The sequence below is a fragment of the Adiantum capillus-veneris genome, chromosome 8, assembly GCF_014529385.1.
Source record: "Adiantum capillus-veneris isolate H3 chromosome 8, ASM1452938v2, whole genome shotgun sequence".
In the NCBI taxonomy this organism is placed as follows: Eukaryota; Viridiplantae; Streptophyta; class Polypodiopsida; order Polypodiales; family Pteridaceae; genus Adiantum; species Adiantum capillus-veneris.
Genome location: NC_140938.1, coordinates 151,095,500 through 151,239,678, shown reverse-complemented (window position 1 = coordinate 151,239,678; position 144,179 = coordinate 151,095,500). Strand labels below are relative to the sequence as shown.

Below are 144,179 nucleotides of genomic sequence, written 5' to 3'. Positions count from 1 at the left end.
TGATGAGGAAAGAGCTGAGAATGAGCAGGCTAGAGGTATGCCTAAATGAATGGTGCATACTTTGCGTGATAATAAATTGGATGCACCTTTGTCTAGTCGTACTTGTTCAGATTCTCGCCATGCATCTTATGCATCAGATTTTTATGCTTTGGCTGTGTCTAGCATACATGATGTTGAGGAACCCGTGTCTTTTGATAAAGCAAAGAATTCAAAAAATTGGACGGCTGCCATGCAATCAGAATATGATGCACTAATAGAAAATGACACATGGACTTTATGTGATTTACCTCTTGGCAAAAAGGCCATTGGTACAAAGTGGGTTTACAAGTTGAAACACAATCCGGATGGTGAGATTGATCGCTATAAGTCTCGACTTGTTGCAAAAGATCATGCACAACAAAAAGGCATAGATTATGAAGAGACTTTTGCTCCCACTTGTCGTATGACTACTGTGCGTTTTCTATGTGCATTGGCAGCTCATTTTGGTTGGGATGTCCATCAATCAAAAATTGTTACTGCTTTCTTGAATGGTGACATATTTGAGGAAGGTTATGTAACACAGCCTCATAGTTTTGTCAAGAAAGGACAAGAGGATAAAGTGTGTAGATGTAAGAAAGTTTTGTATGGGTTGAAGAAATCTCCTCGTGCTTGGTATGAGAAAGCTGTCACTCATTTGGTCAAACAAGGCTTTCGTTAACAGTCCAACAGAGAGCACATTGTTTGTAAAGCGTGAGGGTGATGTCCTTCTCATTATGGTTGTTTATGTTGATGATTTTCTGATCACTGCACCAAATGAGAGACATATTGCTGAATTTAAGGATGATTTAAATGCTACTTTCAAGATGAAAGATTTGGGGATGTTGCATCATTACTTGGGTATACAATTGAAGCAGTGTCATGGTGGTATTTCCTTGTGTCAAGAAAGTTACATAGAGACATTGCTACATAAATTTGGACTTAAGGATTGCAAACCTATTGCCACTCCCATGGAAACAAATTTGAAATTGAGTCTTCATGATGCTGGTGATCCTCTAGATGTCACTCTTTACCAAACTAATGCCTCATTTATGTATGCAACACGAGGCCGTATATTCAGTTTTCAGTCTCACAGGTCAATAGATTCATGCATAGCCCAGGGTCTAAGCATTGGCAGGTTGTCAAGAGGAATTTTTGCTACTTGAGTGGCACTTTACATGTTGGCTTGTTTTATCCCAAGGGCGATCATTTCTGCCATACTTACATGCTCTTTTGGACTCAAATTGGGCTGGTTGTTCTGACACACGAGTGTCCACAAGTGGTTTTTATTTCATGCTTGGCAGTTCATGTATATCATGGTTGAGCAAGAATAACCTAATGTGGCCACTTCTAGTTGTGAGGCTGAGTATATGGTAGTCTTCATAGCTACATTTGAGTGTGTATAGCTCAGACGCCTTATGGCTGATTTGGGTGTTGAACAGGACATTGCCTACACTGACAGTTAGAGTGCATTGGCAGTTGCGAGGAACCCAATTTTTCATGCTCGCACAAATCACATTGAGGTGCATTACAACTATGTCAGCGAGAGGCTCTCAACAAGAAAGATTAGCTTAGCTTATGTGCCAACATAGGACAATCTTGTAGATCTTTTCACAAAGGCATTGTCTTGTGAGAAGTTTGAAGCTTTTGGCAAATCTTTCTGCGTACTCCCCTTTGTGGATTGGTCATGTCCTCAGGGCATGGCACTTCCCTTTACTCTATGTGCCACCTCTCGTTCACCATATCAGTACCAAGGGGGATTTGTTACCATATACATGTGGTAGTAATGTGTGTGACCACACTTAGGACCGTCGGGGCATGTTTTCCCTCACTAGGAGGTTTTCCCCCCGTGCATTCTATATACACCCATCATTCTAGGGCTATATATACTTCCATTGCACACTAAGGAATACACTCTCTGTTGTGTGCCTTGAGCTTCCTTCATCTTCTCCAAGTTGTGTATGTTTTTCTGCAACCCTAACTCCAACACTTACCTCCCAACCAATGCTTATGCTTCCGGATCTCTCAAAACCATTTAAAGTCCAATGTGATGCTTGTGGTGATTGCCTTGGAGCAGGTTTGCTTCAAGAAGGGCATGCCATAGCATATGAGAGCCGAAGGCTCAATGCCAATGAACGGGTCTTGGGCATAGATGAAAAAGAGCTTTTAGCTGTTCTACATGTCCTAGACACATGGAAGCAATATCTATTGGGGACTCCATTTATTTTTTGAACGGACCATCAAAGTCTCAAGTACTTCGTGATGCAAATCAAGATTTTTGAGAAGCAAATGAGGTGGGAACTTTTTCTTTTGCAATTTAATTTTCATATTGCTCACATTGCTGGTAAGCATAATCAAGTGGCTGATGCACTATCACAACGACGGAGGGTTAATACGGTGTCTATAGCAACTCACAATGATCTATCTTCCATGATAGATGATTACGATACCGACCTTGATTTTAACGACATAATGTCAACCCTTGCCTTAGGGAAGAAAGAGGAACCATTCACTTTGCAGGATGGTTATCTTCTCCATGGAAACATGCTATGTGTTACTCATTCCCTTCGTGAGAAAGTCACGTATGAATCCCATGCTCCTCTGTATGCGGGGCATTGAGGGATTCAACCTACTCTTCCAGGAGTAGAAACGTACTTCTATTGGCCTACCATAAAAGTGGACATACAAGAGTATGTATCCAAATGTGTGATATGCCAAAAAAAACAAAGTATGATAGAGGGAAACAACCTGGATTACTCCAGCCATTGCCAATCCCTATTTGCCATGGAAGATTATATCCATGGATTTATCTTTGGATTATCCATGTCTATCAATGGGAATACGGAAATATGGACAATAGTCGACAAGTTTAGCAAGCAAGCACACTTTATTCTATCAAAAAGACTATTAAGGCACACCAAATGGCAACCCTCTTCATATCTCAGATTTTCAAACACCATGGATTGCCAACATCCATCGTGTCAGATAGAGATCCTAGAATGACAAGTAATTTTTGGAAAGGTCTCTTTGAAAATCTAGGTACATGATTGAATTTCTCTTCAACCTGTCACCCACAAACGGATGGCCAAAGTGAGATAGACAAATCATAGACTTATGTTACAGAAGTAGATCAACGCTCACAATGGGAGAAGTACTTACCTCTTGTAAAGTATGCGTACAATAATACTATCCATACTACTACGAAAAAGGCACCTTTTAAGATCATAGAGGGAACACCTAAAAGGACCTTGCTACTTAAAGTACATGGGAAGATCTTAACTGCCGATGAGTATAGCCACGGCCTACAAGAATCTTTCCAAAAGATTAAGGAGTCTATATCCATCTTTCAACAAAAGCAAAAAGTTGTTGCTGATAAGCACAGAAGGGCCTTAACGTTCAAAGAAAATGATTGGGTCTTACTCAAGTTTCCCAAGGCTCGATTGAGGCAAACGACGGGCAAAAATCCTACGAGCCACCAAAAGTATTATGCTAAACTAGCAAAAAGACACTATGGTCCTTTTCAAATCTTGAAGCCAATTAATGACATGGCTTATCAACTCAAGTTGCCCAACCATTGGCTCATACACAATGCTTTTCATGTGAGCCTACTCAAGCCTTACAAAGGAGAGCCACCAGCAAACCCAATTATTGAAGACCCCCCATAAATCAAAGATCGAGAAGAGGTACTATAACTCAAAGCTATCCTTAAACATGAGGACAAGGTACTACGCCATGGTAAGATTATCCAACGGTATCTTATTAAGCTAAAAAATTATCCTTTTGAAAATGCTAGATGGATGCAAGGAATACAACTTAAGAATAGTATGAACCTTGTCAATGCTTACAATGCTACATTAGAGTAAGCAGATGTAAATGTTTCTTTCAAATGATCAATGTTTTTGTCTTATAAGACTAATTCTCTTTTTATTGTGCACAAATTTAGGTAGTATGCATGCTTAGAATCATGTTTGTGTTGGCGACGTCTCTCAAACACCAAGTAGAAATTTTCACTCTACTTTGGAACTATGATATGGACTAAAGAGCAGACATGCTTGCGGAAGCTAAGTCTCCCAAGCCCCAATGGAATAGTCATCCATCTTGGATGATGTCTTAGGGTAAAAAGGGATCCTCTAATCGCTAAGAAACATAGACTAATGACTAGGCTTTATCTCCTCTACCTCATAGTCAAGGACGACTATGATTTCAAGAGAGAGGTAATGTCATAAAATCTAATATCTAACTAACCAAAACGATTTTCTCATATTAAATTGATCATTTAATGTGGGAGAATAAACAGGAACAAGAGTTAGAATATAGACATGTGCTTATGAATCCATCTCAACACAGGGCCAAAGTCAATGGGTCCAAATGCGAGATGGTCTGTCAGAGCAATGCTAGCTAATTGAGCTTGAAAGACCTTAGAGTTAAGCTTCATTAAAGACTTCCAAAAATTAGTGTTAAAAGTCCTTAGACGTAGGACCTTAGGCAAGCTAGGACTGTGCTTGAGGTGGGAACCCGGCCGAAGCTTGAGGTGCTTGTCGAGCTTGCTGACTAAGATGCTTGAGGTGCTTGTCGTGCTTGCTGACTAAGGTGCTTGAGGTGATTCATGACTAAGGTGCTTGAGGGGCTTAAGGTGTTCCAAAAGTCAACAAGGATCTCCACATATGGAGAGGCGAGCCCTACAAGTAGAGGCATGAGAGAGAACACACACACACCCTCAGTCAAGGCAAGCCTAGTCTAAAGAGGCAAATAAGGACACATGTCAATCTCCTCTCCGTGTTGGCCTCATAAGGTGCCTAAAGTCTATTGGTTGGCCTCTAAAGGGGTCCAATAAGATTTTAGCTAATTAAATTAATTTTTAAAGCATTTATCAATCTCTCTCTCTCAAAGGGGTAAGAAGGACACTTGTCCTAATGCTAGCATTGTTGCTTTCTATGACTAATGCATGTGATTGCAGATCTGTTCACAAAGGCATTTCCTCATGAGAAGTTTGAAGCTTTTCAAAAATATTTGGGGTTGCTTCCAATGTGTGGATTGATCGTGTCCTCAACGCATGACACTTCACTATACGCTATGTGCCAACTCTTGTTCACTACATCGCTCCTAGTGGGGATTCGTTACCGTATATGTGGTAGTGATGAGTGTGAACACACTTAGGACCACTGGGCATTTTTCCCTCACTAGGAGGTTTTCTCCCCCGTGCATTGTATGTACACCCATCATTTTAGGGCTAACTCATCTTTCTATTGTGCACTAAGCAGTACACTCTCTATTGTGTGCCTTGAGCTTCTTCATCTTCTCCAAGCTGTGTGTGTTTCCCTGCAACCCTAATTCCAACATTGATCTAGATAAGAGGCATTGTTAGCACAAGCAAGTCACAATGATATGTAATGTGCTTTGTAGCACCATCATCAAAATACCACAAATGTGAATTTGCAGCCTCAATAATGCATGAATCATGGACAAAAGGGTCATACTGACACTGTGCACTAAAACCACATTTTGCATCAACCAAAATAATTTTCTAATTTTGCAATGGCTACATTTGAAAAAGATTCATTTTCTTTCTTATGTGCCTCTTTAGCCTTTAGTTCCAGACATTCCTTTATCAGATGATCAACAACTCTGCAATAGCTGCAATGCACCTTTTTCTTTTCTCTCTCAACAGATCTACTAGATGCATTGTTGTTATGGGATACATTTTTCATAGATGGTTTCCTGCCTAAAGAAGGAACATCGAAAGTAGCAGCACTATTATTATTACCTCTTCTTTGTGCAACATCAAAAGTCTGATGAACGGCATGTGGCTTAGCCCTATTTTTTCTTGACATAGCCTCTTGTAATAGAAAAGTGACCAACCCATCAAACTTAGTAGCATTATCATTGCCCTGTGCAACAAATCTCACTATACAACAAAATCATGATACATATCTGGTAATGCATGTAAGGCAGTCCGCATAAGTGCATGGTTGGGAATCACTTCACTTGCATCAATAATTTTCTCATTGGTATCTTTGATTTTGGCAAGAAAAGTTTCCATTTCATCTTCCTCATGCATGATCTTTGATTCTAGTTGTCTATGCAGACATGCTATTTTTGCCTCATTGTGACCTGTAAACAATGCATCTAGAATGTCCTAAGCCTGTTTTGGTTGAAAAAATGTTAGGATTAATGGTGCACAATAGAAAATTCAATTAATGCATGTGCTGCACATCTCTAGTATCCCATTGATCCTACTGAGCTATAGGTAAAACAAGACTAGCAGTAGGAGAAGAATTGTTAGAACTTGCAACCTTCTCCACAGTTATTGGATCCACAAAACTTGGGCATACATCAAAACCTTTATAATTGTCTACACACCCTTGGAAACAAGTACATGCTTTATTTAAGGTCACAATGGATAATTGTCTCCATCCAGTTTGTCAGCACCATACGACATCTTGCAAACATCATCGCTCTCAACCATAGTGAAAGACCGAACTTGATGTAGAAAATGTCCAAATTGAGTAGAAATTGAAGGGAAACTGTACGTTCTACATAGCACAAACCACAGTAGATGTAAGGACTTGTGATGCAAAAAATTTCAATGGAAAGAATTTTGTACAAAAGGACGGATTTGCATGGATAGTACTTGCAGTAGTGGAAATGAAGGGCAAAACAAGCCCAAATTAAAAATTTTGAGCACGTCGGCTCTATGAGCCTACCAAAGTATTTATCGACTTACTGACACTCATCAAAGCTCACCAAAATCAAAGAAGTGAGCAGGAGGCATTGGTGATGTTGGTCACTACACCCGAGAGGATGCAACTTGCTCTGATAGCAATTGTTGGAGTTAGGGTTGCAAGAATGCACACATAACTTGGAGATGGAGAAGAAGCTTGGCACACAATGGAGAATGTATTACGAAGTGTGTGAATATAAGATAAGATTAGCCTAAATTGATGGGTGTATATACAAAGAACGGGGGAAAAAAACCTTCGAGTGAGGGAAAAAAGTGCCTTGGCAGTCCTAAGTATATTCACACATAGTACTACCATACATTGTAATAGTCCAATGAAAATCACATAATATTGTGCCCCGATGGGTGATGGTTTTTTAAATTATGTTCTCTAAATGGATGATTTTCCACTCTTAGGTCCAATTGAGATGCACACTATTGAGTTTAAGACCAATTTGAACTCAATATTTGAGATTCAAGTTTGGAGCTATTGTATTACTGATTTAGGATACTACTTAAGCATTGTGATGGAGGTATTACTTTATGTCATTCACAATACATCAAGGTATTGCAACTTATATTAGGTCTTGCTAATTACAAACATGTCGTTATATGTTTGGAGAATAGTTTGAAACTTAGCATACACATTGTGGTGATTCATCTGTCTCTCTCTCTCTCTCTATCAGTATGTTATTGGATATTTGATAAACATATACATTCAGAGGCCAGATATAAAGCTTGTAGTCTTAACAACAAGCAGATTTATGCGTAGCCCGATAACAAGTAGATTTAACCCAATAAGAAGATTATGCATAGCCCAATAACAAGAAGATTTCTAGTCTTAACAACAAGAAGATTTATGCATAGCACAATAAAAAGCATGAACTATAAATTTAAAAATATTTCCCCCTTATAAGAGTGCCATTCAGTACCTTGGTTTGTTTTATCCCAAGATGAAATCATCGCCACTACATTAACATGCTTCTTTAGGCTCATATCGGGATGCTTGTTATGACACCCACGTGTCTACCAAGTGGTTTTTGTTTCATGCTAAGGAAATGATACATATCTTAGTTAGGAAGAAGCAATCCATTGCAGGCACTTCGAGCTACAGCGATAGTCACAATACATTGGTAGTTTAGAGAACTCAATATTTCTTGCTTGCTCAAAGCACATTGAGGTGTAGGTCATCAAGCCACACGAAGACAAATTGGCTTATGTGCTAACACATGAAAACCTTGTTGATATATGAACACAAAGGCCTCTCTTTTTGTGAAGCTTTGGGCTTATTGTTCCTTGTGGATTTATGCAGTGTATAGTGTGTGGCCCTTTTGTATTGTTTATGTGTGAGGTCTTATTCTAGCATCACTCCAAAGAAGGATTTGTTAGTGAGAGCACACATTGGACCATCAAGGAATTTTTATTCTTTTTTGATTGGGTGGTTTCTCTCTCTCTCTCTCTCTCTCTCTCTCTCTCGCATTCTACATATGCCCATCCTTTTAGGGATAGCTTATCTCTGCTGTAAGTGATACTAGTTCCTGTTGTGCACCCTACGACATCTCCTTCTTCTCTATATGTGCACTCTTTTTCCATCAGTTTCTTGCGTCTCTCATGGTGCATCACTTGAGATTAGAAGTGACATTTACAATTTTTTTCTTAACATTACTGACTCACTCATTGATGCTTACAAAGGTAGTCTCACTTGCCTCATATTTGGCATAATGTTTCATCCAATTGCACTTTTACTAAAGGACACTTTGTTATGGTATTGTTGTTTCATCTGCCTATGGTATTTGTACATTAGGGGAGGTGTTCTTTTGTGTATACATGTTGCTATACACAACGATGATATTGCCAATTAAAAAGGGTGAAAATAGAGGTGAACGCTATGCAACATTATATTGTTCGGCCATAATGCAAAGATAGAAACACGATTAGATGATTCTGACGTCAAGGTCTAAAGATGCATTTGCACATAAGAAAATAGTTGACATCTGAATGGGTGTCTTACTTATGGCTATACTCTTAAAGAAAGGATGTTGACCAATTGGCATGGGCATGATGGAAACCTAGCTTCGTGAGACCAAGGCAATTGTTGCATCTGCAAATGGCTTCATGAGGTCTCATCATAAAGTTAGTGTTCTTTCGTTGCGACCTCCATAAGGTTATACCACAAGGCATCCCCTCACAAGCTGTGTGACTCCCAACCACAATTACATAGGACAAACTAGTTTAGACAAAGAGCATCTTGAAGAAGATTAAGGTGGGAGAAGATTAAGGTTTGAAAGAAGAAAAAATTAAGGTTTGAAAACGTGGCTTGACCGGGAAATGCAAAGAATATATTTGGGTTGAAAGCAAGTGCACGAGGCTACAATGGGGTGGGAGATCATTTGGAGGCACTTAGGACGTGTGCCGGTGGGTAGGTGGATTTTATCTGACGGCATGTGGACGTGGAGACCTAATTTGGAGGGTCTCTCCTCAATCAGAGGAGGAGGAAGGGGCTTGCCACTGCCATTCTCTCCTTTTATTATAGAGCCCTATTTGCGGCAACGCTGATATGGCGTTGACTATTGTGGGCTGTGCCACAGTGCCGCTGCCTGCTTCTTCTTCTTCTTCATCATCCTTTGGAAGGTGGCTGCAGTAAAAAAAAAAAAACAAATGGTCAATGGAACTGACTTTTGAATTCTGCTTCTTCCTGTTTTAACCACCTCCTCCCAATAAGAGAAATGCAATCGGATCGCCCCCCCTCTCTCATCATTTATGTCGAGTATGTGCGTGTATGCGTGTGAGCTAGAGAGAGAGAGAGAGAGAGAGAGAGAGAGAACTACTTGGGTTTCCCTATAGTAGTGGTAGTGCCGTTGTGAGAGCGTGTGTTGTGTACAATGCATGTGTGTGTGTGACGAGAGAGGAGTGGGTGAGTGTTTATGAGCTGATGTATTATGGGTGTGCAATAGTGAGAAAATAGGAAAAGAGAGAGAGAGAGAGAGAGAGGGGGAGTGTGTACATGTTTGTGTGTGTGAAGAGAGAGAGAGTATGGACTCTCTCTTCTCTGCTTATAGACTACCTCACTATTCTCTGCTTATAGACTACCTCACTACCTGGGTTGCTTCCTCATGCACTTTTGACTGCCTTTTCAAGCTCATTCTTCCAGCTTCCGGGAGCTCACGCAAATGCTCTTGTTGGGCTCTTCTACAAGGTGTGTAATGTAGGCGCACTCACTCACTCTTCACACACACTCTCTCTCTCTCTCTCTCTCTCACACACACACACACACACACACACACACACACACGCAGGTTTCTTTGCTTTCCTGACGTTTAAATAGGTGGAGAATTAGTTGTGGTTTGCTACTATGTAGCTAGCGTACACTCTTACACACCATCTCTCCCTCATACACAGAGGAAGTATACATACGCAACCATATCTGACACGCAGACCCACTATCCATTGTTGCATTTGAGGTTGTGGTCAGCTGCAGAGCTTGCTTTTGCTTGCTTTGATTGGCGAGCTTTCCGCAGAGACCATGTCCTCAGTTCGTGTAGACTCTCCTCGTTCCTCGGTCGACCCATCATGCTCCAATGGAGAGGCGGCTGTTCGCCACCACAAAGGGTGCCTGGCCATGGAAACCCCTTCCTGGATGCCCCCTTCCATCACTAATGCAGGCATCCTACAGAAGGTATGGCCACTTTCCCATTACTCTATACCCATGTAGTTCTTCTATATTTGTGTTATTTTAAGAAATCAATTTCTGTAAACTGGCCATCTTAATGAATATTGCTTGATATCTGTTGATACAATTAAAAAGTGACAATAGTTTCAACATTTTGAAGACTTTGGGTTTTCAAAAATACTCTTTTTCAAAAATGATGGCTTTGTGGTGGATTTCAACCATGATTTTTTGAGGTGTAGCCTATCTGTTGGAGATTACCTTCTGTGATCCTAAAACGAGCCAGCCCTTTCGATGATTTATGCTTTTGCTGCATTGATAATTGCATGTCTGAGATTATGCAAATCGATAAGCAAGTTGTACACTGGTACGACGACTTTGGTGGGGTGTAGTGCGGTAGAAAGAATATTGGCCAATGTGCTATATTATATGATTGCCTCTAGTGTAAAGCTTTGCCACCTTCATGGTGATTAGAGTATGCTGCAGATAGCACAAATGCATTCTGAATGAATTGGGGTCTAGGTGTTAAAATATTGATGAAGGTATATATGGAGCTCCCACGTCGAGGCTATCAATGAATGACTCTAAACATAGATGCCTTGCATATGTGGAGAACCTCTCATTATTACCGAGAGAGGGCAAGTCAAGGAGTTGATTTCAACCAAATAGTGGGCAGAGGATTTGGGATATATCTATTGCTCTGTTCAATTTAGGTTTTATTCTGATCTTTCAGGAATCAGGCATAGTATTGAGCAAAGTCTTTCCTATGTATCCATCATAGACGGTGTATAATTTTTATTCCTAAATTTCCACATTCATGTTTGCGCATATGTATGGTCCTAGTACATGGGGGATGATCATGCTGTAGAAGGTAGTTAATTAGCTTTTACCTTATTGCCTTACACATGAGGAGTGCTTGCGCCAGGTCTTATAATGGAAGGCAAAAGTAGTTGGGGTCCAAGTGATGGGATGTTGTAGTTGGAGTTTAAGGCGCAAATCCTGCGAGGCAAACTGAAAAAGAGGAGGTTGAAGGGGTCGATGGCGGCATTGGTAAAATAACTTCACATTGAAATGTATGAGATACACTATGTTGAGGGTCTGAAGGTGGAAAATATCTGCTGTTTAGAGATTGCTTGATATGAGTCTTTTTCATAACAAGTCATATTGGATGTGGAGAAGGCATTATGCTTCTGTATCTTGAGAGTCGGCGTGCGTGCTCTGTAAAGCTCTGTCTACATGCTCTTGCCATAACAATTGTTCAGAGCGAATTTAGTACAAGTTATAATTGCCCTGAAGTCTTTGCTCCTGTGCTTGTGAGAGCAGGTTGGAGCAGAGTTGATATCAACATACATACTGGTGTTTGCGGGATGTGGGGCGGCGATGGTGGATGAGAAGAGCGGTGGCGCCATCACTCATTTTGGGGTGTCAGCAGCGTTTGGCTTGGTTGTGATGATCATGATTTACAGCGTCGGCCACATCTCAGGGGCGCACATGAATCCCGCGGTGACGCTTGCATTCGCCACCGTCCGTCACTTTCCATGGGCGCAGGTCAGGAGCACATCTCCTATGTTTACTTTGTTCTGTGTGTGTGCCCCCCCCCCCCCATCTTTGCTCTAGGTTGGAAGTGGGAAGCGTTGTGCATGCCTGTTTTGTTGCATGTACGCACATACACACATTCTCTCTCTCTCTCTCTCTCCCCCTTCCTTTTGATTTAATGAAATGTCGAGATTTTTGGCACTTTTTGTAACGTCCCTGTGGGCAGAAATCTCGAATTTAAAATGCGTGCCCTGACTGAGACAGAGAGAGAGAGAGAGAGAGAGAGAGAGAGGCACCTACCCACGCTTCGTATGAAACTGTCCCTAGGCGACCTCCTCCTGCACTTTAGGCCATAAAATCTCTCAACAACTTCCGTCCCTCTCATAAACGGTTCTCTCTCTCTCTCTCTCTCTCTCTCTCTCTCTTTTCCCCCCCGCGGGACCCAGATACCAGGTAGTTCTACATTTATTCCTCGCACGCCTGGGGTTGCGGAAGAAGATTTCGGCCTATCGGTCCGTGTTCAAAACCCATAAACTTGGAAATGCTTAAAAGCTTGCACTCTGAATTCTTTTCACCAGCTCCTTAACTGAACTTTAGAGATTAATTTCATAGGTGGGATTCTCCAAAATACACCTTCACTCTCTCAAAGGGTAGTCCTACAGCTGATGACATGAGTGAGGGTCCCTATTTGCTTGTGAAACATTGAATGCTAAATCTTCTTTTGTGTTTTAGTATGTAAATGGGTCCTTCCATTTAGGAGCCTTATGGTTCCTTCACCTCGTCTTCTTATTTTCAAGACAAGGAGGAACCTTTGCAAATGATGCAGTTGCTAGTTCTAGCCACAAGCGTAGTTTGCGGAGGTATCCTACTTGTCAAGGAATCTGTTGTTGTGATTACATATCCATCGCTTGAAATAAATTGGAAGTTGTTTGATAGACCGAGGAGATTGGACGAATCATACTCTTAGTTTTACTCTGAATAAATGTATAATGGAGGTGTAGGCAATACCCTTACAATGAAAAGCCAATTTGTGCAGGTGTAAGCAATGCTCTTACAAGGAAAAACCAATTTGTTAGATGTGCAAGAGGGGCTACATCTTTGAAGAAGCTCCTAAGTCACAAAGGTAGTTAATACGGGGCGCAAAATGTTTCAAAATGCCGGACCACATAAAGAATTATTGAAATGTTAGTTCTTTTCAAAACTAGAAAAATAGAGAGATAAAATTGGATGGTTCACATAGACCACATTCCAAGTAGATATCACCTTCGGCTTGTTCAAAAGTGTTGTGTAATTCCTTAAAAAATGGAGTTCTAGTGCTGATAAATGTAAGAACAATGAACGAGGTGCGACCATTAATTAAAGATTCACAAAGTCAAAAACTATCAATACCCCACACTACTAGTGACTACTCAATAGAGTAACATGAGATCGCCAATCTTAGTTACTCATCGTTGAATGGTGAAGTAGATGTGACTTAAGATAATAGAACATGTAATTCATTATCATATATATATAAAAAAAACTCTTAAAATTGAATGCCTTTCTATTGAAAATAACATTTTAAATGTCTCTATTGAAAATAATGTTTTTAAGTTTTTTCAAGCATCTGAAATGCCACCTTGCCTAGTCAGGAGCAAGAAACCATGTTTTGTGTAGAGTGTTGCAAATTTTTCTATTCATCTTTAGGTGTAAGAGGTAAAAGATTGTCTTGGCAAGTCCTTGTGTCGTGCTCACAATGCCTACCAATCACATATATGAATAATGCTTGCTCATGCTGTCATTGTAAATTTAGGTACCTGCCTACATAGGGGCTCAAGTGGTTGCAGCAATCTCAGCTGCCTTTTCCTTGAGGTTGATATTGGGAGGTGCAGCAAAGATTGGCGCTACATTGCCTGTAGGCTCGGATGTCCAGTCTTTAGCACTGGAGGTCATCACCTCCTATATCCTCATGTTTGTTGTTTCGGCTGTTGCCACCGACACTCGCGCGGTGAGTGGTTATTCCTCTCAAGCTTTTTCATTCACTTACTTTTCTCTCTTAGTTGCCGTTCAACCTTTGTTGTCTATAATTTGGATGTTATTGTATGCTTTAATGGTCTTGCATATGGTCCTCTAGACTAGGATCTAAACCCGGGTTCAACAATAATCTAAGACCTATATATATATATATATATGCACATGTGGATGGTTGTGCTTTCGCCATTTGTTCTCTTCATAAATTCCTTTTTTACAATTAGCCATCATTATTTCTATAGACATCCAGTAAAGGGGCCAATGATTTAGTGGCATCTGGAAGAATTTGGGAGCTCTTTTGAAATGTAGCTTCTAGTTTCACAGATTAATGACGCAGATAAATGACTAAAGCCAGTATTTTTCATTTTATTTATTTTGTCATGAAGAGTTAGTTATCTTGTAGGATAGTTTAGTTTAGTTACCCTAAAAAAAAAGAGCTTTTTTCTAAAGACAATTTGGGATACCCTTTTGCTTGTCAGCGTTAACGTCTTTAATTTCTACGTGGTTTGGTCTTTTTTTTATAAAAGTATTTTGTGCATTTTGGTAGATCCAAAGTAAATTCAAAATTCAATTAGCATTTCTTGAAAAAACCAGTAGGGGGGCATGCAGGATTTGAATCTGCCCGTTTGTAGAATGTAGTTTGAATTGAAATTTGAGCAGTGCCTGGCTTTTCATTCATCAGATTGGAGAGTTGGCTGGCTTAGCAGTTGGCTCCGCAGTCGCCCTCGACGCCATTTTTGCAGGGTATGATGCAAATCATTCTTAATCCCTTTGTTTTCTTGCTGTTTTATTCTTGAATGCTCCGTTGTTCCTTACAAGTACCAACTTCACTAGAACTATCAAGCCCTTTCGTATTATGATGCTTTTTACTCACCACTTTTGCATCTCATTTTTTCCAAGGAAAATTTTAGTTGCGCCTTTCTGCCTACTACCACACATGTATTTATATAATGAGTATCTAAATATCTACATCTATGAAGGCCCAAAAACATACATTCACATATATCTATAATGTGCACATTCATATCATTTGTGTGCATGTGTTTTTGTCATGTGGACATCATCCATGTGTTTGATCTGATGCTCATCGCTGGCATGTTGAACCTTGCAGGCCAATTTGTGGCGCTTCGATGAACCCAGCGAGATCGATCGGACCAGCTGTGGCAAGTTATGACTTCAAGAGTTTGTGGGTGTACATAGTGGGGCCCATCTTGGGCTGCCTCCTGGGGGCTTGGTCCTACACCATGATCAAACTTCCGGAACAACCACAAGATCTTGCCATGATTTCACAATCTAAGTCCTTCAAAAGCTCTCGTCGGGGCTAGTGGTTTGCTTGCTCAACCTCAATATTGTATTAGCCTTTGTAAGAACCTTAACACTTTTCCTTTGTCTTCCCACCCCTTTGTCCTCTTTCCTTCTCAAAATATGCAAAGGCCCAATATCTCTCACAAATGCTTATTATTATCTCATCTTATCCTACTTGTGATGCATAATATTCAGCCTTATCTGCTATTGTTTTCTTCCCACGGTCCTAACCCTTGAAAGAACAATGTCATACAACCCAAATCGGCATTGTCTTTGAGTGGTTCTTGTGGAATCAATGCTTCTTGTGTTTGATGAGCCCTTGTTCTTTGAGCTTGATTTGCTAAGTCTTACTTTATTGTTGCCGTCCTTGATTGTAGCCTTCTTCAACAACTGTATACACTGCTTAACGTCGGAAATGGAAAACTATTGAGAATATAGAATAGAAATGGAGGGTTCCTGTTTGTCTTGAGTAAATCTTTGATGGTGTGGTCTCTATCTAGGTCTTACTCTATTCTACATTGTTGGCTCATAGCTTTCCTTACCTGGAATAATTTCTTTGGCCATTTGTAACAAAAATTTAGCAAGTAGATCTAGTGTTTTAGAATGGTGGAATGGATCCTAACTCATCTTGTCAGTGTGATATCGCTTGGTGGTTGGTTAAATTGATAGATGGCTCACCAAGTTGTTTGCCTCTCTAACAACTGTCTTGATGGGAGGTTGCTAAGCATGTGGATGCTTCTTAAAGATTTTGCTCTGTTCAACATGGCACCTACCTCTTGGTCACGAAGCATCCTTTTTATATGCATGTATGTATGTAGGTATGTGTGTTGGTAACACATGTTATGAATGGGGCAACTACTTTTAATCTTAATGAAGAGACAGTGATTCCTTTTAAGAAAGAAATTAACACTTGCTAGTGCATCGGCCACGTTGAGTCGATTGATCAAAAGCTCAACAGCTATACGGTGATGGACCCACTATGCCCTTGAACTCTCACTATGCCGAGCATAGCAGTTACACGCAGATACTCTTGATGAGCATAAGGATCGGGTGGAAGAGTTGCGAGATCATAAGCTCTACAACAATGGCAAAAAGAGTGAACTCAGAGATAGAACATCTCGGTCCAGTCATTTTTAAAGATGGTATCCAAATGTACCTGAGAAACTTAGCTTTCACTCAAGAACTTACATGACATTGTAGGGGTGCTTTTCCTAGAGTCTTGAGGTGGTGATCAGGGTGCCACCACCTTGTAGTGGTATCAGATAATCTTCCTCCAGGTGTTGGAAAGCTGCCAAACAGCCAATGTTTAGCACCTAATGCTGTTTTCGGACACAAAACTCCGTGTGATATGGCCCCTATGAGCAAGTCGGTCGAGTAATTCCAATGTTGGGTCGTTGTTTTTGCGGCCGACATCTCTTGCTTCTGCTTCTGCTTCTGCTTCTGCTTCACGGACCGAAACGGCTTCATCTCACGACGCCTTGACTGCAGCCCTTTTAAATAGGACACCCACAGGTGATGGCAGCGTGTCGGGCAAGAACCCCTTTAAGTGCTTTATCCAAGGAGAACACCAATGCGTAGTTTTGATTCAAGGCTGAGATCAACCCATTGAAACCACTTCACTTTGTTTGTGAAACATTACAAGTAAGCATGTGCATGGTCTTGAAACTTCATTCTGCTCTGATTCCTGCTACATTAGAGCGCGTCCGCACGTTGGGGTGGCACCTCCGCCGGCTCAACCCCCGCAGTCTACGTTGCCTGAGTGTACAGAGCGTTTGCACACTGGGTACTCGACCACCACGTGGATTTTGCTGACTCTCTGCATACCGGCTCCAGCCAGTAGCGTGCCTCAACACCTTCACAATTTTTTTTTTTTGATTTTGAACTGCCCCGACATCCCACACACATAAAACTAGCGCTCCCCTCCTCACACGCTTCACTGATTATCTGCGCTGCAGAACAACCTGCTCTCTCTCTCTCTCTCTCTCTCACACACACACACACACACACACACATCTACTGGCAGCACAAAGCAGTAAACCTCTCTCTCTCTCTCTCTCTCTCTCTCTGGCCATGGCCAATCATGATGAAATAGTGGTTGCTCTCGCATCTATTTTGGCAAGCATTCAACGCTGTTGCATTCAATTGCCGGCTCATCTTCAAAGCTTGCAACAATCCACCCAACTATTGCATTCACTATTGTTAGATTTGGATGAAGGGGACGATGAAGACATGCATGTTGCAGTCTCACAACATTTAGTGGAGCGGCCAACAACCTGTTCTTGCAAGCCACCTGTCAACCATGGGGTGACATTTCCCCTCGCATATGGATGTAAAACCACAGTCGTTGCATTGGTTTTCTAATTATAATCGGTGGTGTCTACTCGAAAACGAGCGTTTTCAATCATATTTTTGATTGCCGCAAACTCTCTTTAACCAACTAGCTGGGCTTTTGCACAATTACCTAGTGCATGGAGATAGCCCATTGTCGCTCTTCATGATACAAGGTCGGTACTTCTCGGTGGAGAGGAAGGTCGCCATAGCACTCATGCGACTAGCTACAGGGGCCTCCATGCGTAATATTTCAGAGCAATTTGGATGCGGTGTGTCAACAATGTCAAAAATTGTGGATGCATTTGTGGATTCATTATGTCGACGACTGCATGAGTTCGTGAGGTGGCCATCCACTCTAGGAGATATGCAAGCAGTGAAGGTTGGGATGGAGGTCAATCGAAGTTGCCAAAGTTTTGCGGCGTGATGGGAATGGGATCGTGCTAGCTACGATGGATTAAAGAGAAACATCGTGCACACAAGTGAGTATGTGTGGCTAGATTATCACTCAAACGAATTAGGTTCCAAATTCAATTAACTTGGATTCATAAACACGATCTTGAGTATTTGCTAAGCCATCACAAGCTCACCACAAACAAGGGAGATGTAATGCAAAATAGACTTATGTTATTTATTCATGAAATGAGCTTTAAGTAGCTCTACAACTTGACTCCATTACATGTGGGATACTTCCTCCTCTTCCCTTTTTCACTAAGACTTTATGACAAAACCCACACTTTACAATCCTCCCCTTGGGATTTGGACTAAGACAAAATACTGAAGATACAATATCCACACATGATGGTAAGTTGGTATCCACACAAGATGGTAAAATCCACATAGGTTGACAAAATCAACATAGGATGATAATATCCACACAGGAAAATAAAAGTCCTCCCCTACAAGTAGAGAGACCATATCTTCAAAGTATGTCGTCATAAAAGACAGAGTTGTTCTCGCCTTAGTTTTCTTCCTTATCCTCTACCATGTGAGATGATCCTTTGTTAGGTCTCTTTCCTTCGTAGCTTTTGTTGTTGCTTCTACTACTGCTGCTTTCTCCACTGCTATTGCCTCCATTTGAACATTGGTTAAACCAAAAGGAATAACCAAAAATTCAAAATGCTTGAACCGTGTTCTAAAGGCAATTTTAGAGATATCTTGCAAAATGATACGCACCTGCTGGTGGTAACCTGAACAAAGATCTATCTTTGTATAGTATCTTGCCCCATGGAGTTGATCAAACAACTCATTCACTCGAGACAGAGAATACTTGTTCTTGATGGTTATGGAATTTAATATGCGATAATCTACGCACATGCGCCTACTACCATCTTTCTTTTTTACCAATAGAATTGGTGATGCCCAAGGCGAAGTGCTAGGTTGAATGAAACCACCGGCGAGGTAGTCAGCCAACTGACTCAACAGACAGTAAACTAGAGTTATGCTGGGATGGAGAATCTTGTAATTCCTGTAATGTTTGTTTTACAACATTTGCATGTTGCTCAATATGCAATAGAATTAAAATTGACAGCACTTTGCTCTTGAGAATTGTTAACACTTTGCTTATCATTAAAGTTCATTGCACTTTGCATACATAACTAGAATTCACAGCACTTTGCTCTTGGAATTCACAAAACTTGGAGACAAGCAATAACACAGAAAGACTTCATCTATTAAATCTGCTTTCTGTAAAATAGAAAGCTCGGCTGTACATATAAGAGGTGCAAATGGTATATTTTTCTCACCAAGCAAAAGCACATGTTTACCATTGGTCATAAAGGATAGAGAGTTGTGTTCATAACTAGTGTGCAATGTGTTGATGAGCGCGTGGCGGTGTGTGCAAGTGAAAGAGCATGCGAGGAAGTGCAACGTGTGTGCAGAGAGGGGAGGCGAAGAGCAGCAGGAGAGGAAGCGCTAGCAGAAGAAGAGAGAGAGAGAGCTCGCGTTTTTGGGGAAAACTCAATAAGTGAGTTTTGGGTTTTCTCACTTTTATCATAAGTGACCTTTAAAAAATGTGTCCAGGTTCAATATGAACCTGGACAAAGTATAAAAATGTACAAAAAGGGGTTATTTAGACCTTTAACCCAACAACCTCCCACTTAAAGGCATAAATGGCGCCTTTAAGCTACGTGACTCCCACCATCTCTATGCATAGATGATGTTGTGCTTTGGGTAAGCACTTAGTGAGAGCATCGGTTGAATTTTGTGATGTATGGACCTTAACCAATGTAATAAGGCCATCCTCAAGCACTTTTCGTATGAAGTGATACCGCACATCAATATGCTTTATGCGTGCATGAAACAAGGCGTTCTTTGCATGAAACAAGGCGTTCTTTGCAAGACATATAGCACTCTGGCTATCACAACCAAGCATAGGTGCCTTGGCAGGCAAGCCAAGCTCACTGCATAGGCGTGCTAACCAAATAGCTTCTTTGGAAGCCTCAGTGGTGGCTGAAATATATTCAGCCTCTATAGTAGACAATGCAACAATCTTTTGCAATCTAGAACACCATGAAACAACACCTCCTGCAAGAGTAAATACATAGCCACTTGTGGATTTCCGTGTATTCACATCACCAGCCATGTCAGAGTCACAAAATCCCTTCAACTCCATTGGTCCTTTACCATAGCAGAGGCATTTGTTTTTAGTCCCTTTCAATGACCTCATAATGGACTTCACTGCATCCCAATGCAACCTGCCTGGATTAGCCATAAACCGGCTCACAACTCCCACTGCATGGGCTATGTCAGGCCTAGTAGCAACCATAGCATACATAAGTGAATCACAAGTTGAAGCATAAGGCACACTTTGCATGTCATTGGCTTCCTCCTTTGACTTGGGACAATCATCCTTGGAGATTTTAACATATGGCTGTAATGGCACACCAAGAGGCTTTGCTTCAGCCATGTTAAATCTGTCCAGCACCTTTTCAATGTACTTTTCTTGCAATAGGCGCTTGTCTCTTTGTCGTGTAACACGCACTCCAAGTATATGTTCAGCTGCCCCAAGGTCTTTCATTGAAAACGCAGATTTCAGTTGCCCTTTAAGAGCATCTACAATGCTTCTTTTCTTTGCAGCTATCAACATATTGTCTACATAGAGCACAAGAATGATCGGGCTGCCATCCTCATCACGTTTGGTATACAAACAATGGTCTGCATGGCTTATTTTGTAACCATGTTTAAGCATGAAGCGATCAAACTTCTTGTACCACTGTCTACATGATTGTTTTAGCCCATACAAGCTTCTATTGAGTATACATACCAAATGTTCCTTGCCAGGGATGACAAAACCCTCGGGTTGCTTCATGTAAAGCTCTTCTTCCACATCACCATGCAAGAAAGCGGTATGTACATCCATTTGGTCCATTTCCAAATCAAGAGCAGCCACAATGGCAAACAATACACGCAAAGTGGTCATCTTCACAACAGAAGAGAACACTTCCTGAAAGTCTATGCCCTTGGTTTGAACATATCCCTTTGCCACAAGCCTTGCCTTATACTTGGGTTTTGCATCAACAGTTTTGATTTTATACACCCATATGTTAGGAATAGCCTTCCTTCCTTTGGGCAATTCAACCAAATCCAAGTATGATTAGCATGCAAAGCTTTAATCTCTTCCTGCATAGCAAGCTCCCACTTGTCGTTGTGCTCACATGTCTTTGCCTCTTTATACGTAAGAGGCTCTCCCTCATCTGTCAACATAATGTAATGCAAAGAGGGGTCATATCGACTCACAGGCCGTCTTTGACGAGTAGACCGCCTCACCCAATGATCCACATTATATGGCAATGGGTTTACATCAGGTGTCACTACAAAATCATCAACAATGGGCTGCTGTACATCATTTTCAGCACCATTTTCAGCATTGTTTCTTGGCTGCAAATGCCCTTCAGGAGCCTCAATTTGCTGTCCAACATCATCTAGCTCAAACACCACTGGATTATCTACATTTTCAACCATTTGTGGTGCATCCTGAGGGTAAAAAATAGGCCTAACAGGTGGCTGGTCATGTTGAAATTTCACCGTTTTATGGTCATTCTTTGAGGCACAATTGTTTTGAAGCAGCCTTGCCTCATTAAAAACAACATCCGCAAACGTACAACCCTTTTGAGTTGAGGTAACCAAGTCCTGTAGCCCATTTCTCCTTCTTCACCATATCCCATGAAGAGGCCTTTAATGGACTTCGCATCTAGTTTACTCCTCAACTCAGGTCTAATATGCACAAAAGCTTCACAACAAAAAATGTGTTAAGTGATCATATGAAGCAGGCTTGCCAGACCAAACCTCTTCAGGGATGTCACCTTTCAAAGACATGTGAGGGGATCGATTGCATATATGCACTCCAGTTTTCAAAGCTTCTCCCCAAAATCCATGAGAGAGATTAGCTGTGGACAGCATGCATCTCACCCTCTCACAAAGTGTCCTATTGAGTCTTTCAGCCACACCATTAGAAGAGGGGCTGTATGGCACAATAAGCTCCCTCCCTCTTAATGCCCAAATTTTCACAAAACTTGTTAAATTCAGCACTTGTGTACTCCCCCCCATTGTCTGTACACAAGCATTTTAGCTTTCTACCTGTTTGGGTGGTCACAAATGCATGAAATCTCTTAAACGCAGCAAAGGCTTCATCCTTAGACTTAAGCAAATAAACCCAAATTTTCCTAGAATGATCATCAACAAAGGAGACAAAATAACATGCACCACCCATAGACTTAGTAGGCATGCTACATACGTCAGAATGTACAAGATCAAGCACACAAGATTTATGAGAGACACCAGAGTAATAAGAACGCTTTACTTGCTTGCCATATTGACATTCATTATAAAAAGCAAGCTTTGTGCCTTTAGCATCAAGCTTGTTCAAAGTACAAAGCTTAGAAAGGCCCTTTTGGCTCATATGGCCAAGCTTCTTGTGCCACAACTCCATGTGAGAGTTAATTTCAGCCAATGCAATAAACTTGCCCAACACGGCCTTTCCATGCATGCAGTAAAGTGTCCCTTTCTTTGTGCCCTTTACAATCAGCCTTGAGCCTTTGGTCATTTTCCATGATCCTCTCTCAATCAAGATGCTGTAACCATGCATATCCATATGACCAACAGAAAGCAGACTCTTCTTGATTCCCAGCACATATCTAACATCATGCAAGACAAGCTCATTTGTGCCATCTATGGAGAGATGCACAATGCCAATACCCTCAATGGAACATGCATGATTGTTTCCAAGGTATTCATGGCCACGCTTGCCTGCATCAAAAGTAGAGAAACACTCCTTGATAGGAGTCACATGAAATGAAGCATCAGAATCAACAATCCAAGTCTGGGACAATGCATCATTGAAAGTCAACAAAGCATCAATAAGATCACTCTTGGTGATCCGCATGTCCTGTGAATGAACATTTAGAGAGGCATCAAAGTCATAAGCATCATCATCTGAAAAAGTGGCACACAAGATGTCCTCTACATTTGACAGCTCCTCAATCACGATACTAGAACCCACATTGGCCTTCTCTTTGTCCTTTGAGCTATCCTGTGCATCTGCCTTGACTTCCTTCTTCTCTTTCTTTTTGTCTCCGCCATTCTTTTTTCTTTCTAACTCAGCTTTATAGTACCTGCAATCGGGTTTCTTGTGACCTTTCCTGCCACATTGATAGCAAGTCACATCACCCTTGCCTTTGCTTGCATTTCCCCTTTCTTTACTCTTACTCTTACTCCTTTGTGCATAAGCATTCTTCTTTTCTGCCCTGCCTCTAACCATGTTGGCAGAGCTGCCTTCCTCTCCACTTGCTTTCCTCCCGATTTCTTCATTCAAGATAGAGCCCCTAACACCATCAAAGGTCAAATTGGGATTATTGGACAATGAAACCACCAAAGTTTCCCATGACTTAGGTAAGGTCATAAGCAAGAAGATAGCTTTCAGCTTATCATCAAAAGGGGGCAAGCCAGAATCCTGTAACTGCGAGACAAAGTACCTGCGAATAATGACAAGTGCTTTGCCGCGCTCTTGGACTCATCTAGTTGCATGCCAACAAGTTTTCGCATCAAGTGCACCTAGTTGACAGGTGTTGTATTTTCATACATTCCCTTTAACTTCTCCCACACATCAAAAGCAGTCGTGAGACCTTTCATATCAATGACAGTCTCATCGGTCATGGCCATTTTAATGTATGTAACGGCCTTCATGTTCATGCTAACCCATGCTTCATCTGTCATATTTTGTGGCTTCACCTATTCAAGTGTCCCTTCGCAATCCTTAAGAAATAGGATTCCCTAAATCCTGTCTTTCCAAAGATCAAAACCTGTACCATCAAACCTCCGAATCTCAAAGAGGTTTTTCACATCTGAAGAAGATGAGGCCATAGTTGCACGAAATAAGAGGGATAATACGCTGAATTTTTGGGCAAAATGCGCAAAAATCGGAGTATAGCCTCACAGAGATGTGTACTACAGCTCCAAATGGTCACAGGATCAATTTGGGGCAAAATAGGACGATTTGGGCACAAAATTCAATTTCTGAAATTTATGCGCAGGAAATTTCAACGAGCGAATTTGTGCTCGAAAACAATGAATTTAGTTGTTTTTAGCCTCAAAAGACATACATAAGGCTAATACACAGCCTTTAGAAGCATGTAAGCGCAAAAGCCCCAATTTGTAGCATCAAAATTACATGAAATTGAGCCACAAATGGTCATACATCGACAAAATTTATCAAATGTGCGTAGATTGCATCGATTTACACCTATTTTAGGGCTTGTTTTTCGGCAATTTCAAGGTTTTCGGGTAGCGAGGACTTAGCAAAAGTATTCCCACACCTTAATACATCATTTGCAAAACCTGTATTTTCGCTGTCATAACCTGTAATTTCTTGTTTTTGACCTAATTTCAGCCTGTTTTAGGTCAATTTGGGTTGCTCGGGAGCTCTCTGGTGTCCGGGGACGAGTCCTTTGGAGACGAAATTGCAAAATCTCGCGATAAAGTTGACCTTCTATGTTGAAATTCAGCGTTTGCAGGTTTGGGGGCAAACCCTAATCGGGCTCTGATACCAGTTGATGAGCGCGCGGCGGTGTGTGCAAGTGAAAGAGCACGTGAGGAAGTGCAGTGTGTGTGCAGAGAGGGGAGGCGAAGAGCAGCAGGAGAGGAAGCGCTAGCAGAAGAAGAGAGAGAGAGAGAGAGCTCACGTTTTTGGGGAAAACTCAATAAGTGAGTTTTGGGTTTTCCCACTTTTATTATAAGTGACCTTTAAAAAATGTGTCCAAGTTCAATATGAACCTGGACAAAGTATAAAAATGTACAAAAAGGGGTTATTTAGGCCTTTAACCCAACATGTGTTTCCTAAACCATGCAGCCACTCCCGTCCTATGACTACATCAGCACGGTCCATGTTCATAACTTGAAAGTCAAGGGTCATCATATTGTTAGGTAAAGGTGGCGTGCCTCAGTGTGCTTTGCCCGTTTCCGTCGACCAGTGTCTGGCCGCCCACATGTATCTTCGTATTCTTTATACATACAAAGAATAAGGAGCTCTCACTCATTCTCAAATTGTGCTCATACAGTGAGATTTGGGAGCTCCATCCATATCCTGTGTACTCTCTCTCTCTCTCTCTCTCTCTCCACACACGCACCGCATTTACGCACTCACAATTGGTATCAAAGCTTTGGCAACGTGTGCGACGGCTTCCCGACTTGACGGAAGCGACGGAGCTCTTGGCTATGGTGGCTTGAGCTCGACGGAGGTGGATACAACTCAACTGTGTTAAATATTAGCTTAGGCATGTATTCAGCTTGTGTAGCAAGCCATTGTTGAATTTTGCAGAAAAAGAGCAGGAACAAGTAGTGTTGCAGCTCGTTTTTTTTTTGTTTTTGGCTCCCGAAACAGTGTTTTTGCATATCTCCGTCACCACGGAGTTGGATGGATATGATCCAGGAGTCTAGGTTGGGATTTTGGCACATTTTGGACGTGATGGTGATGCCTATTTTCTGAAATTCTGCTTTGAATTATAGAAGGTGCAACAACAACAAGTTTATGCTGCGTTTCTAGGCCGAAAACAGAGGTTTTTGACATATCTTTCACACCGGACTCGGATACATGTGATCCAGGAGTCTACCCTGAGGTTTTCACATGTTCCGAACGAATTGACCATATTAGAATTTTGAAATTCTAAATGCTGAATGTTTTGCAGCAGCCTGTCGACAATCTTGACATATCGAGGTTTTGCAGTTTGATTCCTACAGTGTAGAGAGTGATGCAGTTTGCATGTTTGACTATGTATGGCACACTGTGGAGAGAGTATTCACCTTGTTTTTGCGTATGCAAGTGATACTTTGGGATGTGACTTTCGGATCATTACACATCCGGATACGGTTTCATGCACATTGTTTGACTACGTGAGGCATTTTAGAGAGCTTTTTTAGCACGGTTTTGTGCAATTTCATGCTATGTATACATTATGCAGATACAATTTGAGCTAGCCATAGCTCGTATGTTTATAGGTTTGCAGTGTTTTTTGGATAAGTACACGTCCATAGAGCTACTCGGTCAGAAGTGAGCCAATTTGCTAGGCTTTTGGCATTGGGTGTAGACAATTTGTGGATTTTGCTACTGAGAAAGGGTCTATTGTCATGCGTATTTGGTGAGATTTTTTGGGTTTTTGCTCAATTTCCAGGGAAAACTTTGCCGGATTTTTCCAAGATTTCTCACCATGGTTTATGCGTATTTGCAGTTTGCTCTTTGATGGTTTAGTGGTCAAGTTGACTACCACTCCTTTGGTAGTTATCTGTAGTTTTTTGGCTTGCGGTTTGAGTTGAGTTTTGACTCATTTTGCAAAGGAAATTTTGCTCGTTTTCTTCGTCTTCTTGCCATAAAATTTTACAGTGTTACGCCATCTTGTACAGTGGTCGATATATTCCCACTTTGACTGTGATCGAGTGTTTACTCTCACTTTGACAAGTTTTGTCAGTTCGGACACAGTTTGGTGTTCTTCTACCCACTCTCGCAGGAGTGAGGAGTTGTGTATGCTACGATTTTCTTGCACATTGTTTATTCATTGACACATTTTGGCAGCAATTTTTCACTCACATATGTACGTCATTTGTGGCACTGTTGAGTGATACTCCGACTGGAGAAGTTTGGCTCTGTGTATGACTTTGTGAGGTGATTCCGGACGAGTACATTCTCAGATTGGCCATTTAGGCATTTGTTATTGTCTCCATTGCGATGATGTACTGTTGAGTGTTTTGCTCCAGTTATTACAGAGGAGACTCTGCCAAAATTTTGTGAGAAATGTATGCCTATTGCAGAGGCTAGTGAGCTTGACCGTTTGCTCACCTTCTTTGCTTGAGACAGTGGTTTGCTCTCGGGTGGGAGAGTCTTGTGATCTTGAGCATTGCTTGCCATAGTTTTGGCTTGGATATGGAGACACTTCATGTTAGAGGTGGTTCTTGCTCATGATCGCGACTGACATATTGGCACTGCGGCCACGATGGGCATATTAGGTATCGTTGCTTAAGGAGTATGAGGCAATGGAAGAGGTAGATGCATGGTGCTACTATGAGGACAGATGCTAGAGAGTATGCATGTGACGGGCATGTCACTTTTGAGTCTAGCTTGCCAACAAACTACTTTGTGTCTTGGGATAGCACATTGTCTACGCGTTTTCTACTACACGAGCATGCAGGTTTTCACGTGACGCCACATCATGATTTGTTTTTCTCTTTCTCTAGTGGGAGACTTGGTTGTGTGTAGTTTATTGATGGTTTAGCATATGACATAGAGGGTGCTGGAGATGTATGCATATATTTACCTAGCGATGCATTGCTTACGCTAGGAGATGTACGTTATGTACGAGGACTCATTTTAGTGCGTCAATTACAGAGTAGTAGACACTGTGTACTGCTTGGAGAGCGGTCATTTTAGATGCATAGGGGATCACTGGTGATAGCCAGAGGTGCTAAGAGTGGTATGGTATACCCTTTGCATATTTTTGACACACAAGGCGGTGTAGTCTCTGTGTATTTGCAGCCATGTTTGGAGCGAGAGACGAGGCGTGTCTCTTTTGCAAATGTGCTTCATGGAGAGCAGATTGTGCATTTGTCTTCTTTGGGGATGCACAGCTTTGTCAATCATCAGTTGAGGTGACATCTGTTGAGCGAGTGACGGATGCATTGTTTTATGATACGTCTCTGATACGTTTGAGGGTGAAAATGTCCTTTAGATAGCTGTGTGATTGTAGTGGTGCTGATTTTTTGGTTTTGCAGACATTCTCAGCAGATATTCCTTTGCCAGAAAATGCTGACATGGTGATGCATAGTCAGGTGGTTCCTGATGGGGATATATATGGCACTGAGATTGCTGCTGACAGGGATAGGTTGGCACACATATAGTGCATGTTTCATCGGATTTCGAGTCTCTCATGTCTGACCTTTTGGTCTCAAGACCTGATCTTGCTTATGCAGTTGGTACATTTGTAGTGGGAGTTGTCAGTTGTGCGATGACTGACACTGGCATTGTGCATTGTGGAGCCATGCAGGTCGTCAATCGATACATGCATCAAGAGTGTCATCGTAGATCTAGCCATAGTGGTATGCATGTTGTATTTGCATTAGAGCAGTTACAGATGCACTCACATGTTTAGAGTGAGCTAGTGGGCATAGGCTGAGAGCCGTCTTCTCTCACCTCTTGTATAGACTAGTTGTAGGCTAGTCTTCTCGTCACTTATTGGCACAGAGCCTATAATGGGAGAATGTTAGGTAAAGGCGGTGTGCCTCACCGTGCTTTGCTCGTGTTCGCTAGCCAGTGTCCGAGACCACCCACATTTATCTCCTTATTCTTCATACATACAAAGAATAAGGAGCTCTCACTCATTCTCAAATTGTGCTCATATAGTGAGATTTGGGAGCTCCACCCACATCTTGTGTACTCTCTCTCTCTCTCTCTCTCTCTCTCTCTCTCTCTCTCTCTCTCTCTCTCTCTCTCTCTCCCCTTCTCACTCTGCATACGCACCGCATTCGCGCACTCACACATATGATCTTGAACAATAAGCTCAACCCCTTGAACTACTGTGTCCCATACTTCTTTATCATTTCTAGACATTTGTTCTACCACATCCTTGTGGGAGCAAGGAGTCCGTGTAAGCTTCAATTTCTTGACTAGCTTATAGCTAAGGAAGTTATGAGTTGCACCATCCACTAAAAGACGAACACATTGTCCGTTAATAGTGCCATGCATGCGAATCAAATCATGGGGCCAAAGGTGGGTTGCCACATTGAAGCAAGCACACAACACTTGTGCTTTTCTTTTATATGAAGAACCTCTACAACACAATATTTAGGAGATGAATCTAATGTGAGGTGTCGCATAGTGTGCATGGTCTTTTCTTTGCCTTGCAAAAGAGGACAATCCTTCTTGTTATGTTGGTCTGAAAGACATTTGAAACACAAATTGTGTTTCTTTGCACGCTCGAAATCAGCAGTGCTGAGAGTCCCACGTGGAGCATCTCGTGATTGTTTAGGCTTCTTAGCCTCTTGTGGACATGGAGAGGTAGAGTGTCTCTTATTCCTCTTGGAACGTGTGGGAGATCTACCTCGCCATTGGCTCTTAGCCACATTGCTCTTAGCAAAATTATTCTTAGAGTAGGGAACATTTTCCTTGCTCTCTTGGTCATCATCATATCTTTGAGCATGACTGATGGCTTCTTCCAAAGTTTTTGGATACTGGGTCTTGACATGAAGACGACAGTCTTTGTCAAAACCCCTATTAAACCCCGTATCTTTTGGAATTTATCTAGAACTTCTAGTTTTAATATGATTTCTCGATACTTTGAAAGGTACTGTGTGAGAGAGAGGCTAGACATGCGGCATGCATCCCATGCTAACCAATTCTTATCTTCTTCATTGTAATTTAAAAAACTCTTTGGAGAAAGAAGCTTGAAATACAGCCCAAGATGGACAATGAGCATCTATTGGAAATGGCATCCACCACTTATAGGCCCTACCTTTAAGAGTAGACTTATTCCCACAACCATCTTTATATCCGGGGTGTGAGTCAACCTATGAATATCACTCCATTTGTGTAAGAACGTATTGACCGCATCCTTGTTGTGATCCCGCTCTTTCCCATGAAACTCAAGAATGGTGATATTATTAAGCAATGCATTGCTACCTTTTTCATCTTCTGAAGCACTTGTCTCTTGGACTCCTTGATTCATGCACGCTTGGTTTCCTTGAATCGTACCACTTGTGGCTCCTTGAGCCGTATGTGAATTCATAAATTTCACAACTAGCTCAGTAAGATTTGTAACATTTGCATTGAGTGCAGAGAGGTTGCATTCAAGTACGCTTTGACAAATTTCCAAAGTCTTGAAAGAAGCCATATCTACAAGCCCATGATCTCTTAGATCATCATCATCATGCATATTAGTGTCGAAAGCACCAGTGGTGCCCTGATTTTGATGTACGTGCTCAAAATCAAAAGTGTGTGTAGGTGGGATATCCTCATTTGCCATGGTAAATACACACTAATGTAAAGAGAGATTTTTTTTTTCAACTTGTACCTTGTAAAATTTGAAGTCTTTGTGCTTTTTATGCTTGGCGATTTACGTTGCATACGAATCCCACCTTGCAAAAATTGTAGTGCTTCACGTCGCATTCGTTGTAAGAATACCTTCGTTGATTCTTCACAAAAACTCATCGTTTTTGTGAAGGCTTTTCTTCACATGTGAAGCTTCCTTCTTGAAGAAAAAGGAATTTTGGAGAAAAACTTGCCTTACTCCAAGAAGTGAAAAGTAAGGGTGAAACTACTTCCTGGAAGTTTGAAGCTTTCCTTTTCGTTCTAGCTTTCATGTCAACACAAGTATGCTATTTTTCCTTGTTATATATACAACAAGGTTCAATAGTTTGGATGGTAGAGGGTTGGCCTCTTACCCTCATGGGATGGGTTCAACCCTCCTTCATGCAAGGGTTTAGAGGGCCTTCCTACTCGCGTAGTCAACGAGCCTCTATGTCGATCGAGTTTGCCTTGGTCGTCCGCCTCGGTCGCCCGTTGTGGAGGGCGTAGGCCGGCTAGAGGGCTTTGCCTCCGTGTGCTGCGCACTGAACTCTACGTTTGCTTCTTCTTGCTACACAGCACAGACATCGTTGTCCCTGTCTATGAAGCGTGGGAGAGAAGCAACATGCAACTCACTATTCCCCTTCCCCAAATATAGCTCGTATACCAGTGAAGGGACGTTGGTAATGCGTATGCTAGTCTCCACCCAACCGTGCTATCTTATAGACTCCCCCTAGCGTACACACTATCCGGCCGTGCCGATGGCCTTGCCCGTAGGACCCATGTCCTTACATGATGGGAATGGGATCGTGCTAGCTATGATGGATTAAAGAGAAATTTCGTGCACACAAGTGAGTGTGTGTGACTAGATTATCAGTCAAGCAAATTAGGTTCCAAGATCAATTAACTTGGACTCATAAACACGATCTTGAGTATTTGCTAAGCCATTACAAGCTCACCATAAACAAGGGAGATGTAATGCAAAATAGACTTATGTTATTCATTCATGAAATGAGATTGTGGGAGAGAAGCAGCATGCAACCCGCTTTTCCCAAAATAGCTCGGATACCAGTGAAATGGCTTTGGTATATCATGTGCTAGTCTCCACGTAACCGTGCTATCTTATAGCCTTCTCCTAGCATACACACTGTCCGTGCTATCTTATAGCCTTCTCCGAGCATACATACTGTCCGGCCGTGCAGATGGCCTTGCCCGTAGGACCCATGTCCTTACATGATGGGAATGGGATCGTGCTAGCTACGGTGGATTAAAGAGAAACATCGTGCACACAAGTGAGTGTGTGTGACTAGATTATCACTCAAGTGAATGAGATTCCAAGATCAATTAACATGGACTCATAAACATGATCTTGAGTATTTGCTAAGCCATCACAAGCTCACCATAAACAAGGGAGATGTAATGCAAAATAGACTTATGTTATTCATTCATGAAATGAGCTTTAAGTAGCTCTATAGCTTAACTCCATTACATGTGGGATAATTCCCCCTCTTCCCTCTTTCACTCAAACTTTAGGACAAAACCCTCACTTTACACGGTGCAATCGATTGCACAAACATTCAACTAGAGGCTCCGCCACACAATTTATCAACCAATTGGTATGATAGGAAAGGTAACTATTCGATGACATTACAAGGCATTGTAGATTCTAGTATGCACTTTTGGGATACTTTTGTTGGTTTTTGGGGGCTTGCAAATGATAAGCGAGTCATGCAAAACTCTAACTTCTTCCGTTTAGCACAAGGAGGTACCATTCTCACTGGTCCTCCATTCACAGGATTGGGCTATAGCATTAGGGGGTATATTATAGGAGACAAAGGGTACTACCATCTTCCTTGGTTGCTTATACCTTTCCAAGCCCCAGTATCTCCATCCCAAGCAAGGTACAATACTCGACATTTCTTGCTTTAGCTTCTGCTTCATGGACCGAAATGGCTTCTTCTCACAATGCCTTGAGTGGGGTAGAGCCCTTGAAAATAGGACATCCACACGTGATGGCAGGGTGTTGGTTTAATGAAGGAAAGAACCCCTTTAAGTGCTTTGTTCCACAAGGGGCAAAAAGATTGTATAGGGTGTAGCGGTTTAATTAAAACAGAACCTAAATTGCCCATTTGAGTTTGTTGTAGGGATTTCAAGTTTTGCACTATGACACAACTTTGATCTCAAAACTTAGATGCTTACGAATTGTTGCGATTGACTCTCTTTTGATAATTTTAGTGGGTGATGGACGACAGACAAAGGAGAAAGCTTTAAGATGTATAAGAGCATGAGATGCTTTGCAAACGGTAGTTGTTTTAATTCAAGGCTGAGATCAAACCATTCAAACAACTTCAATCTACTTCATTGGTTTGTGAAACTTTACATGTAAGGCAGGTCCATTATCGTGAAACTTCATTTTGCTCCACTATGTTTGATTCTTGCTACATTACATGCTTGCCTTTTTCTTGCTACATTACATTCCTACAAGGTTTTTTTCCTTTTCTTTGGGTTTGCATTTGCATCCATCTAGCATCTTGAAAAAGATAATTTTTGAACTTAATAAGATATTGTCGGATAATCTTACCATGGCCTAGGCACTTGTCTTGAAGGATAGCTTTGAGTTATAACACCTCTTCTTGGTCTTTGAGTTTTGGGGGGTCTTCAATAATTGGGTTTGTTGGTGGCTCTTCTTTGTAAGGCTTGAGTAGGCTCACATGAAAAGAATTGTGTATGAGCCAATGGTTGGTCAACTTGAGTTGATAAGCCATGTCATTGATTGGTTCCAAGATTTGAAAAGGACCATAGTATCTTTTTGCTAGTTTAGCATAATACTTTTGGTGGCCTGTAGGATGTTTGCCTCAATTAAGCCTTGGGAAACTTGCGTAAGACCCAATCATTTTCTTTGAACGTTAAGGCCCTTCTGTGCTTATCAGCAGAGCAGAGTTTTGCCTTTGTTGAGAGATGGATATAGCCTACTTAATCTTTTGGAAAGATTCTTGTAGGTCGCGGCTATACTCATCGGCAAGAAAGATCTTCCCGTGTAATTTAAGTAGAAAGGGACTTTTAGGTGTTCCCTTTATGATCTTAAAAGGTGCCTTTCCCGTAGTAGTATGGACAATATTATTGTACGCATACTCTACAAGAGGTAAGTACTTCTCCCATTGTGAGTGATGATCTACTTCTGTAACACAAGTCTTTAGTAGATCGAGAATTATAAGATTGGCTATCTCACTTTGGCCATCCGTTTGTGGGTGATAGGCTAAAGAGAAATTCAATCTTGTACCTAGATTTTCAAAGAGACCTTTAAAATATTATTGGTCATTCTAGGACCTTTATCCGACACGATGGATGTTGGAAATCCATGGTGTTTGAAAATCCGAGATATGAAGAGGGTTGCCATTTGGTGTGCCTTAATAATCTTTTTGACAGGAATAAAGTGTGCTTGCTTGCTAAACCTGTCAACTATTGCCCATATTCCCGTATTCCCATGGATAGACTTGGGCAATCCAAAGATAAAATCCATGGATATACTCTCCCATGGAAAATTAGAGATTGGAAATGGCTGGAGTAATCCAGGTTGTTTCCCTCCATCATACTTTGTTTTTTTGGCATATCACACATTTGGATACATACTTTTGTATGTCCACTTTTGTGGTAGGCCAATAAAAGTATGTTTCTACTCCTCGAAGAGTAGGTTGAATCCCTCGATGCCCTGCATAGGGAGGAGCATGGGATTCATACATGAATTTGTCACAAAGAGAGTGAGTAACACATAGCATGTTTCCATGGAGAAGATAACCATCCTGCAAGGTGAATGGTTCCTCTTTCTTCCTTAAGGCAAGGGATGACATTATGTCTTTAAAATCAGGCTTGGTATCATGCTCATCTATCATGAAGATAGATCACTATGAGTTGATATAGACACCGCATTAACCCTCGATCGTCGTGATAGTGTATTGGACACTTGATTATGCTTACCAGCAATGTGAGCAATATGAAAATAAAATTGTGAAAGAAAATTTCCCACCTCATTTGGTTGTCAAAAATCTTGGTTTGCATCTCACAAAGTACTTGAGACTTTGATGGTCCATTCACAAAATAAATGGAGTCCCCAATAGATAGTGCTTCCATGTGTCTAGGGCATGTAGAACAACTAAAAGTGCTTCCATGTGTCTAGGGCATGTAGAACAACTAAAATCTTTTTTTCATATATACCCAAGATCCGTTCATCGGTATTGAGCCTTCGACTCTCATATAGCATGCCCTTCTTGAAGCAAAACTGCTCCAAGGCAATCACCACAAGCATCACATTGGACTTCAAATGGTTTTGAGAGATCCAGAAGTATAAGCATTGGTTGGGAGGTAAGTGTTGGAGTTAGGGTTGCAAGAAAACACACACAGCTTGGAGAAGATGAAGGAAGCTCAAAGCACACAACAAATACTGTATTACTTAGTGTGCAATGAAAAGATAGATAGCCCTAGAATGATGGGTGTATATAGAATGCACGGGGGAAAAAACCTCCTAGTGAGGGAAAACATGCCCCGGCGGTTCTAAGTGTGTTCACAGACATTACTACTACACATATATGGTAACAAACCCCCCCGGGAGTAATGTGGTGAACGAGAGATGGCACATAGAGTAAAGGGGAGTGCCATGCCCTAAGGACATGATCAGTCCACAAAGGGGAGTAACCCAAAGATTTGCAAAAAGCTTCGAATTTCTCATGAGACAATGCCTTGTGTGAAAAGATCTGCAAGATTGTCCTGTGTTGGCACATAAGCCAAGTTGTTTAGAGCCTCTCCCTGACATAGTGGTAATGCACCTCAATGTGATTTCTGTGAGCATGAAAAATTGGGTTCCTCGCAACTGCCAATGTGCTCTAACTGTTAGTGTAGATGGTGTTGGCAGTGTTTTGTCCAACACCCAAATCAACCATAAGGCATCTGAGCCATACACACTCAACCGTAGCTATCAAGACTGCCATATACTCATGCTCACAACTAGAAGTGGCCACATTAGGTTGCTTTTTGCTCAACCATGATATAGATGAACTGCCAAGCATCAAACAAAAACCACTTGTGGACAATCGCGTGTCAAAACAACTAGCCTAATCTAAGTCCAAAAAAGCATGTAAGTATGGTGGAAATGATTCCCCTTGGGATTAAACAAGCCAAGATGTAAAGTGCCATTCAAGTAGCAAAAATTTCTCTTGACAGGCTACCAATGGTTAGACCCTGGGCTATGCATAAATCTCCTAACCTGTGAGACTGGAAACTAAATATCCGGCCTCGTGTTGCACACATAAATGAGGCATCAATTTGGTAAAGAATGACATCTACAGGATCATTAGCATCATGAAGACTCAATTTCAAACCTGTTTCCATGGGAGTGGCAATAGGTTGCAATCCTCAAGTCCAAATTTACATAGCAATGCCTCTATGTAACTTTTTTGACACAAGAAAATACCACCATTACACTGCTTAAACTGTATACCCAAGTAATGATGCAACATCCCCAAATATTTCATCTTGAAAGTAGCCTTCAAATCATCCTTAAATTCAGTAACATGTCTCTCATTTGGATTAGTGATCAACAAATCATCCACATAAAGAACCACAATGAGAAGTACATCACCCTCACGCTTTACATACAATGTGCTTTTTGTTGGATTCGTTACAAAAGCCTCGTTTGGCCAAATGAGTGTCAACTTTCTCATACCAAGCACAAGGAGATTGCTTCAATCCATACAAAGCTTTCTTACATCTCCACACTTTATCCTCTTGTCCTTTCTTGATAAAACCGCGAGGTTGCGTTACATAAAATTACTCAAATATGTCACCATTCAAGAAATCACTAACAATGCTTGATTAATGGACATCCCAACCAAAATGAGCTGCCAATGCACATAGAAAATGCATAGTAGTCATACAACAAGTGGGAGCAAAAGTTTCTTCATAATCTATGCCTTTTTGGCGTGCATGATCTTTTGCAACAAGTCGAGCCTTATAGCGATCAATCTCACCATCGAACTTGCGTGTCAACTTGTAAACCCACTTTGTACCAATGGCCTTTTTTCCAAGAGGTAAATCAAATAACGTCCATGTGTCAATTTCTATAAGTGCATCATATTTTGGATTGCATGTCAACCATCCAATTTTTTGAATTTTGTGCTTTATCAAAAGAAAAAGGTTCCTCAACATCATGTAAGCTAGACACAGCCAAATCATAACAATTTGATGCATAAGATGCATGGCGAGAATCTGAATGAGTACGACTAGACAAAGGTGCATCCAATTCATTATCACGCAAAGTATGCACCAAATGTACATCATGTACATCTACATCAGTAATAGGCTGATCCGTAACATTTTCAAAAACCCCCATTTGCTGTACATTTGGCTCATTGGAATTTACATTCAAACTTGCACCTATAAAAAGAGGCAACAAAGTGTCATAAATGTCATGTGAGCTTACATTATTGTCTCTAGTACATGACAGCAAGGGCTGAACATAATCTTCCACAAACACAACATCCCATGAGACCAAGATACACTTTGTTTGTGGATGCTACAACCTGTAACCTTTGCTTCCAGCACTATAACCAACAAAAATACATTTGACAGCCTTATCATCCAATTTCTTGCATTGTGTTTGTGGCACCAAAGCATATTCCAAACATCCAAAAACACGCATGTGCTCAATAGAAGGCTTTCTATCATGCCATGCTTCATATGGAGTAATAAACTGCAAAGCTTTTGTAGGACACCTATTTAGTACATAAGTGGCACACATGATGGCCTCAAGCAAAAACAAATGCGACAAAGATTGACTTTTAAACATACATCGTGCCATTTCCATAAGTGACCTATTTTTCCTCTCAGCAACACCATTTTGCTGAGGCGTATAAGGCACTCTACATTGGTGTTTCATTCCACAAGTAGCGAGAAATTCATTAAATTCATGAGACGATATACTCCCCCCCTCTATCGGAACGGAGGGTGCCCATAGTACATTTGAGACATTTTTAGCCATAGCCAAAAATTGTTTGAAGCACATAAACAGTTTGGACTTCGCTTTAAGCGAATATACCCATGCATGAGTGGAGTAATCATTAATAGTCACAAAGTAAATGTAATTGCCCAATGATGGAGTTTGCATGGGCCCACAAACATCACTATGCACAAGCTACAACCTACATGTGGCCTTAACTAAACCATCCTTTGGAAACTTTGACGCTGCATCTTACCCAAAATACAACCTTCACAAACATGTTTGACAGGTGTTTCAAGAGGTGGCAAAGAAGCAACCATATTAGATTTCTGCAAACACAACAAACTGGCAATACAACTTCTTTTTGCCCTTATCACCAAAATTCCAAGACGAATTGCTGCCAGCAAAAGCATTAGGATCAAGTAACATTAGGAGAAACTTGGACTCAATTTTGGGCCCTGTAAGAAACGCCAACTCAGCATAGAGAGAGGTAATTATGAAAAATGCAAAAGTTTTTTTTTGGAATTCTATTTCTCATAGTACATACGTAAAAGTTTGCTCAATCACTTAAATGCATGCTCGTACAAAATGCTTTTCGAGAGCCCAACTTAAGTGTGCACAAAATTCCATGTCTGTGAATCTCAATGAGTGATGTGATGTGATGTGCGATGAGAGAAAACACATAAGAGTTGTTTTCAAAATACAAAAATAATGCCACGGAATAGAGGCACAAGTATCAATCACCTTTTTATGAAGTACTCGCAATTTCAATTCGAACAGATTGTACTTGATAGTGATTGATTGTACTATTTAAGACTATGAAGGAGTCAGAACCAAGCGAATAGAGGCGCTTGAGGGGTCTCTGGGACCTCTATTCGCTTGGTTCTGACCTTATGAGGCCCTAGGATTAAGATATAGCACTTTTTAAGCCCACGGATGCATCCGGAACGTCCAAAAACCATAGGATAGCTCTTTAAAACACTGAAATCTGACGTCTCTAGCTCAAGATATAGCATCCTTGAGGGCCTCTATTCGATTGGTATTGACCTCATGAGGCCCTAGGATGCTATATCTTGAGCTAGAGACGTCAGATTTCAGTGTTTTAAAGAGCTATCCTATGGTTTTTGGACGTTCCGGATGTATCCGTGGGCTTAAAAAGTGCTATATCTTAATCCTAGGGCCTCATAAGGTCAGAACCAAGCGAATAGAGGTCCCAGAGACCCCTCAAGCGCCTCTATTCGCTTGGTTCTGACTCCTTCATAGTCTTAAATAGTACCTATCAATCACTATCAAGTACAATCTGTTCGAATTTAAATTGCGAGTACTTCATAAAAAGGTGATTGATACTTGTGCGAGATGCACAAGTACAAGTACTTCACTTTATATGATAGCAACAACGGGTCATAAAAAGGCGTTCGACGCTTGTGCCAGATGTCATTATCAAGCGCCTTACTTTTCTGATGATAGTGACAATTTCACCAAAATGGTTTTCATGGACATTTTCAAAATGAGAAAAAATATTTTTGCAACGTAACGTTAGCCTTCTTCCTATTGGCTAAGGAGCATTCTCTCACTAGAGTTGAAAGGCCCGAAAATGAGTCCATTTCTTTCCTAATGTTTACCACTCATAGAAGAACCATGAGAAGTGGCTACATTGTTGTTACCACCTTTTCTTTGAGCAACAATAAAGGCCTGTTCAACTGCACACTGTCTAGTCCTATTTTTTTTGGAAAATGACTCTTCCAACAGCATTGTGCATAATGTATCAAACTTGACAACTTCAGGATTTCCTTGGATCATGAGTCTCCAAGTACTAGCAAAATTCTGGTAAGAATCTGGAAAGGCATCAAGAACAGTCTGCACAAGGAAACTTTCCAAAATAACTTCACTTGCAGAAATAAGTTGCTCATTGATATCCTTGACACCAGCAAGAAAAGTGTCCATGTCATCTTCCTCATGCATAACCTTCGACTGCAGTTCTTTACGCAACAATGCAATTTTTGCCTCGTTGCGACTTTCATAAAGACAGCCAGAATATCCCAATCCCATTTTGCAGATTTTATTGAATGAACGTGAGGGGTAATAGTGAACTTGAGAGACAACACAATCAATGCATGACCCTACGCATCTTTTACATCCCAACAAGCTTGCTCAATCGTAGGTAAAACAACTCTAGCAGACATCAATGCCCTACACAATGTTCTAAACGCCCTTTGACTTAAGAACATTGTGCATCATATAATCCCACATAGGGTAATTGTTCCCATATGTCCTCGACAACAAACATCTTCAACACATCTGTGTTGTTGTCAACCATGGTAAATGCCATGCCTAATGTGAAAACTGCCTGAAAAGAGGAGAAAGAAATCAAGAACAACACGTGCTATATAGCACAAACCATAGAAGACTGTAAGGGACCTATTATGTAGAATATGAAACTGATAAAATTTTTGCACAAAATGACAAAATAGCCTACACAGTACTACCCATAGTGGAAACGGAGGTCGAAATGAGCCCGAATCAGAAATCTGAGCAAATTAGGCTCTTTGAGCTATCCTAGAACAATTGTTGACCTACAAACGCTCACTAAAGCTCACAAAAATCGGAGAAAGTCAGCAGGTGAGGACGCAACATGCTTTGATACCAATTGTTGGAGTTAAGATTGCAGGAAAACACACAGCTTGGAGAAGATGAAGGAAGCTCAAGGCACACAATAGAGAGTGTATTACTTTAGTGCACAATGGAAAGATACATAGCTCTAGAATGATGGACATATATACAATGCACGGGGGAAAAAACCTCCTAGTGAGGAAAAAAATGCCCCAGTGGTCCTAAGTGTGCTCACACAAATCACTACCACATGTATATGGTAAAAATAAGCTTCTCTTTGAGTTTGTCAAAAGCATTGTTCTCTTTAGCAGTCCATGAGTACTTAACATTCTTCTTTGTTAAGTCATGTAATGGTCCTCCTATTTGAGAGAATTTTTCTATGAAGCATCTATAATATGCACACATACCAATAAAGCTTTGTAGCTCATGTGGATTCCTTGGATTAGGCCATGCTTACCTCCAACGTTGATGGATCCATACGGATACCATCTTGAGAGATAATATAACCTAAGTATTGAATCTCTCGAAGGAAAACACTCTTTGTTTGATTGATAAAATGCTTGTTCTCCCTTAAATCTTGAAAAACTTCTTGGAGATGTTGCTTGTGCTCCTCCAAGGACTTGAAGTAGATGATGATATCATCAAATAGCACTCCAAATGATGATAACACTCCAGTGAACTTGCGGTGGGGTCTAATTTTTTTCTCCATTAAATGATTGAATGCGGCTGGCACATTAGTCAAAAGGCATAACTAGTTATTTATAAAGACCAAACATTATACGAAACGTGGTCTTTACGATATCTTCATTCATTATCTTTATTTGATGATAGCCACTTTTAAGGTTAATCCTACTGAAGTAGGTCACTCCTTGTAGCTTATCAAACAGATCTTCTACTCGTAGTATGGGAAATCTATTTTTGATAGTGATATGATTTAGTGCTTGATAGTCCACACACATGCAATATGTACCATCTTTCTTTTGCACTAAACGGATTGGAGAACAAAAGGGAGAGGAGCTAGGACTCACCATCCCTTTGTCTACCAGCTCATGCACTTACCTCATAATATCCTCTTGTTGAGCTTGAGAAACTCTATAACAAGGTTTATTAGGCGATGAGCTCCCAATTAGAAGCTCTATCATATGGTCATCATCCCCTCGTTTTGGAGGTAACTCCATAGGGATGTCATTGATATATACGTCTTGGAATTTATTTAGAAAATTAGACAAGTCTAATTCTTCTTGATTCCTACCACTTTGTTTTGCTAAAACATTAGCATCATTTAGAGACTCTTTGACAAAAATCATGTACGAGGAGGAAACTGAGATTTTCATTGACTTATCAAAAGCAGGTAAATTTATAAGTAGTATAGTACATCCAGACTCATTAGCATCTATATACATGCTCTTTTCCTTGTAGGTGAAGTAGATTTTCCTTTCATGGAACTTCATGTTAGCAACCATGCGGTTGAACCATGGCGCCCCTAGGATAACATCCTCATGTTGGAGAGGAGAGATGCAAAAATCTTCTTTGTCGACATAAGGGAGTAACGGAGGCTTGTTGTCCCTTGAGAACTCCATCGACAGCTACAATATCTCCCATCTCCAAAGCTTGAATGCCCAACTTAGTGGCCAACTCTGTTGATATGAAGTTGTGAGCAGAGCAAGGATCAAATAGGATGAAGGCAGGGATGATTCTTTACAACAATGAGCATTCTCTTTTGGAGCTTCAACCGTGGAAGCTCTAGAAGTCTCTGTTAGGCAAAGGCGGTGTGCCTCATTGTGCTTTGCCCGTGTTTGCCGGTTAGTGTCCGGCCGGCCACATTTATCTCCTTATTCTTTATACATACAAAGAATAAGGAGCTCTCAATCATTCTCACATGGTGTTTGACACAACAGGTGTCTTGAGCTTTTGCTTTGTGTATGATTTTGTGGGATAGTGGCTAGAGTTTACTCGCCATAGTTTGTGATCGAGCTTAGCTCTCACATCGACAGGTTTTGTCAGTTTGGACACGATTTGGTGTTCTTGTACCCACTCTCATAGGAGTGAGGAGTTGTGTATGCTACGATTTTTTGGCATAATGTTCATTCATTGACACATTTTGGCACAACAAGTTTTCACTCACATATGTATGTCATTTGTAGCACCGTTGAGTGATACTCCGACTAGAGCGGTTTGGCTCTGTGTATGACTTTGTGAGGTGATTCCAGACAATTACATTCCCAGATTGGCCATTTGGGCACTTTTTGTTGTCTCCATTGCGATTTATTGTTGAGTTTTTGACTCAGGATACAAAGGAGACTCTGCCAAAATTTTGCCAGAAATGTATGCCTATTGCAAAGGCTAGGAAGCTTGATCGTTTGCTCACCTTCTTTGCTTGAGACAGTGGTTTGCTCTTGGGTGGGAGAGTCTTGTTATCTTGAGCATTATTTGCCATAGTTTTGGCATGGATATGGAGACGCTTCAGGTTAGAGGCAGTTCTCACTCACACAATCGCGACTGACATGTTGGCACTGTGGCCATGATGGGCATACTAGGCATCGTTGCTTCAAGCGTATGAGGCAGGGGAAGAGGTAGATGCATCATGCTACTATGAGGACATATGCTAGAGAGTATGCATGTGACGAGCATGTCACTTTTCAATCTAGCTTGCCTTCATACTACTTTGTGTCTTGGGATAGCACATTGTCTACGCATTTTCTACTAGACGAGCATACAAGTTTTTACGTGACGCCACATCGTGATTTGTTTTGCTCTTTCTCTAGTGGGAGACTTGGTTGTGTGTAGTTTGTTGATGGTTCAACATATGACATAGAGGGTCCTAGAGATATATGCATGTATTTACGTAGCAATGCATTGCTTACGCTACGAGATGTACATTATGTACCAGCACTCAGCCAAAGTCTCATTTTAGTGTGTCAGTTGTAGAGTAGTGGACATTATGTAGTGCTTGGAGAGTGGTCATTTCAGATGCATAGGGGATCACTCGTGATAGCCAGAGGTGCTAGGAGTGATCTGGTATACCCTTTGCATATTTTTGGCACACGAGGCGATGTAGTCTCTGCGTACTTGCAGCCATGTTTGGAGCGAGAGACGAGGCGTGTCTCTTTTGCGGATGTGCTGCATGGAGAGAAGGTTGTGCATTTGTCTTGTGGTTAAGTTCACACAGATAGTGGTATATCTAGGGATGCACAACTTTGTGAGTCATCACTTGAGCCGACATCAATTGAGCCAGAGATCGATGCATTGTTATATGATGCATCTGATACATTTGAGGGTGACAATGTCCTTTAGACAGCTGTGTGTGATTGCAATGGTGCTGATTTTTTGGTTTTGCAGTCATTCTCATCAGATATACCTTTGCCAGATGATGCTAACATGGTGATGTATAGTCAAGTGGTTCCTGATGAGAATGCATATGGAACTGAGGTTGCTGACATGGATAGGTTGGCACACATAGTGCATGTGTCGTCGGCTTTTGGGTCTCTCATGTACGACCTTTTGGTCTTGAGACCTGATCTTGCTTATGTGGCTGGTGCATTTGCAGTGGGAGTTGTCAGTCATGCGATGACTTACACTGGCATTGTGCATTGTGGAGCCATGCAGGTTGTCACCCGATACCTGCATCAAGAGTGTCATTGTATCTCTAGCAATAGTTGATGCATGTTGCATCTACAATAGACCGGTTACAGAGTGAGCCAGTGGGCATAGGTTGAGATCCGTCTTCTCTCACCTCTTGTATATACTAGTTGTAGGCTAGTCTTTTTGCCACTTATTAGCACACAGCCTTTAGGGGGAGAATGTTAGGTAAAGGCAGTGTGCCTCACCGTGCTCTGCCCGTGTCCACCGGCTGACAACCCACATTTATCTCCTTATTCTTTATACATACAAAGAATAAGGAGCTCTCACTCATTCTCACATGGTGCTCATATAGTGAGATTTGGGAGCTCCACCCCACATCCTATGTTGTGCTCTCTCTCCCTCTCTCCCCTTCGCACTCTTCGCACGCCCACCACATTCGTGCACTCACAGTCTCATCGTGGGCATTTCTTTTAGGGCAAGAATGACAGCCATGTCCTTGCTCCCCACACTTCAAGCATTTGTGTTCTTTACAAAAAGCCTCTAGCTCTTCAGGAGAGAGTTTGTTTTTACCTTTGTAAACTCCTTTCTCCTTGGTCTTGTTGTTGTTGTTGGAATTGCCTTGGGAAGAACTTTGAGCATTGTTCTTCCCCTTTGCATCATTTCAATCTTTGTTTTCCATGGGCTTGGCATTCTTTTTAGCCCCTTGTTGAAAATTGATACGAGATGCAACCATCGTGTGGTAGATGAATTTGGTGATAGAACCAAGTTGTTGGGAGTTGACATACTTGGCCATTTATTCAGGTAATCCGGCACAAAGTTGTTGCTTTTGCTCAGCAAAAGTCTATCCTTTGAAAGATAGTAGCATTGAGATGTAAATCCCAAAACTTATCAATATATTTGTGGATAGAATCATTGGAGAGCAGCTTTAAACTCCGCCAATCGGTGAGCACTTTATCCTTGGCATCGCTTGCCAGGAATTGCTTCATGATGGAAACTCATAGAGTTTTCCATGTCTTTGGGGCCTTGCCATTACCACAAAAGCTATCCCACCATTGACGAGCATATTTTTGGAAGTGCATAGATACATGGCATAGCTTGGAGGAATCCGTGAAGCCCTCCTCTCCAAAGGCCGCATGAAATTGCTGGATGAAGGCCAAGAATTTGTCGGTAGCACCAAAGGTGCCATCATAGGTGAGAAAAGAGATACTCTTTCCTCCCTCTTTGAAATTCTTAAGCTTTTGGTACCTTTTCCAAGAAGGGTAGGATTTGTGATGTCCTCTCGTCTTGTATTCTTAAGGAAAATAACCGCTGCTTTTGTCAGAAGCGAAGAATGGTGAAGAAGAAGGAGAAGTGGATGACCTCTTTCTTGCCTTTTTCTTCCTTTTTTCCCTTTCTTCCCTTTTGGAGTGACAAGGAGAAGGACTATAGGATGATCCTTTCCTCCTAGGAGGAGTTGGGGATCGTCAAGGCCGTCATCTTTATGGAGCTACATCTTCAGAGGAATTCAGAGATTCATTTATTTCTTGTTCATTGGATTTCTCCTCTTCTCTTATCGGAGAGAGTCTTATTTTGGGAGTCTCAACAAGAGGATTCCTCAGCTCTCTCTCTTCTTGGAGAGGAAGGGAAATCCCATAAGCACAAAGTTGTTGAGTAACTTTGGCTTGCAAAGCAGGGTTGCCTATAGCTTGTTGCAACCTAGTAACAAGATAGTTCACAAACATTGGGGCATCATCAATAGCACCTTCATGTGCAAAATCAAAGTTGTTGATATGCATACTACTCTCTTGAGCAAGAAAAGAGAAACCAATAGCTCTGATACCAATGTAATGGAAACGATCTAGGACCATTGAGAATAGCAAAATTATGAGAACTGTAGTGAGCATTTTTATGAGATTGGTTTGAGAAAATAGAGGGTGATATTGATTAGAGGTAGCAACATAATCATTATACTTAATTAACTTTGCATGGACAATACTTTATAAGAGAGAAAATTAGAGAACTTGACAACAGTTGAGGACCCAATTTATGTGGAGTCGGTCCCCCTTCCAAAAGGCATTTGTATTATAATTTCTCCTATAAAGAGAGACTTGGTATAATACAAGCTTTGTATTCCTTGAGACCTTGATGGTGCAATGAAGATAGAGAGCTTTATGCACCACAAATTAGCTAAATGAAAGCATTAACTTGTCCCATATCTCAATCCCTTACTCAAACACCTTCAAAGGTGGAGAGATCTAGCAAGAAATGAGGGTAGGGAAGAGGAAAAAGAAACGTTCTTACAAGAAAGAAATAGCTCCTTACGTATCCTCACTCTTCTTGCTTAGCACAACATAATAGCATAGTAATGAATATGGAGAAGATGGCAAGATTTAGCATTGAAGCATGGCTCTTGATTGGATTTTCATTCCATAGTCAAGAGTGTTGGTGTAGGCTCTCAACTTCTTAACAAGCTTGGAGAAGGAGATGGAGTCCTTGCACTTTTACCAAGTGAGAATGATCACATTTGAGTGTGTGTGAGAGAGAGTATACCCCCAAGCACCCCCCAACTTGCCTTGGTTGACCCCTCCTTGTAGCTCAATAATGAAATTGATTGGACCCCTACAAGGCTAGCCAATCACATGCATTAGTCGTATCAAGCAACAATGCTAGCATTAGGACAAGTGTCCTTCTTACCCCTTTGAGAGAGAGAGAGCTTGATAGATGCTTAAACAATTAATTGAATTAGCTAAAAGCTTATTGGACCCCTTTAGAGGCCAACCAGTAGGCTTTAGGAACCTTATGAGGGCAACATAGAGAGGAGCTTGACATGTGTCCTTGTTGCCTCTTTAGACTAGGCTTGCCTTGAGTGAGGGTGTTCTCTCTCATGCCCCTACTTGTAGGACTCACCCCCCCATATGTAGAGATCCTTGTTGAATTTTTGAACACCTTAAGCCCCTCAAGCACCTTAGTCATGAATCACCTTAGTCATGAAGCACCTCAAGAACCTTAGTGAGCAAGCACGACAAGCACCTCAAGCTTGGGCCGGGTTCCCACCTCAAGCACATCCCTAGCTTGCCGAACACTAACCTTTGAAGGTATTTATTGAAGATAATCCTAAGGTCTTTCAACCTCCATTAGCTAGCATTGCTCTTTGACAGAGCATCTCGCATTGGGACCCATTGACTTTGGCCCCATGTTGAGATAGATTCATAAGCACATGTCTATATTCTAACTCTTGTTCTTGTTTGTTCTCCCACATTAAATGATCAGTGTATGGCTATCAGTCTTGCCCACAAAAACAAATTATGCAATGAACCACCTAGAGCATCTATGATTGAAGCTCCAAAAGAGGATGGTCATTGCCAAGGGTCACCACTTACCTATGCTTGGGACAAGGTGAGAGAACATGATGCTTTTATCCTCTTCGATCCTGGCTGAATTCATAATTTCATATCAATTGAGCTAGCCACCAAGTTAGGGATACATGCTTATGAAATGGGGGATATTTTGCCAAGGGTCACCACGTACCTATGCTTGGGACAAGGTGAGAGAACATGATGCTTTTATCCTCTTCGATCCTGGCTGAATTCATAATTTCATATCAATTGAGCTAGCCACCAAGTTAGGGATACATGCTTATGAAATGGGGGATATTTTGTAGGCGGATGGGAATTTCAAGGGACAAGAAGCCTCGGTCACTCCCTTGATTGGAAAATTGAGACTCCATGTCCAAAGTTATGTGGACAAAGAAGACTTATTTACATCTCCTCTCAAACATGAAGATGTATTTCTAGGGACACCATGGTTTAATTGCATGGCTCCCTCCAAGAAGTTTTTGGAGAGAAAAATCTATTTTAATTATAGAGAGAGAGATATGTATATATATGCAAGTGAGAAAGGTAATATCATACCCCTTGTATGCACATACACAAGCTTTTGATAAGTCAGTTCGGTTTTCACGTACATGATTTTAGTCAAAGAGTCTATGCATGACACTACTGATTTACCAAATAACAATGATTGAAATCAAGAAGAATTAGAGTTATCTAATTTCATAAACCAATTTCAAGATGTATTCATTGATGACATCCCTGGAGAGTTACCTCCAAAACGAGGGGATGACGACCATGCCATAGAGCGACAACTAGGATCTCCCAATAAGACTCCTTATAGAGTCTCTCAAGCTCAACAATAGGAGATTATGAGGCAAGTGAATGAATTGGTAGAAAAACGGATGGTAAGGCCTAGTTCATCCCCATTTTTCTCGCCGATTCCGTTAGTGCAAAAGAAAGATGGCACCTATCGCATGTGCGCAGACTATAGAGCCCTAAATAAAATCACAAATTAAAATAGATTTTTTGTGCCTCGAGTAGAAGATCTATTTGATAAGGTGCAAGGGTCTACCTACTTCAGTAGGATTGACCTTAAAAGTGGCTATCATTAAATAAGGATAGTCAACGAAGATATTCTAAAGACCACTTTCCGTACTATGTTTGGTGTTTATGAATATCTTGTCATGTCTTTTGGATTGACAAATGCTCCAACCATGCATAATAGAGAAAATATTTCGACCATATCACAACTTCATTGAAGTATTCTACGATAATAATCATCTACTCCAAATCTCTTGAGGAGCACAAAAAACACCTCCAGGTAATTTTCCAAGCTTTGAGAGATAATAAGCTTTTATTAATACAAAGACAAAGTAAACTTTTATTGAAAGAAATTCAATACTTAGGTCATATTATCGCTCAATATGGTATCTATATGGATCCCACAAAGCTGAAAGTAATTAAAGAATGGCTTAAACCAGGGAATTTACTTGACTTACAAAGCTTTGTTGGTACGTGTGCATACTATAGGCTTTATAGAAAAATTCTCATTAATAGACGTGGTCCACTACATGAACTAACTAAAAGAATTTTCAATATGCATGGACTTGAAAGGAGCAAGAAGATTTTGAGACGCTTAAACAGAAGCTTATCTCTCAACCCGTGCTTATTTGATCGGATCTCACAAAGCCCTTCGAGGTCCAATGCGATGCATGTAGAAAGGAGCAAGAAGATTTTGAGACGCTTAAACAAAAGCTTATCTCTCAACCCGTGCTTATTTGATCGGATCTCACAAAGCCCTTCGAGGTCCAATGCGATGCATGTAGTAATTGCCTTGGAGAAATTTTGCTTCAAGAAGGGTATGCCATAGCATATGAGAGTATGAGATTAAATTCCAACGAGCAAATATTGGGCATTTATGAAAAAGAGCTATTAGCTATCCTACATGCTCTAGAAACATGGAAGCACTATTTCCTAGGGACTCCATTTATTCTACATACGGATCATCAAAGCCTCAAATACTTCATGACACAAACTAAGGTTTTTGACAAACAAATGAGGTGGAAAAAATAGTAAACTACACACTGTCTACACTAATTATCGCACACTATCTACACTTCCTAACACAACAAACTGCTCACTCTCACAGACTATTCAATCTACTCACATTGTCTATTGCACATTACAGATCTACACTAACTAGCAAACCTACTAATATCTGCACACTACATAACTTAGCAGACCTAACAAAACATGTACACTGCAGCACTTAACAGAGCTAACAAATCGTGCTAAACTTGCATCTTACAGCCACTAACAGATCTACAAAAACTCAAACAAAAATTGAAAACAAATGAAAGAAAGGCTTCTAGAGGTAGCATTGAGTGATCCTCAAGCTTAGTGCAAGGCAGTCTTCAACAGTGACACCAAAAATGTGCACTTTGTCGCACGTGTCGAAGGCTGGAAACTTGCCAAAACACAAAGGGCAAACCACGAATGGCTGCAAGCACACAACTACACAGTCCTAGTAGCAAGCTCAAAGGAACAATGGCGTGTCACTCACCACTCAATGCTTCCGTCATGAAAGATCTTGTGCCACAAAGAAGAAGGAGCCACCGCCGCCGTCGCGCTCAACCGCCTCGCCTCCACCAATGCCGCCACAATGTTCGATCTCTCTCTCTCTCTCTCTCTCTCTCTCTCTCTCAAGCATACACACACATACACACATGAGCACACGAAGGAGGAGAAGATAGAGGTAGAGTAAGAGCACTTCTTAGCTTGCACCTCAAAAGAATGAGGATTTTTAGGTCAAATTGACCTTTTATAAGAGTCTGCCCCATTCACACATGGGCATCCACAGTGGCCGATCGTTGCAAAAATATTGTAAAAAGAAGATAAGTCGTGCGTCTCTTATCGGCGATCACCGACACACCTATTGGACCGACAAGCCCGATCCATGAATCAAATAAGTAATAAGACGTTCATCAAAGGTGATAGGGTGTTCGTAATGGTTAACAACGGGCCTCCTCGATGACAACTGCCAAGCTGTCTGCTCAGCACAATACGACTTTTGTGCTATCTGGTAGTAAAAACTTTGCAACTAGGGTCATCACACTAGCAACGAGCTTGATAGGGAAACATTCCATCAGGGTACGCCACCAATAGAAGCGTCAAGTTTGCAATTTGTGGGTAGGTCTGCCCACACAAGTCGCACCTTTCCAAGCTACTGATTAGGCTCCATTTTGTCGGAGTGTGAGAGAGACCCAACCAAACGACGGATCACTCGAAGGCTGGTGCAATGCACAAGACCATAAGTAAGAAGATTGATTGAGTGCTCAAAAACTTCAAATTTGAAATCAGATTCCCAAGTGTCATAAACTTACTCAAGATTGAATTTTGGATCCATGAGCGCTTCAATAGATGGTTTGTGTCAGCAAGTATTGCAAGATGTACCGGAACCACTCCGACACTCACAATTTCTACCATTTCTACATCACAGTGAGCCAAAATTGTGTCATATCCAAAATTTAATCAAATGTCAGGAACAATTAATTTTTTTAAAAAATACATTGGTTTGTGGTTGCGGTTTTGGAAAGAAAACTAGTGGTTCGGGTGGCCTCGTTGAAAGTGAGTGGCTGACCTTACTTTTCCCAGTAGTGATGGATATGGTTTGCATTAAGCCCCAAGATCTCAAACCATGAGATGGACTAGACCTCCGTGATTTTGATTGCCGCTTAGAGTCACCTTGCTCATAATTTGACTCGTTGGAGAGGAGAAATGGGAACACACATGAAACACAAACACCTACCTCTCTATAGCTCAAGGCATTCACAACACCCCTATCCTCTTAAAAAAACCTTCAAAAGATACAATACACACTAAAATTCCATCGCTTGCATACCTCTCAATGCACACACGCTTAGCAAGACAACCATTTAACACAAACACACCATTGATGCTTGTTTCAACACATCTGACATGCACCACAATCCAATTTCACACTCTTTGCACCACAAAGCGGTCCGTAGGCACACATCTCTGTCGGTACCGACACACACACGCACACAAAGAGCAAGAGAAAAGAGGGGGGAGGGGGAAACTATGCCATAAAATGGGGGGGAACAACTTGATATTGCTCAGCAAAGTGCATATACAACCATCACATTGTTGGCAATTACCACACTAGCAAGCTCCAACAAAAACCAACCCTTAAGGCTTTACTCTTGGCTCTTTGATATCTCACAGTCCCAAAACTGAGAAAAAAGCCCCTTTAATGAGTAAAAAAATGGGTTTTATAGGGGGCTACTGCCCATTTTTAGAAGTTTTGATTCCATTGGGCTTTACAGGGGGCTACTGCCCATTATACAAAATTGGGTGTTATAATGGGCTACTGCCCATTTTTAGAAGTTTCTATTCCATTGGACCACTTTGGCTCCGAATTTGGCAACCCATGCAAGGTTTGAAACTTCCAAATCAACTTCTCAATTCTCCCTCTCACCTATCACCGTGTCATGAGCTGAAGGAGGGGAGGGGGGCAATATCGCTAGCGCTAGTGCTCCTCGAGCTTGCCTTCAAAATTTTGGGGCCTTATGAGACCGTGTGACCCGCCCATAGATGGTATTGCCATGTCATCATTGAACGACCACTGCCAAACAGCACGTCAATGCCCATCACCGCCACTGCTGTGCAAAACTACCCAGTCTGTTGGGAACCTACTCTTCATTCCATCTTTGAACAACTATATCTTTCACACGAGGGCTCCATTTGAGGAGCTATCTACGGTGACACCAAACAAATTAGCATCTATCTTTAGCATATCATCCTCACTCTGTTCCTCCTTGGTATTCATGTAGCCTTCATCATAAGTCGTCTCGGTCTCGTACTTGTAGCTTGTCATATCATCCTTGTCTTCCACGGCCATAGGATGGAAATGGCTCTCTTTGGTCTTCAAATCCAATACTACTTGTCTCCCTTTCTCTTTGTCAGGCAAGGTGAACACCCTGCTCTCCCAATCCTATTTAGCACTTATTGCAAGCAACCACGGCCGCAACCACGACCTACCCTAGATGATAGGGTATGCATTATCACCTAATTTCATCACAAACAAATCGATTAATATCTCAAGGCCCATCACCTTCATTGTCACATCCTAAGCCATGACCAAAAACCTAGCTTTAGCATGGTTGGCCATCCTCATGCGCACATTTGACTTGGCTACTACTTTAACACCTATCTCTCTCATAGTAGCTTCCATCATGATGCATACTTACACTCCACCATCTATATAGGCTTGCACTTGCGTCCTCTTCTCAATGACTATATCCACAAGAGGAAGGACATCGTTTGGACTACCCACCCTTAATGCCATGTTTTACACTGCATGCACATTGCCTTTAGCTCTTGGTAGCCTCATTCTTAGAATTGTAGACCACTACCTTGTCAGCTTGGGATTCAAAGCCAACAATTGACCAAAAGTTATATTAGGTTATTGGCTCTGCACATCACTTACCAGGTCATACTCGGGGTATCCAAGTTCGAGCTCGAAGTTCGCCTTCTTGATTTTACAGTGCCTTTTCCTTTTGCTAGTTTCTGACTGCTCTCTAGCCTCATACACCTTCTCTTTACCCTTGCGAGCTCTAGCCTCCCGCTCGGTCTTTGTTTCCCTTTCAACTCTTGCCCTTTTATTGGTCAAAACCTCAATATCTTTCTTATCTACTCTGATAATATTCACTCTAGGGACTTCACCACCACCTGGTGGAGCTGGCTGCCCTGAATTCTCAACTACTTGCTCTCTTTGTCCATTAAACTATTCTTAACCTCTTCCTCTACCAAACAATGGGTACATACCATCTCTCTCTCTCTCTCTCTCTCTCTCTCTCTCTCTCTCTCTCTCTCGCTCGATGGATGAGGGCAATCCAACACGTAATTCCCCTCTTCTCCATAGTTGTAACACCTGCTTGGCAATGGCCTCGCCCTGCCTCTTGCTCCTCTTGGTTTTCCTCTATCCATCACACTTAGTTGCAATTCTTGCTTTTGCTGTGACAAATTTTGTGTTGTTTGCACCCAATTTTGTGACACAATTGCTACACCTCCCATGGTTCTCCTCATGAACATCTCTCGGACCTTGAGGTTGGGTAGGAACCATCACTTTGTATCCCAACATGCTCTACGAAAGCTTCTTTTTTATCTTCTTTCTCTTGGCCTTTGCAATTGCCACTATACCATTGTAATTTTTTGCGGTTTCAAAGTCCACCTTTTCCCTTAGTTTAGGATGCATGAATTTGTCCAGTTTAAAGTAGTCTCCATTAGCCAACTGCATGGCTGCCACTAACTCTATCCAACATGCTTCAAAACGATCCAAACGCAAACTAAACTCTTCATTCACCTTTAATTTTGCATCCATCTTGATTGGGGACGCCTGTCAAAGTCGGCGATGCGGAAGCGTAGAGACCAAGGGGTGTGACCACAAGAGAGAGAGAGAGAGAGAGAGAGAGAGAGAGAGAGAGAGAGAGAGAGTCTCTTGAACCAATCAACCTTGGCAATGAATAATTGAAAGTGTATACAATGGAGGCAAGGAGCTGCTTATAAAGAAATCCTAGTAAATTGCGCTACCCAAGACTTTAACAAATAAGTAAAATAAATTCCTAAAATCCAAACTAAATAATGGGATCACATTGGGTGGTTACTTGAGATGCCAAAGCTTTAAAACCTTCTTTGCAGCTCATAGTGGACATCAATAGAGAGACCAAGTCAATGTAGAAGCTACCATGGACACCCCAACATCGGCCGGGATATTGGATATACCTCGATGCTGCTCTCCTCAACTTTGTACCTGACAGTAATGCCATCTTGAGCATCAGTTGCCTTTGTAGATTCATGAACTGTGAACACATCACGTTCAAAATATAAAAATCCAAGATAATGAACTGTTGGAACACATCCTGTCCATAATCTGACCACCAACAATGAATTGGCACACCCATCCATAGTGTTTTAGACGTCTGATTAGTTCCTTGCCAGATGCATGTGCATTGAACTCCGACCTACGGGTCCAAACACCAATAACTTGAACTCCAACACAAGGGTCCAAATTAATTATAGAGATCATTGCTTGCCCCTCTCTGCCACTCACAAGCCTCTCTCTGGCTAAAACTAGTGTAAAATCAATCTTCATGTGAGTAGAAGGCGGGAGTCTATGCCAGTGTAGTCACCACCACACCAGTAGCCTCCTTGATGTCCTTCCCTGAGTCACTATCACTACTTTCCTCTTGTTGCTTGCTTTTACCTTTGAACTTTGTAGAATCTTTGTCTTTGCCTTTGGATTTTCAATCCTTGGCCAAATGACCATGCTTTCCACATTTGTAACAATGGTACTTCAGCCTCTTTCTGGTATCTGAAGCAGCAAGTGCTTCACCATGTGCTTCACTGTCTCAGAAATCTAAATTTTTCCTCGAGTTACCAACATGGCTTCCTCCTCAATGAGAAAAGAGCTGAGATCATCAAATTCCAGCTTTTCCTTCGTGACTTGTAGCCAAAGTGTCCTTGCCACCGTTTCATACCCTTGAGGCAACTTTATGAGAACCAAAGCAGGTAATAATTGGGTACTTGTCAGTGCACTCTTCATATCCAATAGTTGATCATGAATAACTTTAGTCTTTATAAGAAATGATGCATGGAACTTCCTCGGGGAAAGTGGATGGCAAACAACTATCCAAGAAGGGTGACTTCTTGCATCGTAGAATCCCGATCAAACATTCCTACGAGCTTGAACCACATCTGGTTGGCAGTCTTCAAGTGGAACGACTAGAGATAGGTCCTTTGTAAGAGATTCCACAATGGCCAACATTGCCTTTGCATTAGCGGAATCGCAATCGACACACGATTTGAGATATTTGTCATCTTCAAGGAGGGTGTACCTATTGTGGGAATCCCGTGTGGGATGAGGCTTCGAGCCGTCAACAACATCCCATAAGCCTTTTTGTGAGAACCAAAGTCGCATAATCAAATTCCAATGAGCATTTTATTCCCATTCAATTTGTTGTTGGAGCTTGAGCAAGGGGGGGCCATGGTGAAGTTGGAAGATTAGGAACTCTAGGAACCTTCTCGCACTCCAATGTGTGATCGCACGAACCAAGCCACAAAAGAATAATCTCCACTGATCTCCTCGCCTCTGCCAAGCCGCTCTCCAAAATCTACTATTTTCAAAGCCAAAGCTTCTTCCGCACTCCCCAACTCACACCACAAAGTTCGAAAAATTGGGCACAAAGCCTCATCTTCCCACTCTCTTTCCGAAAAAGTGCCCTCTCAGCCGATCCAAAGTTTTGCTCTAGGTTGAACCTCTTTCACACGATGGGTGCACACACAAGTCCCGAGTACTTCTTGAACTTTGCCTTAGGAGGTAACTACCATAGAATACACTCTAGCACACCCGCTGTAAAAATAACATTTGAAAACGCTAGCAAAAAAAGGGGGGGTTGGCACTGTGGGCTGGCATTGCAAGGCAGTGCTCAAAACGCTAGGGACAAGGCAGCTGGGGGGAGGGGGGGGGGGGGGGGGGGGGGGGGGGGGGGGGGGGGGCTCGATGGTTGCTGCCGGCATTTCAAAACGTAGGGGAGAAAACTGTCACCAAGGGACTGTCGATGGATTGTAGTGTTTCAAAACGCTCGATGGCGAGGGGGGAAACAATCGCTACGGGGTTGCGTTTTGAAAACGCTGGCGGGGGAATTTAGGGCAGTGCTGACAATGTTCTAAAACGCAAGGGCCAGAGAGCAGCGGACAGAGGGGACTTTGGGAGGGAAACACCGGTGGCAGTGGGTTTGCTCTTCTCCTCAAGGATAGCTCCACCTCCTCCAAGCCCTTAAGCCCTGCACTACTGCTCCTCCATGCCAAGGGCTTCACATGCACGGAGCTTCACCAAGACGCTCTGATAACATGTCAAAGTTGATGATGAGGAAGCATAGAGACCAAGGGGAGTGAGGACGAGAGAGAGAGAGAGAGAGAGAGAGAGAGAGAGAGAGAGAGAGTCTCTTAAACCAGCCAACCTAAGCAATAAATAATTGAAAGTGTATACAATGGAGGCAAGGGGTTTCTTATATAGCAATCCCAGTAAATTGCCCTACCCAAGACTTTGACAAATAAGTAAAATAAATACCTAAAAAAGGGCTAAGTGAAATTGATGATCAATTTTAAATTTGTTTCCTAGAGAATATGCACTATCAGTTTTACAAGATCAACTCGAATGACAAAGTCATGGAACTGTAAGTAGACATGGTTTTTAGACTATTCATGCACCATTTCTACTTCCCTCATAAAGGGATGTCCAAAGATCATCTCAGATGACATAGTGTGCTTGGAAAAATCCATAAGAATGAAGGTCTTCCTTACCTTGTGTCCAAGGACCTTGATCTTTAGATCTTCTAGCATCCCAATAGGTTTAACAATTTTCAAAACTCAAATCTTATCTTCTTAAAACCCCCCTAAATCTATATTATGGTCAAAAAAGCATTTTTTGACTTCAAAAAGTCAAAAGGTGCACACAAAAACCCTAAAATTCAAATTTTTAAAAAAACTTTTGAAAAACCTTTTTTTACTATCCAGAACCCCCCAAAAGTAGTCCTTAGGCAAAAAGTGATTTTCTCTCTCTAGAACCCCTTTTCCAACCCCTCCTTGGTTGCAACCATCACACGCATCCTCTACTCCAACACTCTCTCTCTCTCTCTACACCATCTCCATTGCTGCAGCAAGGAAGCTCTTCTCTTCTCCCCTACCACCTTCCATTGCCACACCAAGCAAGGGTTATCCACCTTCTCCTCCCATTGCCACACCAAGCAAGGGTTAACCACCTTCTCCTATCACTTTATCCCACCTACATTGTAGCAACAAGCAAGGTCCTACTCCTCCTAATTTTATTTGCTCAACCATGGCCAACTCTACTTCGCAAAGGCGACCAAAGGATGAGGTCACAACACTTGCATGCCACAACACTAGAGGTATAGATGATGAGTGGGTACATGCAACCATCTGCTATTGGCCCTCATTGTGTGCAAAATCGTGCAAACTTGGATCATCATTGGAAAGGAAAGCTCCTTGGCTTCAAGAACCGCAAAGACAAGGGGACCGTAGCCATTATGCAACATGTTTTCTCAATGTCAAGCATGCAATTGCAACAACCACTTCGATTTTCAACACATTGTAAGTACATGTTTTGAGAATACAAAGCTAGGTGTGAAATCACAGTGTAATGTTATTATGGGTTCATACTTAAGATTTGCCATGCATTTATAGTCATATTTCCATCCATGTTGGTGGAGGAGCAGCCACTACATAGTCTCTCCGTCACATTCAATGTTATACATGCAGATATTAGAGAAACAATGTTCGCACATCTTTGCCCAACCAAGCTGGTTCAAAGAAGGATTTTCTTCTATTCCACTCCTATATTGTGCCTACTTTTACACAAGAGTGTGTAACGCTTGAACCCATCAAAGTAACTTCCTTATCAAGTATGGAGTGGCCGGTGCCAGATTTGTGGCCGGTAGCATCTTTCAAGCAAAAGATAATAATAAATGTCGAAAACTCTTTGAAATACTCTAAAGCTTCTAGGTCTGTGGCCTTGAGTTGGTGTTTGCCTATTCACTGTTTTGTGCACATTTTTAAAGAGTTTGGATTTGTGGAGACTACCACAATTCTTGTATGTAAAGATGTGCATTATGAGGAATTAGGAAGGCTTTTAGAAGAGGACTCGGGTTTTGTGGAGGGCATGCACAATAGGGACCGGTATCGTTGTAAGGTTGGAGCTTCAGGTATTGGAATGTGTTATTTGAAATCCCGCACCTCCTTGTACATACAATTTCACTATGATCATTGGATGTGCAATCTTGGAGTGTGGACTCCCTTACAGAGTGTAGACGGCGCTATTGCAAGCTTTGACATTGCAGTGAAGATACCCAACAATGCTTTGGAGGCAGTCCAAGTGAGCAAGCATTGGACTCTCAGTAATGTGCGAGAACATTTGGTTATTATGGGCCAGAGGCCTCTCCATGCACTTCCATCCATCAGTACTGTCAGCCTGGCTATGGCGGTCCACTAATGGCCCCTATATCTGCATCCCATAAAGCATAGATGATTGAGACCAGAGGCCTCTCCATGCATTGAGACCAGAGGCCTCTCCATGCATTTGGTTATCATTGAGACCAGAGGCCTCTCCATGCACTTCCATCCATCAGTACTGTCAGCCTGGCTATGGCGGTCCACTAATGGCCCCTATATCTGCATCCCATAAAGCATAGATGATGTGACCAAAGTATCAAAAAGCCATAGTTTTGTTCGAGGTACTGAACTTGCGAACATATCCTCTCCATCTTCCCTTAAGTCACATATGCTCTCGTTAGTCTAGTCTCTGTTGCTCTCCTCAAAGAAAACACTGGGTCACTAAAGACCACACCAACTGAAGTGTATGCATCTGTATATTCAACTGTCTCCTGACCATATGCAAAGGTAGGTGAAAATCAATTAACCCACTGTTTTGTGGTGTTGAACACCATAACCTTGGTCTTGCCAAGGCTTGTCGATAAGCCGCTATCACTAGCAAATGTGTGCAATGTATCCAAATCTCGTTGCCTCTAATAAATCTGAGATCAACACGATATCATATGCATATATATATATATATATATATATATATATATATATATATATATATGTATGTATATATATATATATATATAGACACATATGTCTATGTGTATATATATATATATATATATATATATATACATATACACATAGACATATGTATGTATATATATATATATATATATACATATATATATATATATATGTCTATGTGTATATGTATATATATATAGATATATATATATACACATAGACATATGTGTCTATATATATATATATATATAGAGAGAGAGAGAGAGAGAGAGAGAGAGGAACTCTCCCTTATGGAATTGCTTAATGAGTACCCCCCAAAGGCCTTATAAAGGGCATTTTGTTTGAACAACAAAATTGCCCACAAGTTGAAGTCATAACAGGCTGTGTTAGCGCACGCCGAGAAACACACGCCAATCGGGCAGCTTACTTGAAGCAGCCAATTTAGAAGGAGTATCAAGATTGTGGAGGATGGTTGGAGCACCCTCTAAGAAAACATGAGTCACCAAACTCGGCATTGTTATGCATGTTTGCTAAACATGGGTCCCACATCAAACAAGTAAAAGGCCAGACAATGGTGCCTATAGAGGGCCTATAGGGGAGCCCTTTATTCACTCCACCCTATTACAATATAAAATTGCTTGCACACACACACACACACACACACACACAGAGAGAGAGAGAGAGAGAGAGAGAGAGAGAGAGAGAGAGAGAGAGAGAGAGAGAGCTCAATGGGGAAACTCTATTCTTATTTGTTCTCTTTGAGAGCTATCCCAACGAGATTTAAGTTCAAGGAATGATTAATTCTCATTGTCACTTCAAGATGGCTATGCAATAGGAATCAAACTTGCTTACATGTGTCCTTTATGACAAGTGAAAGAGTTGAGGTCTAATGTGTGTGAGTGTTGTCTCTCTCATCTCCCTACAAGCGGGGCTTGTCCTATGCAAGTGGGAGGTGCAACTTGGCCACTTGGGGGTCCATAGCAACCTTAGAGATTATATTGAATGTCCTAAAATACCTAGAGTTGGCAATAGACTTTTTCATTAATCATAGGCCCAATGGACTCTAGCACTATCCTTTGGAGGTTTAATGAAGCTTTACCCTATGACCATTTAAAGCTTCATTGAGTTCACATTGCTCTTTGGTAGACTCTCTCTCCTCATCGTCCCTTATTGAGATAATCCCAATAGCACATATTAATATTTTAACTCTTCCTCCCTTTATCTTCCCATTTTAAATGGCCAGTTTAATATGAGAAAATCATTTCAAAAAAATTAGATATTAGATGCATGAAACATCTCACCCTTTGAGTGCATTCCTAGAGGAAGAACAAGCCCTCTCTTGGAATTCCAAGATAACATCCTCAAAAAATGGCATGAGGGCCATTCACCTAAGGTTGCAACTTCTTTTTGCACACTTCATGGTCAACTTCAAGAATTTAGAGAAGATTCTTTCATGTCAAAGGCTTATCTTTTTATTGCTCCATTGGGAGCTACAAAGCTGATTTGTGGCCTCTTAAGTTCAATAGCAAGAGATGAAGATCATATGATATGCATGATGCATATGGTATTTTTAACATCCATTTGGGAATGTAAAAATTATGTATTCTGACATAATATTCCACCCACACTTTTTTAAACAATTTTTATTTGAGCTCAATCTTGGCTTGGCTTTATGTTAAAGTCTAGCAAGGTTTCCAAAGTTACTTCATTTTTCAAATAGACATAGGGAGGAACCTTATGCCCAATGAAAAGATGGGAGACATGGCAATCCTTTAAAGGATATGCCAAAGAAATCAAGCATGGTTGAACTACCCAGCTCTAAGGTTTACCTGCTCCAACTACAAGACCCACAAAGAAGTATTCAAAAGCAACAATGAGAGTGGGCATTTCTAGTGCCTCGTATGTCATATAGCACGTTCACCAAGGTGGCCAAGACAATTACTACTTGTAATCAATGACGGGAAAAACATCTCACCCTTTGAGTGTATTCCTAGAGGGAGAACAAGCCCTCTCGTGGAATTCCAAGATACATCCTCAAAGAATGTCATGATGGGCCTTTACTCAAGGTGGCAACTTCTTTCTGCACACTTCATGGTCACCTCCAAGCTATTCTTTCAATGTCAAAACTCTTAATTATTTATCGCACAAGTAGGAGCGACAAAGCTGATTTGTAGCCTCTTAAGTTCAATAGCAAGAGAGGACGATTCATATGCTATGCATGATGCATGTGGTATTTTTACCATCCATTTGAGAATGTAAAAATAATGTGTTCTAACACAATATTCCACCTACACTTTTTTTACTAATTTTTTTATTTGAGCTCTAGCAAGGTTTCCAAAGTTACTTCATCTCTCTCAAGTAGCTTCATCTTTCCAAGCAACATGGTTTTGTTGTCTAAGATGTCCTCACTCTCAGCCTCATGTGTCTTTGAAAGCACCCCAAGACATCCTGGCTAAAATAACTGGATGCTTTTGACGGTCTTTTATTGCTTCAAGATCTCCGCACATTTTTATTACAAACTGGAGGCAATTTGACATACCTAATAGAAGAGTACCTTAGTTGTATATGGTCACCTTTCATATAACGTGCACTAAAACGATGCAATAATTTGAAAAATGACAGCATTGTGAGGTCATTGCCTCCCAATGGCTTGAGAATTATGTTTCCATCATACCCAACCATACAAAAAGGAATGCTAGGGGTATCCCACCACCGATGAGTCAAGAAAAAGTGGTATACTTGAAAACCTTTCACAAATAAACTTCAATAATCGGTTAAGATTAAATGCAAATTATCCACTTTACAGTCTTGATTCCAAGCTGCATTCCTAACCACTAAAACCAGGCGGTAGCAAGAATACTTGGGAAGACACCCTGCAAGCTAAATCCATTCTATTATGAAACCTTGAGGGATGGCACTATGGATTGAAAAAGCTATCACACATCCATATCCATGAATCGAGCCTCAAGAAAGGATCAACATGGAGCTGCATAAGATCATGACTGTACAGAAGTAAAGGTCAGGCTCTACTAAACCAATCTAAACTTTGGTTAGTGCAGTAAAATTCCATCCCAAGTCAACCATCAATCTAGTAATCTAAAAGGAAATCCTAGATAGGACCTCTCACCAGAGAAGCCCAAAACTTAACTCTATTCTGACTACCCTAATTGAACCACAAAGTCCATAAGCAGGAAGAGGACGTTACAGCTTTATAAAATTCACCCCCCAGCCACCGCAGTCTTCCCCATCATTCAACCATCCATAACTTTCAAAGCATCAGTCCACACTGCAAAGCTAGATAAAATAGAGCAGAGCTAATCGGATCTTTTTCCCCAAGCTGGGCTCATCCAACTGATGCTCCTAAAAATACGCAAATCAGCAAATCTAAGTACAAAGAAAGCCAAGTTAACAAGATCCGAGGTTAGTTAAAAAATAGAACTCTAACAAAATGAGAGTACGTAAAGACCATTAAAGCATATCAAAGGAGTTATGTATTGAGCTTCCCCCCCCCCCCCCCCCCCCCGCCCCCCCGGGGGGGCTCTTCTGATCCTTCTCCTGCCACGCGCAGCCTCTGGTCGGCTGCTCGTGCCTCTCTTCTCTCCTCTTAGCCACTCGACGTAGCAAACACGAATGGCGGTTCCTGCTCCATCCTAGAGGGACTCTACTGAAGTCCCCCTCGCCCAACCCCGCAGAATCGACTATTTGACTTGCTCTTTTGCAATTAGAGCAAGCGAGCCTCACAACGGAGGTGGCGTGTCTCTAGGCCACCTCTGTGCTTTGCAAGCTCATTGGCACTCGACCTAGCAAAGGCAAGGTACAAGATCTTCTCCAGGCCCGCCTTCTTTCAGAGGTGGGAAATATCATTGATGTGCAGATTCCAAATCGAGTTGGAGCACCCCCAGATGGGAGCCAAGGTCATTGCGATGAGCCCCTTGGCCATTTGCACAGTCAGAGCACACTTCCGACAATGGCGCCATGGTTTTGACCCTGCATTAGATGGTCTTGTCGAGGAAGTAAAGCTGTCTGTATCAGTTTGCTTCCATGGCTTAAGGAGAGAGTACCTCCTGATTCTATCCAAGATTGGTTTCAAGTTGGGGATGTTTTGGAGACTCCCCGCACGGCAACTTCAATGGCTGCCAAGGCAGCAGGTATCCCTACCATACGCGTATTGGTTCGTGATACCCACACCCTCCCGAAGGTCATTGTGCTACCTTGGGGTAATGCATGGTGGCTCAGCCAATACTCGGGACTCCTGAATCAATGTTTTATGTGCGGAAAGATGATCCATCTTACAAAGGCTTGTCCTCGCAAGAGAGCCCGCCCAGCTCCCCAACCCCAAGCTTTTGGGGTTGCCAGGCGCAATAGACCGAGACCTAGAATAAGACCCATGGCGCATAGGCTAGTACTTCTGTAGCAGGTGCTCAGTCTTCGGATGGCTGGCAGTACATTTAGGGACGTCGCCGCTAGGGTCAGGCCCATCAGATAGATCCCCCTAGACCGACCTATGACAAGCCAACATGTCACGTGCACATGCTTCATCAACTTCCAGAGCCAGTTTTGGATGTCTAGTATCATAGGAGGATTAGTACCGGTAATTTTGTGAGCCTGTTCGTAGGACCTGCATATCCGGACAAGTCCATTACATTAGGTTTTCCAGTTCGAAACCCTCTTGCATAAATGGTTTGTATACACGTTTTGACAGATGTTATTACAGTAAGGTGGACATCTGGCATGACCAGCATGTAGTTCTAGACTACCTCTCAAGTGAATGCTATGAGTGTGGTAGAGCAAGAAGCTAAGCAGGAGGAGATGTTTGAAGATGATAAACTCATAAAATGTTATGGACATATTAATGGTCAAAGGATCATTGTGTTGTTTGATTCTAGAAGTTCTAAGATGTCATAAGTGAATATCTTGTGAAACGTGCACATCTTCAGAATTCTCCTATCCCCACCCTCCCGGTGCAAGGGTTCTCTAAAGGCATGGACGCTTCGCTTTTTCAAGAATGTGATGATGTCAAGTTGATTATTCAACAAACCCACTTTACTCGTCGTTTTGTAGTCTCGAAACTTGCAGGATGTGATATCATTTTGGGCATTAAGTGGTTTTTCATATTCAAACCCATTATCGATTTGGACAAGCTCACGTCTCTTATCAAAGATAATGTATCGCAGTCCGTCCTCATTCGAGGCGAAAGCGGTCTTCCCTCTCCCCCTCGCATCTCTCATGTCCAGGCAAACAGAGAACTACGTCGAGGAGCCCAAGCAGCGGTCATCTATGTCAACCCCACATCAAGGAACTTCGGTATTCTTGACAGGTATAGTGAAGGTTTTGTTTAAGTCAATTCGGTGTTTTCCCAGGATCATCATTCCCCTACACACCCTCCCCATCGACCTATGGACATTGTCTCTGACCAATTGCATGACGAGGAACATGTGGGTAAAAAGTTTTCTCCATCGAATCAAGAGAAGCCAAGGAGGTTTCGCCCTTCCAAGGTACGGTCTTTTGGTTTACCACTTCTCTTTGTTCGTAAAAAATCAAACTCATTTTAGTTTTGTGTGGCTTTCAGGGCACTCAAGTCAAGGATGGTCAAATTCCGAAAGCCGAGACCTCACATGGCCGTTCCTTTGGAGCGTCCACAAGAGGCACAGCGAGTTTCCGAAGTGGACCTGTCAAATTGTCGCCACAAGCATGGACTTCCACGAAGCAATCCAAAAGAAGAACCACCAAAGATCGTTGTCACCAAGTTGAAGCGTTTTCGAATGCTTCTATTTCAGTTTGGCAATACGAAAGAAGCAAAGCAACATTTCCTCAAATTCAAGGATCGAGGGATACATGAAGATGGTTGGGTGGACGAAGGCTTCTTCATCCACTATCCAGATTTGCTAGCTTCATACAAGGAGGCCATGCAGATCGGTAACCGTACCTCACCTTAAGCAGGGGTGGGTTGTCACGTGCACATGGCTCTGTGTGCCACGTGGATATACTTCATCGACTTCCAGAGCCAGTTTTCCCCTTCTTCCTCGATAGAGATGTCGAGTATCCTAGGAGGATTAGTACCGGCAATTTTGTGAGCCTGTTCGCAGGACCTGCATGTCCAGACAAGTCCATTAGATTAGGTTTCCAGTTTGGAACCCTCTTGCATAAATGGTTTGTATACGTGTTTTGACAGAGTTATTACACTGCGGTGGGCATCTGGCATGACGAGCATGTAGTTCTAGGTTAAAAAAATCCGACGTGCCTGACCGCACGTCGATTGGATTCCCATGTGGGCGGATGTGCGACAGTTGCACCCAAATTTAGACCCCCTTGACCTATTTTTCATAAATTATTTTGATGATTTATTTGTTGGAATTGGTGGACGGTTTGCCCACCCAGATAATAACCAATACTTGAGCAGCAAGCGAGCTCCCATTTGAAGACAAGTTGCAAAAGAAAGGAAGCGCTTAGTAGAAGAAGCAGATCAGCATTTTGCACAGCAGCCAGCCTGCCGTTTTCAGAATTTGCAAATCTGCCAGCGTTTTCTGTCCTCAACCCCTAGAAGTTTTGGGAAGGCAACAGATCAGCCAGCATTTTCTGTTTTCAGCCCTTTTGCCAGGAGAATCCAGCAAATCAAGCCAGTGTTTTCAATTTTCAGCCCATTGCAGTCCGATACTTCGGCAGCCCATTGAGCCACCCCTTGGCCATTTCCTCGCCGGCAGTGCTCCATTGTTGTCCATCATCGCCCTCGTCGAGATCTGTGTTTTCAGCCCATCATACTTCTCACATTGTGAGTGCAAATCAGCCCGTGGTGGTCATCCACAATTCCCACATCGAGAAGGATCCAATGTGCATCAAATCAGCCCCGGCCTTCTTGAGGAGTTACCGCGGTGATTTGTCGTCGTCAAGTCAATAGAATCTGCATTGAGGTATTGCATTGTGTATACATTCCATTTACGCAATCTAAAGCAAATACCACATCGGCAACAGTGTGGGGGGTCCTTGAGTGTCATGTGCACATCTAACCCTATGTGTACATGGACAAGCTACTTCATGACAAGGGTTCAGTCCAGTTTAGTTAGCCTAGCTTAGGAAGTGTTCTCGCACTTTTGTGAGTGTTCGCAGACCGTGCATGTCCAGGCACTTAGAGTAGATGCATATCCTCTAGTTGCACACAACATGATCATCAACCTTACCATCAAATTCCATCAGGAGCATTTTACAGTGCACAAAACCTATTTTTCCTATTTTAGCCATTTTCACTTATTATTAATAAGTGACTTTGTTGGGAAACTGAATAGGGCAATTTGGCCAGCACTAGTGTTTTTCTGGCAGAAGAGGCAGCAGCCACCCACTGAAGTGCACCTTCTCAACAAGACTCCCCGGTAAGACAGCTAGCGTTTCTTCATCAGATCAAGCCTAGCGTTTTGCTACATGATTCAGCCCGACGTTTTGCAGTTGCAGATCAGCCTGGTGATAGCAGACCACGACAAATCCCTTAGCGTTTTTGCAGCAGGACATCAATCAAGCCTGGCGTTTTCGGATTAGCAGGACAACCTAGCGTTTTGCAGATTCCCGACAACAAGCCCCTTTTCTGCATCACCGTTTTCAGTTTTCGGCATATAGACTCCGTACCGCAGTCCCCAAACCTCGGAGATCTCACCTTCCCGCAACAGATCCTCGCCGCACGGTCAGATCAGCAAGAGTTTGCAGATTCAGCCCGCTATTTGCAGATTTCAGCATCTGCATTTTCAGCGCGTCATCATCACCGTCGTCACCGACATAAAGTCAAAATTCAGCAGATACAAGATTTGCAGATTTCAGCCCTTAGCGTTTTCAATTTTCAGCCCGTCTCATCGTCATCATCATCGTCACCAAGTCCATTGCATTTAGACCATTGTATGAGGATTGTGCAATCAATAGCATAGACCTCTCTCGCCATAGAGAGTGGGGCCCTTGGAGAAGGGTTTGACAACATTCTGGTGTTGTATTCTTCTCTCAGTCTCTCAGTCTAAGCACCTTCATTCACAGTGTTTACCACTTTGTTTGTGATCATTTGCACTCTCTCACTAAAGGAACGGAAGGCTCTCCCTTCCATAAGTAAAAGGAACCCTTGAGCACAGTTCAAAGCACTCATCTTGAGCAAAGTTCAACATTCATTTCGCTGCACCTTACATTGGTATCAGAGCTTTGGCAATGTTCTGTATCGCTCAAGGAAAGAACCACAAGATTTATTTATTTTTTGTTGAGGTCGCACGTAACTCAAGTCCACTTGGGCATGTCGATTCCTAATCGTATTTTTGAAGAGTGACAGGAAACGAAAGAAGGGCTTGTCCAGCCTCCCCTTGTTTCTCTTTTCACTCATTGAGAGCGGACCGTGCACTTAGCGGCCGGCCAATCGACGTGAGGTGGGAAAAAGCAACCTTGGTGTGAGCGCAAGGCCGCCAAGGGGTGCGCCTGCGGGAAAGAGAAGAGCTCGGGTAAGAGAAGATCCTTCTCTAACACAGATTGCAAGCGAAAGAAGAACCTCCAGAACCTCAAGACCCTCAAGAACGTCAAGAACTCAAGAACCTCAACAACCCAAGAACCCAAGCCCCACAAGAACCCAAGTTCCTCGTGAGCTTAAGAACCAAAGGATCTTAGTGTATGGTCATCACCCAAAGCGGAATAGATACTTCGCATGAAGGTGATGAGCATGAAGAAGGTGAAGAAGAATTTTCCCCACCGGGAGGTTTTTTCGACCCTCCCCCTTCCCCATCTACGCCACGGATTGTATCAAATCCGATGGAGGCTTTGGTCAAGTCGATGATGGGCATGATGTTACAACAAGAAGCAAATTGCGTTGCCTTGGAGCGCGAGCGCGAAGCACGCAAAGAAAGAAAGGTAATCTTAGATCGCGAGCACGAAGAAAGACGAGCGGCCTTGGAGTTAGAGCGTGACGCGCTGAGAGACCAACGCATGCAAGAGATGGTCCGACAAGTACTCACCTCGAAACCCGAGCCGACCAAAGATGTTGATAGTTCATCAAGTGGCGCAAGCCGAGATTGGGACTCCAACAACCCCGTCACAGAGAAGATCACGTTCAGTAAGTATGATGGTAAGATGGATGCTAGTGTTATTCATTCTTGGTTGCATCAATTTAATGCTTATTTTACGCCAAATAAGAAGATAGGAAATAGCAAGGTTTTGACGGCAGCTATGTACCTTGCCAGTGATGCCATTAATTGGTACCACACATGGCAAGAGGCACAGTTGACCTCGCACCTAGAGAAAGCTGAGGAAGGCTGTTTCAATTGGGCCGACTTCCAAGACAAGCTCTCAAGGCGCGGTTTATGCCACCACAGTACCTAGCACGGTTGAAAGACGATCGGTGTAGTCTCAAGCAAAATGGTATGCCAGTTATGTTTTTCTCTAGTCGTGTTTTGCAGCTCGGCACCCAATTACGCAAATCGGATGATGAGCCTAAGGAGGCTTTCATTTTCGGGTTGAACGACTATATCAGGTTTGATGTCGAAGTCTTCGACCCAATTGATCTCAACAAGGCGGTAACGATTGCTCTCGCACAGGAGATGAAGCACAACAAGGGAAAGCCTAAGGAAAACAAGACTTCTCCAAGTACCACTCAGACTTCTCACAACGGTAAGAACGGTAAGAATGGTAACTCTTCTAACCAATCTTCCTCTAGTCTCTCAGAAAAGAAATCTCCAAATGAACCTAAGGGTAAAGCTAACACAATTGCTACACCTAAGCTCGCTCCAAATGAAAAGGCAGGAATTTTTTTTTTAGGAGGATACATCACGTCGGAAGAGCAAAGCATTTATTCTAAGGAAGGTCGATGTAATCATTGTCACATCAAGGGTCACATAAAAAGAAAATGTCCTAAGCTTGACTATAATGAATCTAAAGAACCCAGAGAACCCACTTCCTCTGTCAATGCAATAAATGAGAACACGAGTGTGACCCAAGTTTCTCATGATCCTCCTATTGATGAGTCTCTCATTAAGTGTTATGGTCATGTGAAGGGTCATAATTTTGTCATATTGTTTGCAAAACCTAGGCAGTATGCATGATTTGATTAGTGACTCTCTTCCTTGACAAGACACAATCTCAAAAGGAGCACAAGAAGGATTGAGCATCAAGCATCCGCATTTCCATTGTGAATTGCCACAGTTGATAGATTTAGATCAGAAAGACAAGTTTCGATTCCATGGTTTGTGTGTGTTTGTTGAACGGTTTGGCACTCCGTCTCTATGTTCATCTACATTGCATGCACACGCTTTTAGGAAGACTAGCATTGTTCTAGTCACTTTACATGGAATGGGTGTTTTTGTGTCGAAAGTGGTTTCAAGAATTTTCATCCTCAGAGATTCTTGAAGAAGGTAGCCGCATGACTATAGACGAAGGTGAAGCATTTAAGGAGCCACAAATAACTCTGTGTCGCTTTCGGCGTGGCCCAAAGAAGCAAACGTTGTAGACCTTTATGAAGTTCAAGTATCGCATGACCCACACCTCAGAGTGGGCCGGTGAAGAGTCCTTTCCAGGATTCCAGACGCTATTGGCGATCTCCCTCGACACCATACAGTTCGGTACCAGTACCTCACTTTGAAAACGAGGGGATGTCACGTGCACATCTAACCTATGTGTACGTGGACAAGCTACATCATGACAAGGGTTCAGTTCAGTTAGCCTAGCTTAGGAAGTGTTTTGGCACTTTTGTGAGTCTGTTCGCAGACCGTGCATGTCCAGACACTTAGAATAGATACATATCCTCTGGTTGCACACAGCATGATCATCAAATTACAGTCAGAACCCATCAGGAGCATTTTTATAGTCCATAGACCTATTTTCCCTATTTTAATTCTTGAAGTTACAAGAAGCAAGTGTCTTTAGTCGTATAGACTTGAAGAGAGGGTATCATCAAATCCGCATAGCTCCTCAGGATGTACATAAGACTTCATTTAGAACAACCTTCGGGTTATATGAATTCTTAGTGATGCCTTTTGGACTCACTAATACACCAGCCACTTTCAACAGAATGATGGATAGAATCTTCCACTCATATAGAAGATTTACAGGAGTTTTCTTCGATGACGTCTTAATTTTCTCAGAGACGAAAGAAGAACACTATAAGCATCTCGCATTAGTGTTCAAAGAATTATGCAAACACAAATTATGTGTGAATGCTAAGAAGAGTGAGTTCTTTCTGAAAGAAATTCACTATTTGGGCCATATAGTATCTCACAACTAGGTGAGAATGGACCCTGATAAGATTCAAGCAGTTGTAGAATGGCCTACGCCAACTACAGTACATGACGTACGAAGTTTTCTCGGCTTCTGTTCCTATTATCGGCGTTTTATTCGAGCCTTTGCCGCCATAGCAGGTCCTCTCCATGATCTGACAAAGAAGCGGATTCCATTCCATTGGGGGCCTGGACAAAAACAAGCTTTTGAAAAGCTTAAGTATCTACTTAGTCACGGACCTGTTCTCACTGTCCCTGATCTTCGCAAACCTTTCGAGGTGTCCTGCGATACATCTGGAGATTGTGTAGGAGCAGTTTTGAACCAAGAGGGTCACGCCATACCCTACGAAAGTCGGCGCCTTAAAGATGCAGAGTTACATGCTTCCATTTATGAGAAAGAGCTAATGGCAGTAATTCATGCTCTTTCCATTTGGAAACATTATCTGTTAGGAGCTGATTTTATAATCAAAACAGATCATTCAGAGTCTTCACTACTTTCTCACACAGAGAAAGATATCAGAAAAGCAGATGAGATGAGCCAACTTTCTTTTAATGTTCCATTTTCAGATTTTACATACTTCTGGAACAAAGAATGCGGTTGCAGATGCTCTCTCCAAGCGTCCAAAGATCAATGCAATGACAACAATTTATCATGAGGAACTAGAATCTCTTAGTGAGATGTATCTAAGATCCAAACTTCGCTATAATTTGGGCAGATCTGCAAGCTGGTCACTCCAGGCCACCTTATTCCATTTGGGATCATACGCTATATCGTCAACAAGCAATCTCCATAGCTCAGCATTGCTGCTCTCTCTCTCTCTCTCTCTCTCTCTCTCTCTCTCTCTCTCTCTCTCTCTCTCTCTCTCTCTCTCTCTCTCTCTCCCCGCCGCCTCCCTGCTCGCCATCGCGCTCCCCCCTTCTCGCACCCTACCCCCCTACCTACCCGCTTGCCCATTGCCTTGCCCGCTGCCTTGCCTGCCTGCCTGCCCACTTCCCTTTGCCTACCTCCTCGCCTACTCCCGGTCCTACTTGGCTGGTCTCTCCAGCACCTTCGACATGCTTGGTCCAGCAGAAGGCCTTCGTTCGTCGACGCCACTTCGCCCTTTCTTCACAGCCGCAGACACTGATGGAGGCTCATGCTCCACCTCAGAGCCACTCTCAAGAAGCCCCCTCGCCTGATCTTGCAGAGCCCACCATCTGACTTGCTCTTTCACCCATAGAGCAAGCGAGCCTCGCAGCAGAGGTGGAACGCCTTCAGGCGACTTCTGTCATGTGCAAGATTCTCGACACCAAACCCAACAGAGGAGAGGTGTGTGATCTTCTCCAGGCCCCCCTTCTCGCAGAGGTGGGCAAGATCTTGGATGTTCAGTTCCTCTGTAAGGTGCAGCGGAATGATTGTTTGCGCTTTCCTCAAGATGAGTGCTCCGAACTGTGCTCAAGGTTCCTTTTAGTTCTTATGGAAGGAAGAGTCTTCCTTTCTTAATGGAAAGTGCTATGATCACAAACAAAGTGAATGGACATTGTGCATGCAAGTATGTGAGACTGAGAGATAGAGAGAGAAGAGAATACGACACCAGAGACGTTGTAAAACCCTCCTCCAAAGGCCCCACTCTCGTCGGCGAGAGTGGTCTACTTATTGATTGCACAAAGTGGTACAATGACGATGCATGGAAAACTGATGCAACTTGGGACTATGCCGGTGACGACGACGGAGATGGCGATGACGACTTAAGGGCTGAAATCTGCGGTCTTCTATCTGCTGTCCATAAAAACGCTATGGCTGAAATCGGGGACTGATTTGGGGCTGCTGAAAACGCTGTTTTGGCTGCGTTTTTGGAGGCTGAAAATGACGATCCTCTGCAATGTCTAGGGCTGAATTCGCTACTGTTTTGAATGCTGAAAACGCTGCTGCACTTTCTCCACCGAAGGCTGAAAATGAAAACGCTGGCAGCTTTGGGTAGCGTTAGTAAAAACGCTAGGCTTCTGGGAAAGTCGGCGACGACTGCAATGCTGAAAACGCCAGCTTGTGTGAGGGGAGGGCGATGACAAAAACGCTGGGCTGAAATCGGAGAGGAGCTCGCCAAGGGAAGCTTGGAGAGGTCTTGCTGAGAGAGGGGGAGTAGGTGCTGCCTAGGGGCCTGTTGTGCTCCTTGCTCATCTGCCAAAAGAGTGCTAGCTTTGGTTTTCTTATATATTTTCTTACCCAAATTGCCCTACCTACTTTTGTTGGGAAGTCACTTAAATTAATAAGTGAAAAATGTCAAAAATAGGGAAAATAGGCTAAATGCACTGGAAAAATCCCCTAACTGTTTCTAATGGATTTTGATGGGAATACTGATGATCATGCTGTGTGCAACCAAAGGATATGTATCTATACTAAGTGACTGGGCATGCGCGGTCTACGAATAGACTCACAAAAGTGCCAGATCACTTCTAATGTAGACTGACTGGACTGACTGATCCTTGATCATGTTGTAGCTTGTCCACGGACACATAGGGTTTGATGTGTCACGTGACATCCCCTCCTTTTCAAAGTGAGGTACTGGTACCGAACTGTATGGCGTCGAGGGAGATCGCCAATAGCATCCGGAATCCTAGAAAGGACTCTTCGCCGGCCCACGCTAATGTGTGGGTCAGCGATACTTGAACTTCATAAAGGTCTGCAACGCTTGCTTCTTTGGGCCGCGTCGAAAGTGACACAATGTCTTCTGTGGCTCCTTCAATGCATCAACTTCGTCGAGAGTAATGCTTCTTTCTTCTTCAAGAAACTCCATGGCTGAAAATTCCTGAACCCATTTCCAACACAAAACCATGAACATACCTATTCCATGTAAAGTGAGTGGAAAAAATCTTGTCTTCCTAAAAGACTGTGCATGCAATGTAGATGAACAAATAGACGGAGTGCCAAACCGTTCACCACACACACGCAACCAATGAGATCGAATCTTTCTCTTCTGATCTAAATCAATGAACTGTGGCAATTCACAACGGAAATGCCCATGCTTGGTGCTCATATTTTCATGTGCTCGTTCGGAAACTGTCATGCCAAAGAAGAGACATGGAATGTGACTTCCTTACATACATACTTTTCAGCTTTTCATGAGAAATCCGCATACATTCGTGCTCATCCATGAGAGAAACGTGCTCAACATACAATATGTCATGCCTAGGAAAAGGGATCACATAACGATGCTGACGAAAATACAGAAACGGTCACGAATGAAACATTCGAACAATGCGTGCGTATCAATCATGCGAACACATAATACTTCCTGTGAGGGTTCTTTGGACCTAGGCTCAAGAGCCAAGATCGGTTCTTCCTAAATGATCGAATCGTCCTGTGGGGGTTCTTTGGACCTCGACTCGAAAGCCAAGATCGGTTCTTCGTGATTGATCGAATCTACAACGAGGTTAGTTTCGCTAGAAAAAGCATCCAGTAACACATCATCCTTCTTGTGAACAATCACATCTTCTTCATGCAACTCATCATGCTTGTGAGAAATCACATCTTGATCATGCAAATCATCATGCTTGTCATTGTCAACCAAATCATCATGCTCATCATTATCATTCAAATCATCATGCTCATCATTTTCAATCAACTCATCATGCTTCTCATTATCATGCAAATCCTGTGTGTCATGCGTTGGAGAAGAAGAGACTGAGAGAGTCTCCTTTCCCCAAATCTCTTGCATCTTTGCTTGAACTTGAGAATGGAGTCGCCAGAACTCTTTGTTTTGTCGGTCGCTCTGTTCTTGTATTGCTTTGTTCTCTGCTTGTCTTTCTTTGTTCTCGCGATCAAATTTTGGTTGTCTTTCTTTGGCTTCCGAGCGTGCTTGCTCGTGCTCATCCGCTATGTCTGCCATTCCTTCTTTGTATTCACGATCTATGGCTGCCCTTCGTTCTTTGTAGGCCTTTCTTTCTGCTTCTCTTTCTGCTTTTCTTTCATCGCGTTCTAACTGTCTCTCCATAAACAATTGCTCCAACTCCTCCATAGGAATCAGTGCAATCCTTGGTGTAGATGAGGAGGGGTCGAAAAAACCTCCTGGTGGGGAAAACTCTTCGTCGCCTCTCTCATGCTCATCACATCCAAGCGAAGTATCCATTTCGCTTCGAGTGATGACCATCCAATGAAGTCTTGGGTTCTTGTGGGTTCTTGTAGTCATGGGTTCTTATTGTTCACGAGGAACTTGGATTCTTGGGGGTCTTGGGTTCTTGAGTTTCTTGAGGGTCTTGAGGTTCTTCTTTCGCTTGCAATCTGTGTTCGAGAAGGATCTTCTCTTCACCAGAGTTCTGCTCTTTTCCACGGGCGCACCCCTTGGCGGCCTTGCGCTCACACCAAGGTTGCTTTTTCCCACCTCACGTCGATTGGCCGGCCGCTAAGTGCACGGTCCGCTCTCAATGAGTGAAAAGAGGCACAAGGGGAGGCTGGACAAGCCCTTCTTTATTGGGATTCCTGTCACTCTTCAAAAACTCGATTAGTAATCGCCACACCCAAGGAATCTTGGGTTACGTGCGACCGCAACAAGCAAAAAAACTCTTGTGATTCTTGTGGTTCTTTCCTTGAGTGATACAGAACACTGCCAAAGCTCTGATACCAATGTTAGGTGCAGCGGAATGATTATTTGCGCTTTGCTCAAGATGAGTGCTCCAAACTGTGCTCAAGGTTCCTTTTAGTTCTTATGGAAGGAAGAGTCTTCCGTTCTTAATGGAAAGTGCTATGATCACAAACAAAGTGAATGGACACTGTGCATGCAAGTATGTGAGACTGAGAGATAGAGAGAGAAGAGAATACGAAACCAGAGACGTTGTAAAACCCTCCTCCAAAGGCCCCACTCTCGTCGGCGAGAGTGGTCTACTTATTGATTGCACAAAGTGGTACAATGATGACGCATGGAAAACTGATGCAACTTGGGACTATGCCGGTGAGGACGACGAGGATGGCGACGACGACTTAAGGGCTGAAATCTGCGGTCTTCTATCTGCTGTCCATAAAAACGCTATGGCTGAAATCGGGGACTGATTCGGGGTTGCTGAAAACGCTGTTTTGGCTGTGTTTTTGGAGGCTGAAAATGACGATCCTCTGCAATGTCGAGGGCTGAATTAGCTACTGTTTTGAATACTGAAAATGCTGCTGCACTTTCTCCACCGAAGGCTGAAAATGAAAACGCTGGCAGCTTTGGGTAGCGTTAGTAAAAACGCTAGGCTTCTGGGAAAGTCGGCGACAACTGCAATGCTGAAAACGCCAGCTTGTGTGAGGGGAGGGCGATGACAAAAACGCTGGGCTGAAATGGGAGAGGGGCTCGCCAAGGGAAGCTTGGAGAGGTCTTGCTGAGAGAGGGGGAGTACTTGCTGCTTGGGGGCCTGTTCTGCTCCTTGCTCATCTGCCAAAGAGTGCTAGCTTTGGTTTGCTTATATATTTTCTTACCCAAATTGCCCTACCTACTTTTGTTGGGAAGTCATTTAAATTAATAAGTGAAAAATGTCAAAAATAGGGAAAATAGGCTAAATGCACTGGAAAAATCCCCTAACTGATTCTAATGGATTTTGATGAGAATACTGATGATCATGTTGTGTGCAACCAGAGGATATGCATCTATACTAAGTGACTGGGCATGCACGGTCTACGAATAGACTCACAAAAGTGCCAGATCACTTCTAATCTAGACTGACTGGACTGACTCATCCCCTGATCATGCTGTAGCTTGTCCACGGACACATAGGGTTGGATGTGTCACGTGACATCCTCGGACATGGCTACTATCAGATAGAGTTTGAGACTTCCAAGATGGCGTCCAAGGTCATCGCGATGAGCCCCTTGGCCATCCGAGCAGTTCAAGCCCACTTTCGACAGTAGAGTCATGGTTTTGATCCAACTATAGATATTGTGGTAGAGGAGTTGGACCTTCCCATCTCCGTCTGCTTCCCCGGTTTGAGGAGGGAGTACTTGCAACTCTTGTCCAAGACAGGCTCAGAGATTGAGACTGTCTTGGAGACACCTCGCACAGCAGCCTCCGTAGCTGCCAAGGCGGCCGGCATCCTGTGTTCTGGTTCAAGCCACCCACACTCTCCCGAAGGTCATCGTGCTATCTCGAGTGAGTGGGGCTGGGTTCCGTCAGAGCGTGGAGTATTCGGGCCTCCCGAATCAGTGTTTTGGCCAAAGGCCTATCCTCGCCGGAGACCTCGACCCACAGCGCATGTGTAGCCTTCCAAGGCTAAGCAAGCCCAGTAGCCAAACACACACGACGCACAGGCTGGTACCCCGGCTGAGATCAGCGATCAGATAGCTGACGGTTGGCAGCAAGTGCTTGGCCGCCGCCGAGAGGGGCGGGCTCGCCCCACTACTCCCCCTGGTTGCCGACCTTCTGCAGCTCAGCAGCACTAGATTCCGACTGGGAACCGTTTTGACCCCCTTCAACAGGACTCGCTTGAGGAGGCCCCGTCCACTTGAGTTCCTCCACCTCCACCCCCTCCTCCCTCAGACGTTGCCGCTCCGTCTCCCCCTCCTTCACCTTCGCCTCCCGTCCCTCCTCTCTCCTCGGTGGAGCTCACAGCCTCATCTCCCGACCCCTCAACCACTCCTCCTCAGACACAGAGACTGGTCACGCGTCTGCCGCGAGGCGATCTGTTGGTAGTGCTTCCGCTACGATCCGTGTGGCTCAAGAGGGACAGCCCCACTTGAGGCCACCTTTTTTGGTGGACTTCTTCTTTTGCACCAATCCCTAGAGGTTTGACTAGCTTTGACTTTCACAGACGTTGGGACTTCTTCGACTACGGTTTCACACGGTTTCTGGGTGACTCTTCTCGTGTCCTAGAGGAGGCTTGCTTTCGAGTCCACGTCCTCTTTCTTGCAGCTAGAGGCATTGAGGCTTTGGACACAGGGGTGGGTTTCTCCTTTTCGCTGTGCGGTAGGGATCTCACAGAGTGAACTCAGCACACAGTCCTTGACTGGCTCCAGACTCAAGCTACTGAGTTCTCACACCACACACGGGACTTAGGGGTGACTGATCTGGTGCAGACACTTTGGCCTCTTGCCAAGTTCAGCGTGATGCCTCCGGATGCATCGGGTTGCAGGCACATTGTGGCGCATTTATTTGCTGACACTCAAAGCCCTCCTTGTTATGTATTTGTACATGAGGATCCTTGGAGGATGTAGCCCTTCGGGTTGCATACTCGGCTTGGCCTGGGCGGGACAGTTACTTCTTTTGCGCTTGTCTAGAGGTCGTTCGGATGTGGATTACTCCCCATCCAAACCGGCCTCAAAGATAGCGAGGTTGGGTGTTGTGGTAGCATCTGTTTTCTCCCACTGACTCCATGAGGATCATCTCATGGAATGTGCAGGGATTAGGAGGGCCCTAGTTTCAACATTAGAGGGGTCGGTTGCGTCACGAGCTTCTGAGATGCCTTGTGGGTGGTGAGATTGACATTCTTATGCTACAGGAGCATCATCTTTGTGAGAGCCGCATTAGATGCTGTGGTCAGATACTGCGTGGTCGCTATGAGACGTTTTGGTCCGCTGCATTTGCACCTGGAGGCATCCAGGGTGGGGTATGTATGACTATTGCGGATTCTTTGCAGCAGGCTATTGTGGACAGAGGGATTATTGTGCCAGGCAGGGCTCAGTGGATTACTATGCTGGTTCAAGGTTGCCTCATGGGCTTCCTAAACATCTACACGTCCAATGTGGCGAGTGCACATGCAAAGTTTTGGTCTCATATTGTATAGTCTCTACCGCAAGTAGAGCATTGGTGCGTTGGGGGTGACTTCAACATATTGGAGGACCGCTCTAACAGGATTGGAGGTAGCCAACTATTGTGCATGGAGTTGAGTTGGCAGCTTGGGAGAGGTTATGTATGACTCTGCGGGTTTCAAATGTGTGGTAGCATTCTGGCTTTGTGAGGCCCCCAAACAGCCTGGCCTTCTCTCGTTCGGACTACAGAGTGGGAGGAGGGAATCTATCTCCGATAGATCGCTTCTACACTAGTGACCACTTCTGTGACTTGGGTGGCTCAGTTTGCATTCTGGCTGGGACTTCTTTTTCGGACCATGCACCAGTGATCCTCACAGTGAGAGAAAGACAGTGAAGGGGGAGTACGATGCTTTACATCCGTGAGAGGGTCTTGCTGGACTCTGCGCTCAGAGAGCGAGTGGTGGCTACTTGGACAGAGGGCTTAGACATGAAGGCCTCTCCTACTGATAGAGTTGCCTTTGGACTTGCTCAGCTTAGTCGGCTATTTCTCCAAGACTCTACGGCCCGCCCTGGCTGCAGCGAGAGAGGAGGAGAAGCGTCTCTGACGAGGCGTTGCTTCCTTGTAGAGGATGCAGGAGCAGCATCCAGACAGTCCTTGCTTGGAGGAGCAGTTGCAGCAGGCTCGCTAGGAGCTTGCTTGCACAGAGGAGAGGCGCCAGGAGTTTGCTTTTCATGGACAGGCATCTCAGTGGACCCAGGTGGGTGATAGAGTGATAGGGGTGTCTTTGAGACAGTGGGGCTGCGACATGCGCATGCCAGGGTCAGCCAGCTGAGGAGGCTTGACAGGTCAGTTGCTTTAGAGCCAGAGGACATGCGTGTATTTTCACAAAGTTTTACCGTGAACTGCTATCAGCCTCAGTCAGAGCGTTAGGATGCATGGAAAGAGCAGGTGTGTGCACAAATGCCTTGTCTTGTGACTGAGGAGATGCGCCAGAGGCTTGAGCTGCCTCTTCAGTTAGAGGAGCTCCACCCGGCCCTCAGAGCACTTCCCCGTGGTAGCTATCTAGGTCAGGATGGTTTAACTCCCAGCTTTTTCTTAGAGTACTGGGACTTGCTTGGCTTAGATCTCTGCAGCAGTTTCAATACATCCTACACACAAGAGAGATGCCTGATAACATGAGTGAGGGCCTGATTTACCTCATTCCCAAGGAGGGTGGCTCCTTGGATGAGATTCGCCAGTGGCGGCCCATCACCATCTTCAACTCGGCCTACAAAATTCTTGCCAAGGCTCTGAGTTTGAGGATTCAGCCACTTCTAGAGAGCATCATACATGGGACACGGACAGGTTTTGTCAAGGAGCGTAGTATCCTTGACAACATCTTTACTTTCTGGGAGGCATCTGCCCTCGCACGCCGCTGTGGTGAGGATTTGGTGATACTTCTTCTCAATTTTGAGAAGGCCTACGTGAGTTGACTGGGACTTCTTGGAGGGCACTCTACGTAGGATGGGCTTCTCAGATGCCTGGATCAGAGGTCTGTCAGCTCTTTACAGACGGACACACATTCAAGTACTTTTGTCAGGTGGTTGAGGAGATTGTTTCATGCTCACACGTTCGGTCAGACAGGGCTGCCCTCTTGCCCCCTTCCTCTTTCTGTTCTATGCCGAGGAGATGAGCAGGTTTTTGGTTTCACAGCAGGTTAGTCTACGTGGCTTAGCGCTCCCTATTCGGGGAGATGAGCTACTGGATGCTGAGTTTGCTGACGACTCAGCCTTGTACTTGGAGGGCCAAGAGGCCAACCTTCACAGGTGTGAGCAGGCTCTTGAGACATTTTGTTGTGCACCAGGCGCACTGATCAACTGGAGAAAGATAGTGGCTTTCTCGGTTGGTAGTGCTCCTACGCCTGATTGGCTGCTAGGTGAGGGTTTCGGATGGATTCCCCCACGGAATGCAGCTCGATACTTGGGCAGCACTCAAAAAGTCCACTTGGTTGGTAGTAGGCCTCATGTTTCTTCGAGTCCATGGCAAAGGGTCTAGTACGCACTTTAGGTGACTGGCTACAGTTTTCAGGCTTATCAGAGGAGCTTCAGAGTATCCAGCTACAGGGCATGAGAGGGGTGTAGAACATGTGTCAGGACATCACACACGCAGTACCAGCTGAGTGGCTAACACCTCTCAAGTCAGTAGCGCCTAGATGGATGGGGGCCTTCACGCAACTCGAGGTTCTCATCGTAGTTCGTCGGGCTTGCTCAGAGACTGTACCCTCCTTGTTTTTCAAGCTACAGGGTGAGGGTCGCTTACATCGAGTTTGAGTAGAAGCCCCGTAGGTGGCAGAGTGCTGTTTTCCAAGGCTCCGAGTTGTGGGCATCTGTGGGAGGACTTGTGTCATAGATCTTAACCCAACAGCTCTTGAGACTCGCCATTGGAGGCTGTGGGCTTGGGACTACTGTCCACTGGCATGAGTGCAGTGGGATCCTGGAGAGTGGTTTTGGAGGGACCCTTTCTCCTTACTCGACCATCCAGGCGTCCCTTTCTTTCAGTACAGTGTTCGACTGGGACGTCACATACTGGAAGCACGGAGAGAGGCTCGTTCTGCTCAGCACCTCATTGGCAGGAGCAGCTGAGTTCTTGGCAGCTTTTTGGGCGTGGTTGTGGGACTCTAGACAGCCGTGGCTAATTGCACATCGAGCTACAGCAGTTGGGAGCTGACTTGTACATAGTGGTCTCTCGGCAGCATGCGCATCTTGTGACTATCCCGTGGAGAGTTAGCGCCATTGTCTTTGGGATTGTCCTTTGGCACAACACGTTTGGCTTCGTGTCCTTCGGTTAATGCCAGCTCTTTCCACGGCACGGCAGTACACCTGGGGGCAGCTGCTTGGTCCATTCTCACGGGCCTGGCACTTCAATTTGAGCTATCCTCCACCAGCTGGATGATAGTGATGCAGGGGGATCAACCTACACTCCAGCCTAGTACAGAGCTTACTCCGCAAGAGTGGTGCAGTGAGAGAGAGGAGTGCTGGGAGCTCATCTGCGACCTGACACTCTGGTTTATTTGGCGGGCCCACCGCTTCCGCATCTTTGAGGCTCACCCTGTACCACCAGTAGAGACTGTTCATGATTTTTAGCTAGAGCTGGTTCGTACTCTCAGAGGATAGTTCGAGAGACTCCACGACCGCATGCAGGAGCGTAGAGAGGCCTTCCTTCGACTTTGGTGCCCTGGGCCTTTCTTCACCATGGTCCAGGGTGTGTTGAGATGTCACTACCATCCACCTGTGTGGCTTTTCCCTCCTCCCATCTCTTGATTTAGCCTCATTGTACGTATGTTGTTTTCATTGCGAGAGTCTCCCCCTTATGATTGTTGTAGCCCTCTCTAGTAGAGGAGGTTGTAGCCCTATGGACAGTTTCATTAACTAATAGAAGGATCTTTTTCTTGGAAAAAACATTAGATATCGAAAGCGGCCTCGTATCTCATTGTATACCAGACAATGACAAATGTGATGTAACTCTGACAACTGGCATATCCTAGCTTCTGCCGGTACTTTCCTAAATCTGCCAGTCTCAATCTCTAGCTGATGCAATGATGTGTGCATTTGACCAATAGCACATCGTATTGCATAGGATAAATGAGTGTTCATATAGGCCAATCTGATCACATATCCATCCTCTGTTAGTTGGAGAAGATGCTCTCTATAGAAAGCCATCTGTGTCCAACTCTTGTATCGGCTGCATCCATGTGCTTCTGGTATCTAGTTGAATCAATTCCTGACGTATAAGTCTAGTGTGCCCGTTCAAAGAAAGGGAGGGTGCATCCAAGGAGTACTGGAATAGGGCAGTCTATCCATGTTGAAGCCATGTGATTGAAACCATGATGTCATCTGCCCATACCAACATGCTGTGTCCCCCTGTAGCGCTAGTTGTCAGGATGACTCAAGGGCTAGCCGAGCATATCTGTCTCTGGGGAGGTCCTATAAACTATCCATGAGGGAAACTGATCAAGTAAGGGCCTCAACTACAAGAGGGGGGGGCAGCTATCTCGGCTCGAATAATCTCTGAGGCCTTAGCTTGAATCAGCCGAGAGATCATAGAGACTAGAGGCCTCTCCATACATCTCCATCCATCAATTCTACCAGATCTTCCATGGTGGTCCACTGAGGGTCCCCGAATCTGAACCCCATAAAGCATAGATGAAGCCACTAGAGTGTCAAAAGGCCACAACTTTGTTCAAGGTTCCTGAACTGGACTTGGGAACACATCTTCTCCAATCCTCCCAAGGCTGCATAAGCTCTCGTCAATCTAGTTTGTGCTGCTCTTCTCAATGAAAACACCAACCCACTAAAGACTACCCCAAGATAGGTGTATGCATCTATATACTCCACCGTCTCCTAGCCATATGTAAATGTGGGTGTTGACCTCTTGACCATTGTGGTGTCGTGTTAATCACCATAACCTTGGTTTTCCCCAGGTTAACAGACAATCCACTATCGTGGGCAAATGTGTACAAAGCATCTAAATGATGCTGCATCCCCTCTGGCGGGGAGTCAAAAATCAACACAATATCATCAGATATAACCATAGTGGGATCCATGTCCCTGCCAACTATGCTCCTCTATCACCATCCCTCTCAATGTAGTTAGCAATCTCATCCTCATACATGCCAAATAGTGTAGTAGATAGTGGGCAGCCCTGTTTCACCCCAATAGTGGAGAACCAAATAAAAAATCCCCTATGGAGTGCGTACGTGCCCCACTACTGACTTGTATAGATCCATGATCCCCCAAACCAACTCTTTGGGTACCACCATCTCCTGCAGTCTGCACATCAATCTAATCCTGGACACTGTATCGAATGCTTTGCGGAAATCCACAAAGCAACAATAGAGCCGTCTCCACATGATCTCCTATAACGAGCCTGTACAACGTAGAGGGCGGTACTATTTCAATTACCTGTTAACTTTACACAGAGCACTGAGAAGGGAAGAGAACACAGTTGCGTCCAGCGACTAGAATGTCACTGCGCACACGAGACCGACACCCTGTAGGCCCGAAAGACTGGCGCCCCTTTCGGTATTTCTTTATTCAAATTAAGATAGACGATCCGACCACTTAGCACAAGCTTTCACAAAGCTGTCCAAACCTGGCGAGGGCTGAAAACGCAAGTTTTCGACCTGATTTTGGCAACATAACGGCGCAAAAATCCCTATAGGTCAAAAGCACCTGTCTAGGACGGATTCCCTCGCTATCTGGAAGCTTTCTGGTGAGCTGTCAAATTTCAATGGACTGTAATTCCCTGTTTTCCACTGCCGGGTGCCCAAAAGCCTGTACACGCATCCCAAGGCTCTCACGAGGCTCCCCCGGTGTTCCCTTGCAATTTAGGTGCGAAACCCTAAACCTGCAGAAAAACACAGCAGGCTGTAATTCGCTGTTTCAGATCGTTTTTAGCCGAGCGAACACGCCTACGCGTGTCCCAAGGGCTCCTGCACGCAATGGGACAGTTCTCCTGTGAATTGGACGAGTTTTCACACGAGAAAACTCGTCCAAACTCGCAATCTTTCGCGATGGAACTGTGCGTACCTGTGGGGGATTAGCAATTAGCTAATCCGGTTCCTGTTCAGAAGGCTCTTGCCTTGGCAAACGCGCATAAACCCCCAGAACTGTACATGTTCATCTGAGTAGCCCATCTAGTGGGGCATTACCATATGTGCCAAAGGGGAGAGAGAGATGCACGAGAGCAAATCATCGCGCTACATGAGACAGAGGAGAAGGCAAGCTTTCCATTAAAGTTGTAAGTCTAAGATCCACAATGCTCTCACCCTCTAAGGTCTCTCTGTGTCGGATAGATCTATAAGGTCTCTTGGGATAGTTTCCTACGACGTTAAAATTCTTCTTCTTCTTCTTCTTCTTCTTCTGTGTGTGTGTGTGTGTGTGTGTGTTTTGCTCGTATCTTCTACTAGTCCAAGTTGTGATAGGACTCATCTACATCTGAATACTGCTCAAGCTTGTTCCAACTTCTCTTTAACTCAAAGCTGGTCCTCTTGTGGACTGATCTGAAACTGAGGTACTTTAAGACTACTCTAGGACTCTGCTTCGTTGATGGCTAGATAGAAACTAAATGTTGCAAGAATAGGGACTAACCGTACAATAGCAAAACGCAGTGGCTATGGGCTGTTTTCAGTGCCGTCTCCACACAACTGTGGCCCCATCATGGTCACCTATGCTGGCTGCAGCAAAGCTGTCCAAAAACACAAGGAGGGATGGGTGTGTAGAAGATTCTCCACGACGCATCTTCCTCATATGCAGTCACCTAGATGGGTTGACCCTTTCCTACTTGATCACCCTGTTCTTGATGCACCTCTGACTACGAACAAATCCGTATAGAAATGCTAGGAGAGCTGACAAGATACCCCTTCTTGGTCTTCTACTCACTTGGTCTTCTGATGACTTTGAGTATCCCCCCAAACTTCAAAGGGGTCACCTTTATGTCTTTAGTAAGTGGAGATACAACAATCACCCACCATAATCAAATAAAAGTAAAAAATCAAATAAATGAGTTACAAGTGATGTTTGGCCTTATTTTTGTGCTAAACGATGTGTACAAAGGAATCCGACCGTCAAGGTGCTTGCACAAACAAACCAGGTGAGTCATGCACATGCTCGTACACATCATGTTCTGCCATTCCAATCGGTACGTGACCGAGAAAATGCAAACTACACGGCAAACCATCTGTGTAAATTTGTACAATCATTTATGCAAGAGTTATATGTTAGGGTTCTAACAAATCTATTCGTTTTGTCTAAACATGCAAATCCTCCAAAAGAAGGTGCCAAAACAAAATTTTGATGCTTACCAAAAAGAGTTGACAATGATAATTGGTAAGAATCAAGAACATCTTTAGTAACCAAACAAACAGTCAAAAGCATACCCTAAAATTCAAAGCAAGTGTTTGGATAAAGCATGCCACCAAACTAAACAATGGGACTCAGTGTCAAAACATCAAAATCTCTCTATATTTTAAAGAATATCACAATTGTTACATCAATCCAAGACACCTACTTCAACCTTCTCTCTTCCTCTTCAAAGGTTGATCAAAAAGCTTAAAGATTCTCCAAGCCACAATGCAACAGAATCCTTTGACGATTGATTGCATAACTCTTATGTAAATAGAGCCACTCCAAGAAAGGTTGAAGGTTTATACCCTACAAGTAGGCGGAGATAGTGTTAAAAGAAAGAGATCTATATACTTTGTCACAAACTTTATCGCATGACATGGCCAAATTCAAATTGTCAGCATCGCTCCCCTTTGAATGAATACCATCAAAATAGGTCGGATGTAAAGGTGTGCATATGGGACCTCCCAAGCTCCCATTCAACAAAGAGCGTGTAATACCAACGGTACGAGGATTTACAGAATCATGGATAAGCACACCAATCACACATGTAAGTATACCAGTCTAAACATTCGTGAATGCACCTTCATTTCTTGAAGCAGATGACTCTTAACTTTCAATAACACCTTGACTCGATTTTCCTCAGTAAACAACCCACCATGTGCAATTTTACTCGCAACTTTCATTTGCTCATAATCAAAGCCTTGTAATCTTCCCATGCCTCTGTTTTTGAGCCATCAAATAGCTCTTTCTCAGCCTTGTTGAGAAAAGAATCGATGGCTAGATAAGAAAAACAACACACTAGAGTCTTCTCGTCCTTCTTGCTTAAAAACGAAGGGCTCATAGGCAGTAAAAATGCCGAACATGTGTCTCCTTGAGCTCTTGTAAAAGCAAGGTTAGAACCTTTGTTAGTTAACCTCTTCAATCCAGAAGCAAGCAAGCCAGATGACCAATCATTAGGAGGGGCCAATATAGCAACCGAAAAGCATATATCACTATCATCAAAACAAGGAGGAGTAACGTAACCCCATGGCAACCCAATGCACCTATCAAAGAGACATAATCTGCTTCTTTTTGTCTTTTTTCATCTATTTGAAACAAGTGTCCTACAAAAAGGATAATCTCTTGACCAATGCGAAATTCGGTCCCAATGTAGGAGAATACCTCATTTGACAACACCTTTCGAAAAGAAATTTTGAGTTTGCAAAGGCTCTCTATAGTGTAACCATGTCGTACCTTTGCCGACCACACTGGAAGGGAGGTGAACCTTCCATAGGCTCTCGACCAATTCTAAGAATTTTTGTCCCATGTATCTGATAAACCCTATTGAACGTAAATCCCTCTTCCATTGGTTGTGCATGTGCGAGACAAACTTTATAACCATTGTGATGGCGCGAAGCAAGCACAGGCTCTAAAACATACCTCCAGAGCGACTCATCCGACATGAGATGATATCCTCCTCCTATTATTGAACTAGTAAATTTTTTTCATATGCAGAAAAATCTCGCCGGATTATAGAAAATCGCATGAAAATTCACTCTAAAGAAAACTCCACCATCTACACTTTGTGTAAACTTCACGATCAAAACAACATAAGATTTTGCACTCTATATCAAATTCCACGTCTGCTGGATACAATTTTCCATACTCACTCTATAAAAAACTTTTTGCATGTAAATTTTTGTGTTGAAACTAGTACGTTCACGTCAAATTCATGAGTTAGGGAACTGTGCACCACAACCGTCAATCCCGTCTGCAGGCAATGAAGCAGCTCCAACTCAGTGCAGGGAATGTGATGAGATGTTGTCACATCAGCGCTTGTAATTTGCACTAGCATGTCATGCTTTTTCTCTACTGCTGCAGTCGCCTTGTCAAGGTACACTTTCTGTACATTTTTTCCCCTCCCTATGACATTTGACGACCAAGAATGGTCATCTACTCCCTTCAGAAAGTACTCTCGACATCCGCCGGCCACTATGTGGTTAAACTTTCTTTCGGGGAATGGTCAGTGGATGACCATTCTCTACACCGTAATAGTGTCAAAATGAAATTTTACACAGAAAAAGTTTTTTGCAGAGCGAGTGCACGAAAGTTTACCCAGCATACGGCAGAATTTTACACAGGGTGTGAAATTTACGCAGTTTTTTGCTGACAGTAAAGTTCTACACAGAGTGGAGACGGCGAAACTTTCTTCAGAATGCAAATTTTCACGCAGTTTTCTGTAATCCAACGAGGTTTTCCTGCATATGGGAAAATTTTTACTGGTTCAACAATGGAAGGAAGATATCATCTCATGTCAGATGAGTTGCTCCGAAGTTATGTTTTAGAGCCTTTGTTTACTTGGCACCATCGCAATGTTGCTCGCGGATGCACACCCAACGGAAGAGGGATTTATGTTCAATAGGGTTCATTAGATACATAGGAAAAAATTTCTTAGAACTGGCAAAAAGCCTAGAGAAGGTTCACCCTCCCACACAGTGTGATTGGCAAATGTATAACATGGTCACACTATAGAGAACCTTTGCAAATTGAAAATTTCTTTCGGAAGATGCTGTCAAATGAGGTATTCTTCTACATTGGGACCAAACTCCACATTGGTCAAGAGATTATCCTTTCTGTAGGACACTTAATTCAAATAGATGAAAAAAAGGACCAAAAGAAGCGGATTATGTCTCTTTGATAGGTGCATTGGGTTGCCACCGGGCTTACATTTCCCCTTGTTTTGATGATAGTGATGTATGCTTTTCAGTTTCAATATTGATCCCCCCCTCCTCATTGGCCATCCAGCTTGCTTGCTTGTGGATTGAAGGGGTTAACCAACAAAGGTTCTTACCTTGCTTTTATGAGAGCTCAGAGAGACACATGTTCGGTATTTTTACTGTCAATGAGCCCTTTGTTTTTAAGCAAGAAGCACAAGAAGGCTCCAGTATGTGGTTTTTTATATCCAACCATTGATTCTTTTCTCAACAAAGCTGAGAAAGAGCTATTAGATGGCTCAAAGGCAAGGACGTGGGAAGATTACAAGGCTTTGATTGATGAGGAAATAGAAGTTGAGACTGAAATTGCACATGGTGGTTTGCTTACTAAGGAGGATCGGCTCAAGATGTTACTGAAAGTCAAGAGTCGGCTCCTTCAAGAAAAGAAAGCGGCATTCACCAATCTTCAGAGTGATATGCTTGCATGTGCAGTTTGTGTGCTTATCCATGATCCCGTAAATCCTCATACCATTGGCACCACATGCTCTTTGTTGAATGGGGCTCAGGGGCCCCATATGCACACCTTTACATCCGACCTATTTTATTGGTATTCATTTGAGAGGGAGCTGTGCTGATAATTTCAATTTGGCCACATCATGCAATAACCCAAAGTTTGTGACTGCGTATATAAATAAAGTTCTTCCAACGTTACCTCCGCCTACTTGCAACAACACTTAGAAAGGTGTAAACCTTCAACCTTTCTTGGAGTGGCTCTACTCTCATAGGAGTTATACAATCAATCTGCCAAAGGATTTTGTTGTATTGTGGCTTGACAAAGCTTCCAAGCTTTTTTCTCAACCTTTGAAGAGGCAGAGAAAAAGCTGAAGTAATGTAACAATTCTGATACCCATTAAAACATGGAGGGATTTTGTTGTTTTGACACTGTATTCCATTGTTTAGTTTGGTGACATGTTTTATCTAAACACTTGCTTTCAACTTTAGATTATGCTTTTGACTATTTGTTTGGTTACTAAAGATGTTCTTGATTCTTATCAATTATCATCGTTAACTCTTTTTGGTAAGCATCATAATTTTGTTTTGGCACCGTTGTGATCCTATTCGAAGGATTTGCATGTTCAAACAGAACAAGTAGATTAGTTAGCACCCTCGCATACAGATTAGATTTACATGTGAGCCGGTCGGATCCTTCATACACGTTATTTCGCGTCAAAATAAGGCCAAATATCACTTAAAACTCAAATATTTGATTTATAAAAATTTCTTTAAAAAAGTGTGATTGCTCTACCTCCACTTATTAAAGATATGAAGGTGACCCCTTGGGGGGATACTCAAAGCTATCAGAAGACCAAGTGAGTAGAAGACCAAGAAGGGGCGCCCTTCTATCACTTTCCTAGCATTTCCGTATGAAGTTGTTCGTAGTTAGAGGTGTATCAAGAACAAGGTGATCACGTAGGAAAGGGTTAACCCATCTAGGTGACTGCATCTAAGAAAGATGCACCGTGGAGAATCTTCTACACACCCATCTCTCCCTTAGTTTTTTGGACACCTTTGTTGCAGCCAGTATAGGTGACCATTATGAGGCCCATAGCCTCTGCGCTTTCTTGCTATGGGGTTAGTCCCTATACCCGCAACATTTAGTTTCTATCTAGCCATCAAAGAAGCAGCCCTAAAGTAGTCTTAAGTACCTCAGATTCAGATCCCTCCACAAGAGGAATTAAAGGGAAGGTTAGAAGTAGTCAGAATAAGCTCAAGAGGTATTCAGATGCAGACGAGTCCTGTCACAACTTGGGCATGGCCACTCTCGACTAGTAGAAGATAGGAGCAGTGCACATGCGCGCGCACGCACACACACAAATGAAATAAAATGTTATATTAAATGTCTTCAAAAGGTCAAAATGACCTATGAGACCAAAACTGATACAATCCATGTGGATCTAATCCAATGTCTGTGTACAAAAAATAAAATGAAATGAAGTGAAAGACTCAAAACGTCATACTAAAATCATCATCATCATTGTCAATGCCCGAGAATGTCGGGCATCGGGCGTTGTCCTAGAAAAAATTGCGTCGGTCGCTAAAGAGCTTCGTCAATGTTCGCCTCTATAAATAGTTGTATTGGGCATCTCCCATATTGTGCTAGAATAGTTTTGATCCTCTCATGGAGCCTCCGTCAATGTCGTAGTCTCCCTCGTAGACGTGGACGTCTAGCTCTCCCGAGCTCAGTGGCTTTGCCCACTAATATACCTTTGGTATAGGTGGGCTCTGAAGTTTGCAATGAGGCATGCTCATCTGCTGGCTGTTGAGTCCCTGCTCTAAAGAAGTCAGTGATCTCCCTTTGTGAATGTCTCCCACTGCTTGGTCTCCTCAAGAGACTCTCCCTGTGTCTGTGCAGCTATAGCAAAAAAAACCCGAGGCATCTCTGATCCATATATTTCATGACTCAAGCCAATGGTCCAAAGCCCTCTTTGAATAGACACTGAAAGTGGCCTCGTATCTCACAGTATACCGGACGATGACAAATGTGAGGTAACTTTGTCTCTGGCTCTATATGACACAATTGATAAATCCTAGCCTCTGCTAGTACTCTCCTAACTCTGCCAATCTCAATCTCTAGCTGATGCGATAATGTGTTTAGCTGACCAATAGCACATCGTATCCCATAGGATAAATGAGTGTCCTTATAGGCCAGTTTGATCACATATCCGTCCTCTGTTAGTTGGAGAAAATGCTCTCTATAGAAAGCCATCTTCGAGCCCAACTCTTGTGTCGGTTGTATCCATGTGCTTCTAGTATCTAGTTGAATCAAATCCTGATGAATATCCATATTGAAGCCATGTGATTGAAACCATGATGTCATCTGCCCATACCAGCATGTTGTGTCCCCCTGTAGCGCTAGCTGTCGGGATGACTCAAGGGCTAGCCGAGTATATCCGTCTCTGGGGAGTTCCCATAAATTATGCATGAAGGAAGCTAATCTAGTAAGGTCCTCAACTCCAAGAGGAAGGGGTACCTAGCGCTATTCGAGTAATCTCATGTGGCACTAAGGCCTTAGCCCGAATCAGCCGAGAGATCATGGAGACTAGAAGCCTCTTCATACATCTCCATCCATCTGTGCTACCAGATCTGCCATGGTGGTCCACTGAGGGTCCCCAAATCTGAACCCCATAAAGCATAGCTGAAGCCACTAGAGTGTCAAAAGGCCACAGCTTTGTTCAAGGTTCCTGAACTGGATTTGGGAACACATCTTCTCCAATCCTCCCAAGGCTGCATAAGCTCTCGTCAATCTAGTTTGTGCTGCTCTTCTCAATGAAAACAACAGCCCACTGAAGAATACCCCAAGATAGGTGTATGCAATGTGCATCTATATACTCCACTGTCTCCTAGCCATATGTAAATGTGGGTATTGACCTCCTGACCATTGTGGTGTGGTGTTCATCACCATAGCCTTGATTTTCCCCAAGTTAACAGACAAACCACTATCGTGGGCAAATGTGTACAAAGTATCTAAATGATGCTGCATCCCCTCCGGTGGGAAGTCAGAAATCAACACAATATCATCAGAATATAACAATAGTGGGATCTATGTCCCTGCCAACTATGCTCCTCTATCACCATCCCTCTCAATGTAGTTAGCAACCGCATCCACATACATGCCAAATAGTGTAGGGGATAGTGGGCAACCCTGTTGTCACATGACACATCCAACCCTATGTGTCCGTGGACAAGCTACAGCACGACAAGGGTTCAGTCAGTCCAGTCAATCTAGATTAGAAGTGATCTGGCACTTTTGTGAGTCTATTCGTAGACCGTGCATGCCCAATCACTTAGTGTAGATGCATATCCTCTGGTTGCACACAACATGATCATCAGAATTCCCATTAGAATCCATTAGAATCAGTTAGGTGATTTTTCCAGTGATTTTAGCCTATTTTCCCTATTTTTGACATTTTTCACTTATTAATTTAAGTGACTTCCCAACAAAAGTAGGTAGGGCAATTTTACTAAGTTAATATATATAAGCAAACCCAAGTTAGCACTTCCTGGCAGAAGAGGCAGCAGGCATAGTTACCCGGAACACGGAACGGGAACGGCGATGGGATCCTTGCGGAACGGGGGAACGGCTAGGGGTCCGGAACGGGAACGGCGCGGAACGGGAGGTATAAAAAACACCCAAATAGTGCATTTTTAGCTCCTTGTGTTTAAATACAAGGAGTATTAGAGTGCTTTGACTCTAATACTCACAAAAAACTCGTTTTGAAGACCATTCAACCTTGCTATGACTAGATGATGATGTGAGAGAGAGAGAGAGAGAGAGAGAGAGAGAGAGAGAGAAAGAGAGAGAGAGAGAGGGAGAGGGAGAGGGAGAGATTTGAGAGAGTGGGAGGGAGAGGAAGAGAGCTTGAAGGCGTGAAGCCTTGAGCCTTGAGAGAGTGAGTCTTGAGAGGGAGAGATCTTGAGAGTGTGAGAGGGAGAGAGCTTGAGCATTGAGGATTAGCTTGTGGAGAGAAAGGGGGAGGGGGGTGCATTTTATGAGTCCTTGAGGCCTTGCACACTTCAAAACAAAGCCCAAACATTTACTTCAATTTTTTCAATTTTTGCCAAATTTGTTTGTAGCCGTTGGCCGTTCCAAGGGCGTTCCGGAACGGCCGTTCCGGTTTGCACTGGCCACCCGGAACATCAAACGTTCCGGGACGTCTCAGAACGTTCGGGAAGGGAACTGCCCCCCGGAACGCCGGAACGGGGGCTAGGGGGCGTTCCCCGGTAACTCTCGCAGCAGGAGCACATGCTCAATTGGCACCTTCTCAGCAGGACCCCAAGAACTTCTAGCATTTTTGCTCCACAACAATTTGGCTAGCGTTTTTGAACAAGACACCACAGATCAGCCAACGTTTTGCATTTGCAGAGCCACGGCGACAAGACCACAACAGATCAGCCTAGCGTTTTTGCATCTGCAAAATCCCAGCGACAAAACACAAATTTTCAGCCCTAGCGTTTTTGCATCTGCAGAATCCCGGCGACAAAACACAAATTTTCAGCCCTAGCGTTTTTGCATCTGCCAGCAACCTCAGCGTTTTGCAGATCTATCGCGACAGAATCAGCCCTAGGACCAGCGTTTCCAGTTTTCAACAGTTAGTACCTGCAGATCAAGTCCCGAACCTCGCAGACCTCACCATCCTGCAGCAGTTTCTCGCCGCACGATCACTTTCCGCAAGGTTTACAGTTTCAGCCCGGAAAACGCAGACTTCAGCATCTGCGTTTTCAGCGCGTCGTCGTCGCATCGTCGCCATCGACATCATCACCGACATAGAGTCAGAATTCAGCAGAGAGAAGATTAACAGATTTCAGCCCATAGCGTTTTTGGACAGCAGTAGAAAGATTGCAAATTTCAGCCCTTAGGTCGACTTCGTCATCACCGTTGTCATCGTCGACATAGCCTAGACTTGCATCAGTCTCATGCATACCATTTGTACCAGATTGTGCAATCAATAGTAGACCACTCTCGCCGAGGAGAGTGGGGCCTTCGGAGGAGGGTTTACAACGTCTCTGGTGTCGTATCTCTCTTCTCTCTATCTCTCAATCTCATACACTTGCACGCACAGTGTCCATTCACTTTGTTTGTGATCATAGCACTTTCCATTAAGAACGGAAGGCTCTTCCTTCCATAAGAGCTAAAAGGAACCTTGAGCACAGTTCGGAGCACTCATCTTGAGCAAAGCGCAAACAATCATTCCGCTGCACCTAACACCTGTTTCACCCCAATAGTGGAGTGAACCAAATCAGAAATCCCCTTTAGAGTGCGTACATGCCCCACTACTGACTTGTATAGAGCCATGATCCCCCAAATCAACTCTTTGGGTACCCCAATCTCCTACAATCTGAGCATCAATCTAGCCATGACATTGTATCGAAGGCTTTGCAGAACTCCACAAAGCAACAATAGAGCCGTCTCCCACGTGATCTTCCCTCAATAATGACTGTGAGTGTCAGAATATGATCAAGAGTAAAGAAACCTCTCCTGAAACCCCGCCTCTGCCCTCCTGCCCGTACACCGTCTCTCTCTCTGCCAATCTACTCAATTGTTGCTCAAGGATGGATGAATGCGTACAACCGTGCCAATGTGTGTCCAATCATGATAGTACCATAGTTCCCAAGCTCCATAGGGTCCTTGACTTAAAGATAGGTACGATAGTGGACAAACTCCAAGTATCAGGTAGGCACTTCCTTACACATGGCACGGTTGAACATCACTGCTAGAAGCTCTACAAGCAAATCTCTTGCATATATAAAATGCTTTGCTACCAGGCCACCGTGATCATATGCTCTCCTGGTCTTCATCATTTCAATGGCTTTCTTTACCATCTCGGTGGTAAAGGAAGCACATGTGTGTGGGCATCGCTCTGGCGGATCTGGAAGAGGTGGCTGCCCCCAGACTGTGTAGAGGGATGACGCATACTGACCCCACACTATGGATGTTGGATCCAATGACTTGTCTGCTATGACAAACACTTCTCCCCTTAAAACAATCATCGTACTTTCGACGTTCAATGGTGGTTTTAAGGTTTTATAATTGTAGCCAATCTATCAGCTTTTTTCAAAGACATTTTGTGAGATTTTTTGTAACCTTTCAAAACCCCTTCAGTTCTCTTCCCACTACCCAATGCCAAGCGTTTCCTACTGCCAACTTCATTGCAAATATTGCCAGTCTTTCTAGTTTTTTCCCCTTCTTTGAGGCCTCCTTTTGATGGACTATGCTGCGGCTCGTTTGGATGGACTACTTTTGCATTGGAGGCATGGTTTCTCAGACTCTGACAAGCTATGGGGGCTTTATTAGTGGTAGTTGTTTCTCGAAACTTTTTACTATTAAAAGGTTTGGGTCTTGTCCAAGGCCAGTGTTGTGTCCCACTCACAGGAGAGGGGATCTAGCCCAGATGCCGTCGGGATGGGCGTCCAGTGTCCGAGCGGACGTAGTGTGAACCCAGCCAGTGTGGCCGACCATTATTATAAAAGGGAGGCCAAGGCCTCATTTGCAATTATCGACCCCACTGGCAGAGTGTCAGTGGTTAGCTCGCGAGGCTAGGAGTGCGCGAGGTCACCTCGAGGAGGTGAGGCCGCGCTCGGTCTTACAGGTGCACGCCTATGTCCTCAGACGCGGGCCCCAGCACAAAGGAGCTGCCGGATGGTGGCTATGGTCGGGTGGTTCGTCCGATGCGTATCTGTAGGCGGTCTGTGTGGCCGGGAGATACATCCTCCTCGTTCGTTTCATGGTATCAGAGCCGGCTTGGTGCACGAAGGACTGTGTGCACACCTACGGATCGGTTTGAGTCGGGGAACCTCGAGTTCGCATAATTTTTAGTAATTAATTGCTTAATTGATTATTTTCTTCTCATGAGCATGTGTACAGGTGAAATTTAATGCTTACTTTACTGATTTTGGATAAGAATCATTGTCTTTAATCGGCGGGAGTGTTTAAAATCAGCAATTTTACTGACTTCTTGTGTTTTATTGCAGTAGAATACAAGATTTGCTGATTTTTTCATGTGGTTTTCGATGAAAATCACTCCATTGCTGTTTAATTTGCTTTTGGGCATAAAATTCAGCAAACTCCCTCTCTGTGTACTGCTGCAGTGAAGAGAGAGAGAGAGAGAGAGAGAGAGAGAGAGAGAGAGAGAGAGAGAGAGAGTACCTCTCTGGACATTCAGCACTAGAGAGAGAGAGAGAGTACCTCTCAGTGCTGCTGAATTTTTTCCTCTAAGCAGGCAATTCCAGCGTGGAGAGGTCGCTAGCCCAGCTGGCCTCCAGCATGAATCGGGCACGCGCATCCACGAGCCAGGGAGGGGCGTTTTTTTCATAGTTACCAGGAACGAGAAACCGGAACGGGAACGCGGAACGGGAACGCCGAACAAAATGCCATTCCCTGTTACGGGTACTCACGTTTGAAACACGGAACGGGGATTCGGAACGGGAACTTGGAATGGGAACAGGGAACGGAGACCTGAAAACGGCCATTCCCTGTTACTATGGTTTTTTTCCCCACGCGGCAGCCTCAGCACTGGCAGTTTTGCGTTGGATTTTTTTTAGCCTGCGCTGGGATCATTTTTTAAGCCCATTTATTTAAATGACCTCTTTAAGTGGCCTTTTAATTTAAATGGCCAGGACCTTTTTTTTTAAGACCAAAGTTTGAAACCTGAGTTTATTAAAAACTCACTTACAGAGATCTCATAGCTTACAGAGAACTCATTTTCTCGAGTCTTCTGCTTCTCTCTCGCGCCTCCTCTCTCCCACCTGTTCGCGCTCTAGCGCTCCCGCACTCCCGCCATCACCTGCTCACGTTCCGATGCTCACGCCGACTCGTAGAGCTCTTCAACCTTCGACTTTTCGCGACCGAAAAGTGCAGAAAAGGCTCGATTTCACGTGAATTTTCCAGTTTTTCACGCACTTCGCTATGGATTCCTCCAGCTCAAATGTGCAGCGTGACGATGCGCCAGGTAACATCCAAATTCCATTCACGCATGTTGTCTACACATGGATCACAAGCACTTTCCAGAGTTTTGACCAGCGTGTTACCGCTCTGGAAAACGCGAATGTTCAGACGAACCTTCGCTTGGCCTCTCTCGAAGGGGTCGTACAGGGGCTCAACTCCCGACTTTCTACTCTCGAAAATATGGCGCGTATTTCCAGGGGCGAAACCCATCTCCAGCATTTGCGGACGCACATTGCTGCTTTTGGGCGTTCGCAGGGTGGTCAGACTGCCACAATTCCGTATAAAACTACAAATTTCTCAGGTGAAGAGGAGTGTACGGAATTGGCTGTAAATAACTGGCTGCACCAGTGGACCACATACTTTGATCTCCATGATGAACGGAGGATTCAGACGATTCCTCTTTATCTGCACAGTAAGGCGCTTACCTAGTGGCGTGATATAACAGAAAAGCCTACGACGTGGGCTGAGTTTTGTGTGAAATTCAAGAGGGATTTCGCCAAAATGGACCCTTTGAAAGCCTATGCCAAACTGCAGAGTCTTTCGATGAAAACTCTGTCTTTTGATAAGTATACGACAGCTTTCAAAGAGGCGCTCACCTTCTGCAAGGTGGATTCCACACACGCCGTGCACACGTACTTGCTGGGGTTACATGAAGATTACCGTTGGGCCTTAATCAAGGACAAAGCCCCGACTAATGTCGAGGATGCAGTGGCCAAGGCCAGGACGTTCCATTTGATAAATGGAGCGAATTATGAGAAGAAAAGAACTGCAGACCATCAATCCGGTGAGGGTGCTTCGAGGAAGTAACCCCGATTCCAGCATAAGTCCAAATCACCGCCGAGATCTTCTCAGGAAAAGAAGAAAGCCAGAAATGCTTCAGTTGTTGATGCAGTGAAGAAGGGGGCTTGCTTCGGATGTGGCCAGACGGGTCACCAAATCAAGGATTGCCCTAAAAAGAAAAAGACGTAGAAACCGCAAGGCCGTCCTTCGGTTCAGATTCATGAGATCTCAGGTAACTCTGATATTGTTCAAGTTGAAATCCATCATTTAGCGCACAATTCATGCACTAATTGTACTTTTAGCACCAAAGTGTTTGGTAAGCACAATCTTCTCCGTTTCCCCGGGAAGATCAATGGTCACGACGTGACCGTATTCCTTGATAATGGAAGCTCACACAATTTTGTGGATGCAAAATTGGTACAGAAACTGAACCTGCGGACGCAGAACAGTGACCATGAGTATCGCGTGAAGATGGCTCGTGGCGTGGATACGGATGTATGGAATCGGATGGTTCCAGACTTGTCGCTCGAGCTCGCTGATTACAAAGAGAACCTGGACTTCCACATAATGCGCTTGGACAGAGCAGATGTTATTTTAGGAATTCCATTGTTTTATGATAAACAAGACTCATTGTATATAGACTATGTACATCACTCTCTTGTTTTTGTTAAGCAGGACATGCCTCATATATCTGTGTCGCTTTGTAATCAGAAGTCTGTAAATAATGGTTTTGTAATACCAATTGTTACTGCTTTGGAAATGTATCAAGAAATAAAGTCTTCTGATGTTGACTTTTATCAATGTGTACCATCTACTTGGTTTAATTCATTAGTGCTTGGTACTTCTGTCACTGAATTTTGTGAAAATATTTCATGTTCTTCTGTTGAACTTGGGGATTCCGACGAATCCAACCTTATCCTTGAAATCATGACTGATTTCAAGGATGTTTTTCCTGATGATCTACCTCTTGGCTTGCCGCCTTCGAGAGTAGTCGATCATGGCATTGAGTTAGTGGCTGGTAGTCAGCCCTTCTCAAAGCAACCCTATCGGTTTAGTAAAACCGAGGAGGACAAGATTCAACGACAGCTAAAGGATTATCTCGACAAGGGTTTTGTTCGGCCTAGCAAATCCCTGTGGGGAGCGCCAGTGCTACTTTCTCGAAAGAAGGATAAATGTAACAGACTTGGACACTCCAAGTCAAGAATCAACCGCGACAGCACCAAATAACCACTTCAAAACAATTCACAGATCACAATAGATTTGCACTAGCCCGGCGGAGTTCCGTGCCTAGGGATATTGGCCCCAAAGACTGGCGCCCCTTTCGGTATTTCTTTTTATATTAATCAATCATCAAAGTACAAGAGAGCGGTTAGGGTTTCACTCTCAGACTCTGCGTCCAGATGCTCTGAGAAGTGAGGCCCTCACCACTAATTCAAAGGTTACAAGGGATGCCCAAAAACAGAGCCCCAAAAGCTTTTAAAATCAAAAGCATCAGTTCTCTCTCTCTCTTGAGAGTCTTTTCTCTTTTTTTTATAAAAAAAAGCAACAACAAAATTTGCATCGCTCATCATTTTCCAAAAAAAAAATAATAATAATATTCCGCCTCCGAGATTTCCGGAATTTAGGGTTTTTGGCAAAAATTAGAGTTTGCAAGAATTTTAGGGTTTCTGACAGAAATTAGGGTTTCTGCTGTCCGCCACGTCATCACTTTGTGACATACCCCCCTCTTGAAAGCATTGTAATCGACCGCGATTACGCCTGCAAAACCGACAAAAGCCATAAACCGTCTTAGCAGACACTGACTGTTAGTACCTACGTACTAGGAACACACATCTAGCACATGTACAAAATCGACAGTCACATCACACGACATCACAGGACATCACCAGACATCTCAGGACATCACATGACATTCAACATTCATTCGGATCTTAGACCATAACATTGACTGTTAGTACCTACGTACTAGGAACACACATCTAGCACATGTACAAAATCGACAGTCACATCACACGACATCACAGGACATCACCAGACATCTCAGGACATCACATGACATTCAACATTCATTCGGATCTTAGACCATGATTTATCGGCAATGTAGCTAGCAATCACATCTAGGTCCAATCGGGACCTTATCGATGTCCGATTGACTAACCCCTATTGCAGCTGGACAACCTGCACCTCCTTTGACAAACCTGTGAACTCTAGCCAGTCACCTAGAGAGCGCGCTGGACCTGCTGCCATGGGACCCCAAGAAACATGAGGCCTACTCCCAACCAAGTGGCCTCGCTGAGTGCTAACCATGGGGTTCCAGACGAGGGGCTGCCGTAGGCGCTCCTCCGTGCACGTCGGCTGTCTCTGCTCTAGGCCACGCCATAATAGCTCCCAAGAACGAAGCAGACTCACAGCGAATCGGTCCTCCAGTCTCCTGCTCAAACCAACTCGACGCAACTCTGTAAAGATCCATCTAGTCGAAGGTTGCCAAGGGCCTCTTGACTGAGGCACCCTGGCACGAAGCCTCTGCAACAAGAACTCCTTCCAGGGCTCCTCGCCTGGAAGAAGTCCTCTGACGACGAACTTCCCAAGAAGGGCTCTGCTCTGTTGTGCTGGATCAATGATCCCAAGCCCTCCCTGAGAACAAGGAAGTGTGATGACCGACCAAGCCACCTTGGCTCGGGCAATCTGAGTGTCGCGACCTGACCAAAGGAAGTTCCTGATCAGCCTCTGTACCTGGCTGATGCAAGAACTCGAGAAGATCCAGCAAGAAGTGATGTACCACATAGTCGCCAACAACATCTTGTTGGCAACTACTACTCTACCAGCCAGCGAAAGTCGGGCTGAGCTCCAATGTAACAGCTTTCTCCTGATGGACAGGAGAAGAGGAGCAATCTGCTGCTCGGGGGACAAATCCAAACCAACCTGACAACCCAAGTACCAAACTGCAGTCCCTGGAGGAATCCACCTGAAACCCTCTTCTGGCATCCAATCTAGCACAGGAGCACTACCAACCGAGAAAGCCACTGTCTTTCTCCAGTTGATCAGTGCGCCCGATGCACAGCAGAAGGTCTCCAAAGCCTGCCCACATCTGTGTAAATTGGCCTCCTAGCCCTCTAAGTACAAGGCTGGGTCGTCGGCAAACTCAGCGTCCAGAAGCTCATCTCCCCGTAGAGGGAGTGCTAAGCCCCTCAAACCAACCTGCTGTGACACCAAAAATCTGCTCATCGCCTCCGCATAGAACAGAAAGAGAAAGGGGGCAAGAGGACAACCCTGTCTGACCGATCGTGTGAGCATGAAGCGCTCACCTCTACCTCCTGCCAAAAGCACCTGACTGTGAGCCTGTCTGTACAAAGCTGACACCCCTCTGATCCAAGCCTCTGAGAAGCCCATCCTGCGTAGCGTGCCCTCTAGAAAGTCCCAGTCGACTCTATCGTATGCCTTCTCAAAATCGAGAAGAAGAATCACAAGGTCCTCCCCACGGAGCCGTGCAAGGGCAGAAGCCTCCCAAAAAGTGAAGATGTTGTCAAGGATACTGCGTTCCTTGACAAAACCTGTCTGAGTCCCATGTATAAGGCTCTCCAAAAGTGGCTGAATCAACTCAGAGCCTTGGCAAGAATTTTGTAGGCTGAGTTGAGAATGGTGATGGGGCGCCACTGTCGAATCTCATCCAAGGAGCCACCCTCCTTTGGAATGAGGTAAATCAGGCCCTCACTCATGCTATCCGGCATCACTCCTGTGTGCAGAATGTACTGAAAGGCACTACAAAGATCTGGGCCAAGCAGGTCCCAGTACTCCAAGAAGAAGCTGGGAGTCAGCCCATCCTCACCTGGACAGCTACCACGAGGGAGGGCCCTAAGAGCCGTGTGCAGCTCCTCAAGCGGAAGAGGTAACTCAAGCCTCTGCCGCATCTCCTTAGTCACAAGACAGGGCATCTGTGCCCAAACCTGCTCCCTGCATGCATCCTGTCTCTCTGACTCGGGCTCAGCCGACAGTAGCTCACGGTAAAAGTCAGTAGCGACTGCACGCATATCCTCAGGCTCACAAACAACTGACCCATCGGGTCTCCTCAACTGATTGACCTTGGCATGCGAGTGTCGAGGTCCCACTGTCTCAAAAAAAACCACCTGTCACCCTGTCACCCACCTGAGTCCACTGAGATGCCTGTCGATGAAAGGCAAACTCATGGCGCCTCTCCTCTGTGCAAGCAAACTCCTGTCGAGCCTGCTGTATCTGCTCCTCCAACCATGGACTGTCTGGATGCTGCTCCTGCATCCTTTGTAGTGAAGCAATGCCTCGTCTGAGACGCTGCTCCTCTCTCACTGCAGCCCGTCGAGCCAGAGACTCCTGGAGAAAGAAGTGGCTAAGCTGAGCTAGGCCTGAGGCCACTCTGTCTGCAGGTGGAGCCTGGTTGTCCATGCCCTCTGTCCATAGAGCCTCGACCCTCTCTCTGAGTGCTGAGTCCAACAAGACCCGCTCTGGGATGCGAAGCATCGTGCTCCCACTCCTCTGCCTATCTGCCACTGTGAGAATCACTGGTGCATGGTCCGAGAAGGATGTCCCTGCCAGGATGCCCACTGATCCCCCCAAGTCACTGAAGTGGTCACTAGTGTAGAAGCGATCTATGCGCGATAGATTCACTCCTCCCACTCTGTGGTCCGATCTAGAGAAGGCAAGACTCTCTGGAGGCCTCACAAAGCCAGAATGTTGCCATGTATCCGAGACCCTCAGCGTCATACAAAACCTCTCCCAAGCTGCTAACTCGACTCCATGCACAGTAGCATGGCTGCCTCCGATCCTGTCAGAAGGGTCCTCCAACATGTTGAAGTCCCCTCCTACACACCACTGGTCAACCTGTGGCAAAGACTCAACAATCTGTGACCAAAACTCTGCACGAGCACTCGCCACATTGGGCGCATAGATGTTTAGGAAACCCACAAGGCTACCCTAAACCTGCATAGTAATCCACTGAGCCCTGCCTGGTACAATAATCCCTCTGCCCACAATGGCCTGCTGTAGTGAGTCCGCAATAGTCATACATACCCCACCCTGGGTGCCTCCAGGTCCAAAAGCAGCTGACCAAAAGGTATCATAGCGTCCACGCAAAATCTGACCACATCGCCGAATGCGGCTCTCAAACAAATGGTGCTCCTGAAGCATAAGGAGATCAATCTCTCCTCCCACAAGGCAACGCTGAAGCTCCTGACGCAATCGGCCCCGCTGTCGCTGAAACTGGGGCCCACCTAGTCCCTGCACGTTCCACGAGACGATCCTCATGGGGAGCGAGAGAGAACAGATGCTGCCGCAGCAGCAAGACGAGCTATCTTCGAAGCAGGCTTGGATGGGGAGTAATCCGCATCCGAGCGTCCTCTAGATAGGCGAGACTGCAGTGAGTGCCTGGTCCAAGCCCAAGCAGAGGGAGCCGTGCGTAAAGCAACCTCCTCTGTCCAAGAGTCCTCATGAATGAATACATAGCAAGGCAAACACTGCGTATCAGCAAAAAAGTACACCACAATGTGTCTACATCCTGCTGAGTCTGGGGGTGTCACCGCAAACTTGGCCAGTGGCCACAACGTCTGCAGCAAATCTGTAACGCCGAGTTCTCCCATGTGGTGAGAGAACTCGAGAACCTGTGTATGCAACCATCCCACCACTGAGTCGAGGGACTACTCTGTCTCAGTCCTGCCACAGAGGAGGAAGGAGAAACCAACTGCTGAGTCCAAGGCCTCTGTCCCCCTAGCGGCGAGGAACAAAGCGTGGACTCTGAAGCTGGCTGCCTCGTGGTCTGCTGCGGAGTCGCCAAGAAAACGAGTAAACCCGTAATCGAAGAAATCCCAGCGGCGTCGGAGGTCAATGCTAGTCAAACCACGCGGGATAGCTGCAAGAGAAGATGTCTGAATCTGCAGAGGGGGCCGCGTGAAGGGCTGACCCTCTCTCGCTCGGCGACTCGTGGCAAAGGCGTTGCCAAGAGATCTCCTAGCCGCCGGCGAGGGTCCAGTCTCCTAAGCCGACTGAGGTACTGAAGCAGGAGGAGGGGAAGAAGGGGCTGGGGGGGGGGGGGGGGGGGGGGGGGGGGGGGGGGGGGGAGGAGAAGCGGGGTGGGGCGGCAGAGACATGGGGGGGGCGAGGTAGGGGGTGAGCGGTAGCAGAGGGCGGGGGAGGGCATGAGGAGGAGGAGGGGAGATCGGAAGGCGGAGCGGCTGGCGAGGGTGAAGCGGAGGTGGAGGCTGGCGAAGGAGGCTCCTCCTGCTCAAGAGGCCCAAAGCGGTTCCCCGTGGGAACCCACTGCTGCTGAGTAGGCACCTGGGGGCCACTCTGAGTGCCAGGCTGTCGCTGTGGCCCCTGGCGTCGACGGCCACGGGCCTGCTGCCACCCCTCCTCCGCTGGAGCCCCAGGCTCGGAGGGTGGCGCTGAATCTGTGCTCTGTGTCGCTGGCTGTGGCTGCGGCCCAGCCTTGGCAGGTTGGGGCTGAGGCTGGGGTGCGGGTCGTGGTCTCCTCCGTGGACAGGCCTTCGCTAGGTGGCCCATCTGTCTGCAAATGAAGCACTGGTTCGGGAGACCCGAGTACTCCACACTCTGTCGAAACCAACCCCCACTCACCCGAGGCAGAAGGATGACCTTCGGGAGCGTGTGGGTATCTCTGACCAAAACTCGAACTGAAGGGATGCCAGCCGCCTTGGCAGCTACTGATGCTGCCGTACGAGGTGTCTCCAGGACTGTCCCGATGGCGGAGCCAATCCTGGAGAGAAGTGGAAGGTACTCCCTCCGTAAACCCGGAAAGCAGACTGAGATGGGGATGTCTGCCTCCTCTACTAGCACATCCGAAGTCAAGTCAAAACCATGTCGCCACTGTCGAAAGTGGGCGCGTGATGTTCGGATGGCCAGTGGACTCATAGCAATGACCTTGGAGGCCATCTCGAAAGTCTCGAACTCAATCTAGTAGTACCCCCGTCCGAGAATCTAGACATCCAAGATCTTGCCCACCTCTGCGAGAAGACGGGCCTGGAGAAGGTCTCGCAGCTCTCCTCTGCTAGGTCGAGTGCCGAGAACCTTGCAGATGACCGAAGTCGCCTGCAAGCGCTCTACCTCTGCGGCAAGGCTCGCTTGCTCTATCGGCGAAAGAGCAAGTCGAATGGTGGGCTCAACGCGGTCGGGCGAGGGGGCTTCAGGCGAGTCCCTCTGTGGCGAAGCTGGAGCCTCCATCTGTGTCTATTGCTGTGGCGCAAGAAGAGGACGACGGGAGGATGCTGCAGAAGGGCGCGCAAACACTGCTCCAAGGAGTTGGAACAGATGCCGAGAGTGCCGAAACTGCAGGGAGCAACCGAGGCGGGGGGCCCAAACTGATGGGTGAACGGGCCGAGACAAGGGGGGGGGGGATAAAGCGGGTTTGGGCTAAAGGGATGAGGGCGTGAGGCGGCAGCATGGGATGAGGCTGAGGGCGAGTGGCGGCAGCAGGGGGCTGAGGGCGGGCAGAAAGGCTGGAACAGGGCAGCGCGAGGGGGGGGGCAGCGGGGGCAGAGGGCAGGCGGGAGGGACAGCAGGCGGGGGCAGCGGGGGCTGAGGGCGGCAGCACGAGGAGGACAGCGGGCAGCACGTGAGGGAGGGAGGGAGGGGGGGGGGGGGGGGGGGGGAGGAGGCGATGGCGATGGCGCAGCGGGAGAGTACAGCAGCAGCGAGCTCGTCAGTTAGATCGACACAGTATATGAATATGTCCTTTCGGACTTTACCCTTCTTCGTATCATTATGTGCCAAAATCTATTCAGGATTGCTCACTTTGGGTTGCTCATCAGGCTCCCCATCATCAGGCACATCACCCTTAACAGGTTTCAAGAGACTCACATGCAATGCATTGTGAATCCTCCAAGTATCTGGCAGTTCCAATCGGAAGGAGACATCATTTATCTTGTCAGTAATCTGGAAAGGTCCGTAGTATCACATACTAAGCTTTGGAAAAAGCCTCTCCTTTCTCTTTTTCTTTCTTAGGCGTGCCTTCTCACAAGTAAGAGCACCCAATCATCCTCCTTCAGTTTCCAGTCGCGACGATGGCGATCCGCTGCCTTTTTCTGTCGTTCTTGAGACTCCTGCAAAGTCTCGCGAACCTTGGCAAAAGCCGTATCCAAATCTCGCGAATATTCATCCGCTTCAAATTTCTAATCTTTCGTGCTCAGGAAGGATGGAACCTTCGCAGCAGTTTCAACAATCTCTCATGGCGTCTTCCCCGTCGAAGAGTGTATCGTGTTATTGTAGGCAAATTCCACCAAAGGTAAGTTCTTTTCCCATTGAGTCTTCTGATGCGAGATACAAGACTTCAATAAATCTAAAATCACTGAATTGGCAATCTCAAATTGCCCGTCAGTCTGCAAGTGGAACGATGACGAGAACTGCAACCGCGTGCCAATGTTCTTCCAAATTGCCCTCCAAAACAAACTCGTAAATCTGGGGTCTCTGTCGGAGACAATCGTCTCAGGCGTGCCATGTAATCGGAAAATCATCGTGATCATTCTGTATTCTCGGGAGATCAAAAAAAATGAAATCCATTTCAATATTTTCCCAGGGGCGGGTGGGTATGGGTAAAGGTTGTAACAATCCCTGTGCCTTATGCCTGTCAAACTTGACCTTCTGGCATACCAAGCAACTGCGAACAAACTCTTCCACATCCTTCTTCAGTCTCCGCCAAAAGAAATCTCTCTCTACCCCTTTCATGGTGGTAGCAATGCCGCGGTGACCCGTAAAAGGTGGACAGTGGCAATCAGTCATAACCTTTTCCCTCAACGGCTGTGTAACGCACAACATAGTCTTTTTCATCAAGTAGCCTTCCCGAAGGGAGTATCCAGCTACTGTCTCCCCATCCCGTATCCGTGTGAAAATATCTGCAAAATCTGTATCTGTGGCACACTGATCGACCATATCCTCGAAGCTCCTATGATGTATCGCGGAAATAGCCACAACCAACGATTTTCGAGACAAAGCATCTGCCACCACATTCTTCTGTCCCTGCACATGGACAATCTGGAAGTGGAACTGTGACAAGATGTTCACCCACCGCATCTGCTTTTCCGAAAGCTGCTTCTGTGACAAGAAGTAGCGCAAACTCTGATGGTCTGTAAAGACAATGAAATCCGCTCCGAGTAGGTAATGCCGCCACTGAGTAAGAGCATGGATAACCGCCAAAAGCTCTTTCTCATAAATCTGTGCTGTCATCTCCGGCCTAGAGAACAAACGGCTCTCGTAAGCTATGACATGGCCTTCTTGCAGCAAGACCACACCCAGACTACGACCACAAGCATCACAATATACTTCAAATGACTTCTGCAATTCTGGCAAAGTCAAAATAGGTCTCGTAGTCAATTTCTCTTTCAATGTCCGAAAGGCAGTCACCTCTGTGGGTCCCCACGAAAAAGGTACTCCTTTCTGTGTCAAGGTATGCAAAGGGGAAGCAACCTCTGCAAACTTTCGTATGAACCGCCTGTAGTACGAACATAGTCCTAAGAAGCTTCTAACTTCATGGACATTCCTCAAGTCGGGCCAATCACGGATAGTCTCTATCTTGGCCGGATCCATTTGCACTCCTGCTGCTGACACAATGTGTCCCAAAAAGTGTATCTCTGGTAGGAAAACTTCACTTTTTCTTTGCATTAATCACTAACTTGTGATCTCGTAATGCCTGAAAGACTTGAAGCAGATGATCTCTGTGTTCTGCCTCATTCTTGGAGAAAACATTCTTGGAGAAAACAATGATGTCGTCAAAGAAAGTGCCAACAAATAGCCTGTACTCTCGAAAAATCCTATCCATCATCCGGTTAAATGTCGTAGGAGCATTGGTTAAGCCAAAAGGCATCACCAAAAACTCAAATAACCCAAAAGTCGTCCGAAAAGCTGTCTTGTAGACATCTCCTGGCGCTATCCTGATCTGATGATATCCACTCTTCAAGTCAATCCTGCTAAAGCACGAGGATCCCTGTAACCTGTCGAGTATATCATCGATCCTAGGAATCGGAAATCTGTACTTGATGGTGATTTCGTTGAGAGTGCTATAATCGATGCACATTCTCCAAGATCCGTCTTTCTTCAAAACCAACAACACTGGAGAGCAATACGGTGAAGTACTAGGCTGGACAAGACCGTTTTCCAAGAGGTCTTTCACTGAGTTCATAATCTTTTCATTCTGTACTCGGCTCACACGATAAGGTGGCCGATTCGGTGGCGTACTTCCAGATATCAGATCAATGGTATGATCTTCAGGCCCTCTCATAAGCAATCGGCATGAGCATGGAGAAAAAAATCTTGGCGTTCTTTTCTTCAGGTCAAAACATATTCAACCTTTATCCATCGTTCAGTTCTCCCAAAAGAATGAGTAAGAAAACTGAAGTTCATCAAGTACAATCTCTAAGCCCTTCATTTATCAAAGTCGCTTTCTCGGCCCGGTAGTCAACCACGGCGTAGTTCTTGTGGTACCAAGGGATCCCGAGTAGAACGTCACTCACGTGCCCTGAACACCCATGTCATTGCAAACGAAGTTTGCCAATGCTCGGTGTAATGGCAACATCCCATCCGGGTGCCAGTCGAACTACCTCCGCCTGTGGCGTCAGTCTGTCGGGCATAGTTCCAAATCGAGCCGCCAATTCCAAGTGAAAAGAAGTTGACCTTGGCTCCTTCAAAAGAGCTTCCTGATCCTTCACTTTGCCCCGAAAGCGGCAAAGTTTGTACTTTCATTCATTAGATTCGGTGCAGGTCCCACGCCATGTGGTACCAGTTCTGCTTTTCTATCTGCCTTTTTCTGCCACATTCCTCAGCTGCTCTCGAACTCTCAGACCTGTCGTCGTCTTTATCATTCTGTTCTTTCTGTGCCTTATCAGGGCACTTTGCGGAAATATGTCCATGTTCCCCGCATCCAAAGCACTTCCCCTCTCTGATGAAGCGAGCTCTCTCCTCAGGAGTAAGCTTGGGTCGTGCATCCTTTTTTTTTCTCTGGATTGCTCTTTTTCATTCTACTTTCATTCCCAGAAGTCTGTTCGGCTCGTTGTGTCATGGCCTCATCTGTGGGGTAGGTCAGACTGCAAGAGTGAATGGCAAAGCCCCGCTTCGCATGACTCATCACCTACTGAATAGAAGCTGACTTAAGTTCCAAGCAGTGATTTCGGATCTCTGTAGGTAGACCCAAGGTAAACCGCTCAATCTGTTCTCTGAACGAGATCTTCTTGAATGAAGAGGCGGGTAGAAAAGAGCTCCAGAATCTTTCACAATAAGAATTCACTGTATCGCTCTTGGTCATCCGGAGATGGTTCCAAGCAGCTCGTATATCTCGCTCAAACTCTTGAGTCAACCAAGAAGAAATAAAAAGCCTCTTGAATTTCAGCCATGTAACTGGCACAGTCTTGCTTAATAGAAGCGTGGACCACCAAGTACGAGCATTCCCCTTAAAGTAAGAGGCAGCTCTCCGAATCTTGGAGTGCTCTGAATAGCGTCCTCCCGCGAAAGCGATGTCAAACTGCTGTATAAAAGACAAAGCCTTCGAAGCATCTGAGTATCCTGAAAAGTATCAAACTTGATCGAGTGGCCACCTTCCTTAAACTCTCGGACTTTCTTGCTTTTATCTTCGAGAAAGTCATACTGGTTGGCTTTGTAAAAATTCTTCTTGTTCGCATAAAACTTTCCGTCATCGGAACCTGAGTTGTCTGTAGACGAGTCCTCGGTAGAACTGTCAGTCTCTGGGCGAGATGTAGCCTTCTTTGCCTTTTTCTTGCCCTTTCCGAAGCTTTGTGTCTTGCTTCGCTTTTTGCTTTTTCTGTCTTCTTCGCTCTAATCCGAGGAGCTAGAAGAACTGTCAGAAGAAGAAGAAGAAGAACTGGGTACTCCTTCAAATCGAACACGCTTCTTCCGTTTCTTTGCCTTGTCAAATGTCAACCGACGACCCAAATATCCCGGGAAGTCAGTGCCTTTCTTCTGCTTTTTGCCGTGCTTTTTGTCTTTCTTTTGCACGTCGAAAAGCTGAGCAATCCGTGCATCAACCACGTTCTCCAGTTCCTGCTCCGTATATTTTCTTGGAGACAGAAGGTTTCTTGAGAGCGGGTTTCGGGAGTGGTGTTGTGATTCTCTGCCACTCCATCTGTACCTCTTCCAAAGAGGTTTGGTTCATATATTTTGCCATCTTCGGATCCTTGGCAAAATTGAGCATCATCTTTGTTGCATCGCCAATCAATTGACGACGCTCCATCTCTCTTTGCTCCGCCTGAGTAGGCCGAGGCGGGCCATACTCTCTGTCTGAATCTTCGTTGTGATCCCAGCCCGCATCTCCAGATGCAGAGGGAGTCGACTGATCATAGGTGCCGCGGAAAAAAAATTCGGGGATCGGATTTCCCATAGAAGAGAAATCGGCCGTGCTCTGATACCACTGTAACAGACTTGGACACTCCAAGTCAAGAATCAACCGCGATAGCACCAAATAACCACTTCAAAACAATTCACAGATCACAATAGATTTGCACTGGCCCGGCGGAGTTCCGTGCCTAGGGATATTGGCCCCAAAGACTGGCGCCCCTTTCGGTATTTCTTTTTATATTAATCAATCATCAAAGTACAAGAGAGCGGTTAGGGTTTCACTCTCAGACTCTGCGTCCAGATGCTCTGAGAAGTGAGGCCCTCACCACTAATTTAAAGGTTACAAGGGATGCCCAAAAGCAGAGCTCCAAAAGCTTTTAAAATCAAAAGCATCAGTTCTCTCTCTCTTGAGAGTCTTTTCTCTTTTTTTTATAAAAAAAAGCAACAGCAAAATTCGCGTCGCTCATCATTTTCCAAAAAAAAATTAATATTCCGACTCCGTGATTTCCGGAATATAGGGTTTTTGGCAAAAATTAGGGTTTGCAGGAATTTTAGGATTTCTGACTGAAATTAGGGTTTCTGTTGTCCGCCACGTCATCACTTTGTGACAATAACACTATGCGCTTCTGCGTGGATTACAAGGGGTTGAATAAACTCACTGTCAAGAACAAATATCCGCTCTCGCACATAGACGATCTGATAGATCGGCTCCATGGAGCGTTGTATTTTACGAAGATAGACCTGCGATCAGGCTATCATCAGATACAGATTAAACTGGAAGATATTCCTAAGACAGGCTTCCATACGCGTTATGGTCACTACGAGTTTTTGGTCTTGCCTTTTGGTTTGACCAATGCTCCAGCTACGTTATCTGCTGGGACCATTTTTGGGCAACTTCATTGTTGTATTTCTCGATGATATCTTGATCTACAGCCGAAGTTTATCTGAGCACCTAGTGCATATACGCACTGTTCTCGAAGTACTGAGAACTGAGAAGCTTTATGCTAAGGCTTCTAAGTATGAATTCTTTAAGAAAGAGCTTCTGTACTTGGGTCACATCATTACTCGCGATGAAATTCGCGTCGACCCTGAAAAATTGGCCCATTCTGAAGAATGTACACCAAGTAAAGTCCTTTTTAGGCTTTACTGGATTCTTTCGCAAGTTTATCAAGGATTACTCTAAAGTTGCTGCTCCGCTTACGCAAGTTTTAGAAGGAGGGGTGAAAGGGCCGAAGACTTCGGGTCCTCATCGTAAAGGTAATCCCCCTGTTGTCTAGAATGAGCATCTCGACGAGAGCTTTCGGACATTAAAGCACTTGGTGACTACTGCGTCAATATTACACATTGTGGATCCTAGCAAACCGTTTGTGGTTGAAACGGATGCTAGTGATTTTGCTATTGGTGCGGCATTATATCAAGATGGACGTCTTGTTGCGTTTGAAAGTAAGAAACTTTCTGACGTTGAGATGCGTTATTCAACGTATGAGAAGGAGCTTTACACCGTAGTCCACGCCCTGAGGAAATGGCGGCACTACTTGTATGGCTCCACGTTTGTTGCATGGACAGATCATCATTCCTTGTGCTATATCTGTGATCAGGGTGATCTCAGAGGCCGAAAGGCTAGATGGGTTGAGCTTATGCAAGAGTTTGACTATGAGATCCGTTATAGAAAAGGATCCAGCAATCAAGTTGCCGATGCGCTCAGCAGGATTCCTGAGGTCAATGCCTTGTCTATGGCTAAAATCCCGACAGATTTCTCTCTCTCTCTCCGAGGGCTATGTTGTTCCGATGGCCATTTTGGCAAAATATGGTACGAGGTCGAAGCGGGGCGTGACTCGCATACAAGCTTGGGTGATCCGGAGACCCAAGTGAGTCGTGCTGGAGAGACGAGACAGCGACAATATTCCATTAGAGGTAGACTATTGTTCAGAAATGGTAAAGTCTGCGTGCCGGAAATCGATGAGATTCGACAAAGGATTTTGTGCGAATGCCACAATGTTCCTAGCGCTGGGCACTCAGGCATCCAAAGAACTTTGGCTTTGGTCAAGCAATATTTCTATCGGCCAAGAATGCGCTCTTACATAGAGAGCTATGTGAAGAGATGCGCTCAGTGTCAGGTCAATAAGACAGAGCGCTTTAGGAAAGCTGGCCTGCTACACCCATTGGGAATTCCAGATGCCAAGTGACAGAGTATTTCCATGGACTTCATCGTTGGTTTGCCAAATACTAGTCGGGGCAATGACGATATTTGGTTGTGGTCGATAGACTCACAAAAATGGCGAAGTTTATACCAGCGAAGTCGACAGTAAAAAGCCATGAGTTGGCGGTTTTATTTGTCGATCAGCTTTATAAGCTGTATGGTCTCCCAGAAGATATTGTCAGTGATCGAGATACTAAGTTCACTGGCCGATTTTGGCGAGATGTCTTTGCTCACCTTCAGACGAAGTTGAGTATGTCGTCTTCTGACCATCCTGAGTCCGACGGACAAATTGAGAGGATGAATCAGACGTTAGAGGACATGTTGAGAGCCTATGTTTCTCATAGGCAATTTGACTGGGAAAGGTATCTTCCATAGTTAGAGTTTACCTATAATAGTAGCAAGCATTCTGCTACTGGATTTAGCCCATTCATGCTGATGTATGGATTTGAGCCTAAATCCCCAATTGCTATTGGCTTAGAGAAAGTCAAGGAACGTCAAGCTCGTGATTTCCTGTATGACATGCAAGAAATACTCGAATTGGCTAAGGATAGTATAAGAACGGCCCGTGATCGAGTCACTACTTATGCTAATCAAAAGAGGTCTCCAAGGACTCTAGATGTGGGACAATGGGTTTATCTGAAGATACCCAAGGATTCCGGTACGATTGACGTTCTTATGCTTCAGGAGCACCATCTGTGTGAGAGCCACATTCGGCGATGTGGTCAGATTTTGCATGGCTGTTATGAGACCTTTTGGTCAGTTGCTTTTGGGCTTGGCATCCAGGGAGGTGTATGTATGACTATTGCAGACTCATGGCAGCAGACCATTGTGGGCAGAGGTATTATTGTGCAAGGCATGGCCCAATGGATTACTATGATGTTTCATGGTTGCCTCATTGGCTTCCTGAACATATATTTTAGGTTAGGGTTCTCTGCAAGGTATCTTTACATCTTCACAAATTGTAACAGGGGCCGTCTTAGGATTGGGTACAGGCAGCCCACAGCAGCTACAGCAAGAGGTAGTTCAGTTAGTATCCATGTACCTTTAGAGATAAGAGAATCGTACTCTGCTTCCATAGCGTTTTGCCATTGATCCTTTTGTGGTGAAGAGATAGATTCATTATAAGTAACGGGATCTTCAGAAGTAGAGAAAGCATTATCAACAATATCGTCATCATAAACATGACATGAACCATGTTCAAAATCATTAGGCAAATCAACAAAAATATCACTATCATCATTGGCAACATTTGGAATATATGGTTGTGAAGAGGAAAGCTGCTCTATAGGAAGAGTTTCATCATTTGAAAGAAATAAAAAAGCTTGCAACAACGATTTAGTATCATCAGAATTATCCATGGACCATGAGCCTCCCATAAGCTTTTTGTTAAAAGTAGCATCACAATTCACAATTACTTTCTTGGAGGAAGGGTCATAGAATTTGTAGCCTTTGGAAGTGTGAGAATATCCAAGGAAATAGGTGAGCTGCTCTGCTTGAATTTTGGAAAGAGTGGTATGAAAAAATTACTGGAGGAAATACAACATGATAGAAACAGCTACATATAGTTTGTATATGTACAATAAGGTAGAAGATGAAGGTGCAAGAGCTAAAGGTGATTTGTGGCTGTATGATTTGAAGACAACAGAAACAGGCAAGGTGACTCATGGCAAACTATGCCAGGTTGGGAATTGCATTTGGAAAAGTGCAGGATGGGTAGATCCGATGGACTCTCTTTCAATATATGCATTTATTGCCAAGTCTTGAGCTAATGAATCCATAGGAGAAGAGAAGCAGGTTATTCGTTTATTTTTTTCTACGGTGCCTACATCCCACTCTATGGTAGCTTGTTGTCCTCTCTTTGGCAGCACTTGCATCTTCTTTGCAATACTGCACTATTTTGAGTTTGAGGTTGCATCATTTGATGATCTGCATCAAATTCCTAGATTTCCAATGGCATTATTTGTTCTCAACAACCTAAATTTCTCTCCTTTGTTCTAGTGAATCTGCTTTTGTTGTTCAGTCATACCATCTTATTTCTTTATGTGAGAGTGAGAAGCAGTGAGGGTGTGACACGTGCGTTGAAAACACTTTGGGGGGGGGGGAGAGAGACACAAGTGCTCTGCAAATGATGCTCTCAATACACAATGTGTGACTACAAGACCCTAAGCATTCTATTTATAGAATCTTAGGTTCAAGTAGGGCAAAATGTGTAAGTGGTGCAAAAAACATAAAAGCCCAAAAATGGCTAAAAATGTGTGCACCCAGCCAGGCTCAAAAAATGACCGGCAGGACGTGCTAAAGTGCCTGCCTATGCAATCTACATGATGTGCGATGGGTGGCCAACCCAGGACAATCACTAGCCGTACAAATGGCGAAGCAACGGTGATGTAACTCTAACACCCGCTCTCAACACCGGATGATGAGACAACACAGATGAGTTGAAGGTGAGAAGCCAAAGTCCGCTGAGGTACAACCTTCGTGAAGATGTCTGTTGCATTGTCTCTTGTAGGGACATACTCCAAATGAAGATCTCCACCTAAAACCCACTCTCAAACATAGTGGTATTGCACCTCAATGCGCTTTGTCCGAGCGTGAAAGATAGGGTTCTTGGCAATAGCAATGCAGCTTTGATTGTCGCACAAAAGACGAGTCATAGCAGCCTAGGGAAAACACAACTCTCCCAGTAATCTCCGTAGCCATATGGCCTCTCAAGCAGCATAACAAGCTGCTCTGTACTCCGCCTATGTAGAAGATAGCGCAACGGTGGGTTGTCGCTTACTGCTCCATGAAATGGGTCCCGAGTCAAGTGTGAAAACTAAGCCTGTAGTATAGCGCCGAGTATCTGGATTTCCTGCCCAATCTAAATCGCACCAACCAAATAAGGTGCAACCCTTGGAGCAACCATAGAACACACCATGGTCCAAGGTGCCGCTGATACCGCAAAGTACGTCAGACACACTGTCAATGTTGCTGACGAGGGGAGGTAGAAAGAGACAGGACATCGGTTTCTGTGCGCTCGCTGTTGCTGCTGCATCTCGCCCACATCAACGTTGCTTCCTTTTGCTTCCCCTCGCGCACGCCCTGACCCTGCTCGCCCGCCTCATCTCCCCCCCTCGCGCGCCGTCTTGTGTCGCCCGCCCAGCCTGCTGCGCGCTACCCTGAACTGCCCGTTGCCCAGTGTTGCCCGCCTGCCCGCCCGATCCCTCCTTGCGATGTTCGCAGCCTTCCCCCCATCCCACCCACCCACCCACCCCCCCCCCCCCAAGCTCCCTCCACGTGCTCTCCTTCGATGTTGCTTCACAACGACATCCGCTCGCTGTATCGCTCTGCCTCGTCCTCATCGACGTCCTCGACTCACTCCCTTTCGCTCGCCTTCGCAGCAACAGACAAAGATGGAGGATTCTGCTCCGCCAAAGAGGGACTCCACTACAGCCCCCTCGCCCGACCCCACAGGACCCACCATCCGACTTGCTCTCTGGCCGACAGAGCAAGCGAGTTTAGAGGGAGAGGTAGTGTGCGTCCAGGCGACCTCTGTTATTTCCAAGATTCTCGGCACGAGACCCAGCAGAGGGGAAGTGCGCGATCTACTTCAGGCCCGCCTTCTCGCAGAGGTAGGCAAGATTCTTGATGTTCAGCTTCTCGGACGTGGCTACTACCAGATAGAGTTTGAGACTCCCGAGATGGCGTCCAAGGTCATTGCGATGAGCCCCCTGGCCATCCGTGTAGTTCAAGCACATTTTCGACAGTGGCGCCACGATTTCGACCTAGCTACCGACGTTCTTGTCGAGGAGGCAGACATGCCCATCTCAGTCTGCTTCCCCGGCCTGAGGAGGGAGTACCTTCCGCTCCTTTCTAGGATAGGTTCAGTGATTGGGACTGTCCTGGAGACACCACGCACGGCAACCTCTATAGCTGCCAAGGCGGCCGGCATCCCCACAGTATGTGTTCTAGTTCGGGACACCCACACTCTCCCCAAGGTTATCCTTCTTCCTCGGGTGAGTGGGGAATGGTTCAGACAGAGCGTGGAGTATTCGGGCCTCCCAAATCAGTGCTTCATTTGTCAACAGATGTCGGGTGAGTGGGGGATGGTTCAAAGAGAGCGTGGAGTATTCGGGCCTCCCAAATCGGTGCTTCATTTGTCGACAGATGGGCCATAGGCCTGTCCGCGGAGGAGACCCCGACCTACACCACAGGCCCAGCCCCAACCCTCAAGGGTTGGCCAACAGCAACAGGCAGAGCCACAAAGCACGCAGATAGCCACCCTCCGAGCCTGGGGCTCAAGCGGAGGAGAACTGGCAGCATATTCATGGTCGACGTCGGCAGGGGCCACCGCACCAGCGTGGCACTCAGAGTGGTCCTCGGGCTCTTGCCTAGCAGCAGTGGGTTCCCACGGGAAACAGATTCGATCCTCCTCAGCAGGACGAGGTCCCTGCTCCAACCTCCACCTCAGCCTCACCCTCGACAACCGCTCCTCCCTCCATGTTCCCCCCCTCCCCCTCCTCCTCCTCCCTCTGCCTCTCCATCTCACCCTCCTACCTTTGTCGATCCCCCTCACCCCCCCTCCCCCCCTCGCTCCCTCACCTCCTCCCGCTCCAGTCCCACAGCCGTCTCAGGGGGCAGGGCCTACCTCGACTGCTAGGCGATCTCTTGGCAACGCCTTTGCCACGAGTCGATTAGTGAGAGGGGCACATCCTTTCTTGCGACTCCCTCTTCAGGTGCAGACGTCTCCCTTTGCAACCGTTCTTCGTGGTCTGACGAGTTTCGACATTTGCCGTTGGGATTTCTTTGCCTACGACTTTACATGGTTTCTCGGCGACCCCTCACCAAACCTTGAGGCAGCCTGCTTCAGAGTTCATGTGTTGTTCCTTGCAGCTAGGGGGATAGAGGCCTTGGACTCAGCGGTTGGCTTCTCGTTTCCCCTATGCGGCAGGGACCAGGCTGAGTGGACCATAGACTCAGTGTTGGAGTGGCTGCAGACACAAGCCCTAGAGTTCTCTCACCACATGGGAGACCTAGGGGTTACAGACTTGCTTCAGACTCTTTGGCCATTGGCCAAGTTTGTTGTGACACCTCCAGACGCAGCAGGATGTAGACACATTGTGGTCCACTTTTTTATTGACAGACAATGCCCGCCATGCTATGTACACATACATGAGGACTCCTAGACAGAGGAGGTTGCTTTACGCATGGCTCGGTCTACTTGGGCTTAGGCTAGGCACTCTTTGCAGTCGCATCTGTCTCGAGGACGCTTGGATGCGGATTACTCCCCATCCAAGCCAGCCTCGAGGATAGCACGGTTAGCTACTGCGGAAGCATCAGTTCTCTCTCGCTCCCCATGAGGATCGTCTCATGGAACGTGCAAGGATTAGGTGAGCCCCAGTTTCAATGTCAGAGGGGCCGACTGCGTCAAGAGCTTCAGCGATGCCTTGTGGGAGGAGAGATTGACCTTCTTATGCTACAGGAGTATCATTTGTGTGAGAGCCACATTAGACGTTGTGGTCAGCTTTTGCATGGACGATATGAGACTTTTTGGTAAGCTGCATTTGGACCTAGAGGCATCCAGGGCGGGGTATGTATGACTATTGCAGATTCTTTGTAGCAGGCCATTGTGGGCAGAGGGATTATTGTGCCAGGCAGGGCTCAGTGGATCACTATGCAGCTTCAGGGTTGTCTCGTGGGCTTCCTGAACTTGAGTTGGCGATCTCCCTCGACGCCATACAGTTCGGTACCAGTACCTCACTTTGAAAAGGAGGGGATGTCACGTGACACATCCAACCCTATGTGTCCGTGGACAATCTACAGCATGATCAGGGTTCACTCAATCCAGTCAGTCTAGATCAGAAGTGATCTGACACTTTTGTGAGTCTATTCGTAGACCGTGCATGCCCAGTCACTTAGTATAGATGCATATCCTCTGGTTGCACACAGCATGATCATAAGCATTCCCATCAAAATCCATCAGAATCCTTTAGGGGAATTTTCCACTGCATTTAACCTATTTTCCCTATTTTTGACATTTTTCACTTATTATTTTTAAGTGACTTTTGTTGGAAAGTAGGTAGGGCAAGTTGAGTAAGTTTGTATATAAGCAAACTAGAGCTAGCACTTTCTGGCAGAAGAGGCAGCAGGAGCACCTTGCTCAACAGGCAACTTCTCAGCAGAACCCATCAGAAGGCTTAGCGTTTTGCAGATTGCAGGACCTAGCGTTTTCCCATCAAGATCAGCCAACGATTTGCTTTGCAGATTTTGGCGACAACAAGACCACAAGCCTAGCGTTTTGATCCCAGATCTTCACCGCCAGAAGCTTCAACACCTAGCGTTTTTGGAGACCCAGCACCTAGCGTTTTTGACAGTTTTCAACATGGCGTTTTCAGCATTGAAGCACCTGCAAATTCAGCCCGGAAAGACCATCAGTTTCAACCCTTAAGAACCTCAGTTTAAAGCCCTAAGACTTGCAGATTTTCAGCGACAAAGATCATCAGAAAGCAGCCCCAAAATCAGTTTTGGACTTGTCGCAGATTTCAGACCATAGCGTTTTTTGACAGCGGATAAAAGATTGCAGATTTCAACCCTTAGGTCGGTCTCGTCGTCCCCGTTGTCATCGCCGACATAGCCTAGACTTGCATCAGTCACATGCATTCAGTTTGTACCAGTTTGTGCAATCATAAGTAGACCACTCTCATCGACGAGAGTGGGGCCTTCGGAGGAGGGCTTTACAACGTCTCTAGTGTCGTATCTCTCTTCTCTCTCTATCTCTCAGTCTCATACACTTGCACGCACAGTGTCCATTCACTTTGTTTGTGATCATAGCACTCTCTCATTAAGAACGGAAGGCTCTACCTTCCATAAGAACAAAAGGAACCTTGAGCACAGTTCGGAGCACTCATCTTGAGCAAAGCGCAAACATTCATTCCGCTGCACCTAACAGCATCTTAGCCATGCACACTCAACCATAGCTGCGAAGATTGCCTTGTACTCAGCCTCACAACTGGAAGTGACCACAGTAGGTTGCTTCTTGCTCAGCCATGATACGCATGAACTGCCGAGCATGAAATAAAAACCACCCGTGGACACTTGCGTGTCAAAACAATCAGCCCAATCTGAGTCCAAAAAAGCATGTAAATCTGGCGGCTATGATCCCCCCTTGGGATAAAACAACCGAAGATGGAAAGTGCCACTCAAGTAGCGAAAGATCTGCTTAACAGCCTGTCAATGCTTAGACCCTAAGCTATGCATAAATCTGTTTACCTGTGAGACTGCAAACTGAATATCCCGCCTCCTATTGCATACATAAATAAGGCATCCAACAGCAGTTTGATAAAGAGTGACATCAACAGGATCACCAGCATCATGAAGACTCAATTTCAAATCTATTTCCATAGGTTTGCAATCCTCAAGTCCAAACTTACATAGCAATGTCTATATGTAACTTGTCTGACACACGGAAATACCACCATCACACTGCTTCAACTATATACCCAAGTAATGATGCAATAGCCCTAGATCTTTCATCTTGAGAGTAGCATTCAAATCAGCCTTAAATTCAGTAATATGTGTCTCATTTGGACCAGTGATGAGCAAATCATCCACACATAGAACAACAATGAGAAGTACATCACCCTCACGCTTTAAATACATAGTGCTTTCAGTTGGACTGTTACGAAAGCCTCATTTGACCAAATGAGTGTCAGCTTTCTCATACCAAGCACGAGGAGATTGCTTCAACCTATACAAACTTTTCTTACATTTGCACACTTCATTCTCTTATCCTTTCCTGACAAAACCACGAGGGTGCGTTACATAAACTTCCTCAAATATGTCACCATTGAAAAAGGCAGTGATAATGTCTGATTGATGTACATCCCATCCAAAATGAGCTACCAATGCACATAGAAAACGCACAGTAGTAATACGACAAGTGGGAGCAATACTCTCTTCATAATCTATGCTTTTCTGTTGTGCATAACCTTTTGCAACAAGTCGAGCCTTATAGCGATCAATCTCACCATCCGGCTTACGTTTCAACTTGTAAACCCACTTCGTACCAATGGTCTTTTTGCCAAGAGGCAAATCACAGAAAGTCCATGTGTCATTTTCTATAAGAGCATCATATTCTGATTACATGGTAGTCATCCAAGTTTCTGAATTCTGTGCTTCATCAAAAGACAGAGGTTCCTCTATAGTACATAAGCTAGAAACAACCAAAGCATAACAATCTGATGCATAAGATACATGCCAGAACCTAAACGAGTACGACTAGACAAAGGTGCATCAAATTTACTGTCACGCAAAGTATGCACCAACCATTTTGGCATACCTCTAGCTTGCTCATTCTAAGCCTTTGCACATCAAGTACATCATGTACATCTGCATCAGAAATTGGCTGATCAGTAGCATTTTTCTGAAACCCCGATACGCTGTACATTCGTCTCATTGGAATTTACATTGAAGTTTCCACCACTAAAAAGAGGCAACAAACTGTCATAAATGTCATGTGAGCTTACATTATTGTCTCTAGTACATGACAGCAAAAGCTAAACAGAATCTTCCACAAACACAACATCTTATGAAACCAAGATACGCTTTGTTTGCGCATGCACAGCCTGTAACATTTGCTTTCAGTACTGTAACCAACAAAAATGCATTTGACAGCCTTATCATCCAATTTTCTGCGCTGCGTTTGTGGCACCAAAGCAAAAGCCAAACAGCCAAAAATGCGCATGTGATCAATTGCTTTCAAACATGCCATGTTTCATATAAGGAGTCATAGACTGCAAAGCTTTCGTACGACATCTATTAAGTACATAAGTAGCACACAAGCCAAAACAAATGTGGCAAAGTTTGACTCTTGACCATACATCATGCCATTTCCGTAAGCGACCTATTTTTCCTCTCAGCAACACCATCTTGTTGAGGTGTATACGGCACTGTACATTGGTGTTTCATGAGACATATACTCCCCTCCTCGATCAGAACGGAGGGTGTCCATAGTATTTAGAGACATTTTCAACCATAGCCACAAATTGCTTGAAGCACATAAACACTTCGAATTTTGCTTTAAGCGGATACATCTATGCATGCCTGGAGTAATCATCAGTGAAAATCACGAAGTAACGGTAATTGCCCAAGGACGGAGTTTGCATAGGCCCACAAATATCACTATGCACAAACTGCAACCTGCATCTAGCCCTAACTGAACCATCCTTTGGAAACTTCCAACACTGCATCTTACCCAAAATACAGTCTTCACAAACATGCTTCACACGTGCTTCAAGAGGTGGCAAAGAAGCAACCATATCAGATTTGTGCAAACGCAACAAACTAGCAAAATTCAGATGCCCAAAACGTGTATACCAATGTTTTGCATCTGAAACAGCCTTTGAACCCACAACTGCATTTGCAAAATTCAGCCCACACTAAGTGCATCGACAAGTGTGAAAGAATTTCCATTTGCAGCAGTCAGCACAATCTTTCCAACTCCCTTAACCAGATAAGAGACATTTTGGCACAAGTGACTAAATTCTTACGAGGGACATCCTCGAGAGAGGTAAACAAGTCACAATGAGAGAGAATGTACTTTGTAGCACCACTGCCAAAAGTACCACACGTAAGCAGAAGGATCATAAGTGCACTTTGCACTAAAAGCCCATTCTGCATCTACATCAGCATCACAATCTCCTTTCACAGAAGATTCTACAATAGCTACATTTGTAGTGGAACAAGCCTCTTTTGCCTTTAATCTCAGACACTACTTGATTAAGTGATCATTAGCTTTACAATAATAGCAACGCATCTTCTTTTTGTCCTTTTCACTAGAATTCCCAGACGAAGTGCTAGCATAAGGAATAGGTGCCTTTTCACTCGCACAAGAAGAATGAGGAGTGGCTATATTGTTGTTACCGCTTTTTCTTTAAGCAGCAATAAAGGTCTATTCAATTGTACACTGTTTAGCCCTATTTTTTTTTTTAAGTGACTCTTGCAATGGCAATGTGCATAATGCATCAAACTTGACAACTTCAAGATTTCCTTGGGTCATAAGTCTCCAACTAGCAAAAGTCTTGTAAGAATCTAGCAAAGCATCAAGAACGGTCTGCACAAGGGAGCTGTCAGAAATGACTTCGCCCGCAGAAATAAGTCGCTCATGAAATAAGTCGCTCATTAATGTCCTTGATACCAACAAGAAAAGTGTCCATTTCATCTTCCTCATGCATCATCTTCGACTCCATCTCTTTACGCAGCAATGCAATTTTAGCCTCATTGCGACTTGCATAAAGACCAGCAAGAATATCCTAAGTATGTTTTGCAAATTTAGCTGAATAAATGTGAGGAGTAATAGTGCGCTTCATAGATAACGCAATCGATGCATGTGTCTACGCATCTCTAACATCCCAACGAGTCTGCTCAGTCGTAGGCAAAACAGCTCTAGCAGTAGCAATCCTGCCACCAAAACCTGCAACATCCTCAACATCGCTTGTATCCACAGAACCAAGACGTACATGCACAAGATTCCAAATGCCCTTTGACACAAGAACATGTTGGGGATAATTACCCAATGTGGGCTTACAAGCAGCAAACATCTTGAACACATATGTTGTTGTCAGCCATGGCGAATGCTTGCACCTCATGTGAAAACTATCCAAAAAGAGGAGAAATGAAGCGGAACTAATGCTATACTAGCACAACCCGAAGAAAACTATAAGGAACCTGTTATGTAGAAAACAGCACTGACTAAAAATCTACACAAAATGACAAAATTGCCTATGCAACACTACTAGTAGTGGAAATGGAGACCGAAATGAGCCCGAATGGACAATCTGAGCAAACCATGCTCTACGAGCTCTCCCGAAGTGTTTGTCGACCTACTGACGCTCACCAAAGCTCACAGGAACAAAGAAAGTGAGCAGGTGTGTGCTGACAACTAAGCTCAGGAGAACGCAACTTGCTCTGATACCAATTGTTGGAAATAGGGTTGCTAGAAAACGCACATAGCTTAGAGAATAGAAAGGAAGCTCAAGGCACACAACAGAGAGTAGTATTGCTTAGTGTGCAATGGAAAGATAGATAGCCCTAGAGTGATACAATGCACGGAGACAAAACTCCTAGTGAGGGAGAAAAATGACCCGACATTCCTAAGTGTGTTCACACACATCACTACCACTTATATATCGTAACAGAATTAATCGTGTAAGCTAAAGTTGTCTTTTATACTCCTTAAAGTCTTTTGTTCGACCAAATGTTGAAAAAAAAAATGACTTAAGCCTAGAAATAAAGGTCTTTAATGATGCGTCACTTCGCTCTTCCGAACTCAAAATCGAGTTCCCGAAACTTAGTCACTAGAAATAAAGGTCTTTAATGATGCGTCACTTCACTCGTCCGGACTCAAAATCGAGTTCCCGAAACTTGTGACTAAGTGCACATACTAGTAGCTTTCTTGAAGACTCTCTAGAGCAGCATACATTTTGAGAAAATCCCTAAAAATACATGTGTGCATATAAGTACACTTATGTGTGATTGTCTGAGAGTATTGTTATGAATTGAGAGGTAGTACTTGTAGGTTATTTGTGGGATCATCTCATTAAGAAAATGAGTCCTTGTATCACTCATTAGCTCAATTGATGAGAGGTTTTTCTCCAATGCAAATTCACCTATAAGTTTACATTTGAAGGCCGTTGGCCACCCAAGACAGCTTGAGCTATAAGTTTGAAAGTTAAAAAATTCAAATATCAAGCTATATTAAGAATTGACGTTTTTCTTTTGCCAAAGTAGCTGTGTAGTAAAAAAGGCGACTATCTGAGATAAAAAGGGGAGGCGTGTGTTGGCGATGGAGGCACGGCCGAAGAGGAGAGGATAAGAGTGGGGTGTTGGAAGAAGGAAGAGAAAAGGGAGAGGAGAAGAGCGGGGGGGGGGGGGGGGGGGGGGTCGAGTAAGGGGCTGAGAAGCAAGAGGTTGAGCCTTGAGGAGGCCAAAAGAGACGAGCAAAACGTCAAGGGGAAAAAAAAGGTCGACGTTTGCAGAGCAGCCGACGAGCTTCGCCATCTAGTGAGGTGGTTCGTGCACCAGCATCGGATCTACAACAAGCGTTAAGGGAAGATAACAAGTGATAAAATCACAAGGCCTGCATCAGACTTGTATGACTTAAAAACTGCTCGTAATACTTTAAAGATTCCTTCCCCTACTAACATCAATCTAAAGATTGATTGTATGACATCAATCTTTTGCCATAGAGCAATCAATGCTCCTCTTTTCTCAGTCAACCCTTAGTGCATGCACATTGATTTTACATCCAATATGAGCTTTTAGAAGAGAGACCAACACACACATACTTACATATAGAGAGAGGTATTTTCTTATTGTCCTTAAGGTCAAATATGACCTATGGAGCCATAGGTACATGTGATGTACTATGTGGGGTGATAAATGATCCTTGATGTCAAGGGTCACGATCAAGTGAATTGTAACAGAGAACAGACATCATGGCTTGGAAAGAAACATGTGCAGGCATTAAGTAGTGGACGAAAATGTGAGGGAAGCATGTTTTGAGTTGAGCAAAAGTTGAGCACTCTAATGGTGCATGGTACTCAAACACTCAGCTTAAAATGACTGTAATTTAAATAGTCAATGGTTCTCTTGTCCATCTTGAACAAAGACAGTGATATTATGTAGAGAGTATCATTGAGAAGGGAGAATAGACTCTAGCTTGCAAGGGTGTAGATTCCCCTTTCGAGGAAGAACATAGTGTCGTAGTTAGGGCGACTCGGGTCATGAAATGTATGAAGTGTGACCCATCATATTCCTCCCAAGTAGAAATTACATTAACATATGAGAGAGAGAAAGAAAGAAAGAAAGAAAGAAAGATTTTTAACGTCTATGTCAGGCCGAAATCGGCCTATGAGACAAATCAAATGTACATTGTGTGTATGTCATCCGTCTATCGGAAAGACAAATGAAACAAAATTGATACAAAACTGAGCTGAAAGTAGGTAGTGGAGTATCTGAGGAGGGATGGAGCTCTATCTCTAGGGGTATATGCATGTCTGTATGCTCAAGGTAGTACAATCATGAGAATGCATCAAGCTATCTGGCTCCATCCTGTACTAATGGGGGGGTGTAAGATGTGGTACATGGGTGGGTCTGGTGCCAAGGCTACCCGGATGAAAGCTGTCGGGTCAGCCCTCATCTGAGCCACTCGCTCCTCAGTGGCACGGCGCTCCCGGGCTCGGATCTCCTCGATCTGTCGGTGGTGGGAGCTCGCGCCCCTGTAGCCTGTGACTCGTGGTCGTCGTCTAGCTCGGTTCACCTCCGCCTGTGGGAGTGTCACTCCCCTCTGAGTGTCTGGTGAGGGGGGGGCGGAAATCCTCTGAAAGAAGTCTGTGAGCTGCGACTGTCTCCCCTCTGTCTGTGTAGCTGTGTGTGGCTGTAGTAGTGTGTCCCGATGGCTCTGTATCTCTAGTAAGAAACGTCCGAGCTGTCTCTGATCTCGAGATTCCATGATCTCTCGGAGAGTGGGCTGTCCTCTAAATAGGGCCTCATACCTGCCTCTGATCTCAGTGTATGCTCTGCATCTACATACAAAGTGCTCCTCACTCTCCACCTCCTCTGTGCAGGCTCTGCAGATTCGCTCCCCCCTCGGAACACCAGTATGTCTCCCGATCTCAATCTCTAACCTGTGTGAAGCCACCCATATGGCATAGACCCAAAAAAAAGCCCTCAAATGAGACAATCCCAAGGTACCGCATGTTTAACGTCCCAAGGAGCATATTATAACACACAATTCATTTTACAAAGTGATCTCATTAGTAGTACTGGCTATCATGGCTACGACTCAAAGACGCCATTTGCATCAGATTTACAAAAGTGTAGGGTTTGGAGTTTGTAGCTGCTACGAGGGTAGGTTGTGTATATGGGCTCGAATACAAATCAAATGGATAGACCATTAGCCTTGCAGGGATGGCACACAAGGAGAGCCAAAAGCAAAACCGCAGGCTGCAACGCAAAGCAGAAACATGGAGAGAGAACACAAAAAGGAAGAAAAACCCCAATTTTGATTACAACCACATATGAGCATCGAGATGGCAACATAAGGTTGACGGGAGGGGGGGACGAACGTAATCCATGGCATGGACGAGGCCTATGATCTGGGCCTTGAGGCTTGCCCATGACGTGGTTGAAGCCCCAATGACCTGACTCTGCTCCATCATCCTCCATTTACCTTGAATTACTGCCTTGACCTCCAACCCTTCCCCCATCGGCCCAGAATCTTGAGCATACCTTTGGGATGAGCAAACCACCTTTGGTTGCCCTCTGACCATAAAAATCTTGGCGGGCGTCTTGCAGGGCATGATTAGGGGTGCTAATACAACCATATTTGTTTATTAAGTCAACTAAGTTAGGAAAACACATGCTTAAATCAATAAGCACACCTTAACCATTCCCTACACCTTTATCGCCAACTGCTGTGTTTGCCACGATAGACTACACTACATCTTGGACATCGAGGCTCCACTCCACCTGAAGTGTTCTGCACAACACAAACCCCAAAGCACCTCAAACAGCGTTCACATCACAAATCCACGAACGCGTGCACGTGCGAGTCACCGTGCTGAAAATTTGACAAAGCGACAAATTTATTCACTTACCAAGGCTCAAAAAGGGGAGCGAAGAAGAAAGACAATAGCGTCCTCTGCAAGAAGCCGAGCACACCTCAGCTCAGGTGCACATATCTTGTCCACAGGTGAGCCACGATCATGCAAGAACCAGGCGCAAATTTTTGCTTCGGGCGAGTATGAAAAATGAAGAGAGGTTGAGGACCGTCGAGGGTACGCGAGCAAAAGATACAGAACATGAAAGGAAGGGGCTATTGATAGGAGACACTCAGACTATAAGACGTCACCTCTCCAGATCCCTTTCACGAGAGGGTAGTTGTCGAGGTGAAAGTAGTGATGCAGGATCCGACTCCAAAGGCTGGGACATAGAGAGAGGACGAGATGAAAACGAGTGGGGAAGGGAGATGGCCCGAGCATCCATGACATTCTCTCCCTCTCTCTCTCTCTCTCTCTCTCGTCTAGAGGTAGAGGATGAGCTGCAAGTCCTTTGTGCTCAAAGAGTGTCTCTCTCATGGTTAGCTTGCCAAGGCCAGGCGGACAATGGATGAGAGGGCAAGCCGCCGCAGGGTGGGATTTTGAGGGCACTGCCATCTTGCTCAACAGAGAGGGGAGATGGCTGCCAATAGTAAACACCCCGCTAGAACGCGTTGCAATCAGTTTTGCTCCAAGTTGAAAGTTCCCTTTTGGAAAAACCAGTGCTTCCGCTTCTTCCACTAAGGCGGCACTGCCCCATCTACTAACATAATATGGCGGCCAGCCTTCTCCTTTCCAAGTGTCGACTTCTGCGAAATGAAGGCTAAGTCCAGAAAAAGGGAATGAATTTTTTCCAGGCAACTTGGTGGCGGCTCTACAAGGCTTCGAACGCTCATTTACTTGCATCTCCTTGCTCGCTCATGTTTCGTACTCATATAGCTCCTTGCTCGCTTATTTTGTGCTCCCAGATACACACACAGAAAGAGAGAGAGAGAGAGAGAGAGAGAGAGAGAGAGAGAGAGAGCGAGACTCAGTTTGCAGGTAATACTCTCTATGTGCTGTGAGTAGCCAGCCTTGCTCACGCTTGCCTTCACGTCATTGTTGTTGCTTCTCACTGCCGCGCCCACAGCAGTCACCATGGACTAGCCTACAGAGGGTCTCCGCCTACAGTCTTGCACTACCGACAGAGGGCGTCGACGCAGCTGGTTGCCAGCTGGGTTCCCACGGCAAGTACTGCCCTTCATCGCCAATGAGGCTGCTGCTCACTGCCGCGCCCACATCAGTGTCATTGCAGCTTCGCGGGCTGTCCTGCTCTGCCCTTAGGGACTCAGCTTCACGGGCCCTCCTGCTCTGCCCTTAGGGACTCAGCTGTACCTACGGAAGGTGTTGCTGCTCACTATCGCGCCCATAGCAATGTCTTGCGGACTCAGCTGTACCCACGAAAGGTGCCGCTACTCACTGCCGCGCCCACAACAATGCCTTGCGCTGCCGACAGAGGGCCCTCCTGCTCTGCCCCACCCACCGCTTGTGTCGAGCTAAACGCCGCCTGTGTCGAGCTAAATGCCGCTGCTGCCTGTCACTTGAGCTGCCTGCCGCATCTCCTGCACGCCCCCACCACCTCACGCTTTTATTATATCTATAGATTATTATACTAATTATACTAACTGTTTTATTATTTTTTGTGGCAGGTGCAGGCACACACAGCTTCGAGGCACACACAAGTTCCAGGTAACTTTGTTAAATTTACTCATTTGTTTATTTATTTATTTATTAAAATCCCTTAACCTCAAAAAAAAAAGCATAAAGATACACATGAGAGAGAGAGAGAGAGAGAGAGGGAGAGAATGAAAAAAAATGGGGAGAGAGGGAGAGAGATTAACCTTATGCAATGCAAAAAACTTCATAAAGATGTACATAGAAGGGGGGGGGGGAGAGAGAGAGAGAGAGAGAGAGAGAGAGAGAGAAAAAGAAGAAAAAAAAGACCAAAGAGAGAAAAAAGGGGGGGAGAGAGAGAGAGAGAGAGAGAGAGAGAGAGAGAGAGAGAAATGACAATGAATCTCTTTGGGGGTTATATATAGTTTAGATATTTTGTTTATTTAATTTAAGTTTTGATTTAATCAATCACTTAACTTCTTTCAAATGATGGAGACGACAATGGTCTATGAGACCAGAGGAGGAAGGGGGGGGGGGGGGGGGGGGGGGGGAGGGGAGGGGTGTTGGGAGAAGAGGGGGAGATCGACCGCTTAGAATATTCAACACAAGATTTCAAGCCATCACCATCAAACTGTCCACCTCTTCTTCCAATTTCCAAGCACACACACTCACCTACACTATGACACACACACACACACACACACACACACACACAGTAAACATAGAATTGACATAGACAAACTTGTAAGAAAATGTAAGAGATGGAGACTAGATTAGAGAGTACACAGCAAAATAACCATAGCTTAAGAGAGCAGAGAAGAGATCTACAAGAGAAAGGCCTAAATCTAGCCCCAAACTCCACGGCCCCTCTCTTGTGGAGTTGGTATTTAATATATTACTTTGAGTTTAAGGTGCCAAAAATTGAGACCGCTCTTTTACAACCACTTTACTTTTGCAAATGAGTGAAGCTCATTAGTTTTTGCATGACCCATAAGGGGAGTTCCCACTACAACTATTTACAGAGCCATAGTGGCTTATTGAAATGATGTTCTAAGATACTGTGCAAATATAAAGTGGCCAAGAGTAGTTGCCGTCGCCTCTTCATCAACTCCCCGCATTCCACTCTACAAAATCATCATCAACTCAATTAGTAAAATAAATAGACAGCACATAATTAACCATTACGCCCAGCTATCCCAATTGCAGCTAACCACTACAACAGGAGGGTGCACAGTCTCGTAACATCCCTCCCACCAGGGATAGCAACTGTCCTCAGTTGCTCAATAGAGAAATCAACTGGACCGTGAGTGATGGAAAGTGTGGAGAAGGTCGAGAAAGTTGCGAAAAAACTTTTCAGGCATCCATTTGGCATCCTCTCTAGGGTGGCCTTTGAAAGTCAAAAGGTAACAATTATAAACCATTCCAGTGCGTGTAGTGGTGGTTGCATGGTCAACTATTTTGTCAGGGATGAGTTGCTCTTCTTGGTCTACAAGTGAAGGTGGGTCTTCATAAATGTGGTGTGTAGGTAGGGGTCCTCGGAATGGGCGTAAAAGACTAATGTGAAAGGCATTGTGAATGTGCCAATGTGCAGGTAGGTCTAAACGAAAAGAAACATCGTTAATGACAGCTGAAATTTTGAAAGGTCCATAAAAACGAGGAGCAAGCTTAACAAAGACATTAGTATCAACACTTTTGATCCGTCTTTTTTCGATGCGAAGTAAAACATGATCACCTTGTTTGAATTGGTGTGCCTTGCGGTGCTTGTTAGCATGCTTGGTGTAAATTTCTTGTGAGTGTTTAATGGCAGAATGCACACTTGCAAAAATATCATGAAAGTCAGTAGTGAAATCATCAGCGGCAAGCACAACATCAGAAAGACGTGAAGCAGGAGTAGGAAGTGAGTGACCATATACAATTTCGTCCATATCATGTCATGTTTGTGTGTTGTGAGTGGAAAACCAGTAACAAAATCCATGGAAATATGTTCCCAAGGTCTTTCAGGAATGGGGAGAGGGTGTAAAAGTCCCAATTTCTTACCTGTAGCTGCTTTGATTTTTTGACAAATCAAACAAGTTGACACATACTGTTTAACATCCATTCTCATAGCAGGCCAATAGAAATCACGACATAAATTTTGAAAAGTTGCAGCAAATTCTCTCTGTCCAGCATAAGGTGGTTTGTGCAATTCTTCAATAATTAATGTACGAAAAGATTTAGTCACACACAATTTTTGTTTGAAATAAAGGAAGTTTTCTTGAATAGTGTATTCGAGAAATGTGTGTACAGAATTATCAAGCATGTGCAACCATGTCGTTTTGAAGTCATCATCATGTGCATAAGTGTCAGGCATAGTGTCAAAGAAAGTTCCCGTAATGGTTGATAGATGATTAAGTGAGGGTCGTCTACTCAAAGCATCAGCTACAACGTTTTCTTTACCAGGTTGGTATTGAATGTTGGGCTGGAAACTTTGAATAAAAGCGGCCCACTTAATATGTCTATCATCTATTAAGGGCTGAGAAAGTAAATATTTGATACTTTGTTGATTAGTTTTAATGATCAAGTCAGTACCCATTACATAGTGTTTCCAAATTTTCAATGCATGTACCACAGCAGTCAACTCTTTATCATAAGTACTGAACTTTGTTTCAGATGGTTTGAATTTACGACTTTCGAAAGCAATTGGATGGTTATCTTGCATAAGGACTGCACCGATACCTTTCCCACTAGCATCAGTGACTACCACAAAGAATGGTCTTTCAAAATCATGCAATTGCAATACAGGTGCATTAGTCAAAGCATGTTTAAGTGCATTAAATGAGCTTTCCTGCAAATCAGTCCATTCATAAGGCATGTTTTTCTTCAACAAGAGAGTCAAATAATGTGCTTTGTAAGCAAAATTACGAACAAATTTCCTGTAATAGCTACAAAGACCAATAAAAGATCGTAGCTCATGCAAGTTTTTGGGTCTAGGCCAGGATTGAATGGCTTCAATTTACTTTGGATCGACATGTATTCCCTTACCCGATACAATGTGTCCCAAATATTCAATTTCAGATTGGAAAAATGAACTCTTTTCAAGATTCAAATACAAGTGATTTTGTGCAAGCAGATCAAATACACGTGTTAAATGTTGCTTATGCTCTTCTTTAGATTTACTGAATACCAAAATGTCATCAAAAAATACAATCACAAAATCTTGATGGTCAATGAAAATGCGATTCATCATGCGTGTGAATGTAGCTGGTGCATTTGTCAAACCAAATGGCATGACAAGAAATTCATAGTGCCCAGTTTGTGTTCTGAAAGCAGTTTTGTAGACATCATGTTCAAACATTTTGACTTGGTGTCCTCGTTTTAGATCCATGAGACACATTCTTAAAACTAATCTTTAGAATAATTACATGAAGATATAAACAAAATCAAACTTATCTGTAATAATTGATCAACAAGATCTTCGTAATTGTGATTTTTTGTTCCACCAAGAGGATTTCAAAATGTCCAATTTCCAATTCAAATCTTTATCCCCATGGTCGGCGCGTTTCCAAGAGCATCGTCTCGCTCTGATACCACTGTTGGGAGAAGAGGGGGAGATCGACTGCTTAGAATATTCAACACAAGCTTTCAAGCCATCACCATCAAACTGTCCACCTCTTCTTCCAATTTCCAAGCACACACACTCACCTAGACTATGACACACACACACAGTAAACATAGAATTGACATAGACAAACTTGTAAGAGAGGTGTAAGAGATGGAGACTAGATTAGAGAGTACACAACAAAATAACCATAGCTTAAGAGAGTAGAGAAGAGAATCTGCAAGAGAAAAGCCTAAATCTAGCCCCAAACTCCACGGGCACCTCTCTTGTGGAGTTGGTATTTAATATATTACTTTGAGTTTAAGGTGCCAAAAATTGAGGCCCCTCTTTTACAACCACTTTACTTTTGCAAATGAGTGAAGCTCATTAGTTCTTACATGACCCATAAGGGGAGTTCCCACTACAACTATTTACAGAGCCATAGTGGCTTATTGAAATGATGTTCTAAGATACTGTGCAAATATAAAGTGGCCAAGAGTAGTTGTTGTCGCCTCTTCATCAACTCCCCGCATTCCACTCTACAAAATCATCATCAACTCAATCAGTAAAATAAATAGACATCACATAATTAACCATTATGCCCAGCTATCCCAATTGCAGCTAACCACTACAACAGGAGGGTGCCCAGTCTCGTAACAGGGGGGGAGGGGGGGGGGGGAGAGAGAGAGAGAGAGAGAGAGAGAGAGAGAGAGAGAGAGAGAGAGAAATGAAATGTTATATTAGCGTCTATAAAAGGCCAAAATGACCTAAGAGACCAAACTGTTACAAAATTGTGAATCTGATACCATGTCTGGCTGCTACAAATACTACTACTACTACTACTAGAATCTAGCCTCATTTGCACTCTAGATATCGAGAGTATGACTCGAATCCTCTCTGTACTCTCTGTCAATGCTATGTAGCTCCACTCCTCAATTGTGGCATTTGGATCTCTGTAGCTCCTCTGTGTGTGTGTGTGTGTGTGTGTGTGTGTGAGAGAGAGAGAGAGAGAGAGAGAGAGAGAGAGAGTTCTATTATCGTCCTGGGAGGTCAAATATGACCTATGGGACCAAATGAACATGTCATGAGTGGAGTTCATAAGTGACTCTCGATGCTCAAAAATGGCAAAAAGAAAGAGAGAGAGAGAGAGAGAGAGAGAGAGAGAGAGAGAGAGAGAGAGAGAGAGAGAGAGAGAGAGAGAGAGAGAGCGAAAAAAGACCAAATAGTAAATGACAATTGACTTGAACTTAGGTAAATTAGGTAGATAAAATGAAATGAAATGTTCTATTAGCGTCTTTAAAAGGCCAAAATGACCTATGAGACCAAACTGTTACAAAATTGTGAATTTGATACCATGTATGGGTGCTAAAAATACTACTACTACTAGAATCTAGCCTCATTTTCACTCTAGATATCGAGAGTATGACTCGAATCCTCTTCTGTACTCTCTATCGATGCTATAGTAGCTCCACTCCTCAATTGTGGCGTCTGGACTATGTAGCTCCTAAGAGAGAGAGAGAGAGAGAGAGAGAGAGAGAGAGAGAGAGAGAGAGAGAGAGAGAGAGAAGACCAAATAGTAAATGACAATTGACCTGAACTTGGGTAAATTAGGTAGATGAAATGAAATGTTATATTAGCGTCTTTAAAAGGCCAAAATGACCTATGAGACCAAACTGTTACAAAATTGTGAATCTGATACCATGTCTGGGTGCTAAAAGACTAGAACAAAAAATACTATTACTACTAGAATCCATCCTCATTTGCACTTTAGATATCAAGAGTATGACTCGGATCCTCTTCTGTACTCTCTGTCGATGCTATGTAGCTCCACTCCTCAATTGTGGGCGTTTGGACCTCCGTAACTCCTGTGTTAGAGAGAGAGAGAGAGAGAGAGAGAGAGAGAGAGCACAAAAAAAGACCAAAGAGTAAATGACAATTGACCTGATCTTAGGTAAATTAGGTTAATGAAACGAAATGAAATGTTATATTAGCGTCTTTAAAAGGCCAAAATGACCTATGAGACCAAACTGTTACAAAATTGAGAATCTGATACCATGTCTGGGTGCTAAAAGACTAGAACAGAAAATACTACTACTACTAGAATCCATCCTCATTTGCACTCTAGATATTGAGAGTATGACTCAAATCCTCTTCTGTACTCTTTGTCGATGCTATGTAGCTTCACTCCTCAATTGTGGGTGCCTGGACCTCCGTAGCTCCTGCGCTAGAGAGAGAACTTGAATCTATATGACGCTAAATGTATTGTTACTTTTTATGTGTGAATGGTTGGTTTTTATCTTCATTGCAAGCTTCAATATTATTGCAGACATTCTGTCTTGGCATTATATGAAGTACGATATTTTAGAAGTGTTGTATGTTATTATCACATAGAGTTTGATATAGATGATATGCGAATCACTATACGAGAGTTATGTATGCAAGGGCCTCTCAATTGCAACTTTTAATACGGTCCCTATGGAGTGAATGAATGGATGTTTAGAATCTATTCTTTGGGTGACTCAGCTCGACACCTCGATCGCAGTGTTCGATGTGCTAGACCTTGGATCTTGAGAGTTCCAAGTAGAGTATGTCATAGTTTCAACTTCTCTAGATGATCGAACACTTTGATCCATTGTCTATGCATTCTAATTAGTACCATATTTGTTTAGTTATTATTGGCTTATTGAAGTGGGTTTTTATCTACTATATAGGCTAATGTGTGTGTGTGTGTGTGTGTGTGTGTGTGTGTGAGAGAGAGAGAGAGAGAGAGAGAGAGAGAGAGAGAGAGAGCAAGAACTTTGTTAATTGCTAATGTAGGTTAACATGGGTCATGATGTATTGGCTATTGTCCCAATACATATGAAAATGCATATATATTTGAAAGTTAAGGAAGAGTACATTTGTCAAGGATATGGTACATGGTGTTGGTGGCATCATTGGGTGTATTCATATGTTGATGGGTGGTATGGAAATTATGAACGCTTAAGCATTTCACTATGCAAAGTGTCACAAATATTGAGCGAAATAAAATTGATGAGAGTCCTACAAGAACTACATATGGTTGATATTTATTATGTCAATGTTTGTGGTTGTGATATTCAGTTGCGAAAGATATATCACAATCATAAATTTTATATTTCAGATGAAGAGCTTGAAGTTTTGAAATTAATTGTGAAGTTTATCAATGGGGTATATTGGAGTGATTCTCAGCTGTCCAATTATAGAGTAGAATATGAGTCATAAAAAAAATATTGAGGTTGCTGTAAAGACTTTGACCTAATGAATCTCTTGACACTTTTTGGCATGACAATTAGTAATTCAAGTGTTCGTATTGCGTGTATACTTTTGTAAAGTGTTAAAGTGGCCATGTTGATCATCTCTCTCTCTCTCTCTCTCATTTTAAGCTTTGAGTACTAATGTTGACTTCTTTTCTTGCAGCCAATTAAATGGCCCACGAAATTTTGAATATTTTTCCAAGTGTAAAAAATCTTATTGTTGATGCCTTTGAAGAAAATTTGTTACCTGTCTGCTGAATGGGGATGGCAATGGGCATAGGAAGTGATCGAGAAAAATTACACTGTTTGGGGGTCATATGTAGATGAAGAGTTGGACACGATTTACATTAGGTTGCTTGATCCCTATTTCTTTCCCAACATTAAGCTCATGCTCTTTAAGCAAGAGCTTGGGTTGATTCATCATCACAAAATTTACTTGAGCTGGGTTCAAAAAATAGATTTAAGAGAAGTTTGTAGAGCTCCAGCTCAATATCTTGATCCTATTGAAATAGCACAACTAAGAGTGCTATGCAGATATGTTCCTGAGCCTTTTTGGCAATAATGTAAATTGTTTTCTTTTTGTTTGAAATATGTCTCTTTAGTCATGTGCTCTTGTTGGGGTATAAAGCCCAATGTGGTCGCCCAGGTAAGTGGACGGGCCGCCAGGTATGTACACATGTTCTTTTGTAAAAACCTAATAAGAACTCACTATGCTCTACACATTACAGTAGAGCGAGTTCACCATATCGTCGTGCTCTTCTTCTCGCACTCTCTCTCGCGTCGCACTTCTGCTCGTACTCCTTCAACTGGTATCAGATCTCAGATCGAGGCTCGGGGCAGCATTTGTAGGTAGCCAGAGTCACCTGCTTAGATTGGAGTGAGATTCGACAGGCGAAGACATGGCCCCAAATCTTGTGGGAAAGCCCGAAGGTCTTGGTGTTCTCAAAATTTCATTCTGAGGTCATCTTGGCCACCGTTCGGCTTCGACAAAGTTCTGCGCAGGCCATTTTCGACTACGTGGTCTCAGCGGGTGCAGATCTGACTCTGCAAATTTGGGATTTCAGCCTACGACTGTAGGTGCTGAGGATATCGGCACTCCCAGAGTGTTGATTTGTGGCTGTCTACACATCGAAGGACGGCTCACAGTTCTTGGAGGCGTGTCACATACGACACGGGCGCATCTACACACAGACTGTAGGCGACATCCACTAGTTCATCAGGTAGCTTGTGTTTGTTGCTTGATATTCCAGATTTCATCCTGACATTGCAGGTACTTCCACATGGGATGTATTGTCAGAGATGATGTATGTCTGTTGAGGGTTTGCTGACTGTGAGTCACACAGCAAACAACCGCCGCAGCGGTTATAGCATATAGTGGGAAATTTGTGGATGTATGATTTTGTGGGAAGTCTATGCCCTGTCAGATTTACTGCAGCCTTTGTTGAGGGTCGAGTGAGGTTTTATTGAGCTTACTGATGCTGGCTACGCCACCACTTTTGGACAGAACATGTGGAAGATATCCAAGGGTTCTATGACAGTAGCACATGGAGTAAAGTCTGGAGGACTTTACATGATTTATGTATCAAATGTCTCTAAAAATGTAATCAATGTAACCGAGCAACCGAACGTTTCTTTGTGGCATACCCGGTTAGGACATATGTCCAAGAAGGGAATGGAAATCTTGTCTCGTTCTGGTTATTTGCCTGGCTTGTCATTTAATGATTTTGAATTCTGTGAACATTGTCTGTATGGTAAGCAAACACAGCAGCCACATAAGCATAGAAGCAGTAGAAGAGATACACAGTTGGCACTTGTTCATAGTGATTTGTGTGGACCTATGCCTAACCTATCTCTAGGGGGAGCTTCTTACTTTATGACATTTATAGATGATTACTCGAGGAAAGTATGGGTTTACTTTCTCAAGCACAAGGATGAAGCGTTTACTGTTTTCAAAACGTTTGTGACACTTGTGGAGAATCAGAGTGGCAAGAAGCTTAAATGCTTACGCACTGACAATGGTGGAGAGTATGTTTCAAAGGCCTTTCAGGACTTTTGTGAGTCAAAAGGTATAAAACGTGAACTTACTGCTCCTTACAATCCTCCTCAAAATGGTGTTGCTGAGAGGATGAATAGGACCATACAAGAGAAGGTCAGAAGTATGTTTTCTAATGCACAACTGCCAAATGGGTTTTGGGATGAAGTTGTATCAATAGCTATTCATCTTATAAATAGATCTCCTAGCAAGGTTTTGCAGAAGGATTCAGTGGCAGAGATGGTATGGTCAGGCAAAATGCCCTCATACAAGCATCTCAGAGTCTTTGGCTGTGAGGCATATACTCATGTTCCAAAGGAATTCAGGAACAAACTTGAGCCAAAGAGTAGAAAGTGCATCTTTCTAGGCTATGGTAATTTTGGTGAGATGGGGTACAGACTTTGGGAGGGTTGAGGAGATTAGAAGAGTTGTCTTCCAAGAAGATGGACCTGCACGTGCAAGACAAAATGTCAGGGCTCAAGAGGAGCAAGGACAGGATAGAGTGGAACCACAGGTTGTGGCTGAGCCTGAGCCACCTATTGTCCGTAGATCTGGACGTATCATGCAACCTCCTGATAGGTTTGTTCCATCTATGAACTATGTCATGTTGACTGATTGCAATGAGCCTTCATGTTACAAGGAAGCAGTGCAAATGAAGGACTCCAAGAATTGGCAATTGGCCATGCAGTCAGAGATGACAGCTCTGCATAAAAACCAGACATGGAAGCTAGTTAAATTACCACAAGGCAAAAAGGCTCTACCTTGTAAATGGGTTTACAAGTATAAGATCACCGCTCATGATAGTTAGCCAAAGTACTAAGCAAGGCTTGTTGCCAAGGGCTTTAAGCAAGAACAAGGCATTGACTTTGATGAAGTCTTCTCTCCGGTGGTCAAGATGACTACATTGAGATGCTTTCTTGCATTGGTTGCCATATTAGATTTGGTGTTGCACCAAATGGATGTCAAGACAGCGTTCTTGCATGGTGATTTAGATGTGGAAATTTACATGCAGCAGCCAGAAGGGTTTGTTGAAAAAAGCATGGAAGCTTTGGTATGCCAGTTGTTAAAGAGTCTTTATGGCTTAAAACAATCACCGAGGGCATGGTACCATAAGTTCCACAAGTTTATGATTTCTCAAGGCTACAAACGTAGTGAGTTCGATCACTGTCTATATACAAAGAGAGCTAAGGATGGCAGTTGGTTGATCCTTATTTTGTATGTGGATGACATGTTGATTGCTGGCAAGCACTTGGAAGAAATTTCAGCTTTGAAGTCAAAGATGGCAAAATCGTTTGACATGAAAGACATGGGTGAGGCAAGTCATATACTTCGTATGCGCATTGAGAGAGACATATCAAAGAAGTTGATTTGGTTTTCTCAAACAAAGTATATTGACAAGGTTTTGCAACGTTTCAATATGGGGAAGGGAAAGGCATTGAGTGTTCCATTGCCACCATATGTGAAACTTAGCAAACAAGATTTTCCTGTGTCTGAGGAAGAACAGGCTGAAATGGATAAGATTCCATATGCTTCTGCAATGGGTAGTTTAATGTATGCAATGATTACTACTCGCCCAGACATTGCATTTGTAGTGGGAGTAGTAAGTCGATACATGTCAAACCCAGGCAAGAAACATTGGGAGGCATTGAAAGGAATATTGAGATACCTGAAAGCTACAAAGAGTATGCGTATATGCTATGGGAGTCAGGAGCTAAGTGTAAAGGGTTTTACAGACTCAGATTATGCAGGTGACTTAGACAACCGAAGGTCTACATCAGGGTATGTCTTTACATTGGCTGGTGGAGCAGTATCATGCCGTTTTAGATTACAGGATTGTGTTACTCAGTCTACTACAGAGGCTGAATATGTTGCAGCATCAGAGGCATGCAAAGAATCAATTTGGCTAAATTGACTAGTAACAGATTTGGGAATCAAAGAAGAGATGCCTGTGTTATATTGTGGTAGTCAAAGTGCTATACAATTGGCTCGCAATCCAGTTTATCACTCAAAGACAAAGCATGTGGATGTGAAGTATCATTTCATCATGGAAATGCTCGAGGATAAGCAACTTCAGCTTGTCAAAGTTCACACCACAGAAAATCCTGCTGATCTACTTACAAAAGGACTTCCCTCAGAGAGCTTTGCGCATTTTCGCAAGCAGTTAGGCGTAGGGTAGTGCATCACTTCTCTACACCTCTTGTATATTAGCTTGTATAGTAGCTTCTCTCACACTTAAAGTACCACATTGGACTTTAAGTGGGAGGTTGTTGGGGTATAAAGCCCAATGTGGTCGCCCAGGTAAGTGGGCGGGCCGCCAGGTATGTACACATATTCTTTTGTAAAAACCTAATAAGAACTCACTATGCTCTACACATTACAATAGAGCGAGTTCACCATATCGTCGTGCTCTTCTTCTCGCACTCTCTCTCGCGTCGCACTTCCGCTCGTACTCCTTTAGCTCTCTCTCTCTCTCTCTCTCTCTCTCTCTCTCTCTCTCTCTCTCTCTGTCTCTGCAAAAGGGGTTAAATGTACCAGGAGTAGTCTGAAGGGGCCAAAGACAATAAATGTTGATCGCATGTGTGTGTGTGTCATGGAGCGATGTATAAAGATACACACAAACACAAACACAAACACAAACACAAACACAAACACAAACACAAACACAAACACATAGAGACTGAGGTGGTAAGAGCGAGCGAGGCCCGCCAATAGGCGGGGCGCGCGAGCTAGTCATCAAAATGTTGTCCTCGTGGGCCACCTTGTCATCCCCAAAACCTCGAGTTCCCACACACACACACACAACCCAAAGATCACAGGAGTATCTGAGTAAGATCTCTCTAGAGTCCCATTTCTCATTATAACTTCAATGCAATTGCAACATCATGGTTCTGGCAAGGGCATTATAATCATACAGACTAGTCATCTAAATGAGTGCCCACTATCTTATTTCAACCAATCAACATTTTAAGTCTATCAAAAAATGCTTGAAAATAGAACTCAATTTTATTCCTATTTTAGTCAGCAAAAAGAGAAGTGATCTCTATAGCCTTTGCCCTTTGGTCATGCCAAAAAGAAGAGCAAGGGTTCTGAGATTCTAAAATAATAAAATTATTAGGTTGAGTTTAACTAGAAATATATAAGGTGAAGCATTGCTAGGGAATGTTTCTTATATTAAGCAATCGAGTTTTCTTCTTGCAAATCAAGCCAAAAATATTAACAAAAATTTTGATATCTTCATGATTTCTGAACCAAGTTCTCACATATTTCATCAAATTTTTTTGCCTTTATCATGGTTTACTCTTAAATATAAATATAAAATATAAAATATAAAATATATTCTATTTTATATATGTGTGTGTGTGTGTGTGTGTGTGTGTGTGTAGACTTTAGCATTTTAAAAGAATAGAATGCAAGAGAAGTCAAGCCATGTGAGGATGTGAAATAAAAAAATCCATTTAATATTTTAAAATCAAAATAATATTTAAGGTGAGTCTCAATCATCACTGTAGCTTCTTTTAGAAAGCCAAAAAGACCATCTAGAGAGGAATAGAGCGAGCTAGCGGATTTGAGTGAGAAAAAAATAGTGAGACCGAGTCGGGACGTCAAGGATGAAGGTGGAATCTAGCGGATTTGGGTGAGAAAAAAATAGTGAGACCGAGTCGGGACGCCAAGGATGAAGGTGGAATCAGAGGCAAGTTGAAGAGGGAGTTATTTTTTTTGCCTACTAAAGGCCTTAGTATCCATATGGGTGAAGGTTGTTCAATTTTAGTTGTTTGACATGTGTCCTTCAAAAAGCTTAAAAGTTTTTCTCTCATGTCCTTTCAAATGCTATTTCCCCAAGCTCATTCATTTGTTTGGAAATTGGCATTCTGAACAAAAAAAGGATTAGAGAACAAAAGATTAAAGAAAATATTCATAGGAGTTTTATCCATGATGTGAAGTATTGATTCAATAAATTTTATTATTATTTTGACTTGTAAAAAGTTTTCCCATTTTAAGGACTTAACAAAGATTCTTTTCATTAAATTTAAGTTTATTAAATTTTATCTTTTTTTATGAAGGCATCAAAATGTTCTTTTGTTTTAGTTTTTTAATCTACCTTTTTATTTTATGGTTTTTGTTTTATTTTGTTTTGTTTTCAAATAATTAGGTCTCCCCAATCTCAGATATATAAAAATTCTCTCAAAACATATCAAGTGCATAAGTGAAGGGTGAGTTTAGGAAATGAAAATACAGATGAAAGTGAAAAGTCATCAGGCATATGAAGGTGGAAAGTCAAAAGACGCATGAAGATGGAAAGTCAAAAGATGCATGAAGATAGAAAGTCAAAAGACCTTTTATGTCCATATAAATAGGTGTTTCTCTTCTCTTTTATTTTTCCTTTAGCGTTTTCTTCTCTTCAAAGTGTCCTTTCTCTCTCTCTCTCTCTCTCTCTCTCTCTCTCTCTCTCTCTCTCTCTATATATATATATATATATATATATATATATATATATATATATATATATATTGCATCCGTCTTTTATAGCTAACACTGTTGCAAGTCTACGTGCTTCGTCATTGCCTGTGGCTACGTGCTATAGACTAGCGCATCACTCTTGTTGTTAATGAGGGAATCTTTGAATTAATAATGTTCAATTTTTTTTTCACCTTAGTATTTAACACTAGGTTGGTAATGCAAGACTTTTATGTCCTAAGACACTTTTATGTACTGTTAAGTCACCATTTTGCTTGAATTATTTGAAGAGTTTGAAAATGAATTTTTAGATGCTATATATCTACAAAGTTTTCTTATAAGCTAAAGAAAACTTGAATTTTTTTTGGAGTATCGATCTGACCATAAACTTTACTCTTGAACAACATTTTTGAACCTAAACTATCTGAAAAACAGGTCTTGTTTTTTTATCTTTTTTCAAAGTTTTGCGACTATTCCACTCTAAAATTCATGTCTGTGAGGTTTAGATTGCTAGAGGATTTTCTCAACATGTTCAGATGCTCCTAGGGAGAATCAAGTGTTAAAGTTGAAAGTTATGACCAAATTACAAGAATTACGTAATCCTGCTTTTTCGCCAAATTTAACACTTATGATGTTTTTGGTGGCTTTCCTGATGTCTAAATGTAAATTTGATTGTGTAAGTGTACGCATAACATATGTTGGGAAGGAGATAGGGAGAACGATTGCTTCCAATTCCAATTTACTTGCACACTCTCCCAATTCCCAAGCACACATACCTAGACTATGACATCACACACACACACACACACACACACACACACACACACACACACACACAAAAGAGTGGAATGTAGACTTAATTAGCAATTACACAACATAGCATAAGAGATAGATAGATAGATAGATAGATGGATTGAATTATCATCCACGGAGGTCATATATGACCCATGGGACCAAAAAGGAGCACTACAACAATTCCTTCTTAGAGTGGGGCGTGATACATATCAGTTAAGGACTGAGGGTCATCAAGAGGGTAAAGTAAATAAAAGAGAGAGCAAAACCTAAGGGGGTTCAACTGAGGGGAGAACCAGCTTAGGATTTTGAAATTCCTGGATGATCGCTTTGCCACTTCAGTAGACTGCCCATTTGCCTTGTTTACGTGCTTCATGCATCTTCTTGAGCTCACTTGCTTTACTCTTGAGTTGATTCGTGGTCAATTCTTCAGCAATCCAAAGTGTTTTTTCCCTTGAGAAGTCAAGATTGCCATAACAGCTTCATACGCTGACGGAGAGAGAGAGAGAACGCTGACGGAGAGAGAGAGAGAGAGAGAGAGAGAGAGAGAGAGAGAGAGAGAGAGAGAGAGAGAGAAAGAGAATCTTGCAAATCAATGGCCTAAAGATTGTAGTTCCAAACTCCACCGTACCTCTTGTGGAGTTTGGTATTCAATATTTGATATTACTTGTTGGTGCAAAAAATTAGAGACGCCTCTTTTACACTTAGTCCACTTTAGTTTTGAGTGGAGTATATCACTTATTGCATGAACCTCTTAGTCCACTTTAGTTTTGAGTGGAGCATATCACTTATTGCATGAACCTCTTAGGGGATTTTTCACTATCCTACTTACAAAGCAGTCATAGTGGCTTATTGATAAAAGATCCAAAACATTGTGCAAATATAAAATGGTCGAGGGATTTATTTATTGCCAACACATACAACAGGAAGGTGCCCAGTTTTGTATTATCCCTCCCTCCAGGGATAGCAACTGTCCTCAATTGCTCAATAGAGAATTAACTAGACCGTGAGTGATGAAATGTGTAGAGAAGATCTAGGAAGTTTTGGGAAAAAAATTCAGTTATTCATTTAGCATCTGCTCAAGGGTGCTCTTTAAAAGTCAAAAGATAACAATTATAAACTAGCCAATGCGTGTAGTGGTGGTTTCATGATCAACTACTTGGTTAGGGATAAGTTGCTCTTCTTGATCTACAAGTGTGGGTGGTTCTTCATTTAAATGATGTGTAGGTAAGGGTCTTTGAAAGGGTCGTAATAAAATAATGTGAAATGCATTGTGAATGTACCAGTGTGAAGGTGATTTTAAGCAAAATGAAACATTATTGATCACAACAGAAATTTTGAATGGACCATAAAAACAAGGAGCAAGCTTGACAAAAACATTTGTATCAACACTTTTAATTCTTCTCTTTTCAATTAGAAGCATAACATAATCTCCTTTCTTAAATTCGTGTGTTTTGCGGTGCTTGTTAACATGCTTAGTGAATAGTTCTTGTGAGTGCTTTATAGCAGAGTGACACTTTTGTAAATTTCATGAAAATTAGCAGTAAAAGTATCAGCAGTAGGCACAAAGTTAGAAACTCTTGAAGCAGGAGTAGGAAGAGAATGATCATACACAATCTCAAATGGAGACTTATCTGTAGTAGAGTGAGTGGTATTGTTAAAGAAAATTGTGAAATTTGTAGGTAATCATTCTATTTCTTGGGTTGAGAAGACACATAAGCTTTTAAAAAATCGATAATAGTGCGATTAGTGACTTCTATGTGATAATTAGATTCAGGATGGAATGCAAAAGTGAAATCAAGTGTAGTGCCAAAGTTTTCAAAAATTATAGTCCAAAAAGCACAACAAAATTTTGAATCTCTATCAGATATGACTTCTTTTAGCAAACCATGATGATGAAAAACATCTTTTAAGAAGAGAAGTGTAGCTTGATGTGCAACAAGAGCTTTCTTTCATGGAATGAAATATGCTTGGTTAGAAAAAAAATCAATAACAATCCAAACCATGTCATGTTTGTGAGCAGTGAATGGAAAAGAGTAACAAAGTCCATAGAAATGTGCCCAAGGTCTTTCAAGATTAGGAAGAGGGTGTAACAAACCTAAATTCTTACATGTTGTTGCTTTAATCTTTTGGCAAATTAGACAGGATGAAACATACTATTTAACATCAGGTTTTATAGCAGGTCAATAAAAATCACGACATAAATTCTAAAAAGTAGCAGCAAAACCTTTGTCCAACATAAGGAGGTTTATGTAACCCTTCAATGAGAAAAACTCAAAATAGTTTTGTGACACAGTTTCTGTTTAAAGTAAAGAAAATTTTCGTGTATAGTGTATTCAAGAAAGGTGTGCACTGAATTTTCAAGCATATGCAACCAAGTGGTTTTAAAGTCATCGTCTTGTACATACGTATCAGGCATAGGATCAAAGAAGGAATAGATAGATTGTTAAGAGAGGGTCTTCGACTCAAAGCATCAGCCATAACGTTTTCTTTACCAGGTTGGTACTGAATGTTGGGTCGAAAACTTTGAGTAAAAGCAGTCCACTTAATATATATATCATCTATTAGGGGTTGAGATAACAAGTACTTGATACTTTGCTGATCAGTTTTAATGATTAAGCCATCACCCATTAGATAGTGTTTCCAAATTTTCAAAGCATGCACTACATCAATCAATTTTTGTCATATGTACTAAATTTAGATTCAAGCGCTTTAAATTTACGACTTTCAAATACAAGTGGATGGTTATCTTGCATGCACCGATACCTTTTTCACTAGCATTAGTGACTACCACAAAGAATGGCTGGTCAAAACCAAGCAAGTGTAACGCAGGTGCATAAGTCAAAGCATTCTTAAGTACAGTGAATGAGATTTCTTGTAGATGAGTCTATAAATATGGGGTGTTTTTCTTCAACAGAAGAGTCAAATAGTGTGATTTGTAGGCAAAATTATAAACAAACTTCTCGTAATATCTACATAGACCAATGAAAGAACGTAGTTCATACAGGTTTTTAGGCCTAGGCCATGATTGTATAGCTTCAATTTTTTTTGGGGTCTACATGTATTCCCTTACCCGATACAATATGTCCCAGATACTCTATTTCAAATTGAAAAAACAAACTCTTTTCAGGATTCAAGTATAGATGGTTTTGTGAAAGAAGTTCAAAGACACTTGTTTAGTGCTCCTTATGTTCTTACACAGATTCACTAAACACCAAAATATCATCAAAAAACACAATGACAAAGTCTTGATGGT

General features: G+C 43.7%; 2 protein-coding genes across 3 annotated transcripts; one reads left to right on the top strand and one right to left on the bottom strand.

Moving 5' to 3' along the window:
* Positions 1-9,681: 9,681 nt before the first annotated feature.
* Positions 9,682-15,712, top strand: LOC147453166 (aquaporin NIP1-1-like). Its single transcript, XM_086518642.1, has 5 exons — positions 9,682-10,409; positions 11,724-11,948; positions 13,729-13,923; positions 14,629-14,690; positions 15,058-15,712. The coding sequence occupies exons 1-5, from the start codon at positions 10,257-10,259 to the stop codon at positions 15,269-15,271; spliced, it is 849 nt and encodes a 282-aa protein (XP_086374768.1). The 5' UTR covers positions 9,682-10,256; the 3' UTR covers positions 15,272-15,712.
* Positions 15,713-61,040: 45,328 nt separating this feature from the next.
* Positions 61,041-126,548, bottom strand: LOC147453165 (uncharacterized). 2 transcript variants are annotated; one of them, XM_086518641.1, is made up of 4 exons: positions 126,518-126,548; positions 126,308-126,404; positions 125,200-125,243; positions 124,588-125,081 (listed from the first exon to the last, which is right to left on the bottom strand). In XM_086518641.1, exons 1-4 carry the CDS (start codon positions 126,546-126,548, stop codon positions 125,041-125,043), a joined length of 213 nt encoding a protein of 70 aa, XP_086374767.1. In that variant the 3' UTR covers positions 124,588-125,040. The 2 variants fall into 2 exon arrangements, 1 of the variants encoding a protein (XP_086374767.1); XR_015188948.1 differs by lacking the exons at positions 126,308-126,404; positions 126,518-126,548 and adding an exon at positions 61,041-61,638 and having other exon boundaries at positions 125,002-125,081; positions 125,200-125,887.
* Positions 126,549-144,179: the final 17,631 nt, after the last annotated feature.

Excerpts from the sequence above, each read along its gene's own strand:
- LOC147453166 (XM_086518642.1), top strand. The coding sequence starts at position 10,257 with ATGTCCTCAGTTCGTGTAGACTCTCCTCGTTCCTCGGTCGACCCATCA. Across the intron at positions 10,410-11,723 it reads ATGCAGGCATCCTACAGAAG|GTTGGAGCAGAGTTGATATC; the intron begins GTATGGCCACTT and ends TTGTGAGAGCAG. Across the intron at positions 14,691-15,057 it reads CTCGACGCCATTTTTGCAGG|GCCAATTTGTGGCGCTTCGA; the intron begins GTATGATGCAAA and ends TGAACCTTGCAG.
- LOC147453165 (XM_086518641.1), bottom strand. The coding sequence starts at position 126,548 with ATGGGCGCGATAGTGAGCAGCAACACCTTCC. Across the intron at positions 126,405-126,517 it reads AGTGAGCAGCAACACCTTCC|TGAGCAGCAGCCTCATTGGC; the intron begins GTAGGTACAGCT and ends TGGGCGCGGCAG. Across the intron at positions 125,082-125,199 it reads GCTCCCCTTTTTGAGCCTTG|AACACTTCAGGTGGAGTGGA; the intron begins GTAAGTGAATAA and ends TGTGTTGTGCAG.